This window comes from Dipteris shenzhenensis, chromosome 4 (assembly GCF_047967505.1).
Source record: "Dipteris shenzhenensis isolate YYH24624 ecotype China chromosome 4, Dip_SZ_1.0, whole genome shotgun sequence".
In the NCBI taxonomy this organism is placed as follows: domain Eukaryota; kingdom Viridiplantae; phylum Streptophyta; class Polypodiopsida; order Gleicheniales; family Dipteridaceae; genus Dipteris; species Dipteris shenzhenensis.
This window is the reverse complement of record NC_141599.1, coordinates 15,231,091-15,375,269: the sequence shown is the minus strand read 5'-3', so window position 1 is coordinate 15,375,269 and position 144,179 is coordinate 15,231,091. Positions and strand designations below refer to the sequence as shown.

Here is a 144,179-nt window from a genome sequence, read left to right as displayed (position 1 = left end):
TGAGTTGAGGTCCAAGTTGGATCCAAAAGCTGAGAAGTGCGTCTTTATTGGTTATTCTCTGCAGCAGAAAGGGTATAGATGCTATAACTACCTAGAAGCCATGCGGTAAAATAGCTCTAGCGCATGCTGCTACTCTGGCCCCATGTAGTACTATGTCATCTACCTCCCCCCCTGCTAATAAGAATTGTATGGCGTTGCAGCGCGCTGCTGCACCTGGCCGATATCCTCCTACCGTGTAGCCTCATGATCGCGGTGGCTGATGTCTCTCTCTACTATGCCATTTGATGGCAGCAGCTGTGCTGAACCATGATTGAGCTCATCAACACAAAATTTCCCCATAGTTATTAGGCAGTGGACTCCATGGTGAAACTTCTTAGTTGCCCAAAACACCAAACTAAACCTACCGGCCACCACACTTTGTCATGTGTGCAGGGTTTCATGTTTTCTCTGTGAAGGCTGGAGATGGATCACTTTGTCCTCTAAGAGAGAGAGAGATTCGCTTGCTATGCACAATGCTCGAAAAGACCAAGAGATGATGATGTAGAAGTTACACGTTCAAGATGGCATATGGGTTCGTATCTGACAAAAAGAGGGGTCGGTTGCAAGTTCTTGATGGAGTCTCGACCATTGGACAACAAAAAGGAGGCGGTGAAGGTGAGGCCTACCCCCACCACCCCAAAATGCTATAAATGAGTTTGCAAGGTTCCTACAGGAGCATGGCATAAAGCATCAATATTCATGCAGTCATACCCCACAGCAAAATGGACTTGCAGAAAGGAAAAATAGGCATATTGGAGAGGTATCTCGGGCCATGCTAAATGAAAAAGATCTACCAGATTATTATTGGGCTGAAGCAGTTGCTAGAGCAGTTTACATAATGAACAGGACTCCCACTGCAGCAATACATGGCATGACGCCAGAGGAGATGTATACTGGTAGAAAACCAGACATTTCTCATTTGAAAATTTGCATTGCCTATGTCCATGTGCCAGATGAGTTGAGGTCCAAGTTGGATCCAAAAGCTGAGAAGTGCGTCTTTATTGGTTATTCTCTGCAGCAGAAAGGGTATAGATGCTATAACCCTTCTACTCGTGGATTTACAGTGAGTAGAGATGTTGTTTTTGATGAGATGAGCAGCTGGTATAAACCAGTAAATGTGATGATTGATGTAGATGCACAAAATGGTAATGCTGCACAGAATTCACAGCAGCAATCACAAAATATCAGTGGACCTGCAGTGTCCTCTAGCAGTGGTTCACATACTTCACCATGGACAGGCAGATTGAGATCAGGAGAATCTCCTCAAAGCAATGCAGATAGTGGTATGCAGGTATCACGAAAAGGAAAAGAGAAGGTAGATCAGCCCATGTTTGATGTGAATGTAAGTCACTCTTATGTGGATGGTAAATCCAGTGGCTCAGAACAGAGCATTGATGATGAGTTGGGTATTCCTTTTGTTGTTACACCTGGAGTAAGGAAGACCAGGGATGTTTTGAGAGCACATGGAAGTGAGCCTATTTTGCGCAGGTCTACCAGGGTTAGGTATCCTATGGATAGGCTGAAATATGATGGATTTACAGCCATTTACTATGCCTATATGGTCAAAGTGATACAGGAACCAGAACCCACTTCTTTTGAGCAAGCCATGGGAAATGAAAAATGGGAGAAAGCCATGGATGAAGAAATGGATGCCTTGGAAGCAAATGCTACATGGGAATTGGTGCCTTTGCCTAAAGACAAGAATGCAATTGGCTGTAAGTGGGTTTATAAGATCAAGCACAATGCAGATGGTTCTGTGAAAATAGATACAAGGCAAAATTAGTTGTCAAGGGGTATGCACAGACATATGGCATTGATTATGACGAAACTTTCAGTCCGGTTGCAAGGATGGCAACCGTAAGAGCAGCCATTACTATGGCTGCATCAAAGGGATGGTTTTTACATAAGATGGATGTAAAGAATGCCTTCTTGCATGGTGATTTGCAAGAAGAGGTCTTTATGGAGGAACCACCAGGTTATGTTCATGCTCTTCATCCTGAGTTTGTTTGCAGGTTGAAGAAAGCCTTGTATGGCTTGAAGCAAGCACCTAGAGCATTGTCTGACAAGATAGGACAGTATCTTGTCACTATTGGCTTTCAGATTTCCAAGGCAGATTTCTCACTCTATGTGAGAAAAACAGAGAAAGGTATTATGCTGCTTGTCATTTATGTTGATGATTTGATCATCACAGGTGATAGTGATGAAGATATCCTTCATGTGAAAATGCTATTGAGGCAGAAGTTTGAGATGAAGGATTTGGGAGAGCTGTGTTATTTCTTGGGCATTGAGGTGATTAGATCACCAAGTGGGATACAGCTCTTGCAGAGGTAGTATGGATTGGACATGCTGTCCAAATATGGGATGACAGGCTGTAAGCCTATTTCAGTTCCTTTGGAGCAGAATGTGAAGCTGAGCACAGATGGAGGTGAGCTTTTGGAAGACCCTACTATGTACAGACGCATAGTAGGAAGTTTGATTTATATGACTATTACCAGGCCAGATCTAAGCTATGCTGTTGGATTGGTAAGTCAGTTTATGCAGGCTCCAAGGAAATCACATTTGGATGTGGCTAGACGCATACTCAGGTATGTGAAGTCCACATTACAGTATGGACTATTTTATGAGGCTGGGGTTCAGATACAATTGCATGGATACACTAATGCTGATTGGGCTGGTAGTATTTCTGATAGACGATATACCAGTGGATATGTGTTCTCTTTTGGGAGTGCTGCAGTCACTTGGAGTAGCAAGAAACAGCCTACAGTTGCCTTGTCGAGCACAGAGGCTGAGTACAGGGGTGCAGCAATGGCTGCATGTGAGGTAGCTTGGTTGCATAAGCTACTTTATGATATGCATCTGTCTATAGATGGGCCAGTTGTCATTTATTGTGACAACATGAGCAGTATACACTTGGCAAATAACCCAGTCTTTCATGCTAGAACAAAGCACATTGAGGTGCATTATCACTATGTGCGGGAGAAGGTTTTACTAGGTCTTATTGATCTAGCTTATGTCAGCACAGAGGATTAGGTAGCTGACATATTCACGAAAGCATTGGGCGCAGAGAAGCTGCACAAGTTCAGAGACCTGCTTGGTGTGCAGGAATTGGGATTGAGCTCGAGGGGGAGTGTTGAGATATCGAGGTCCACTTGCGATATGCCCTAATATGCCAGGGTGACCGTTGTGCATTTATGTCACCGACTTGTTAGCTGCAGACGCGGTTGGTACACCGCCCACGAATAATAGCTAGATGACAGCTATCCTTATCTACTCTAGTGTGTGGCTCAGTTAGTATGCCACCTTAGTTAGTTGAGTTTGGTTTTGAGACCCACATATAGTGTTCTTCTATTTCTTTGTACTTGAGTTCTTTGGCTTTCACAACTAAGAAGAGGAAAACTGTTTTCAGCCTCCACCTTTGTGTGTATTCCCCCATTGTGTATGTGAGAAAGCCGCAAGTGAGACTCCTTCCCTCTCTCTCCCACTATCTTCACATGATTATTGATCGGGACCTCAAAGTTCAATTCGATAAGAATGGTGCACACATCCTGGATCTTCAAGGAAAGGTCATTGGTAAAGGTACATGGCACTGATCGATGACTACAGTAGAAGGATATGGATATACTTCCTGAAGACTAAAGACGAGGCTTTTAGTAAGTTCAAGGAATGGCATGTAATGGTCGAGAAAGAAACGGGGAAGAAGGTGAAGAAATTGAGATCAGACAGAGGTGGAGAGTTCACATCAACTGAATTCGAGAGTTACTGCAAAAGTCACGGGATCAAGAGGCAAAAACCCCCGCCACATACATCACAGCAAAATGGAGTAGCAGAATGCAAGATGTGCGTCATCTGTGAAATGGGCAGGAGTATGATGAAAGGGAAAGATTTGCCAAAGACTTTCTGGGCTGAAGCATGTAACACTGCAGTTTACATTCTAAATCGTAGCTACACAAAATTTGTGAACGGGATGACTCCACTGTAGGCCTTTTCTAGTAAGAAACCTTCAGATGCACATTTCAGAGTTTTTGGATGTGACTGTTTTGTGCATGTCCCTGATGCTAATAGGACCAAATGAGAACCGAAGAGCCAGAAGTGTATTTTCTTGGGGGAGGAACCATCTAAACACCATCGGTCCAAGAGATTAGAGGAGCAAAGAAGAGCGCAAGAACACTTGGTCAACTATGCTTTGATGACAGAAGTGATCCGTACTGATGAACCCAAGTGTCTTGAAGAGGCACAAGGTGATGATAGGTGGATGGAGGCTATGCAGTCAGAGTATGGCTCCATAATGAAGAATAACACTTGGGACCTTGTGGATCGTCCACCAAAACGCAAGGTAATCGGCACCAAGTGGGTGTACAAGACCAAGTACAAGTCCGACGGCATGTTGGATAAGCACAAGGCTCGGCTCATGGCTAAAGGATTTGCACAGGTACATGGTTTTGATTATCATGATACTTTTGATCCCATAGCTCCACTAACCACAATTTGCAGTGTTTTGGCTTTAGCTACCCAGGGAAGTTGGCCCGTGTTTTAGATGGATGTAAAATCCACCTTTCTGAATGGGGATCTCAAGGAGGAGGTATACGTGGAACAACCACCAGGTTTTTGATCCCCGGTTCAGAAGATAAAGTCTGTAAACTAAAAAAGGCACTTTACGGGCTGAAACAGGCCCCACGAGCGTGGTACCAGCGAATTGATGCCTGCTTTATGCAAAACGGGTTCAAGAGGATCCCATCAGATGCAAATTTGTATATCTTCAAAGAAGGAGGCAGGTGTATGATCGTGGTCCTTTATGTGGACGACCTTGTCATAACAGGGAACCATGAAGAGAAGATCTCATAGACAAAGCATTTGCTAGGAAGAGAGTTTGAAATGATAGACCTCGGACTGATGCATTTCTATTTGGGGATTGAAGTTTGGCAAGAGACTAAACAAATCTTCATTTCACAGCTCAAGTATGCTAGAGAGATACTGAAGGCATTTGGCATGGCTGAGTGCAAGACAGTTGGTACCCCCATGGAGGTTGACGTGAAGCTCTCAAATGAGGATTCATCACCACTGGTGGATGAAGCAAAGTACAAAAGGCTTGTGGGCAGTTGGATTTACTTGTGCAACACACGGTCGGACATCAGCTTTGCGACTGGTGTACTAAGTAGGTTTTCCAATAAGCCCCAGGAGAACCGTTGGACGGTAGGTATGCAGGTGCTGAAATACATCAAAGGAACACTTGTTTATGGCATCACCTATACCAAGGGCAACATCTTGACCGAATTCTGTGACTCGGATTGGGTAGGAGACATGGACAGCAGGAGATCAGTGATAGGTTACTCTTTCTCACTCGGATCTAGAGCTGTGTCATGGGTCAGCAAGAAGCAACCCACAATTGCTCTTTCTTCTACCGAGGCTGAGTACAAATCAACATGCTTTGCTTCTTGCGAGGCAGTGTGGTTGAGGAGGATTCTAGGGGACATGGGTGTAGTGCAGAACAAGCCTACGCAGTTATCATGTGACAATCACAGTTGCATGGCGATTGCAAAGAACCCTGTGTTCCACGCTCACACAAAACACATTGAGATTCAATATCACTTTGTACGCGAGCTCATCATGGATGGAGAGGTCGACTTGGTGTACTATCTGACTACAAAGAATGCTGCGGACATCTTCACAAAGGCTCTTGGAAGAGACTTGTTGGAGAGGCATCTTCATCGACTTGGCATTGAGGGAAGGTGTTAGATATCAATGCTCCACGAGTGCTCCACTTTCATGTAACTACGTGGGAACAAGCTAATTCTACTTGTAAGCCCCCCATATGAGGAGAAGGCATTCGAGTAGCTTAGTTATCCGGTAGGTCCTGGTTTGGACACCAGATGGGGGCCATGTGTGGCCTGATGGCTGGACGGAGTTGGCACACTGCCAACTAGGCTACATGCAAGTGCGGGAAGGCATCCCATGACTGACCGCATTGAGGGTAGATGGAGCATTTCTCAAGGCAGCCCACTCTCGGGTTGCGAGGCTCGTTTGGAGTCCCAGATGATCCCGAATGGCTGTGTGCTGAACGGTGTCCATAGGTTGGTTGCTCTATTTTGCACCCCCAGTCGATCGTTTTGGGCAGACTAGGTCGGTCACCCAATTGAGCCCAACCGACTATGACTGGTGGCTATATAAGAGCAAGCTCGTGAAGCCCATTTCATTACTAGCTACAACAACCCTGATTCCTTAGCATCCAGCCTCTGTCCTCTACTGTTTCTAGCTTGCCATCGAAGCTTCTTTCACAGGAGTGCACGGTTGCGAGGCAACGCCATCTATTGTATCAGTTCTATAGTAATCAAATTTTTGATTCTCCATACTATCTGTTTTCTCTCTTGCGTATGAGATCCTGTTATCTATTGAGCATAGGCGTTGTATTGTTTTATTACAGAGAAAACATATGCATAAGAGATTGAAAGAGGGAAAAAAGAAGCGGGGAAACACTACAAGGCATAGGCCCTTTTCCGATGAAAATACTGACGCTTTTTACATTAAATTTTTTTTTTCACGGGCACAAACGTCATTATTAAAGTCGTTAAAAGCGTAGAAAAAGAACCGTCGCTATAAAGCGTTGCTATATAGCGATGATGATAAACGTTGCTATATAGCGACACTGTTAATCGTCGCTATATAGGGACACTGGTAACGTCGCTATATAGCGACGATTAACAGAACTAAAAAAAGGATTAGTGGGGCTAAACAGAGCTTGCTATGGCCCTGTTTAGCCCCACTAATCCTTTTTTTTTTTGTAATTACAAAAAAAATACAAAAAAAAGTTTTTTATAACAAAATTTCCCTTGTGAAAAGGGTGATACAAAATTGCTCAAATGAAATGATCGAGCAACAAAAGCATATACATGTCGAACATATACAACATTGTTTGTTACAAAATTACCCTTTCAAAAGGGTGATACAAAATTACTCAAACGAGCGGATATACAAAATGACATACATGGCGAAGAAAATGCAAACCGCTACTACTACTACTCATCTGAATCGTCCTTGTCCTCGTCCTCATCTTGTTGGCCTGATCCTTGGTCCTCGTGAGCTGCACATTCTCCTTGATCCTCATCACATGCGCCTGAGATCCCTGGCCCTGGTGATTGCTCACCTTCGATGATGGGACACTTGAGCTTTGACCCTAAGAGTGAACCATATAAATTGAAAATTAGATTGGAACTTAAAGAATAAAACAATTTAAAAAGTGAGATTACAAGTAGGAGTAGAATTATACCGTGCGAGCAGCCACCTCAGCCCAATCGACCATCGCTCCCATTGCCTCTTGCTCAATAAACCATGGCTTTGTTCCTATGCAAAATGTGCGTCGTGTCTCTAATTTGTAGGAAGACGACCCATTGCAGCTTGTTGTTGATCCAATTTACGAGAGTTAGAGTTAGCTAAAGTGCATGTAATATGTAGTAAAACAAATAGAACAATACATTAAATGAGAAGAAGTAGACTTACCACAGTTGCCTCGAATGCCAACCGTCCGCCTGCACCAAAGTGCGAAGTACCTACGATGTCCAGCCGTCTCTTTGCAGCCCTCCTCTGACCCTTGAACATTTCGGGATGGTCCCTATTCTGCTTCTTGAAGAACTTCCAATCAGCTTTGTCTGCCCAGTTGGGTTTAGCCAACCCCTCTATGATGGAAGTACGCAAGGTTGATCTACGATGCTTCAAGACCAAACCCATGTGCTCTTGCATATAATCGTCATTAAACTCCCACTTTGGCAAGTTAGGGTATTTTTTGTTTTAATTCATTGATGACCGCCTACTTCTTTTGGTCATCTTGATACTGCCAATCGGTAGCAATGTCACTCTTGAAGTGATGGCTCACCAACCACCTCATGGTGGCCATCACTGCTTTGCCCTTTCTATCTTCTATTATCTCTCCGACAGCCGTGATTTGATAGGAGAGATCCCATGATGAGTAAGGAGGACTGATGGTAGCAGAGTCAGAAGGAGTGGAAGCTGTGCGAGTGCTTTCGGAGCGAGGAGTAGCAGTGGGAGTAGGAGAGGGCAAGGGACCTGACTGATACTGTGTCTCCGGACCAAGTGGAGACCTGTAGGAATGTGAGTGTGCTGGCTTGTCTACATCTCTCGAGTCAGCACAACATAAGCTGTCCTTCCTACTCTTTCTTCCCTTATGAGAGGCACGCGTAGGTGATGACCCCCCAGTCGAAGGGGCACGAGGGGACGGTTGGGCAGTACGTCTAGCCGTTAGTGTAGGGGAGGGAATCGCTGAGGTCCTCTGAGATAGCAGAGAGAAGAATCTCGCTGCCTCCTCATCGCTCATCTACACTACAAACTCGTCGGGACTCCTGACAAAGCCATGCATGGCTAGCAAAGGAGTTCCCCGAGGGGTAGTCGTAGTGCTATGTCTGAGAGGAGTTAGACCAGGGGTAGTCGCAGTGCTAGGTCTGAGAGGAGTCAGACTAGGGGTAGTCCTCGGGGTAGTCGCCTGAGAGGAATCAAAGTCCTCTGGAGCATATAGATCGTGAGCTCTCCTCCTACGAGGCTGTCTCATCGGACATGCGACGTGATCCCATGTCTAACATAGACACAAACACGAAAACAAAAAACAAAAACCAAACATAAGCATAGGCATAGGCATAGGCAAAGGAAAAGAGGAAGAAGAGGGAAAGGAAAAGAGATTGGAAGAGGGGAAAGACAGAAGAAGAGGGAAAGGAAAGAAGGAAAGAAGAGGAAAAGAGGAGGGAAAAGAGGAGGGAAAAGAGGAGGGAATTTAAAGAGGAGAAGAGGAGGAAAAGAGGAGGGAAAGAATAGAAAAAAAAGAGGGAAAAAGAGGGAAAGGAAAGAGGGAAAAAGAGACATATGATCATGCATAAGCATAAGCACAATCATATGTCTCATGCATAAGCAGAAGCATGAGCATATGTCTCCTTCTTTTATGCTCATGCATAAGCATAAACATGAGCATATGCTTATGCATAAGAGGAGACATATGCATATGCATAAGCATAAGCATAAGAGAAGGAGACATATGCATAAGAGAAGGGGGAAAGAGAGAAGAAGAGGAAAAGGAAAGAGGGATTGGAAAAGGGGAAATAGGGAAAGAAAGAGAGAAGAAGAGGGAAAGTAAAGAGGGAAAAAGAGGCATATGCTCATGCATATGCATGAGCATATGTCTACTTCTCTTATGCTCATGCTTAAGCATAAGCATGAGCATATGTCTCGTTCTCTTATGCTCATGCTTATGCTTATGCATAAGACTCCTCTTATGCATAAGCATAAGCATGAGCATAAGAGAACGAGACATATGCTCATGCTTATGCTTAAGCATGAGCATAAGAGAAGGGGGAAAGAGAGGAGAAGAGGGAAAGCAAAGAGAGATGCATAAAAGAGGAAAGAGGGAAAGAAAGAGAGAAGAAGAGGGAAAGTAAAGAGGAAAAAAGAGACATATGCTCATGCTTATGCATGAGCATAAGTAGAAAAGAGGAAAGAGGGAAAGAAAGAGAGAAGAAGAGGGAAAGTAAAGAGGAAAAAAGAGACATATGCTCATATGTCTACTTCTATTATGCTCATGCATAAGCATAAGCATGAGCATATGTCTCCTTCTCTTATGCTTATGCTTATGCATAAGCATGAGCATATGTCTCCTTCTCTTATGCTCATGCTTATGCTTATGCTTATGCATAAGCATAAGCATGAGCATAAGAGAAGGAGACATATGCTCATGCTTATGCTTATGCATGAGCATAAGAGAAGAGGGAAAGAGAGAAGAAGAGGGAAAGGAAAGAGAGATTGGAAAAGAGGAAAGAGGGAAAGAAAGAGAGAAGAAGAGGGAAAGTAAAGAGGAAAGAAGAGACATATGCTCATGCTTATGCATGAGCATAAGTAGAAAAGAGGAAAGAGAGAAAGAAAGAGAGAAGAAGAGGGAAAGTAAAGAGGAAAAAAGAGACATATGCTCATGCTTATGCATGAGCATATGTCTACTTCTCTTATGTTCATGCATAAGCATAAGCATGAGCATATGTCTCCTTCTCTTATGCTCATGCTTATGCTTATGCTTATGCATAAGCATAAGCATATGTCTCCTTCTCTTATGCTCATGCTTATGCTTATGCTTATGCATAAGCATAAGCATGAGCATAAGAGAAGGAGACATATGCTCATGCTTATGCTTATGCATGAGCATAAGAGAAGGGGGAAAGAGAGAAGAAGAGGGAAAGGAAAGAGGGAAAAAGAGGGGGAAAGAGATTGAAAGATTGAAGGAGAGAAGAAGGAAAGAAGGGAAAGAAGAGGAGAGAAGAGGGAAAGAAGAGGAAAGAGAGGGGAAGAGAGGGTTCCTACGCCCATCACTGCAGCTAGTGCTTAAGGCACTAGCTACAAGCCAATGCAAATAACAAAAATAACAAATGGAAAAAAGAGGAAGCACTTACTTAAAATAGTACATCCCACTCGGTGTTGTGGACTGGCCCTACAAAAGAGAGGAAACATATCATTTTTCAAATAAGATGTTAGAGGAAGGAGGAGATTACAAAAGTAACTTCTTGAAAGGAGGAGATTGAGGAGACAAGGAGAAAGAGAAGGAAGAGAAATACAAAAAAGACTAGAAGAGGTGAGTCTTCTTTCTTTCTTAAAATCTCGTTTTTTGTTTCAATCCTTTGAAAACAAGCATGAAAACTAGTTTACAGGTTTAGCAATACAAGGAAAAGCACTCACAAAACTAAAGCTAACAAACAAATAACCTACATTGTTGAAAGAGACTCACCTCTTGAAAAACTTCCTTTTGAGAAACCAAAGAGGGAGAAGGGTGGAGAGGGAGCACAAGAGCTAGGAGAAGGGTGAGGAGTGGAGAATATAGTGGGAGGTTGTCGGAAATAGGTGGGAGGTCGTCGGAAATAGGTGGGAGGAGAGATTGCCTTGCTTACTTGAAAGATTAGAGAGTGCTAAAGAAAGCACTGCACATCATGTCGGGTTTCAATTTTAACCCACAGCATCGCTATATAGCAACGCTTTTCCGTCACTATATAGCGATATTTTTAATTAAAAGCGTCGCTATATAGCGATGTAACAGAGGAAAACATCGCTATATAGCGACACTTTAAGACACTTTTTGTTCTAAGTTGAAGGGAAGCTCATAAATGCTATTTTATAATTGTAAATATATTTTCTTGCAACTTATGTTGTGATTTTATAAGTGTATATGGAAGGGACGAGTGGAAGCTCGTCCGATGATGCACCAATGCTCGGGAGCACAAAGTGGCTTATAGAGAGGTTATATTGTCATTGCACTCATTGCAAGTGAGAAGTACGACATCAATGTCATATTATCATGCACCACTTGCGGATGTATGGGGAGGAGCCCGAACCAGTACCCATCGTTGGTGTTGCATGTGTTGATGGACTATTGGTAAGTCAAAGCTATTTAAGTTCGCAGTCTTATTGGATACTAGGAAATACAAGATCTTATATTTACACAAAATCTTAAAACAAGATGAGGAGGTTGACGAGGGTACGCATATACCTTCACACTTTGAGCAAGACTATAGTCTCCCGGATGATGACAAGTGTATGGTCGACATGATGGATTCTATTTTTAGGGACACTACATCCCATGTACACGTGATGTTAGAGTCTGAGGTCAAAATGCGAGAGTTGCAATCAACAAAATTGTATGAGGGTGCTAGGATGTCTAAAGTATGTGCTTGTCTCTCAATCTTGAATCTGCAAGTAAAGTATGGGTGGTCGGATACAAGTGTCTCAGCCTTAATGAGGTTAGCTCTTGCATTAATTTGACTCATTATTTGGATATTTTTTGTTTTGAGAATCATCATGTTTAATTTGAGAATCATCATTTGGATAGTGTATACCGAATCATCATTGTTCAAAGCCTATGTATGTTTGAATTGTCATAGGTTGCTCTAGAAGATGTTGCTGCACCAAATACCATGCCTGCATCAAGAGATGAAGCGAAAAAGATGCTAACAACGGTGGGTATGGATTATGATACCATCCATGCTTGCCATAATGATTGTATTCTCTTTCATCGTGAGCATGGAGATTTGGCTAGTTGTCCAAAGTGTGGGAAACAATGATATAAGATGACTTGTAAGGGTGAGCACATACCGGTAAAGGTCTTGAGACACTTTCCCATCATTACAAGAATCCAACACACGTTCTGATGCAAATCCATAGCGGAGTTGATGACATGGCATGCATCTCATCGGTCCACTGATGACACATTGAGGATTCCCACAGATTGTGTAGCTTGGAAGCACATAGATAATCAGTGGCCAGACTTTGCGAGGGAGCCACGCAACTTACATCTTGGGCTCACCATGGACAGCGTGAATCCTTTTGGGTTACGCTCGACATCTTGGTCGACATGGCCCATAGTCGTGGTGAATTACAATATCCCACCATGGCTAACAATAAAAAAGGGATACCTCATGCTTGCACTACTTGTGCCAGGAAAATACAAGGCAAAAAATATGGACGTGTACATGGCACCTTTGATAGAGGAGTTACAGATATTATGGAGAGTAGTGCAAGTCTTTGATATTTCCAGAGCTCCTAGACATACCAATGATATTTTGGTCAGGGGTATCTTGATGTGGACCATGCATGACTACCCAGGATATGGAGAGTGCACAGGTACGTGATTGTGTCTCTACATGTATAATGAGGGATTATGCTTTTATGACTCTCTTTTGCATGCATGTCTTATACTAACACATTCATGCATACATGCAGGACTTGTTACAAGTGGGTACCATGCTTGTCCTGTTTGTGGACCAGGTTTGAAATTGCTTGCACGCTACTCCAAACATATGAGAAAAAATGTTTATAAAGGTCATGCTCGATACCTTTCGCTCGACCATCTTGCACGTGGAGGTCAGCTTGATCCACCACCATCATATTTGAAGGCAAGTGACTGGATTCAAGCTTGGAGAGGAATGGAGAGGAACCTCCTCCTGGTATGCAGAGGCTATCAATTTTTCACGAGCTTCCTTATCGGGGTCACTTACAAATCAATCATCTCTTGGATCCCATGCATATCTTCAAGAATGTGGGGGCTACTATTTGGGCACACTTGGTTGGTTCCAAAGACTCGAGAGGAGTGCCAGAAGACTTGCGTGCTATGAATAGGATGTCTTGTTTGTGGCCCCAAGTGCATGCTTCGGGAAAAGTTGTCCTTCCGAAAGCAACGTGGATTCTCTCTATGAGGGAGGAGGCAGCGGTCAAGGCAGACATTGCCTCTTTTCAAACACCGACAGGGTACATGCGTTGCTTGAAAGGAGCATTTTCAAAGGACAATAAGCTTAGTGGGCTCAAGTCCCATGATTGGCACAAGGTCTTATAGGTATTCTAAGTAGAATTAGTGTACCGATAATCGTGATGCATTTGCATAATTATGATTATGTTATATTGTTGACATGACTTCTTTGTTGCTTTGATAGTTCATCCTCCCAATTACAATAAAAGGGTGCTTACAAGAAGATGTTAGAAATGCTATATTCAAGATCTATGGTATTGTGAGATATGCTTACTATCAAATCGCATGGATTGCATTTTCTTCAATTTAAGCTGATTAATCTATAGACTGATTATGAAAATATCTTACATGGACATGTGAAATAGGTGGATATCTTAAAAAGAGATCTCCATATTGAGCATCGAGAAGGCTAGGCTGGAATCCATTAAAGCCGTATGCTTGCTTGAGAAGCACTTTCCCTCGAGCATTATGACAACTCAAGTCCACTTGCTTGTGCACATAGTTGATGAGGTGGCTATTGCAGGTACCATTCATAGTCGATGGATGTTTTTTCTCGAGCGGTTTATGAAAACTTTAAAGGGATTTGTAAGACAAAGAGCAAGACCAGAAGCAAGCATGGCAGAGAGATGGCTTGTGCAAGAGTCATTAGTATATACCATAGAGTTTCTTGCATCCATGGATCCCGATATGCCACAAGCTTGGCATAACAAGGATGATGATTGCATCATTGGCGAGGTTCCCCAAGGAAAAGGGATTGAAAGAAAGATAAGCGAAGAGCAAATGGAGAAATTCAATAAGTTTTGTATCCTCAATAGCCCTGAGATGCAGAAGTGGATTGAGAGATATGAAGTGGCCAAAGCAGAAAGAATAATTGCAAGGATGAGATTCAGAGTAATGTACAGGCGATCACAACCATATCCGCGGGATCTGACTCTTCTCCCCACTCACATGTCACTTGATTGGCTACAACTGGCTCTACGTAAAGCCGAACGCGATGGAGAGACAATAAACGAGTGCGAGCGAGAGTTATCATCTAGATGTATGGTGCATGTAAGTTTCTTACCTCTTGACATAATTAAGTAATTATTTGTGGCAATATACGCTATAAAATAGATGCATCTTCATTGTTTTAATGATGCTCTTTTACAGTATAAAAAGTACAGTGCATTATGGTCATATGGATGACATTTTCACGTGGAATGCATCAATTCAAAGAGAGTCACATATGATTATGGAGTCATGGCTAACTTCACACAAGATAGCCGAGCAAGTGCTTCGGATACCAATCTTCTCTCCTCACAGTTGGATTATTGTTGAACCATACACGACATCTATGAAGTTGATTTTAGACGATTTAGTATTTTCATTCTTGATGTAAAATGGTTTAGAACTATTTACAACGGTCCCCATGCGACAGTGAGAAAAGATAGTAGCGGTTTCTTTCCAATAGACTCCACCAAACATTGGACCAATGAAAGTAATACTTTTGTTCTTCCCGAGCACTGTGAGCAGGTGCATACTAATGATTTAATTAATCAAAGCTTTTGTTTTTAAAGATCCATTGATACATGTACTTGAGCATAATTTCATATATATAATTGACGACATTTGGCACCCATCTTCAATATAGGTGGTTTTTCATCTGAATTGTTCTGATCCAAGATGGTGGTACATGATCCAAGTTGCACCACGAAGTAAGCAAATTGTTGAAGATAGAGATGTGGATATGGAGATGCCACTACCAATGCCGGATCCAATTGATGAATCTAGCAAAGAAGATGACGATCACAATATGAGCCAAGATGAAGATGCACATAATGACATCGCACGGGAGGAAGATGGAGATCACGATATTGAGGAAGAAGACAATGATCATCAAGAATCACCACACTTTATTGAAGAAGATGATCAAGTACTTTTAGGTGAACGTATGATGCTAGAGTACGATGATGATATAGGAGATCAAATCGGTATAGAGTTGGAGATAGACTTGTTTGGCACCTTAGACTTGGCTCAAGATGAAACAGTTGATGTAAATGCTCTTAATTGAATTTTTTTCATCTCAACCTTGGACATGAATATATGAGCTTCAAAGGCTTGATGTACATGCTCTCATATTTTTATTCTCTATGAGATCAAACATGTATGAAAATTTAAAAAAATTTGTCATTGGAAAAAACTAACTTTTAAGGCCTATATGAGTAAAAAACCTCTCTGGAAAACATCGCTATAAAATAGTATATTAGTGTTGCGAGAGAGAGAGAGAGAGAGAGAGAGAGAGAGAGAGAGAGAACCAACACAAGACAAACACTTGAAAAACTTCATTTATAGTAGATCTTTACATGCATGAAATTTGGGTTCATTCCGGGTGCAATTTGGCCTCTAAATAACCAAGATATGGGCCCTTGATAAAGGGACAAAAATGGCAATTTTTCCATGAAGGGGCATCACCCCCCCCCCTTTTTTTTTTTAGTGGGAGCCTCTCCTTTTTTTTTTAATAAATAAAAAATAAAATAGAATAAACTAACCTAGTTAGGGTGTGAGGTCCCACCCTCTTGCCTAGAAGTTAATCGCCTAGTCATGGCACGAGGCCTCGCCCCTCTATCAATTTCAAAAGAAAATGGCCACGTAAGAAGGATCGCAAAATGGTTGAAATAGGCTACAATGTTCCTACGAGTCTCAAACATACATAAGATGATTCACAATGCTTCTTAACATCATTTCACACTAATACTACTGGACTTAGAGCACTAAATTTTTGCAACAGTCTTGACACCTGGTCCCTTTCACTTTGCAATGACATGTAATGAATAAATGCAATAGTGCAAGAAATAGAAAAAAATTTATTCACAAAAGCCAAGGGAAAGGACATAGGCATGCCATGTAATAATAATTAGTATGACCACAAATGTAGAACATCAAATAAAGCTTGGAAAACAATAGACACAATTGGGAAAGAGAGCAAACCTACAGCATACAGATGGGAGGTAAGAAGCATGAAAAGAAGATTTCTCAAGAGAAAACAAGTGGAAAGTTTCAAGGAGCTTAAAAAGAACCTTTAAAAGATTTTGTGGAAGTTACATGGTAGCAAACATTAATAGAGGAAGACATCCTCGAAAGACATGATATAGTTTGTAAAGGGGGAAGAGAAGGTCAACGATGAATTCCCAATAAAATCTTCAAATGACATCATAACATAAGAAGATGTGGGGAGAGGTCTGAAGAAACTAGCAAGATGGAAGGCCCTAAACTATGGATGTTTTTATCGAGGCTATGCTTATATATTAATATAAAGTCTTGGCAAAAGTTTTCCGACCTTGTTTTTTTAGTTTCACAATATTGATAGAATGTAGTACACTTTTGTTGGAAATGGGGGAGAGAGCAAGAGCAAGAGAGAGTGTGAGAGCTAAACGTGACAATAGAAGAGATTGAACAAGCATACAAGATAGGGAAGGTTTTGTCTAAGTGAGAAAACCTTATCCTAATCACTAACCACTAACGCCAATCTCTACAATGACACTCAAATGAGTCCAAAACTGCCTGCAACAGTCCCAAATGCTTTTACATTGCCAAATTGCATCTGAATGCCAAAAGCCCCAATTTCTTCATGGAAATTGCATCCAAAAGGGGGCAAATTACCTGAAAGCCCCAAAAATGCAAGAAATTGCAGTGCAAAACCAAAAGCCCCAAATTTTTTAGAGAAATTGAGCTAAAATTGGGGCAAATTCAATAGAAACCCGAAATTTCACCAAATGCCCAAATTTTCACCAAATGTGGTTACAGCAGCTAACCACCCACCTGCTAGAAGCCACGACCAAACAATGGCTTCCTAGGCAATGCACTTGCAAGAACACAAAAACTAGTTGTACGAAAATAGCCGTACGATTGTACGATGTAGCTAACTGGAGTTGTACGACGTTGTATGATTGGTTGGCGCAATCAGTACGGAATAGTATGGCAAGCACCTGCACAAGTACAATGGATTTTTGTACGAACAACTAATGTAGGTACGACATATATGCACAGTACGATTCTATATGGCACAGTCGCACGTGCAGATGTTGGAGCATATGGAATCTGTATGGCAGTACGATGCTGAGCAACGTGTACGGTGACAAAGTTGTACGACAAATGGCTATTGTACGACAGAAGGAGCTAGTCGAGATAGTAATGTTCGTACAGATGTCGGCTCTGGTATGGACAGCGCTGGTATGAAAGCTATACGGAACATCCAACTATGGCTGTATAGAAAGATGTGCAGGCAGGGAGCTTCTCGCACTTGGGCTAAAGCTTGTGGCTGAGAGCCGGTCCGAGAGAACTAGTGGCTCTTATACCAAATGTTAGAAATGGGGGAGAGATCAAGAGAAAGAGAGAGTGTGAGAGCTGAACATAAGTGCAATAGAAGGGATTGAACAACCATACAAGATAGGGAAGGTTTTGTCTAAGTGACAAAACCTGATCCTAATCACTAACCACTAACTATAGTTAGTGAGCTAATTGTGGTTAGGGGAAAAAACCTCTTAATGAGGGAAAAGTGCCCCTAACCCACCTATTGTCATTACATTGGTTACTGCTAGAATATAACAATAATTCTAACAACTTTTATATATTTTCTCTTGAATTTTGAAGTTAAAAATGTAGATCTTGGCAAAAATTCAACTTTTTTTGCATAAAACTTTCAAATCCTGGTGAATCTTTCAAATCTTTATTTTTATTAGGGCATACAAACTTTCAATATAAAAGTTTAGCTTCTTAACAAAAGTAACTTGGAAAAATCATCCATGCCCTAAACACAAGGCCTAGTGGCTAAGCTATTGACATGGGCATTATGGAGGAGAGAAGACAAAGAGAATGCTCATCAATCGCATGAATGAGGCTCTAGAGGAGTGTTTACCCTTAAAATGGCAACTTAGCATAATTGTATTGATCCATAAGGGAGGGGACAACAAGGTGGCAAAAACTATAGAATAATCATGGTAAGCAGCCTAATGGCCAAACTATATGGCCCAATATTAAGCAAAAAATCAATAGATGGCTAGATACACAATGCCTTAGTGGGGGTGTTTGGGGGGCAATGCCCTAATGATGGGGTATGAGGACTATCGATAAACCACATCCCCATATTATGTGCCCTTTATTGTATTTGCAAGACTCGCATGCACATGTGTGAATTTTTTATGCATGCTTGGTTGATGGTCAATGGTCAATGGTTGATGGCAAAAGTCAAGCAAACATGTGCCACCAGCCTCACCTTCAGTTATGTGGTGGACTAAGTCAAAAAGCACATGCCACCACCAAGAGGGTGGAAATGGTCAATCAAGAAGGCCCATATAAGGAGACATTTATTCAAGCCTCAATGTCATATGCCAAAACTCCTTTCCTCAAGTCCTTTATCATCTAGAGTTTGTCTAGATTGCCATCAAAGCTCTACTAGAGAGCGCATGGGTGCACAACACCATCAGTTTTGTAGTGATTTGGTGATAAAATTTTCATCTCACTCCATTGTGTATTGTTTGGCTATTGTACTATCGTTTTTGTTGCAAGACAATCTTTTTGCTATGTTATATTTCTATATTTAGTTGGTATAAGAGTAGCAACAAAGGGAGCCAAGAATGGAATGAAGTTGTCTACTACTACTTTACAGAATTCAAGGCCCAGGATCTTAAGAGATCAAAGAATATACAAAATCTATCCCATCGGGGAGAGCAATAGATACTCCTAGATTGTCGAGACTATGCACAAATCAAGGAAACAAATAGTGACAAATTGACAATCCAGATAGCCTAGAAACCTTGTTGTAACAACTAGCCAAAGTGTTGTGGGGCTCCTAAAGGAAGTCTTGGAACACCACAATAAGGTCCTTGGGCTAGCACACAGGCTAGCTAAGCAAATACTCACACAACATAACAAGCTTTGTAAATATTTCTTTTCAAATTTGATGCAGATCTAAAATGCCACCATTAGTCACTAACCCCATATATCTTAAAGGGTCTCTCTCTCTCTCTCTCAAAATGTATCTATCTATAAATTGTATGTATGTATAGATAGATAGATAGATGGATAATAGAGAGATAGATATATAGATAGATTTTGAGAGAGAGGGATAGAGATGCATGGTCATCAAGAGATCCAATTGTCCTAGGAGACCAAAATTCAAATACATAATGTCACTATGGTATAAAATAAGAGCAAAACCAAAAATTGAACCATAGCCTAGCTATGTCGTGCATCTTATGGGAGGGATGAGAATGGAAGGATGAGGCATGGGAGGGATGGGGTTGGAATCAGAGGTTTATGGAATAGAACGGAGAGAAGGAGTGCTGAATTATGGAATAAGGATGGGGATAGGGGTAGGAATTGCAAGGCAAAGATCTACAGATGCATGAGGTGGCTTACAAAGTCATTCTTGCCATTTTTTGACTATTGGTCTCAATGGGATCAATGGTTCCCACACTTCTGAAGAAACAGGTACAAACATATTATCTCCTTTCCAAACATTTTACAAACTAGATGAGGAAGATCCTATCAATCACCTATAAAGCTTCTATTGAGTATGCTAAGTAAATGGCTACAACTCAAATCATGACTACATGAACAACTTTTGATGCATTATACATAAGCAAACATAGTAGTGGTTTAATCAATACCTTCCAAATTACTTTAAGGAGTTGGGACAAATATCGAATCAAGGATGTGTCCTTAAAGAGATACGGACATGGATAAATAATCTCAAGTAGAGAAAAGTCAAAATAGTGCAAGTCATTGTCAATTAGTGTTGTAATAAGGAATGACCTGACAACTACAACTTGGCTATTAAGTGGTCTACATCTAGATCTAAAATCAATGGAGTTCAGAATGCCCAATAGAGCATATAAAGAGTTGCTTTGAAATGCAAAAAAAATAGCACAAGGGGGAAAATCCAAAATAGATAGCAATGATGAGGAGACCAAGTAATGTACTTTCCCATGTCCAAGAAAACTAGCTTGGTGCCAAAAATGAACACTCCAAGAATAAGGCATATGATGACAACCCAAATCAACCAAGAAATGGTGCAATATGCGCTCCAAGCATGGCACACCTGAAAAGAATGTCAGCCATGTTTTGCAATGGTTTTGTAAAGCCTGTTCATATTGAGAGATAATGTTGATTTAAAAGCAAAAGCGTATGGCATGTTAACCTATGGATCATTAGCATCAATGATATACATTTTGGCAAAACACATGTGTATATGATGTGCAATATGGTGGAACATATTTGTATATGATGTATACATGACGTTGGGATTATAAAGAACACCAGAATGGACCTGAGTCATGGGACTCTCATATAAATCATTAGCCTACATTACATGTAATTTGTGTGGAATTCAAGTGAAATTCTTGTTATAATCATATTTTATCAAAACACTACATGTCATTCAAAATAGCCTAGTCACCCATCATCCACCACATTAGGCTACATTACATGTAACTTGTGTGGAATTCAAGTTCTTGTTAGAATCATATTTTATCAAAACAATGCAGGTAATTCGAAATAACCTAGTCACCCATCATCCACCACATTGGCTAGAATTGAATTGTTCATGATGATCATAATCAGACCATTTAATTTAATTTCTATATTAGCAAATAACATTTCGTCCAACATGGTGGTGGAATAAGTCAGTAACCAACGTGGTTGGCATTGGCTAGAATTTAATTATCCATCTTGATCACAATAAAAAACCAAGTTTGAGAAAGATGAGCTTGAGGATAAAGGTGGAAGACAAGCTCAAGGGAAAGGATGGAAGTTGAGGGTGGAAAATAAGTATCCAAATTGCATGCAAAGTCAAAATTTAAGTACACCTTTGCCCATCGACCCACCAAACTTGTGGACCATTGGGATTCTGCATTAGCCACATCTATGTTGCTCATTGGCCTCTCATATAAATCATTAAGCTGCCTACATTACAATTTGAGCGTTATCCTAGCAAATCCTTGTTATCATCATATTTCCAGCCATATATTCGTTTCACATTTATGATTGAGTGCATACCCTAGCCAAGTATAATTTTTTCGGTAATGAAATAAGGGGAGATATTTAGAATTTGAAAAAAAAAAGAGGAGATAATTGAAGGAGATGAGCATTGAGTATTGATGTAAGATTGCACTTACTCCTTGCATGTGGCCTCATCAATGTACTCATTGAAAATCATGCTTGATGTAACAAAATCGTCCAACAGTTCAGACTCCAAGTTCCACACGTTGTCATTTCCCATGATGCAATGAAAACTACTACACTTGATCATGACTACATAGCAATACCAGTATTCATGAAAGTATTGAGCCATTGGAAGTTGATGATGTTACGCTTGTTAAGTCATATCAAGGATGATATGGACATAATGTGACAAGCTTCATTGCTCCTTCAATACAAAGCTAGGGCATTCAACAATGGAAGGGTGCAATTCTAAACCAGAGTGCAACTCTCCCGTGCTTAATCTACTTTAGATAAAAACACAATAGTGTCTAATGTAAAGCACCATTATAGTAGATGTTATAATTGATATGCAATGATGCCTTGCACTAATAATGCACCACTTATAAATATTTGTATAAATGGATACAAATAAGCTATGATGACCTTATAACCATGAGATTTCTCTCCTTTGGAATAAATAGGATGTTTAGGCAAAAAGATTTATTACTGATATTATACTGGCATAGCTACACAAAAGCAACACTTCTGTTTAGCAACTTGACTATATGCATAGTTGTGATGCATAATTGCACAAACATGATATGTATCTTTTGTGGCTTGCCACATTAATATTTATAAAAGGAGGTTAAACTAGCTTTGTCCCCAAGCATAACGGTGTTCAACATTCGCAAACAACCCAATCACTTATACAAGTAGTACCTATAAGATGGAGCCTCAAAGGCCATTTTTCATTAGGCAAATATATTGTTTGATAACTAAAGCATAACTAGTAATATCAACCACCTAAGGGCCACATCATCAATAGTAGCCTGCACAAAGAACAACAAACATAGACTTGGGAGTAACCTTAGGAGGTCGATTCATTAATTACTTGTATATGAACTTAAAGATTTCTTCCCATATGGTGCCTTACATTTTGAGAATGTAGCCCTAAGTTTATTCACACTAACACCACGTGCAAGGATCAAAACTCAAGAATTCCGATCATATACAAAAGGTAGGCCACATAAGTAATACCTTCAAGAAATACCACGTTATACACCATGTCATGCTTGTTTTCACATTTGATATGTCTCCCATTACTTTGGAGAAAGGTGAATTGACATAGTCAACACAAGTGAATCCCTCGAGACTTCCATATGGTATTTTGAGATCCTTCCAAGTACCCTTACTATGCACATTGGTGTCTACCTACTCAATGATTGAGTGTTGCTTACACATGTTAGTGTGTCAATGTTACTCATGATCCAATATTTTTTAATGTTGCTTAGAAATGGGTAAATAGAGATACTAAGCCATGTTCCCCAAAGAAACCAAACCATTGGTCTTTTGTATACACATCATTAGATATTCTAAGGTAATGGCATGGCCTTGCAAAACTTATCTAATGATGCCTTTTCAATGCCTTTTCTACCAAATTGAGACTGAACTGTTAGGCAGTGGATGGTACAATTTTCAGCAAGGTGACTACGAGGGTGGTGTATAGGGAGCTCTTGCATAAGAGGTTGGTTGAGGATGACCTCAATTCGAAATGGAATATGTGCAAGGGTGTGGGCTGGTGGAAAAAATGATTTAGGGAAATATGGAAGAGTCATCTCTCAAGCAAACTGTGCTTCCTCCTATGGAAAATAAGGCATAGGTGGCTTCCGATACATAGCAAGCTGTTGAAATGGATACCAATCACTGCTGTTTGTGGGATATGTGGACTGGCTGTTGAGCATATTAAGCATCTGTTTTGGGAATGCCCATTTTGTCAAGGAAGTATGGAGGTTGAATTGAATCTGCAATTAGGAATGTGTGTCTAGTGCATGACTTCTCCCTATGCTCACTAGAAATTGGCCTTATTAGGGGGAGAGATTAAGTTACCTTCAACTCTCTTAAGTTGGATCTATATTAGGGAGGGAGTGTGTCATCTGTTCGTAATTCACTAGTGTTTAAGCAACAAATTCCGTTTGGTACAAGACTAGCCACGATTAGGAAGGAGCTTAAGATGGTGATCAAGATTTGATATTCACATCTTACTCATGTAGAAAGACTCTCTGTTGGGAGAAAGCCTTTTGAAAAGTCTCAACTTTTAGTAGTTGTTTTTTTACTGTGCTGGTAGTGTAGGCTACGAGCCGATCTCCCTTGAAGTGAGCTAATTTTTGTATATTGCTCTCTTTTTTGGGACTCACTACGCTCTATAATATAAGTGGGCATTGTTTCTTTTTAAAATAAATAAATAAATACACAATTATAGAACTCAACTAATACTACCTGAAGAGCATCAAATGTCTTAAGCATACATGCATTTGATGGAGATCGTGATCTCGTCCTCGGCTCCTCTATGAGCGAGCACTCATCAAAGCAGTCCTCGAGCTCCTATGTGAGCGAGTGCTTTCCTCCCATCATGGCAAAGCAAGCCATGGCTTGCTTTATGCTTAGAACTTCCTCATTTTGCCCAAGAGTTTTGATTAAAATTTTTCCACTCACTCAGCCTCTCTTGTCGCAAGGCAGCAGGGTCTGTTGCTGCTCAGTCAGAGAAGAGGGGTAAGAGCAGCTCCCGCCAATATACAGAGGGATTATTGTCTGTTCCTATTGCGTTCATCCTCCTTGAATTTAGTCAATTATAGAGGCTCCATCTGCAAGCTCTTTAAACAAGAGAAGAGCCTATCCTGAAGAAATTTCATAGTTTGGCTGAAAACACAACAGCTTGTCCACAGGCGGGAAGGCTTCATTCCGTGTCCTGAGAGATACCGAATGCTGTATGAGGACTACAACGCATCGTTGATGAAGTGATCCAGTGGTGAAAGGCTTGTGGGAGAAGTAATGACATCGATCAGAAGCTGGTAAGTGAAATCCTCTGTAAATTCTGGAACATTATGGATTGGAAGCGATTGTTATCTAAATGAGAAAAGAAGCAGCAGATCGACGTGGAACATTATGGGATCTATGCTCCTGAATCCTTTCTGTGTTGAATCCAAGAAGGACGAGAGGAAAAGGGAGTTGCTCGAAAGGGAGCGGAGGGAAATGGTGACGATAGCATTGTTGGCGATGGAAGAGAGAGTTTATGCTAGAAGTAGACATAGAATCATGAAATGATTTATAAATTCATGTCATTTGTTCCTGAGATATGGTCTGCCTATTTGCGTTGTAGGTTACGAAGAATTTGAACTAGGTTACCTTCTTTACCATTGTTTTTGTAGTATAATATCATTCACATTGTATTGTTCTCTTTTCAAATTTGCTAATCATGTCACTGTCTTACACTATTTTTTCAGGGTATGGTGCAGGTGAGATCTATAAGAGTAATAAAAATGCCAAAGAGATATGAAAACAGCAATATGGAAAAGGTAAAAGGTGATTTCATTGCATGTCCATGTGATTTCAAGAATCATTTCATGGCTGATATAACTTTGAAAAACTTGTAGGAAAATTGTGTAGGCGTGCACCCTTCCCTGAAAAAGGTGAGCACTTACACTTCAAATCAAATTTGAGGATTACAGAACAATAGAAAGGAACTGTAGAACATATTTACTTGCTATATTTTATTCTATTATATATTAAGGGATGTCTTGATTATCTCACTAAAGAACTAAGGCTGAAACATGAAGATGAATTCCAATATTTATAAACATAAGATGCAAGTTTTTATGAAATCCAAGCATTTACTTAATTCAAGTGTGTTAAATCGTTCATAAAGGGTGGATATTCTAATGTAAAAAGCAAGAAGATGAAAGAATTGTCAAAGGTGAGCATTCCCAATTCAATTAAATTTGAGGATTACAGAATAGTAGAAAGGAATCGAATTTCAAGCATAGGAGAACTGATTTTATATAAAACTATTCATAGGCTATATTTTATTCTACTATATAGATTAAGGGATGTCATCATTATCACTAAAGGAATGAAGCTAGAAACATGAAAAATGAACTTCAATATCTATAAACATAAGATGCAAGTTTTTCTGAAATCCAAGCGTTTTCTTAACTCAAGTATGTTAAATCTTTGGCAAAGGGTGGAGCTTCAAACGTGAAAAGCAGGAAGATGAAAGAATCATCGAAGGATTATGGAAATGCTACGTCGGTGAAGGCATGTATGGTTATTCTTTCTTAATCATTTTATGAAAAATGTTATAAATTTGCATTAGAACATATCTATCTTCAAGCAAGTTAAAGGATGATTAATATATTAAAACACAAGATCCCTTTATGTCACGGGCATTCCACAAGCCTGTGGCCATGCTGGCTACAACAGGCCAGCACAGCAGCCGCATGGACTACCGTATAGGTATAGCCAGTCAGCCGTACAAGTGCGAGTAGACGAGCAAGAGCAAGAGAAGCGCGGGACTATCAGTGTGTATGATGACATCATTGTTGACATCCCTACTGACCGCCACCTCAGGATATAGGTCGGTGCAGCCAGGTCAATAATCTGCAGCCCTCCAATCGATGCATCTAGGGGCCCAAGGGGGGTTATAAAAGGTAGCCCTTGCCCCTCATTCTTCATCTAGTTTTTGGGCCTGAAGTGCTCAGAGTACAGGGATCATCTACAGTTTTGGAGTGAGGGTTTAACCCAATTGTACTCAGCCTTTAGGCATTCATTCTTTAGTTATTCATTGCCTCTTCGGAGGTCCCATATATTAAGACTCTCACTCTCACCATCACAGTTTTCACATGGTTATTTTGAGTGTAATCTATTTCAGTCTATCTCTTGCAGTTAGAGGTGAGGAGAGAGTGAGTGAGCACCTTCTCCCCTTACATTGGTTTTAGAGCTTCAGTTTCAATATTGAGACAGTCAGTTCCTCATCTCTTTGTGGTAGTATCTTTTGTCTCTACCTCGGACTAATGGTAGTACCCTTTGTGCCTACCTCGGACTATTAGCTGCTCTAAAACCCACTGCTAAACTATTGTTGTACCAGCATGATCTTTAGAATGCAATGCATTGCTATAGCAAAGATACATATGCTCACCTTGCTTTGGCAAGATATATAAGAATAAAGTGCCTAAAATTTCCATAAAGAACATGACCATGTCAAAGAAAACCAAGTACACGTCCTCACTAAACATCATTGAGGCTTGCCTAATATCAATCAGAATACCATTTGCTCAAATACGTGAGCTAATCTACGAGGGACATTATGGGTAACTATTGTGAGTAAGTGTTGTAAATGTGTTTGTACATGTGGATAGGACGCAATGCATCTAAACAATGATGCAACAATCATGGTTACGATCAAGAAAAAATCTAATCACACACACAATTGCATGAGCATCTTGCTTTGTCCCACTTTAATAATATGTGCACTGCACAAACTTCTTCAAAGCCCACTCTACAAAGATGACAAAGTTGAAATAAACCATTTGTGGTTGGAGCACATAGAAAACTTGCAATCTGTAGAATAGATGAGCTTACCCTACAAACAGAGTTCAATAATGTACAACGAGACAACCTAGACATGACTACACTAGTACACTACTATACACAAGCCAATAAGTTGTTGACATAGAGGACAAGCATTATCATTGCTCCTTTGGAGGGCTTTTCACCTTTCTCTACTTTGTTCTTTGGGAAACCACATGCATATGACATCCCTAAATGAACCTACTTCCAAGAAATCGTGAAGTGGGAGTTGACTAACATAGATAGATGTTTACAGATTGCATAAAGAAATTGTTATTTCAAATGTCTTAGTAAGGCAAGTGTTGTCACCCATTTGGGCCTGAATGTGCAAAGCCAAATGAGAGGCACAATTCTCAAAGAAAGTGACACAAGTCTCAAGGTGAGCAACACATTGGTTGACACTAACATTGAGAAGATTTTGCAACCAAGAATCAAATACCATGACTTCACATGTTTACGTACATCTGCCAACTATAAGGAACAGTTGAAAAAGAACCTGTTTGCCATGGTTAGGCAATTGGGTCCACCATCTTTCTTCGTCACTCTCTCCACAACAAAAAAACTGTGGCAACCATTGGCCACTTGCTTGCATGAATTGTCCTCAAAAAGAAATTTGCACATGATTAAGGCTACAAATGCTTTCTCTTTATATTTTGACACACCCACCTCAAAAACATCCACAATAATCAATGTGTATAAGTCACAAAGGACACAAACACAAATATTAAGCCCAACCTTACAAAAAGAAATCCTAGAAATCCCAAAAAATATTGCAACATATATCATAGGGGACTTCAACATTGACTACAATGTAAATAGCCCAGACATGAAACAACTACACCATTTCATGCAAATCATCAACATGCCAGTAACAATTCACGGTTCAACAATCAACCACATCTAGACTAACATCCTAGATCCAAAACAGCAACAAGAACAAACTTGATATATAAGGTAGACCACTCCCTAATTTACATATACTAAATGTAGATAATTTTAATATTTGATCACATCCCCTTCCATAATCAATTAAAAAAGTCAATATCCCCCCCAACAAAACCCTTAGGGTAGGCCCACTGAATGTAATTCTTCTTGCTTCTTGTAGGCATCGTATTGGAAAGGAGATGGTCACCAACTTTGTGCCTTCTTTTGGCTATTGGAAGCTCTTTCTTCGCTACCATTGCTAGCTTTCTTGCTTGCCTCCACCCATTTATATCCCTATTGAGGCTTTTCCATGAATGAGTCATTTCTTGACATCTGCTTGCAATAGCTTTATGGCTAGCTACTACTAGCAAGAGTTGAGTTGCTACCTGTACTACTAGTCATAACAAGAGGTGAGTTTCTAACTACTAATCATAACAAGAGGTGAGTTGCTACGATCATGTTTGTAGGTTCAATTACCGAGCTAAAACCATCACTAAATTCTCGCAGCTACCATTTATAAGGACCTACTGAAGCACTTATTTCTCAAAGAAATGCTAACTCCAAACGTGGATAGTACAATTGTTTTGAAATATATTTAATATCCTCCTGCACTATTGTAGTATTTAAATTTGAGGAGCCTTCCACTTTCTCAAATTTGAGAAACCTATAGATTATTTTCATAAGGGAGATATGTGCAATAAGTGACTTTAAAGAGTCACGGAAGGGTCATGAAAAACAAGGAAAAGAGAACAAAATGAAAACATAGATGTGCACATATTGTTATAGATTCCACAAAATGATTTACTTAATTTCATTCTCATACAACCATGAACACATAGAAATGCACATGTGTAGCTCCAACTAACCCAACATAAGACTAGTTTGCAAGTTATAATTCCAATTTCCTTTTGTCTCATGTCTCCTCCATATTTGTCAGTAAATAGTGCTTTGGGATTTTCAAATTCCATTTTTTTATCCAATCCAAGAAGAATATGTGCAGTGTGCACGCTCCAAAATGGAAAAATGACCGCCTTTTCAAGCTCTACGCATCTGTTAAGTCGATATCATTGTATGCAATTAGACTATGCAATTAGACACTGCCAATATTGAAAAAAATCAATTGGTAAGAGCTTTGCAACAAATGGAAAAGCGACGCATGAATGCAAAAAGCATGCCAAAAGCACAAGTGCATGAGATGACCATAGCAAAAAACATGGCATCCACACATAAAGCATCAAGGCACATTAGAACAAAGCATCATGCATTAAGCTACGTCAAGCAAAGAAGACAACAACATCGACAACATGTATTGAGAAGCAAAAACCTTGCCACCTTCAGCCCATATGTTTGTAAATCAAAACTGACCACTTGAGAGTAGCTATGAAACCACCCAAGGGAGGTATTGACGTGTAAACCACACTTGACCACCTTAAGTAGCACATCTTTACTAATGTTGATGTTGCTGAGGACGATGCTAATGTTGATTCTCACTTTGATGCTAATTTTGTTGCTAATGATGACCACTTTGCTGGAATGATCTACCTCTACCTCTAGCTCTACCTCTACTTCTATCTGAAGCTGTGAATGCTTGATCATTGGAATGATCTTTGCGTGCGTGAATGGCCTGAGTCCTGAGTTCTTCACTAAGTAAAACTGACTGAAGTTCTTCCACTGTCAGAATTTGTTGTTAAATGGTAATACTCTGGACTTGATTCTCGTATCCCTCTCCTAGTCCATTTAGGATGCCTTAAACCATTTCTGTTGGATTCATGGCCTCTCCTATTGTTGCGATTCATTGTTTCTCCTGCTGTTGCAAGTTGATTGTTGTAATCCTTGATCCTGGAGTACGTAAGAATGACCGGTTTCACTATTGTTGCAAAACTCTCTTTTATCTGGTTTGTCATTGTGAGAATTCTGGAAGTATTCTTGAACTCGTGGAGAGCTGCGAACATATATCCCATGCTTCTTTTGATGTCTTGACTGCGTTGCGCTATCCTAGCATGACATCTTGCACTTTTTTTTTTATCAGATGATATTCATACTTGATTGTTGTAATCCTTGATCCTAGAGTACGTAAGAATGACTGGTTTCACTGTTGTTGCAAAAACTCTAGTTTATCTGGTTTCTTAGTGTAAGAATCCTGGAAGTGTTCTTGAACTCGTAGAGAGATGCGAATATATCCCATGCTTCTTTTGATGTCTTAACTGTGTTGAGCTATCCTAGCATGACATCTTGCACATTTTCCTAATCAAATGATATGCATACTTGATTGTTGTAATCCTTGATCTTGGAGTACATAAGAATGACTAGTTTCACTATTGTTGCAAAAACTCTAGTTTCTAAGTGTGAGAATCCTGGAAATGTTTTTGAACTCGTAGAGAGTTGCAAACATATCCCATGCTTCTTTTGATGTCTTGATTGTGTTGAGCTATCCTAGCATGACATCTTGCACATTTTTCTTAATCAGATGATATGCATACTTTTCTTTCTTATCCCATTCTGCTTGTACTCGAGCAATGGCAGGATCTACTACAAGTGCAGACACTATTGGTGTAGCTAGAGATCCCACTATCTGCTAGTGCTTTGACAACAGGTGGAGTAGAGCTATTGCTGGTTGGATCATCCAATGGTCTAGGTGTAGATCCATCAACATACTCCCATTTGTCCTGAAGTACAAGAATGCTCTCCATTCAGTATTTCATGTGCCGTAATCGGAGTTGTCTAGCTTAGTGGATGCCTCCAGATTGAGGTTGCTAATTGTAGACATGTTGCAAGAAATGTACTCAAAGTATCTGTGAAATCACTGTCTAAATCAACTGCAAAATACTGACTGTATCAAGTGAAATCTAAATTGTCGGTGAAGATAGAACTGCAATATATAATCAAATATGTTACAAGGCTTGTGGGTTAAATGATGGCAGGAATAGCCAAGAGGCTTTATAAGGCTTGAATAAAGTGCACAATGCCAAAAAATAGCCAAGTAGGCTTTACAATGATGGCATGTGTGTGTGAAATCAAATCATGTGCTATCTGCCCAGTGTACAATCTATAAATGTTTCGAACACTCTGAACGTTAGGTTTCAGGTAATGTGATGATGTGAAACCGCATGTGAGCATTGGGACTGACTCCGAGTAGGAACTATTCAGGAATTTTTGGGCATGTCTTCAATTGGCTGCTTTGGAGTTTTCTATGCTATGGATGATCTAATCTACTCTAAACTAGATCTAGACCAACCGTCGAGCTATGAAAAAGTAGCAAATAATTCCTTTTTTTGTTCGTTTTAGGTGTTGGGTCAGATGCGTCAATGAAGAGGCTGATGTGCATATAGGAAGTGGATTTGTCATCGCCAAGGCTCAAAAGTATATAATACTTGTGCCAAAATGTGTGCATAATGTAATGACCGTGTAGAGCACAAAAAATCAATCATTTTTTCTTTTTGGAGCGCCCTTAAATTCTTCCTGAATTAAGAGATACGGCTTGATCTAGGTGGAGGGGCAAAAGGAGAAAATGATGATGTGGTAGGGTGAGTCACATGGAGAGATTGTGCCTAGCAAGAGGTGTGCCTATGGGGCATTGTGCTGAGGTGGCACTTGGTGTCCACATGAAGTGTCTGTGGAGCACTGTGTGTGCTTGCAAAGGGTCAGTGCCACGTTGGCCTGATGATGTGGTAGGGTGGACATGCCACTGAGAGGGGTCAAGCTGACTAGTCAATGATGATGTGTCAAGTGCTAACATGGCAGGTGATGTGGCCTTGATGATGTGGTAGGTCGGTGATGACATGGCATGGGGGCCAATCTTGATGATGTGGCTGATGGCATGTCCTACTCAATTGGTAGATGATGTGTCATGATAGGGTGCCACGTGGCGAGAGTGTAACCACACCTTACATGGTTGACCTTGGGGATAAGGTTGGTGTATACAACCACATGTCTTGATTGGAGTAGTTTGAATCCTTGGAGATTTTATGGAATCTCAAAAATATTTTGTTGTTACTCATGTAGCCCTTTGGCTGAGGACCATGCCATTGCTGTAGATCTAGTCGATGGAGCCGTGAGCAGCATGTAGACTACACGTTGTTATGCTTGCTAAAGCACCCAAGTCCGTGGTCATGTTGCTAGCATCCAAGGAAGGCCTTGGCTGGATGTGCGGGCTTCTATAGATTCGTGTGCCATGGTCAGAGCTATTTGTGACTGGCTCGTTGCTTATTAAATAGTTTCTTTTGGCATTACAAGGTTGCCTCTTTTCCTTGGTGGTCGGCGGTCTGGTGTTGTTGGAGAGAAGCTCTTGTTGGAGTGCCTTTTCATATAGTTGGCCTTTGGGCTAGGTTTTGGCCGTCGGTGGAGGGCCAACCGTGTTGCAAGAGCAGGAGTCAAGACTAGCTCTGTTTTGGTGCTGTAAAGGAGTCATTGCTAGAGAAGCTTTAGACTTTGTTGGAGGTGCCTTGGAGCAGCAAATCGGTTAGCTATGAATGTCGTGGGCTACCAGTAGTTACATTGAGGCTTGTGCAGAGTCACTCACGTAGGCGGTGTGCTAGAGAGGTAGTGGTCGAGTAGTTGCTTTAGGTGGCACTAAAGGAAGCTGTGAAGAAGATAGTTGCTAAGTCATCCAAGATGCGGTGATGCTGGTGATGCTCTGAGGTGACCGAGATGACGGTTGGTGCTGGAAGCGGCTTGTGTGGCATCGCTGAAGCCAAGTACCTAAGCTATAACCCATGTGTCCCTTGTGAAAGCACCAATAAGATGCTATGTACTAGGGCATGGCAAGGAGAAACTACTTGGCCACCAAGGCCTTGCCTCCTATGGAGAGTTTGGCCAAATAGAGAAGCTTTTGCTACATACTTTTTAAAGCAAGGAAATATGTTGCTCTGCTAAGATGTCTATACCAAAATGGAAACCCAAGTATCTCATTATCTACCCACATGAAATCCACCAAAGTCCAAGGGCTACACCAAAATCATGGATCTCTGGCCCTCTTGTGTCATTGTAAGGAATCCAATGACTTGGGTCTATTTAATCCTAGCCCCAAAGTCCACACTGTAAATATCCAAGGCCCCCTTGAACACATCAAGGCTCACTTTTGAACACTCCACGTAAAGGTCCATGTCATCTACAAACTCCAAATCAAACAACTCTTTCTCTTGTAGAATCAAGAGTCTCATTCATATGAGGTCGGTAGTCTGAGAGTGCAAGAAGTAGCTCATCACCTCAACATAAAAGAGAAAAAGACAAGGGGTGAGGGCATAGCCCTATTGAACTAGGTAAGAGAGGAAGAAGGCCTCACTTTTGCTTGCATTGCCACCAATCAACATATGACTAGAACTCCTTGCATATAATGTTGAGACTCCTCTAATCTATCTATCTGAGTGGCCTACTCTCTACATATTGCCCTCCAAAAATAATCACTCCACCCTATCATAAGACTTCCCAAAATCCAAAATAATGATCAAAAGAGGCTAAGATTCCTCCTTGGCCTGATCTAGTGCCTCCCAAAAAGTAAAATGGTGTCTAAGATGCTATGTTCCTCAACTAAATCCATTTGTGTGTCATGAATATATCCACTAAATGGGACCGCAACTATAAACTCAAGAGCTGTTCTAAGAGTGTCCAACAAATTAATCAATCTCCACTGGCCAAGAAGCCCTATCCGCCCCCCTTCAGAATCAAACAAATCCCACCACAATTCAGAGACTGTGAAAGAGAACCTAAGTCAAAAACGTCTTGAAAGTAAAATTAAAGAGGGGTCTAAATATGATCCCACAAGCACGTAAAGACGGTGTTAATGCATCTTCCTCTAAGGGACCTTTATAGAGGTAGGGCCTTGAAGCCTTCCCAAGGCTCCTCTACCTGCTTGCTCATACTCAATGGTACCATTTCCGAGATATGGGTCTAAACCGTCTAGGGAGACTTCTCCTCAAACTGAAATAGGCTCTGATAAAAGTCTATGGTCATCTCTAAAATCTCCTATGGATCAAATTTTATCTATCCAAAATCATATCTCTCAATCTCTACAATGTGTCCCTGCTGACCGAGGACCCATAGTCTAGAAAAGTTGTCTCGTCATCTTGTCACCTTATTGTACCCATCGGGCCTTAGATGAGTGATAAAGAACTATGCTTGATAGATCTTCATGTTTGACTGATAGGTTAAGCCATGCACTCTTGTATCAATCTGTAAGCCATTAAGATCCTGATTCCTACATCCTGAGATGCTAAATGAAAGCTAGATCATGTCTCATCGATCTCTCTTGCTCCTCAAGGAGGTGTTGAGAATGAAGAGCTTGAGCTTGAAGCTCCTCGCTACTCCTCTTATTAGAATCTATTGCCCACATGGCCCAGTCTCGATTTGATTTGGGTCTTAGGCTATTGCTAAATCTCTATGATTGCCTATTGTACTTGGTCCTCCTAGAGCAAGGCATCTGTAATGCAAACCCCTTGTTGAGGGAGTCCTCTACGGGGCTATTTGAGGTGTAGAACAATCAAGGAGTGCTCAAATATCATGGTACATTCCAAAATGCCAATGGTACATCCCCTATGCATCATCCAAGAACCTATCTAGCCTCTCTAGAAATCCATCGTGTAGATTCTACCCATGGTGGAAGTTTGGAGAACACTGCTCACCAAGGGTCCCTAGCACAAATCATGAAGATAAAGTAGTATCACATGCTCCTCTTGGGCATTAGCATCTCCAAGAAAGAGGCTCTACCTTGCTTACCCTCCTCACACCCTATGTTTTTGAAATCACCTTCAACAATCCAAGAGTCCACATTAGGGAGGCCCTCGGTTAATATCCTCCAAAAAGTTGCTACATATGAGATGATTTTTGCGCTCCACATATTTAGGGGTCTTGACACCCTTTGTGCATGAAAGCTACATTATCATTATGAATTCTCTCTCTTAGTTTACTCATTCTCAAATCCTTATTCCATGAATTCAATGTTTTTGTACATGTTTTCTTTGTTCTCACCACTGTTTTGGTCAATGACTAGGACTGTGTCCATGACTATAATCTCCACCTCTATAGGTCCCTTAAATGCTTTTATATTCAATTTTTGACACATATTGCATCTTTTTGCAATCTCTTTCACAATGTCCTCTATATATGAGCTACCTATGTGTTGGTAGTCACTTGTGCTTTAATGACTACCACTTTGTGATACATTCAATATTTTTTTTTGAGCCCATCGTGGGCTCTCTTGTTAAAACCAAACTTCCCTCTAGCTAGATGCACTAGATCTAGGGTTGAGACAATGAACCATGTGAAGGCAGTTGTAAGCTGAAGACATCAGATCTCTTAATCTTCGACCATGGAAGGATGTAGATACATCCTTACCAACATACATTGCAACTCGCTAGACTCAATTCATATTGACACAAATGCATGGCTTGTAATCTAAAAGCTACAAAAGTAGAAAACAGCTATAACTCATGGGGGATTTCTAGTAATCAATCTACTTCATCACCATTCCAAGTATGCCACCTACTTGTTGGCATTGCTCTACTAGCCTTGCTATTCCTACATAGATGTGATTCCTCATGAGCTTTGTCCTAGTACTACCATGTTCCAATAAGAGGTAATTGGCCTCCCTTTATGTGTTTCCTATGTAGAGAGGAATGACAAAATCAAAGAGTAATAAAAATAAAATAGCAAACATGCTCACACTAGATGTCCCCTTGCTTAAAAATATTCAAAGCATACAAATTCACAAAAGTCTCAAAACCCATATTCAGACCATCCATATTCTCAATAGAATTCAATATCTTTCTTTGTACTCAATTCTACTATATGCATCATCTAAGTCAGATTTCAATCTACTCAATAGAAATACACAACTTCTATCCACTCAATTCTACTATATGTTTCATCTAAGTCATCTCCATGGTCTTCCTCAGTTTGGCTTTTTCTAACGGTGTCTCACTTGCTTTTTCTTTCTTGACCTCCTTCTCCGAATTGTCGAGTAGCTCACTTGCCTCCATAAAACTAGGTTTCAATATCTCTGGAGATTGGGGCTCAAGTGAGGCAGTTACCACTGAGTCTATATCAAACTTTCAACCTTTTAATCGAAGCTCTTGGTGCTCATCAGGCCATTGATGAATTGCAGTCACTCTCTTCTTTATATAATCATATTGAAATTCATCTTTCTCTATCTTAAATATATTTTGATCCTTTTTCAAAGCACATGTTGTCACTATGCCCAAACTAGCACAAATAGGTCAAGTAGACACCCATGCTTATTTGAGAATAAATGTACAAACTAATTTATTGAGGAGTTGTGGTTTTTGATATGGATTCACTATCTTTCCATTCTTTTCCATTGTCAAATGCCTAAGTTTCTTTGTCACAAAAGGAATATTAAAATGATTAAGAGTAAAAGTTATAGATGGAGGAAAATTGATGTGACCTATACTTTTTTTACCATCCATTAACCAATATCCAACCGAAATATTCTCCATGGTAGAGGTGAATCAATGTCCCTTCAACTACCTCACATTAGGCTTCATCCTACATCATAGAGCAAAAAAAAAAAATTAATTACCAAAATTAAAAATAGTAACAATAACAATTGACAAAAAAATGTCTTTGAATTTTGTTGGGACCACTTACCACCAATAAAGATGGTTATGTCCACAACATTTATCATTAATCACACTCATCACCACCCTGGACTGTAAGTCTAATGGAAATATTACAACCCACCAAAGTGTTGCTGTTGTAATTGTCATGAACTGCTCAAGCAAAACCATGAGCTCCTTTACTTTGTAAGGGACTTCATCAAATGTAGAACCATACACATTAACACCATCAAATAGATTTGCAATAACAAATGTGTACTCATTCTTCGGTACTATCTCCACCAATTCATTACAATCACCATTGATCACACTATAAGAATTTAGTGGATGGTTTTCTCCTTGGTCAAACTCTAACAACTCATCAGTAAGAATGATAGATTGTTGTCGTGTCCGATGACCTTTTTCTTTGATAGCTTAATCAATGAGTTTCTTGAATCTTGCAAGGATAATGGTAGTATTAGTACCCTTCTTGCTACGTCTCTGAAGTCTTTATTGTCAAAGCAACAGTTTAATCTTTTTTTAGCATAAAAAATTCAGCATTGTAAAAGACAAGTACCATTAAGGTTTGCATAGTAGATTTGACAAACCATGCTTTTGAAAACATTAAAGTATGGGGCAAGGCTCTCCATTTTGCTACTCTCAAGATACTCCTCTCAAATTGCATTCCAATCCGGCATGTTCAATTGCCGGATCATTGATCAATGATTTGGCAATTGAACATGCCGTATTGGAATGCAATTGAACATGTTAATTGCCAAATCATTGATTCTTTCATTTTCATGTATGTTTTATGCATGCATTGAAACACATGTATAATATATCTTACTTTCACACACAAAAGTTTCTTGCAGCATTGGTTGTATAGAGCATAATGGAAAATCAAGGAAAGCCTCATGAGGAAAATGAGAGATTTCTACTTACTCATCAAATTCATTGCCAATTTCTTTAAGAAATAGATCCCCAGACACAACTCTACCAAGCACAGACTTAATGAGAGACCCATCATTCATTCCTTGCATACTCTTCCATCCTATGGCTTAGGTAAAGCCTTCAATACATGAGTGTTTTGATTGCTTCCTTTAACCTTGACTTTTCTTTGCCCTTTGATTTCTAAGTTCTCCCACTTTTTGAAAATTTCAATATCCCATACTTCACCACTATATGAAATGTAATTTGGAACATCCCATCCCATGCTCTAAAGATGTCACTTAGCCTTGATGGATCTTTAATAGATGTAAAAATACCGATCCCATTTAACAAAGACAAACAAAAGTCTAGAGTGATGTCAAAATTATTCTCTTTAAGGATTTGTTGAAACTTATTTTGATAAAAGCATACCCATTCTATCCATGACATCAACTTTCGATAGTCATTGTCATTGTTGCGGTCAAAGGCCATCCTTAGTAGCTAAACCAACATACACATTAGTATAACATTTCTTATAATAATGACTTGTGCATGGGGAAGGATTTTCCTTCATGGGGATTTTCCTTCAACAACTTGTGCATGGGGATTTTCCTTCATCCTTATCTTCAAATTTTCAATATGATTTTGATGTATTGCATGTACCTTTAATGCATCTAGGCCAGTGGTATGATCAGTAGGTGGTAAAACAATTTGATTGATGTTCAAGAAGAATATTCGATGATCCACAAGATTTTCTTGTTGTATCTTTGCATGGACTCTATTTTGGAATGTATTATAGGTACCACCTCAAATATCTACTACCATAATTATAGTTCATCAATGTTTTGGATTCGTATGAGTTCCATTCTCCTTCCTTTCTTTGATTCCCTTTCAGGTTTACTATGTTTGCTTGGGCAATGGCTGGAGTCTCACAATAACATCCTCATTGGACTCATCTAAAAGAACCATACTTGCATGCACAAGTCATTTGTGAGAGTTTGTAGGCTCAAACCATGCCCACCTAGATGTGCACGTAGTGCATTTGAGCTTAAAAGAGAAGGTGATCTGGATTGAACATAAGGGAGCTTTTAACCCATGTCTACTAGAGCCCCATTTCTTGCTTTGAATATAGGAAGGTGCTTTCCCTTTGACTTCGAAGAATGAACTATTTTGATAGGAGATGTTGGCATATTCTCCCCTTAGAAAAGCTCTTTGAAGTTGATATCTCCATCTCTTCTATGAGCTCATCAACCTCGATAACTTGATTGGTCAAGCGGTGAATAAGATCCTATAAATACAAAGAATAGTATTCAATCCCTCTTAGTCCTAGAAAGAAAACTACATGGCCATAGAAAATAAGAAATTATATATGGATAGTAACTAAACTTCCCTTCTTCTTTGATTTTATTGAGTTGTTCAACTATACAAGGAGGACTAACATCTTCGTAAGAAAACAACTTTCGCAATGACACAAATAAGAGCTTTCTTATTGTTGTCAACCCTGAGCATTTCAACGTCCTCAACCTTGGATTCTCTTTTTGCTATATCTTTGATCTTGATAACTGGTTTAAGCACTTTTCTTCCATTTGGAAGCATCAAATACATATTTTTTGTATCTAGATCAAATTTGATGGTCCATTTTGAATCTTAGATAGTTTGTACTTTAACTTTGTACCATTATTTTCTAAGCTACAGGGAAGCTTCATTATGAGGATTAAGAACATCATAAATTTATTGAAGTTGTTGCACATTGGGATTGAATTCCTTGCCAGCTTTCTTTGATTCCTTTCCACCCTTCTTCATCACCATTATTTTCTTGCTTTTAGGATGAGCATCCTCCATCAAAGGCCTCCCAAACACACAGATCTCTCCAAAAGTTTGTTTAGTCGACATCGCTACTAACATGTAATTTTTTTTTAAATATTTAGAACATAATATTAGGAACACAAAAAGAATGACAAGTTAATATCATACTTTTAATGTTTTAAGGTAGTTTACAAACTTGTTTGCATAAAGGCTTCTACCTAAACAACATCAAATTATAATTAAAATCAAATAGAACTACATGCAAAAACATATGATGATGTAATCATTCAAACAAGACTTTGGATTATTTTTCCCAAAACTTTTTTTAATAGTTTATATAAAGAATAGATTGGAAGCCAAAAGCCTAACAAAAATGAAAAATTAGGATGCAAAAACATCAATAAGATGATTTAAAACCCATTTTTTCTATATGCACGAAGAGTAGAAAACCTTGTATTTTGAAGCATGAGCACAGCAATATTAGTAATATTTTGTTCAAAGCCAATAAATGTTTTTCAATTCCAATGAAAATTTTAATAGATAACTTGCTAAGTCAAAGAAATCATCGAGGATACAATTACCACAACCAAAAGAAAAGAATTTATTCTCTTTTCCACTCAATTAGAGATCTATAGGGAAGCTTGTCGATATATCATTGCTCGGGCTATTCGATGATATCATGGACTAAGCATAAGCTTGGTTGATGATATCATCGATCGGCCAACCTTCTCCATCTCTTGTGCTTCCCTCTCTCTCTCTCTCTCTCTCTCTCTCTCTCTCTCTCTCTCTCTCTCTCTCTCTCTCTCTCTCTCTCTCTCTCTCTCTCTCTCTCTCTCAACCACACCAACCAGCTTGGTCGATGACATCATCGATTGGGTGAATTTCTCGATTGATGATATCATCAACCCATCGGTTGACTGATCGATGATATCACCGATCAAGCTAGTAACCATAAGGTTTCTAGCTTGGTCAATGATAATATCAATTAGGTGATTTCCCAATTGATGATATTATCAACCAATCGTTCAATGATATCATTGACTAAGTTGATCGATGTAGGAAGGGGAGAGAGAGAGAGAGAGAGAGAGAGAGAGAGAGAGAGAGAGAGAGAGAGAGAGAGAGAGAGAGAGAGAGAGAGAGAGAGAGAGAGAGAGAGACCTCATACCTATGCATGCAAGTCCAAGCAAAGTCCTGTATCAATTGAAGCTACAAAGAAAACAAGTTTGCATGAAAAGTAGGGTAGTATAGCATAGTAGTTTTATAATTAGCTAGTTTTTAGATAAGCAGATGTTTTAGCAAGTAATCTAGAAAAGGATGTGTCTTGTATTTTAGAAAATCATATTATTTTGTAGTTTTTAATACTACATTTGGTATATTAGAGACAATTTAGATCATTCCATCATTTTTCCTAGAAAGAAAATAGAGCCAACTTAAAGCATGACTTAAAATCAAATTTTATCAATTATACAAAGAACATGGAACACTAAACCATAGAGAAGCCATAATAAAAAGCTAGTGTCTGGTGGCTTCTCCAACTCTTGAATGTCTTGTGCAAATAATGAGATACAATGTGAAGGTCCCATATTTGAAGGAAAATATTTCTATTTATGGAAATATCTATTTGATCAAAACCTAATTCCAACCCTACCCTTTTTATTGAAGGATATAATCTCCACATATCATTGTTGCATGGAGCTTTTCAATCATCATTATTGAAGCTCAATAAGATTACATGGGAGGTTCGTTCAACACTACTTCTATCTCAATTTCTTCTTGTCGTAGTTCTAGTGGCCCTTCCTTTGCTACAGTGGATGTATCTTGAACTAGTGGCGGAACCTCTTTGGCAACTTTGGATGTCTCTCCCACTCCTTCACCTAATTGTGATGGTGGACGTCGAAGCCTTAGTACTCATATCCATGCCTCGAATCTCCCCAACCAAAAGAATGAAATAATAGATTTTATTTCTTCAAACACCATGTCGACAAGCACGAGAGGTCACCAAGTGCCATCAAGTGTGTGATCCAAGTATTATATCATGAAATGGCTCCCTTTTTTTAAATTCCTAAAGCTATCAATTGTTTCTAACAAAGGATATCTAAACCAAATGGTTCATGCTTGTCTTTGTTATCACAACATGTAAAGTAAAATTCAAATTTGTCTACTGAGGATAGACTTATGGGAAGACCAATGAATGTGGATTTCCAAAAGCCTAGCAGCACAAGAGCAAGAGCTTGCACATTACTAGACACTAAACATCTTAAAGAGACTTGCAATACTCTTTGTTCTAGGAGAACGTGCCTAGTCACATTTGGGGCTGCAAAATTGAGAGAGTTACATCAAAATTATGTTTAAATGAAAAAAGATTATCAAAACATTTATTTAGAAAGGTCTATAAGACTTAGGGGAACCAAGATGAATAAAACTATGTTTGAGTAGTCATTCGGTTCAAGGATATATTGTCACAAAGCCTATAGACTCACTCATCGTCTTGGCAATGGGAGGTTGAGAAGATTACATGCCCACCTTTATAAAGGCCCCTATATTTGTACATCAGGACAAATGAGAGTGCCTGGATCACATGGCTACATATTATGTTCTTGGTTTCAAGACTTTGTGCAAAAATGTGGTCTCTAGTGGTGCCTCACATGCCATGGGGATCTAGCTATATGACAATGAGGTACACCCTCTAAGTGGCTCTGGGTGACGAGCAATGCATGGAAATGTCATCCACTAGTGTCACTCTAGTGACTCCTGGCTTGTTGCAATCGTGAATCCATAAGAGAAGAGGGAGAGGAGAGGGGAATGGAGAAGGGAGAGGAAGAATGCAAGGAGAAGGGAAAGGGGAAAAGAGAACACGACATTCACTAAAGGCATGAAAAGGAAACAAGAGCAAAGTTCAATAGAAGAAGAGAGCTTGTATTCCAATGTGAGCACACAACAATTGAAGACCAAAGTCAACTATTTCATTATACATGCCACCTTTTGAAGTGAGGGCTAGCCCTATTCTCTCTACCATTCTCTTTCCTCATTCATTTACAAATCATCTTGGGCCCATCTGGCTATAAGGCACAATCCTAGCTCTATGGACTTGCCATCATCCATCAACTGACTATGCCAACTAATGTGGTTAACATGCCCAACTTCTTGTTGTCGATCCAATCCCATGGATCGTGCAAAATTCTTGGTGTTAGAGGGTTGTTGCTAAAGATCATTCCTTTTGTGTCCTTGTGTGAACCTACCTTAGATGCATTGCTTCATGGGGCTCAATGGATCATTCTTTGTAGAATTGTCACTGGTAGGATGGATATTTCATCTGGTGGTGTGTTGGTTCTAGCATTGAATTCCATTGTGATTGGCACTACATGGCATGAACAATTGCAATGGTTATATGTTGGATGGATGGTTTGGAGCTGAGTACTTGTGACCTTTAAAAGAAAGAAGAAGAAAAAAGAAAAAGGTCTAAGTTAGTAGGAAGGAGGTGTTAGCAAGAGTTGATGTAAGATCCTAGTCATGCTAGTGTTAGCGATGTAAGTACCAATCTCTTATCATGCTCCTCCTTAAGTCCCATATTTGATTTTAAGTGGGACTTATACTAGATTCTGGTCAGACTACATATTGACATGCCATGTTTGTGAGGCCAAAGTTGTTCATGACATTCCCTTTTGCTTTTCTGCATAGAGATTTCAATAAATTCATTTTATGGGATCACATTTCATTGAGGGATTCGATTGGAAGTTTCCTTGAGCCCAATAAGGTTGTGGCGCAATTTGGAGCTCTATTGTTTTGAGTCGTTCAAATCCAAAGTACTTTGATAATACACCATAAAAACTCCTAGAATGAGGACCATGTCTGAAGAGATTTATAGCATCTTGGATTCTAGGAAAGTCCTCTAAGTTAAAATTGATGTTACATTGGGAGGGTCAAATGGTTAAGTAGGTACTAGTGTTAGGCAACAAAAAGAAAAGGAGTAAGAAAAAATAAAAGAGGGAGATTTGGAGTTAGCTAATGAAGGGTGGGGTTAGTAAATGAAAGCAAAAAAATATTTGAGGATCACAAGAAACTCATCAAGACCCATTTTGGTGTCATCAGATTCACCTTGCAACCAAACTCATCCTTTGGGGCTATTGGTGTAGGACCACTTGGTGTTCTATATGTGGAGGAGTGCCTTGGGACACCAAGGGTTGATATGTCTTTGATTGGCCCTAGACCTTGATGAACTAGTTAGGATTTCATACTCTTTGTTGGTGAGGAGTTTCTTTCCATGGTAGCAACATTGTTAAGGTCACTAGTATCTTCCATCACAGTAGGTTCTTGTGGATCTACTCCATTTAGGAGTAGGTTCTTATGGGTCTACTACTATGGAGTTGGACTAAAAGTTTCATTATAGGAGTGGTTTTGTATTTCCTCATGGGAAGTTTCTCAAGAATACAATTAAAGTAACCTTGGGCCTCTAATAAATCCTTTTGGACTCACATTTTCTTAGTTGCTCTTCTTTTGGGTCATCTTTGTGGGTGAGACTCTTATAAAGGAAAGGAGGTGGAAGTAGATGTTGATATTGATGCTTGAATGTTGACCCATTTGGTAGTGATTGGTACATCTTGAGGGGTTGAGTCATCATAGAACAACCCTTTGTCAATGGTTTCAATCCAACTTATACCAAGATTGCCTTCTACTGTTAAGGTACCTAGTGCAAGAGTTACAAGGTGATTGTCCATGGAAACATTTATCATTAAAGGACCAACAACATTAATTAAGGTACTTCCTATGGGTTGAATTTCAAAATCACATACTAGGTATATTTTAATGTTTCCTAGGAGATGAGGTTGTTGGCTTGCTCCACCATCTGCCAAGGCCTATATTCGGCATGTTGCACTTGTTGATGTTGTATTCAAACTACGCTTAACGCCATAGACCAATTTAAATAGTATTTCATTCAACAACCAAACCTTCCACATAAACAATGACAAAATCAATGGGAAAAACCAATGCTTGCAAAAAATGTTCATAATTTCAAATCTGTGTACTTACCACTAGCATCAAATGTCAAATTGATTTGAACCTGGCATCACACAACTCAACGGATTGCCTCTAGTTCTCAATCCAAACTTTGCCTTCTGTGGTCTTACAATTCTTCCAATGGGCTTCCACCAACATCCACTTTGGCCCATCACTCAAAAATCGCTCACAGACTCATATGACGATTACAAGAACTAGAACCAATGTACTGCACCTCTGAACTTAAATGAAAACGTACAAATTACTATATGTACCTCTACTAAATAACAAGATGCCATGCCCAAAGTGGCCTTTAGTTTCTTAAGATTTGCAAGCCTTGAAACAGGAACTAGCATGAGGAAGGAAGGGATACTACAAAAAGCACACTTTGAATTTGGTCCTCAACAAGATTGCCAAGTGTCTGAGCTTCATAATTCAGCAAAAGCACATATGTTTATTCTTTACCAATTCTATGTTTAGAAACTCATCTCAATGCAAGTGGGTCTACCAACTAGATTGTTCAATGAGTAGCTCAGTTCCATGGCAGTCTTTGATGATCTAGACCCTTGAGCCAGATCTCGAGTTACTCAAAAGGATATGCAACCCTTGGATTTGGGCTTTAGAAAAGAATTCAAGTTGGATATTTTCCTTCCAAAACTTTGTTGAGATGTTCTAGGAGTGGAGGAGCTCCAAGTTGCTATGTGAACATCATCCAAGCATGGACAAAGCATTAGCAAATGGGAATATATGGATCATACAAATCAAAACACCTAGATCAAAGCCCATTAAAGGAAAGAAGTACACACAAATGAACAATGGGTTGATGGATGACTAACCAAATAGATCAAATGCTGAATCAAAATCAAACAAGGTTACTAATGAGGTGAATGAAGTGAATAATAAAAGTATAGTTGCATTAAGCTTGCCTACTTGCCATATTCTACTAAAGTTGCTTTGAGGTCATTTTGCATCTCTTGTTTTGAATAATGAACATGGACAAAACTTAGACACGTGATGGTAAAGCAAATTGAAGCCTAGAGGTGTATCGAGTCAAACTTCATCAAACAAAGGGTCACTCAATTGAATGCATGGAATACACTTCACTAGCAAGAAAAGCTCAAAAGCTTGGTCAATGAAAGCACAAAATGAAGAGAAATACAAGACATGAAATGGATCCAAATGTCAACAAAGTTTCCCTTCTATACTATGATGGTGTATGATGAGTAGAAAGGGTGGAAACCCAACCTTTTGGTTGGTGCTCTCTCTCTCTCTCTCATGTAGTGATACAATGCAATGCTAACCTTGGCCATGTCCCACTACTTTCCTCTTGGGGTGGCATTATATGAGATGTTCTTGCATGAAGATGTGGAGCTCTTGTAACAAGATTTAGAGTTATTAAGGAGCTAGACTAGGTGGACCTTGAAGTGAAAAGGTATGGAGAGGCCTTTTTGGATTTGGTTTGAACTAATGTGGAGTGATAGGGGACAACTTGTGGTAAGATTTGAGATTGCTAGGTGTTGTTGACAATTGCTCAATGACTTGGTAGCTTTTCCTTTTGGAACTCATACAATCGAGAGATGTCTATGTGTCACTTGCTCAATGGTCAAAAAGTTTCACAAAGGTATTTAGGGTTCGATTGAGATCTTTATCGAGGGTTAATTGATAGCTTTGACTATTTACTAGTTTGACTGCATGTGTTTCATGTGAGTTGCTGTAGATTAAACTCCCTGAAGTAGTTGTGGCCCTAAGGAAGTACTTACCAATGATAGAAAACTCTAATGGTGAAGCTATTGGGGTTAAGATATTTCAACATGCATCAACCTTCTAGAAGATAGCGTAATGAGGTTGATTGATAGGCTCTTCTTTGGAGAAGTTTCTTAGCATGCTTCTTTCTTCTTGGCAAATTGTGAGAAATCGGGTGAGTCACTAAGGAAACTAGAGATAAAGATGAAAGGTAGAGTCCCCTTCGATTGGAATAGTCCTTAATCACCTAGTCACACCAATGATGAGCCTAGAGGTAAGCAGTGTGATTGTTTTGCATTGGCGAGAACAACCTTTGAGATAGTCACGCTTATGATGAGCCTGAGGGAAAGATCAAACGACCAACTTGGGCTTGCACAAGTTGTTGCAATCAGATTGGCACATTTCTAATGGAATGAACAGATGCACCTAAACTCTTATTTAGTAGCAGTAATACAATAGCAGCAAATAGTATAAAATTTAGTCCTTACCAAACACCTAGCAGCTTGGTTGTTGAAATTTAGAACATTTTAAGCCATTTTTACCTTCCTTGCTTTTTCTCATGAAGAGATCAAAAGGAGGATCCTCCTAGAGCACTAACTCAATGGGACTTCAATTTGATTAATCATTAATTGATGAATTTGAATCCAAAGATAGGTCTTTTTAGTGTGGCTATTCTCGGTAATAGGTGTTTGGTGCAAAATCTTGACACAGAGGTGATTTGCTCTACCTAAGTGATTGTCCACAATTGGAAATCAAAACTTTCATCGTGGCCTACCATTAAAGGGTTGCTCAATGCTCTTGGCATTGAAGATGGGCAATTGGGTCAATGTGCCAATGGTGAATTAACAATCTTTGGTCGAATTGCAAGATTCTCATTAAGGACAATGTATGCCAAATCCTAACCCTAATTGAAGGGGTACATGTATAAGTATATGTTCATGTTTATGTTCAATACAATAGAGTGTATAGTGCAGGGAGTGTACAGCTACCTATCTTCTACAGTCCACTCTCCTTGCCTAACCCTCCAACATGGTATCAGAGCCTTTCATGCTTTATCTATCATGAGAGAGTGCAAGCCCCTTACATGAGAGAGTGCAAGCCCCTTACTCTTTGTTGAGGTACAAGCCCTTGCTCTTGTCAAAGCAAAAGCCTTTGCTCTTGTCAAGCCAAAAGCCCTTACTTCATCAAGGAACAATCCCTCCTTCTTGAGGCATCTTCATCACTCATTTAGCTCTTCTTGTGGTCTACCTCATCTTCCTCTTTGATTTGATTTAGGAAGCTTCATGGGGCTCTAGTTATCACTTATTTAGCTCATTGTACCTCTTCTTATAGTCTAGCTCATCTTCTCTGTTGATTTGGTTTAGGAGTCTCTCCATGCCTCTTCATGGAGCTCCAGTTATCTCATTTTGAATATTGTGATCCCTTCTATGATTGTTTGTGAGTACCTTTGTTGTGACTCTTGAGTCTAGAGAGGTTTCCTAATGTTTCAAAGGATTTAGTATTATGCAACGTTTTTATGAGAAAGATAAGGTTCTTTCCCCTCCTTCTTTGTGAAGGTTCAAATGTATCTTTGTAAGGTTCTTTTTAGTGAATGAGAGAAATAGCCTCTAGTCTCCTCTTCGACTCCTAATGCATCTTTGACAGAGCTGCTTCATAGTCCCCAAAGACTTATGACATGTTCATCACGATGTCATACATCTTTTGATTGACCAATTTTTAATTGACGAGGACTTCATTTTATGCATATTTCATACCCTTCTTTTTGGCTTATTTCCTAGGATTTGCTCCCAAAGGTGAAGGATGACCTACAACTTAAGAGTGGGAAATGCAAAATATAATTTAAGTTGTACTCATTCCATAGACTCTTGTTGTGTAGCCATTGTGCTCACACATGCACATACTACTATGATTTTTTGAATTTTCTTGTTCAATTTTGGTTACTATCATATGCACCAAACAAAATCCCAAAAAAGATCTTGTACATGTGACTTATACTTACCCACTGCAATTTAAGAGAGGTGGTAAGGAAATCACACCATACCTAAGGGGTCAAAGTCAAACCCCTAACCCTCACCCTAAGGGGTTACGTATATATTCATGTTTATGCTCAGTATAGCATAATGTACAATTACCTATGTTGTGCACACCACTCTCTTCCCCTAATCCTCCAACAATTCTATCATTGATGGTGGGTGATTATGAAGCCTTGGAATTTGACTCCTAATTTGACTACTAGATTCTAATCATTAATAGATGTGGCCTTTAGATTTATGGAGCTAACATGGAGTAACTCACATTACTGTTTTTAAGGAATAGTAAACAAGCTAGGTACCTACAAAGTCAATTCATGCTTTTTTGATGGACATACAACAATGGACATACAACAACTGGTGCATAAGGCTAAAATTTCTTTGTAGAGCTAGCCATCGATCGCCTATCTTTTTTCCTATGGCAGGCTTCTCTAGAAATACTATTGTTAGGTTCACCTCTGCTTGTATATGAGCCCATCTATTGGCACTATTTTGGCCTTCAAATTGCTGTGCTGACAGCCTTGGGTCTTCTTTATTGAGATTGGAATATCCTTGTGGCAGTGTAGAAGATTCAACCTAGATGTTATTAAAGAGGATTGCAATTTGGAAGATTGTCACTTGACAAAAAAATTTGCAATTTGGAAAATGTCACTTGAAAGTTGACTTTATAAATAAGAACGTCTATGTATCTCATTGAATCAAACATTAACATAGAAAATTCTAATAGAATAACTTTAGCTTCTTGCGCTCAAGAGTCAATCTCTATAACTACCTTATGAGGAGGGTTATGTCACAAGACTATCAACCTATTACCATTGACTGTTAAGCAAAAGCCTCAAGTGAATCAATCACATGCTTGATAAAAGCTTGGGATATGCATGATCCATTTGTCAATCACTCGTTCTCAATTTCAATTTGTCATCACTCCTCACTCTCGAATGCTTAAAATCAATTTGTGAATAATAGCTAGCTAGCAAATGATTTATAGGAACTACTCATGAATCTTGGCTTATTATAGCCCTCCTTATGCATGTGAATTGTGCTTCTTGTAATGTCATTTTTCTTATGCCCGATAATGCTATAATGTGGGTTTGTTATATTCATTTTATTACTCTTTGAGTTTTTCATTCTTCCATACAAGAAACACCTAAAGGGTGGCTAATTACCTCTACTCAGAACATGTAGTACTAGGACAAAGCTCACGAGGAATCACATCTCTGTAAGAATATCAAGATGAGCAAAAATAAAAATAATGTCCAACAAGTAGGTGACATACTTGCGATGGTGATGAAGAGTAGCTTAATGGCTACGAAATCTCCAAGAGCTACGGTTGTCTTCTACTTTTATAACTTTTAGATAACAAATCATGCATTTGTACTAATATGAATTGACCCTAGCAAGTTGGAATTATATGTTACTAAGCAAGTCTTCCATGGTTCAAGAGTAAGAGGTTTGATGTCATCATCTTCTTCTCTCGTGAGATTGATTAATGTTTGACATTGATAGTAGATTCATGACGATCATACTTGTGCAGAAAGCCTTGAATATGATGCAAGCACCATTGAGTTTAGGTAAGCTTGAGGCAACAACTTCAAGAAGAGTGCATGGCCTACCTCCTAGTATAGCACATGCTTTTGGATGTAAAGGAGAAAGCAGATGATTCTTTTAGTACATTGGGCTATTAAAAGGCATGAAGGTTAAAGCTTTCTCTATAAAAGGAAATGTCCAACCCAATTAAAAGGCATGAAGGTTAAAGCTTTCTCTATAAAAGGCATGACGGTTAAAGATTGAAATGTCTAACCCAATTAACTCTCTTTAGACAATTACATGTGAAAATTCAGAAAGGAGAATCCAATTCTCACTACCTCTCCTAGGAGGCGAGGCAATGCTAATAAATGCAACTCTGGTGCAGCCATGGAGTGCCCCTAAAGATAGCTCTTCAAGTCTCGAAATTCGGTAGATGCCACGACGCAGGGTGCCTCCTTATCCGTGTTCGAATCCCCCCAGAATAGGGTGGGCGGAAAAAAAAAAAAGAAAGTCTCGAATTTTGGGAGCTCGAGGGTCCAAAAGCCATGAGTTTTCGTAAGCGCTTATTTTAGTGGGGAGTCAACGTTTAAGTAAACGAACAAGCCACGAACCGCGCGCGCAACCGTGCATCTTCCACCGCGTAAATTGTTTGTGAAAACGACTATCCCCCTTCCATCTCCTGGTAAATTTCCTTTTACATCTCCTCTAATTTCTATTATTCTCTCCTTTCCCCTTGTTTCTTACTCTCATCCATCGCTTTTGCCCTGTCTAGGGTTTCCTCAATCCATAGTCGATCGATCGCGTATGTTCGTAACCTTGCTATCACGAATCCGGTCTTGCATCGGAATCATATTTTGGGGAATTTCCGGCTTCCTTACGTCCTCCAAGCTGCCGTGGCTTCCGTCTGATGAAGTGTCGACTGCTCCCGGTGTTGGCCGCGATTCACGGTATGCTTCGATTCTTGTGCCTGCTGTACGAATTTTCGGGCTTTTCTCGGAGAAGGCAGCATATGCGCAGCTCTTGCTGGTTATTGTACCACTTTTCGAATGATCTGTATGCTCGTGGTTAACTTAGAAAACGAGGGCTATCTCATAAAAAGTGCAAAATTTTTACGGCTCAATTGTCACGTGCAACAGTGCAGCATGCTCCAGTTGTGTATTCATGACCATATGGGAGGATGGAGGCCGTAGTTGCATTTGGAGGACGTATAGGTTATATGGTTGCCAGGTTTATGAGGCAGCCAAGGTTTGCCAAAGGGCAATGATGGAGGTATGCTTAGCTAAGCAGGCTGCCAAACAACCAACAGCAGGCAGGTGCAGCTTAGCACATCAGATGGCTAGGTCTGCATCAGAGGGTGTATGCATCTTGGGATTGTGTTTTCCCCTTTGTACATTCAAGGCATTTGTAATAAATTTAGTCGTTAGGAACATTCGGTGTCTGCTTCTATGATATTTAGTGAGCATGCGTGTTTACTAGTTCTCGGTTTCATGCATGACATATACACTTGACTTTTGAGAGCTAGTCCAATTGAGGCAGACAAATATTCAGTTATTATTTCCCTCTTTTGAGGCCCTCTACATCCTCCCTTAGATTCTCTCACTCACTTCACAGTTCCACTTGTTTTTGAGTTTATCATTCTTTCAGTTTCAGCTATTAGTGAATACAGAGAGAGTGAGTTAGTCTTTCTCCCTGCAATGGTAGATGGTGACACACTGTGCAAGTTTTTGTCTATCTTTGGAGCCATACATAGTTATCGTTTCTACTCTCATGTGCCTGGTTCATTAATTGTTTGCATCTATCTATATTCACTTGTGTGCATAATAAAGAAAGAAGTGAGATTTGAGTTAGCACTGTGTGATTTATGGGCTTCCATTACGGGAGTGTTGGCTACATCAAGTAACCTCCATCTCTGTTTTCTAGCATAGGCAAGCCTTGTTAGAAATGACCCAACAGAGGGTACACACAGCGGAAGACTGATAGTAATGCCCAGGAGCTCACACAGTGTGGTGTGGGTGTGGAATCACAAACTTCTTTACTTAATGTGCATCACATAGATGTGCAGACTCATCAATAGACAATGAACCAGCCAGATAGAGAAACCACCAAAATATATATTTTTGTCCAAAACTATGGACACAATACAAAAGAGAGAGTATATGTAGTGCCGTACTGTTCCGTATATTGCTGATGTCATCGCGCCTCTTACCTGGGACACCCCACCAACCATGAATGCTCCAGATCTGTCCCAGATCCACACATCCAGGTAATCTCTCTTTGGGCACATCCTGCCCTAGGTCTCCCTCCCCCACACTCTCCTCATTTGGGGGCTTATAGATGGGGAGGTGACCTTTCCAACACCCCCTCTCACTGACACATCTTGGCCCAATGCCAACACGTCGATGAAGATGCTCCATAACTCCTTGGTCGTAGTCCTTTGGAATCTTTCGGTGTCAAAATCTTTTCCTGGCTATTCATCCAGTGGCTCCTGCTCCACCAGGTCCGGTTCCGCTTCCGCACACCATCCTGGTACACAGGACCATCTCTGGTAGCACCTTCTGGCACTACCATCTTCCGTCACATTCCTGCCTTTGAACTCGAGCAATCCAGCCGTCACCGATCTTCCAGTTGTCCCCCTCATAATGAGTGAACAACCTGGAGTCTTCCAGGCACGATGCTCCGAGGGTCTGTTTCAACCCGTCCTTCCTTTGGCAAGGTCTGCAACAAAAGTACATCTCCAGATAACCTAGACCGCGAACTTTAAATGTGTCTGACTGAACCTGAGTCACCCTCCTTCTCGCAAGGGCACAATCCTCCAGTCGTGGAAGTTGATTCCCTAGAGCTTCTGAATCAGGGTCGCCCTTCAGCAAGGTCCCTGCCTTTAAGCTCCCACACATGTGAGCCTCCTACTTGTGGGCTTTGATACCAGGTTAGAAATTACCCAACAGAGGGTACGCATAGCGGAAGGCTGATAGTAATGCCCAGGAGCTCACACAGTGTGCGTGTGGGGTGTGGAATCACAAACTTCTTTACTTATGTGCATTCAATAGATGTGCAGACTCATCAATAGACAATGAACCGGCCAGATAGAGAAACCACCAAAAAATATATTTCCGTCCAAAACTATGGATACAATACAAGAGAGATAGATCCAGAGTCCCACCAATGGTGTGGTTCTCTGATCTTACCACAAGGTCCTTCTCCTATCTGCTGGCTATCTCTAGACCCGAGCCCGCGTGCTCCACCGCGAGAGTCTGTAGACTTTCCGTCTAGTGTGTTCTTCTCCACCTTACTGCCTGTGAATCAGCCTAGGTGGGCAGCCCCTGCCAAGCTTTGTCTACAGCACACATGTCCCCTTGGTCCTCCTGAATGTAGGCCCCAAGATAGCTGTTCCACTGCTCCAACCTGCTCGTGAATGGCTGCTCCAGAAGATGATGATCTCAGCACCTTGCTGCCCTAAAAGACAGCCAAGGTCCAGCCCTTCCTGGCTAAGTCTGCAGCTCTTGTTGCACTCTCTCACCTCCTGTAGATAGGCCCAGAGAGTAGGCTTCCTGCTGCTCCTTTCTGCCCTGGAACTGCTGGCTGCTGGATAATGAAATGAGGCCTGTGGCCTCTGCTTTTATAGGTCCCAAGGGCCCCTTGAAGTAACCGACCAGCCAGCCCTAAATGGGCTGACTGGCTGGTCTGTTTGGGCCGACCAGTCTGCCCCAAAACCAGCCCTTTAAGGGCTCCAAAACTAGGGCCCTTTGGCCCACACTTCTAGGGCTTTTGGCCCTCCAATCTAGGCGAGGGCCCAGCCTATTTAAGGCATGCCTCTGCCCACTGGCAGCCCCATTTGCTGCTCCACCAGGCCCCAGCCATGTCAGCGCCTGTTCTCCCTGCTGGTATGGGGCTCACACGCAAGCGGCGTGTTATTTCATTAGCTTTGGAGGTCAAGGCAATTACTAGCCCATTGAAGCTGCGTGGAAGCTTGCTAATGAATAGGATGGCCAATTGATCGTTGTCAACCTTTGGCCCAACTGCTGGAAGTTGATCCTTGAGAACCTTCACCTTGACCAGATGATCATTGACACGTTCTCCCTCACACTATAGCTAACTTTGGAAGGTAATTATCTGTACCACGTTGGTCTCGTATACATCCTTCAAGATCTTCCACACCTCAGACTCGGTCTCCGCCAATGAATGTGCGGAAGGGCGGAATCAATAATTGTCATGATGACCATTGACAACGCCTCGGCATCTTTGAGCACCCAATCTTTGACCTCATCTCGATTTACCTTCATAACTACCTTGCCTGTCGCATCCTTTTGATCTTCGAGCTTTATCTCTATACCTTTCAGTAAACTCCCATAGCGCTCTCCTCACCATGTGACTTTGGGTAGCGTCAGTTCAGGTTGGGTTAGGTTAGGCTAACTAAGAGTCCTAACAGTAGGTTAGGGCCGTCCTAACTGTCCTAGGTGGCTTAGCCCCCCCTGCTCAACAAAAAAAAAAACCCAGAAATTTTAAGGTCCTTTACCAGCCGCTTTTCAAGTCTTTTTTTGACCCTTGTCGAGTCTACCTGGGCCCCATTTCACAACCTCATCTTCGACGATTATCTTGAGCCTCTCCATTGATTATTTTGAGCATCTGATTGGAATCATCTTGCAGGTTACTAGCTCAGTGCATTGCAACCTCTTCACCCACCCCTCTTCATCACCGTTTGAGCTCTGAGACATGCAAGAGTTCACAACCCGCACATGTGCATGCATTTGGTGCAGGAGGACAGCAACAACACTTTATTTCACACCATGGGACAACCAAATGCCTATGGATGAAACATGGGGCAACATGAGCATGCAAAAACTTAGGGCAGCTTCAGCCTGAGTAAGATTCATAGGCCAACGGAATCCTTTTGATTACCATCAGCAATCTGTTTTATCCCATTATATTGGATGTGTTGCATTAGGTATTTTCTCCTTTTGGGCTTATTGAGAGGATTGTCATGCATCAGATTTCACGTGGTCTCCAAGCTGAAATACACTTTGCCTCACGGACTTGTGCATTTCAAGCACGAAACACCTTGCATGGTCGGGACATATATGATGGTGGTTGTACCTTACATATTCAATTGGAGCCCTCAGCAAGTGTTGGAAAAGTCACCTCCCCCTCTGTAAGCCCCCAATATGAGGAGAGCATGGGGGTGGTGTACTTAGGATTAATGTGGCTGCCACATGGGCAGCACCTAGGCTGCCATGTGGGCAGCAAACTCGGGAGGAAACCAAAGAAGAGGGGCCTGCTACATGGGTAACACATAGGCTGCCATATGGGTAGTCCTAAGGACATACCTGGCAAGGTGGAGCCTACAAACTGGACTGAACCTGTACGAAATTGCCATGCAATCACCTGGAGCAGTACAACACAGTTTGAGGGAGGTTTGTTGATTTGGATCAGGTCGCAATCAGCCAGGATTGTAAGGATGGAAGGCGGGTGCTGTACGGCTGTCTGCAGGAGCCTGCATGGAGCAGTTTTAGAGGTTCCAGGGCAGGAAAAGGCCCTGAATAGAGGCGAAACAACAGGGCAGAGTTTGTGCCTGTTTTGGAGCAGGTTTGTGCCATGGAAATGGCTTGGAACAGGTCAGGGCAGGGGCAACATGGCCAGGCGGGACTTGCAAGGCCTCAAAAAGAGTGTCCCTTGAAGCACCTACAAAGCCACTAGTGCTGAAGTTCAGGACGGCCGTGGACAGGAAGACCCTCGTGAGCACAAGAGCGACTCTGAAAGGAACCAGAATCTACTTGGATGACGACCTCACCCTCCCTCCTATAACAAGAGCACCGAAGGGAGGGCATGGTACAAGTAATGGCAGCAAGAGAAGCAGGGAAATGGGCAGCATATAGGGATGGTAAAGTGATCATCCGAGAGAGGAGAGACAAGGAAGATAAGGAAGAGAAGGAAGGGGCAGAATTACGATAGTGTCGAGCCCATGGGATGAGTACACACATTGGACTGAAAGTAGCAGTGTGGAATTGTAATGGCACATTATGGTCCGATCCGGGAGGATTCACAATGATAGAGATATGATATTTTACATTGAGAGAGAGGGCTGCCTACAGTGACAGGATACACTTGGGAGTCAGCTCATAGGAGGGAGTTGAGGAGAGATAGCGGAGTACGAGGGTCTGGGGTGGTAATTGTCCTCTTCAAATCACATTTGAGACCACTCATAGCTGTGGTACGACGAGAGGAGCATGCACGACACATGTGGATACGAGTGTAGATGCGAGGTGCCCGACCTATCTTTATTGCAGTATGCTACTTCCCTCCAGACACGTCATCCTATGCACGAGAGGTCACTGCATAGGGACTCAGCCCATATGAGACGATATGACATCATGGAGGTCTCCAGTCAGGGAGACACCCTCCTATCGAGGGACTTCAATGCATGGACATGAGATAGACATGTGGGTCTGCTTGACTTTACAGGGCACTTTGCAGATGCGCCACAAGTGACAGGATATGGGCGACATCTACTTGAGCTAGGGGCAGTCCATGACTTGATCATCTATAACGGTCTTCAAAGATGGCCATTATCTAGGGGACTCACTTGTTTCCCACATGGCGGTGGGTCAAGTAGAGTGGGCTACGTACTTTGCCCACTAGCTTTTGTCTGGCGGATACACAATTTCGTTGTACCCCCGTTCAGTCGGAGCCGACTACTCATACCTGGCTCTATTACTATGCCAACTACAGTGAGCGCCCCCTCGCCCCTGCACGTGTCCAGATCCACTTTGACCGTGTCCTTGACCCAATGTATGCGAGTCACTTAGCCAGGGCGTTCTTGGCCCTACTTGATGATGATATAGGCCTCGCATGCGCCTCGGACACCCTTGTCTCAGTGGTACAAGACGTTGCCACCGGATCCTTTCCCACGACCTGATCCACGCGAGTTCGAGATGGGAAGGTACCTCAAAACCCTTGGTTTGATATTGAGTGCAGAGAGATGAGAGTCCACCTCATACGAGAGCAGGATTTAGGTCATCTGACGTCATCTGAGGCACAGAGGATCTTTCGACGACTAACACGCCGCAAGAGGCGGGCCTTTCTCACACACAGGATGGATGAGATTGTCAGATCTCTTCAAGGAGGAGACCCGACCACTGGATGGGGGTTTCTATCGGAGGGGAAGCCACCTATCCCCATCACTGACTTGTGTGGCACATGTATGCATGTTCCCTCTATGACACCTTGATGCAGACACTACTTGACATGTCCTCTGTGCCCAGGCCCGCCATTGTCACTTGTTTACCACACAGAATGTACGGGCTGCACTCCGTCGACTACACAACCGGAAAGCTCAAGATCATGAGGGCATGTGGACTGAGCACTTTGCACATGGGCATGAGGTTTTAGAGCACAGATGTTTAACCAAGCTGTCACGGTTTCCCATCCACTTGGAGCACCACCACTATTGTATCGATACACAAAGCAGGGGAACCTATGGAGACTGGGAACTACTGCACCCTCATGATTGGCCATACTTTGGCCAAGATCTATGGATCGGTTCTAGACAGGGAGCTCAGCAGCCATATAGAGGCTCGGGGGCTGCGGGCACTAGGACATGCAGGATTCCAGAGGCAGCACTCCACTTTAGATCATAGATTCACTTTGAGAGCTATCATTGAGGAGGCGAGGTCCAGACACAGAAAGTCTACACATGTTTTGTAGACTTTCGGAAGGCCTTTGACACTGTCCTGCGATCCTGCATGATGAAGAGACTACAGGAGATGTAGATTCTAGAGACGCTGATTTGGGTTGTGGTGAGCTTATACGAGTCAATTAGAGGTAGAGTCCGTGTCCCATGTGGTTTGTCGGACTGGGTTGAGAGCATGATTGGGATGAAGCAGGGCTGTCCACTTTCACTGACCCTCTTCGGACTTTACATCGATGAGATGACATCCTTCATAGACCACCTAGAAGGTGAGGGATCACTATTGGCTGACCACATGATACAGATATTGCTATACGCTGATGATATAGTCCTCATATCATCTTCAACGGAAGGGCTACAGAGACATTTGGAAGCCCTAGAGGTGTTCTGTAGAGCGAGAGACTTGACAGTCAACCTTGGGAAGACTAAGGTTATGGTCTTCAACACCTCACATGTAGTGACCCGTTGACTCAACTTCACTTATCGTGGTGAGACAATAGAGATAGTGCAGTCCTACACATATCTGGGAGCAGTCTTCACAGGATCCCTTTTCACGATGACCCATGCAGCCCAGGCATGACTCACATGAGGGCGGAGTGCTTTGGCTTGGCTAGAGAGACAGTGCTTCCAGGCACACTTCCAGGACCCACCGACGAAGAGCTCTCTTCAACACACTAGTGCAACCGACTGCCATGTATGCAAGTGTGATCTACTGAAGACCTAGTGGAGGGAATTTGAGCGGCTACAGGAATTATGGGGTCCAGTATGTTTCGACTAAGCCCTCAGTTCCTCATGAGATAGTACAGGTAGAGTTCGCCATGACTCCGCTACATGTTGATGCCATCTTCCAGACAGGGACATTCATCCACAGAGTCTGGGACTTATCTCGATGGAGACTACCGAGACTGGCCTTGGAGTCATCTAGGCGACTAGCAAAGAGTGGAACAAACACGTGGCACGCACGGATATCCACATAGTTTACGAGGCACGGTATTCCAATGGACATGCTCCCCCTTTTCAGTACAGCAGGGACGCACCACTTGGACAAGCCTATCATGAGATCAGGGGACATTACCATTGCCTCTACCAAAAGGGGAGCGGCTTCAGCCCACCCTCACGACTGATCCACTTCCATGACCAGGTCTGCATTGGCCTATATCTACTTGAGATGCGCTGACACTGGGAGACTCTACTACGACAGATTAGAGAGCAGCAGGAGGTGGCCAGACCACAGGATAGAGAGGCTGATAGAGCACAGGGACACATCACAGACTTCTATGCATTTGAGTTAGCCCCAGGACATAGCGGGATGGAGGAGGAGGAGATAGCTGACATGCAGGCAGCCTGGATCACTGAGAGAGGGATGCAGAGACCACCTGCGACATGGAGAGTGACTAGAGCACACTCTATTGAGGTTCGGCCTATCATAGCTTTTCTTAGGGGTGACCGCCCGAGACGAGGGGTCACTTTGAATGTAGCCCTGTGGGTTCAGAGATCGAGCCCCCCTCCTCCACCACAGCGTGAGACAGCCCGACATATGCAGATCTGAGACATTTTCGCGCCCTTGGCTCGAGGGCCAATGAATGTGAGCAAAGGAGAACAGTGTTTGGCCTCCAAGAGTAGCTCAAACAGTGAATTACAGAACTGTTCAAGCAAAATTTCTGACAGCACAGCCCTAGATTTGACTGAAAATCGTCTTCTTTTTGCACAAGAACCTGCTCAGATTTAATAGAACAGCCCATGCCTGATGACGACAAAACTGGTCACACAGTACTGAGTCACGAACAGAACTGTACTGAACAAGCCCAGCTGATTTCTTTGATTGTTTGGGCAGAAACTCAACTTTTTAGGACTGTTTGAGCTGGGACTGAAGTAAAGGCTTCAGTTACTGATCAGGTCGAATCAAAACACCAACAAAAATGGTGTCTAGGTTAGGGATAGCTGCTGCAGCTCCTAAGCGTGTGAAGCTGTAGTCCCAAAGAAGGAGCTAGAAATAGATGCAGATTGCACTGGTCTGCCCCTGCTCTATTGTGAGGACCAAGAACCTTTTGCCGTGTTGCCTTAGCATCCAACCTATTTGCAAGTGTCTGAAAAGGTGCAGTATCCAGTTGGAATATTTGTAGGGGTTCTTTATTTTCAATAAATGATTCTGCACTCGGTCTGAGCTCCAGATTTTTCATCATTACAACAGGGACAATGCCACTTGCGTGCTTCTCCTTTTGACTTGTTATAGAGGGGTTCAGGTTTCACCCACTTCCACGACTCAGATTGTGGTCTTGGTCGAGGCCGCGGGGAGGAACCATTGATAGAAGGGGGGGCTGAGAGAAGAGGGAGAAAGTGGGGGTTGATAGAGCGGCCTCAAGCCTAGAACTTGAGTGGGCTGAGAAGACTCGAAAGGGGGAGAGAGTGGAGAAAAGGAGAAGGGGGTTGAGAAAGTAGAAGGGAGTAGAAAGAAACAAAAGAAAGAAAGTCTATTAACGGCCACTGGAGACCAAAAGGGGGCACATGGCAGCTCCCAAGGAGTGCAAAAAGCAACTCACATTATTTTAGAGTACCTACATAATAGTCTGAAAGAGTAAACAGCAATACATCAGTATAAGACTGAAAGTCTTTTGGTTTTGATTTAAACTCTGATTAGGGCTACGCCTTCACGGTAAACTGCCCATTTTCCATCCTTTCTGGCAGCCTTGACTTTAGCTAATTCAGTTGCCTTATTCTTGAGTTGAGCCTGTGTAAGCTCCTCTGCTATCCATACTTTGGTACCCTTCAGCTTGTAAGATTGTCGAAGAAGCTTGATCCGCATATCTTTTGACTTCAGTGTAAGGATTGCATGACCTTAATAGTGCATAATAGAAGCTGGCCTGGAGTTGTCATCATCCTGCTCATCATCATCCACCCATTCAATGTTGGGCAAGCTTGCTTTGATCTTTGTCAATATTTCACTATATGCGTCCTCTGTGTACCAATCTTCTGGGAGTCCCCCTATTCTAATCTTCAGCGCATTATCACTTCTAGCTTCGTGTTCTTTGATCTCTGCTTGAATATCAGACTTACTTGCTTTGGTGTCCACTTCCACAATCACTTCCTTCTTAGCAGTTTGTACTTCAATGTGAACAAGACCTTTGACTGTAGAGACTAGCTGCGGGGTAGGGGGGGAATCCTTACAAGATTTTACAGCCTCATCAATTACCGCTTGCTTACCAGGCCCTTCCAGAATGTGAAGTTGAGCCTTTACTTCTGCCAGTTCCAATCGTAGCTCTCTCACTGCCTGCTGCAGATAAGAAATCTAATCCTGTTGAGCCTTCTTGTTGGTTATTCCGTGCATAAGGAGAGGGTGTCATGGCTGCAACTGTGGAGTACCGAGTCCTGATGGAGGTTGAAGGAGTTGAGGGGGACTTGGAGGAGAGGGTAGGCCAGTCCATAATTGGCTGTCTTTTGAACCCCCTAGCTGAACCTAACCCCCGGGTTGGGGGTTCAACAGACAGTAGAAGGGAGTGGAGAGAAGGGAGTAGAGAGAAGGGGGATGAGAGAGTAGAAGGGAGTGGAGAGAAGGGGGCTGAGGGAGTGGAGAAAGGGAGGCTGAACTTTGAAGGCTGAAGCAAGGGAGTAGGAGGAGAAAGCTAGGGCCTAGGCTGAAGCAATGGAGGGAGGCTGAAGCAAGGGAGAAGTTGGAGGGAGAGTGCAGTAGATGGAGGGCTGGAGTAGGAGGAGGGAGGCTGGAGCAGTGTGGGAGGGGTGCGAGCAGAAGACACTGGAGAAAACAGTGCAGTGCGGGTTGGGGGTTCAACATACAATAGAAGGGAGTGGAGAGAAGGGAGTAGAGAGAAGGGGGCTGAGAGAGTAGAAGGAAGTGGAGAGAAGGGGGCTGAGGGAGTGGAGAAAGGGAGGCTGAACTTTGAAGGCTGAAGCAAGGGAGTGGGAGGAGAAAGCTAGGGCCTAGGCTGAAGCAATGGAGGGAGGCTGAAGCAAGGGAGAAGTTGGAGGGAGAGTGCAGTAGATGGAGGGCTGGTGTAGAAGGAGGGAGGCTGGAGCAGTGCGGGAGGGGTGCGAGCAGAAGACACGGGAGAAAACAGTGCCGTGCGACCCGTCGGTCCTTTTTGCCAGACCCAAACCCGGAACGCAGGGTTTAGGGCTGGAATGGCAGATGGAGCGCGTTCCGCGAACGTGGGAACGACGTTCCTTGGTAACATGTCCCCAAGGGACTCGGACACGTTCTAGACGTTCCTTGGGTCTCTCCTTCTTGGAACGTTGTTCCAGGCATTCTAGATGCCGGAACGCCATTTTCTAGTAAGTATTCCCCATCTTATTTGCCCACTTCTCCAAAGTTTGAAATTGGCGCATGTGTTGCCATTGAATTGAAGTTCTTGGAATAGATGCGATTGAAAACAACGAGCAACACCTCATTGAGGCATACCTGTCTAAATATTGATCACCCTCCTCCTTGCAATGGTACCTGTCCTTTAGACGTAGGAGATGATTTCTACAAGCGTGAACCGAGATCCCTTTCCAAAGGTTCTCACCTTCAAGCTGTTTAATCTTCCTCATGCTCTGATACCATCTTAGAAAACAGAGACGAAGGTTGCTTACTGTAGCCAGCTCTCCCACAACAAAAGATTGTGCAAACATAGCCCAAAATCCACTCACTCCTTTCTTTATTGTGCACACGAACATAGATAGATGCATACCATTAATGAACACATGAGAGTAGAAACAACAAAATGTATTGCTTTAAAGATGAACAAAGCTTTAAAGATGAACAAAACCTCATGCAAAGGTGTGCATAGTGTACCTCGTACAAAGGTGTGCTTAGTGTGCCACCATCTAACAGATATGGTGCTGCCTGGATATGGACCCCTAACACCACAAAATTGTTCTCCTACCTCCTCCTGGCACCTTCAAAGCTATGTCAGCTTACGTGCTCTCCAAGAGCTTGAGTGTGTTGAGTAGATGCCCTTCAAATAGACCTCCTTGCTGCTTCCATCTGTAGCCAATGGTGAGGTACTACGTGATCCTTGACCTCTAGCCGCTCCTGCCTACAGCCAATGGTAAAGCAAAACCACCACAGAGTTACAAGGATGCTTGAAACACCAAAATAGCAACTTCTTATACATTCTTAAACAAAAGCATAAGAATTTTTAAAGTGCTAATAAATTTAAAAACACCACCTATCTAAAAGTAAAAGAAGACTTCAAGGCCACAAAACACATGAGAAATTCATGCACAAAGAACCTCAATAGCAAAACCAAGTACTTAAAACACCAATAAGGTGACGCCTCAACTCTCTTTGATCATTAGCTGTGGACATGGGAGGAGCTGTAGTTCACCACTAGTCAAGATTTTGATCCCTATCCTACTCTATTGTCTTGATCTCAAACAATACAACATGTCTACAAAGCCATCTGGTGGCCTTAGAGGCATTTTGTAACAGTTGGGACACAAAAGTTAATCTTGTTTGGCCAGGCAGAGGGCAAGGTGTTGCATGGTAAGGCCTTGCATGGTCGGGATATATATGACGGTTGGCAAGGCCAAGAAAAATGATCTTCAACACTAGTGATGCCTTCTCCGGCACGAGTCATTCACCTTCACAAGGGCAGATGCCGAAATTGTCACATCATACGTGTATTTGGGGTACACTTTTAGGATCCCAATTCAGTATGAAACCGGGGCTTAGGCTCAAGCTAGCCAAAGGACATGCATCACTAGCAAGATTGGAGCTAGTGCACACTTTCAACATGTACACACAAAATCCCTCCCCTTTGAGCCTTCTGGGGACTGGATTTCACAAGATCTAAATGGGTTGGCTTTGAGAGGCTACAGGTCATAATGCTCTCTTGCATGATCCGTAGGAAGAGGTGCACACTACATGACATCATTCTTACTGAGTTGGCAGCCCGTCCCATGCATACATACATCTCATTCCAAATCATCACATAGCTTGACAACTAAGCGTATGGTACGACTCATATCCCTTCATATCAATCCTTCCAAGATGCACCTATTCTCCGGCTAACACAATAGAAGATCCATCAGGTTATCAGGGGTGATCTTAAATTCAATAGACATGGGTCTTTTCGACGCAGCCACATGCCACCAAGATTGCCTTCTACGAAGAGAGTGGTCAATCCTTTCACACCAACTGCTTTCCCTTTACTTCAAAGCCTTGAGGCTGCTCTGTTAGATGCGCAGGGCCTCACATGTGGGAGAAGTGTAACTAGGTCCAAAGGGATGCCAATCTGATCAAACCAGAGGCTACGTTGCAATCTCCTTCACCATTTCAATGAAGTAAGGGTTTCATCATGTTGAAGCGGCTTGTTGTTCCGCTCAATTGAGGCAGCTTGTTGTTCCGCTCAGTCGGATGCATGGCGTGAACGGAACTCTGCAGGGGCTCAGAGACTTAAGGCCATTGTCTTGGATGACCTCTTTTGGGATGATGTTCGCCTTTTGCTTCATGTTACAAAGCCTATTCTTTTTTGATGTTGAGGCTTGTTGATGGAGATGGTCCTTGTATTGGGAAGGTGTATGAAGGGATGGATAGGATGATTGAGACCATTCAAAGTATAGATGCTTTGTATGCTTGGAGGAAGGAGGAGTTGAGGACGTTGGCAACCTCTCAGTGGACATAATTTATTCACCTTTGGAGGCTGCAGCCTTTGTTTTGGATCCGAAATTTCAAGGGAAGGGGCAAGAAACAGATAAAGAGGTGGTGCAAGGATGGGAAAGGTATTGAGACGACTTGTCTAAAGTGCAGATGATAGGAAAAAAGTGCGGGAGGAGCTGTCATATTATAGGCAAGGAAAAGGGTTGTTTGGTTTGGAGGATGAATAGAATGACAAGTTCAAGATTTCCCCCGTTCGTTGGTGGTAGGACTATGGGGCAGATGCTCCATTGTTGCAGCATTTGGCCATTCGTATACTCAGCCAGTGAGCCAGCTCTTCGCTCGTTGAGCGGTTGTGGAGCAATTTTGGAAACATTGCATTCAAAAAGAGGAACATGCTTGGGGTTTAGAAGGCAAATGATCTTGTATTTGTTAATGCAAACTTGCGTTTGCTGAACAAGTTCAGGGCAGAGTGCTCTCCTGAACCATATCTTGGATGTAAACCAGATGAAGATAATCGATTGCATGGAGTGCTACAAAAGCCGTACTAAACAAAATTCTTGATAAGGCCTTTACAGATGTAAAGATCACCGAAAGATAATCGGTTGCACAGTTATGCTCTTTAGTATCCCTAATGTTGTTAGAAGGAAATTGGATAATAAATGAATTAAAGGTAGATTTGTTGGCCACAGTGGCGATCACAAGGCCCAATAGGATTTGGAAACCTGAAGCGCGGAATATCATCACCAGCAAGGATTTAAAGGAAATGACTATACTTCACAACAACATACATCATTCTATCCTATCACTTAGCAAGTAGTAGAGACAGAGAGAGCGAAGAACTTTCATCAGATACGAGTGAGGTTAAACCTAAGTCACGGATCGTACCAAGATGGTGTTATGAAACCATCAAGGAAGGTTAAGTTATTGATGAACCCCCCAAGAGTGATGAAGGATTTGAATGATCTACAAGGGTCCGAAGGGCATCTGATAGGCTCAATGTGAGTCATGAATTAATGACCACTATGAAAGATATAGTCGAGCTAGAAGGATACGAGGATGCCAATGACAATCCCTAGTAGCAAGAAACCATGAAAAGTGAGTATGATAGTATCATACAAAATAAAACTTTCCACTAGGAAAGACTTCCATTGGTAACAAATCGGTCAAAATGAAGAGTGATCGAAGTGTGGAAAAATATAAATCTAGTCTGGTTGCAAAGGGTTATATATCTAGATGGATCCTGGAACATCCCCAAACTCATCCTTTAAAAACACAACATAGTGCAGTTTCAATCTCATGATAGTCACTCATAAGGTTGAAAACGATAAACTCCATCACGCATAGTAGGGACTAGCTACTATGACATCCCAGTGACGTCATCAGTGCCCAAGAGTGGGTGTAGACCAAAGTATAAACATATGCTCTCACACATACAAAATCCACCCCCACACATACTTGAGCATCCATTTATACAAGGTCTTCGTACTGAGTTTCTGTCGGCACTCTAGAGGTGAAGGGCTGGCTCCAGCCAGGCTAACCAGCTCCTCCATATGGCCGACCCCATCTGCTGGTCTGCCGCACCCTGTTGCGCCATCTTCAAGGCCCAGCTGCAGGTTGTACACCTGCCCACACACCTGCCCACAGACCACAAGGCTGTGGAGCTTAGAGGTCATCAGTGATGTCAGTGATCATGTAAGAGGTGCCTACATAAGGACCTCACCTTTCTTCATTCCAAAAAGCAAGCATTCTCATTTTGTGTTCACTTCATGCTTTCCCTTCAGTTTCCAACATGGTATCAGAGCCCTTTGATCCTCCTTGAGCCCATTTTGCCACATCATCTTCTTCTTCTTCATCTTTACCATTTCTTCCCTTTCTTCCCAAAACTTGCTAGAGCTTGTTCTCCCCGTTTCTCCGCCATTCTCCAAATCCTCTGAGTTGGAGATACCTCTCGAATGGGCGAACTCTCACCTGCAAGGAATTGAAGAAAGGACGTCGCTGCTGGTCGCCATTCCCCGAATAGCGCATTTTTTCGCCATCTTTCTGTTGCAGAATACTCCCTGCCTGTTGCACCATTGCTCGAGCCCTCTTAGGAGTAGATGGGCGACGTCAAGACGAACATTTTGAGTCAATTTGCAGCCCATTTGGTTCAGTAACGAAGGAGAAAACGTCAAAACACAGACTCAGCCTGCAGCAACTCCCCCGGGCAAAACAGTGCACCATTTCGGCCAACCTCTGTGCTGGATCTTCTCCTCAGTGAGAGCTTTCTTTTGCTCCAGAAAGCCCCTTGAGTGCTTCACTCTGTTGCTCCAATTTCGGCCTTCAGCCTCGAACTGCTCAATTTGGGGATAACTGTGATCTCTCTTTCCGCTTGCAACTATTTCCAGAGGTTTCATGATAGAAAGTTCTGAAATTATATCAGTTATCTTTTTTCTTTAGGATGTTTGATCATTGGATGTGATCTAGAGCACATTTGAGTTGCATCTTTGGAGCACCTTCCTGCAGTTTGACAGTTTTACAAGCATATGCATAAAAAAAAATTGTGGTCAAAGGTCAACATTTCTTCAAAGATTTGACTGTCAAAACTGCATTTATTATTGCTTGACTGTATCAGATCAGTTTAACAGAGATCTACCCTCTCATGGCTACCATATTGAATATGGATAAGTTCAATGGTAAAGGCTTTCACACATGGCAGATGAAGGTTAAGTTTGCATTGATGAGGGAAAATCTCTGGGGGCTTGTCAAACCGGCTTCAACTTCTTCTTCAACAGCCTCTAATGCTGGAGAATCCTCAGCTCCGACACACGCGGCAAGAGATCCTATTAGAGAGGGGAAAGCCTATGGCATCATTGCTCTTGCCGTAGGAGATGACTATATTCATCACATCTCTGACTTAGAGTCTCCTTCAGAAGCTTGGCAGAAGCTTGACATTATTTTTGGGCTAGCTCTCACATCTCAAAATTGTCACTTAAGATTGCTTTCTTTGAATTGAAGATGGTTAGTGGCACTCTTTGGCTGCCCATGTCAATCTTATGCGGAGTCTCATGAGTCAACTTGCTTCTATCAACTCTCCAATCACTACAGATGATGCAATGGTAGTATCGCTCAAAAGTATGCCTGAAGATTATGATCATGTTGTTACCACTTTAAAAAATCTTCCTAATGCTAATCTTGAAGGTCTTATTTCTACTCTTCAAGAAGAAGAAAGGCACATGGAACTCCGGAGAGGCAATGACAGAGCCTATGCCATAAAAATCTAGAAGGACAAGTTTTCACCTTGCAAACATTGTGGGAAGACTAATCACTTCTCAAAAGATTGCTTCAAGATCAATCCTTGCAAACATTGTGGCAAAAACAATCACCATGAAAAGTATTGTAAGGCAAAAAAGGAAGCAACTACAAAACCAGAGATTGCCAATCTACTTTCAGTTGATGTGCCTCCACAAGATGAGGCATCCTATGAAGATTATGCTTTTTGAACCATCTCCATATATGCTCCTGATCTCTCTTTTTATGTTGAGTCAAGGTACTCAGCCTGGATAGTCCTCCAAAATGAATAAAATAAACTATTGTGTTCCTTGTAAACACCTCTGGTCACCATATGATGTAGGCCATGTGTATGTGTTTTGCTCCATGGTACCTCCTGCAGACATTGTGTGCATGTACATGCAGGGGAGATAACCATTGGAAGGTCTTATGTATCCCTTTTGTTTACCTCACACCGTTGGGAACCCTTGCTAGCATGAGATTCTAGCCATAGATTAATCCTTGACCACCATGCGATGGCATGAGAAACTATGAGACTAGATGAATCCTTGACATAGCCTGAGGCATTCCCTTGAGGGGGGGTTTGTTGGGATATCTCAAGGTGTATGCCCCAGGCACACCTTGGTTTCTATGTGTGTGTGCTAGAGGCACAGTTAGGTGCCCATAAGCACTGTTAGGTGGTAGATGCCACACAAGATGATTGAGAGATTCTAGGAGCTGATTGAGGAGATGATTGTGGAGCTCAGAGGTCATTAGTGATGTCAGTGATCATGTAAGAGGTGCCTACATAAGGACCTCACCTTTCTTCATTCCAAAAAGCAAGCATTCTCATTTTGTGTTCACTTCATGCTTTCCTTTCAGTTCCTAACAAAGGCGCCCATACCCGGCCATGTTGCTGCTCCAGATTGGCCATTCTTTGGACCAGATCTAGGGCCAGATGCTCCCCGCCACCTGTCCCATTGCTGATGCCATCTGTTGCAGTCTTTGTTGCCTCCATGTATTCTTCTAGATGCGCTGTCCACATGACAGCCTTGCTGCTGTCCATGTCAAACATCCTTTTCTTTATTTGATCCTTGCCCCCATGGCTGCCATGATGCTGTCATGTGGCCATCTCTTAGTGACACGTCCCAGCACTCCTGAAACCTCTGATATGCAAACAAACACAAGAACACACACAACGTGAGAAAACTGAGCAGGTTGCTCACCACCCAACCACGACATCTACGGGATGTGATCCCGAATCAGGAGATGTCCCCTCCGAGCCATGAGCTGAGCTATTGGCACGAACTCCCAACCAGAGCCTAACCAGCCTGGTGTCCCATACCGCCAGGTGGCGCTGTGAAGCCTGGGATCTGCAGCTGGGCCTTGGGCTACGCTATGATGCAGGTGCGCGTCCGCGACTCAATCCAGGATCAGACCTAGCATCTAGGAACGAAACTTGCTTCCATCGGCTCGCTGAGAACTGAACCTCTGGGCCCCTTTTATAGACTCGGGCCCCAACCGCCAAAAATAGCGAAGACCTCTAACTGGTTCGTACCCTTGCCACTCAACCCGAGAATCAAGCCTGCCTAGCTCTAAGCCTCCCCAGGCTATCTGAGCTAGTCTTGTGTACCTGGTACATGTTGGATATCAATCCGTGCACATGACATACTTCCCCTCCTCTAAGAACTTACTCCTGAGTTCGCTAAAAAACTCGAGAATGTCCTCTGGAGGTTCTGTAATGTCTCCCATGTTGCATCCTCCTCAACACGATCCTTCCACTTGATCTTGTATTCCGTGATAGTTCTATTACGAATCTGTCTTTCACGAAATTCAAGAATACACTCAGGTTCGTGTGGAATAAAAGTCAAATCTGTAACTTATATTATTTCTTGAGGAGAAACAAGTTGATTATCCGCACCCAATACTTCTTTCAGTCTACTGACATGAAAGATTGGATGTACTTTAACATCAGGAGGCAATTCTAGTCAATATGCAACTGGTCCAATTCTTTTAATAACCTTGAACGGACCACAGTATCTGGGGGATAACTTCGGAACCAAACCAGTACTTAGGCTCTTGGATTCCTTGGGGATTCGCAAATATACCATCGTTCCTTTAGAGAACTCTCTAGGTGAACGATGTCTATCAGCATAAAATCTGTCCCGATCTTGGGCACTTCTAATAGACTCCTTGGCAAATTGCAACATTTCCTGCATGTCTTGCAAGAAGGTCTTTGCAGCATCATTTTGGATTCCCTTTAACCCAACCATAACTGGTGACTTAGGTTGAAACCCGTACATAAGCATAAAAGGACTGTAACCAGTACTCGAATGCTTTGCACTGTTATAAGCAAATTCTATCATAGGTAGATAATCTTCCCATGAAGACAGTCTCTTAGAAACATATGCTCGAAGCATATCTTCAACCAATTGGTTGACCTTCTCTGTACTACCATCGGATTGTGCATGATCTGAGGAACTCATACTTAGAGTAGTTTCTAACTTCTCAAAAACAAGTGTCCCAAAGTTACTTGTAAACTTTGAGTCCCTGTCACTGACTATGTCAGAGGGCAAACCATACAGCTTAAACAAGTGGTCCACAAACTCGTGAGCCAGCTGAACAGCTGAAATAGTTGTTCTAGTAGGTAAGAATCTAGCCATTTTTGTCAGATGGTCGACTATGACTCAAATGGAGTCATGACCCTTGCGCGTTCGAGGCAAACCAGTAATAAAATCCATGGAAATACTTTCCCATTTATTACCTGGAATCTGCAATGGCTGTAATAATCCTGCGCTTCTAAGGCGTTCTGCCTTAGTAACCTGACGGCAACCTACCACATAGTTTTCAATAAATGCATGCATCTTAGGCCAATAAAAGGTATGCTTCACAAGAGACAGAGTCCGATGTATTTTCGGAGCATCATAGAGAATCTTGGATCGAAGTTTCAGAACATCTGGCACACAAATCTTTCCATTCTGGAACAGCAAGCCGTTCGTAATCATCCACTGACCTCCCGCCACCTGTACCGTAGGTGGCACAATCCTTGAGTCCTGGTCAACCATGGAGCTCCCATACTGGACTCTCTGCCAATAAGAACTGAAATGACTATCAGTTGTGCAAAGCCCTCTCAAGGATTGAAATAGGTCTGAGGATATTTCCGTAAATGACATAGCATTTACAAACTTGACTCGACTTAAGGCATCCGCCACACTATTCAACGAACCCTTGCAATAACGTATTTCAAAATCAAAATCTTGCATTAATTTTGCCCATCTAGCTTTTCGTCCCCTCAATTCAGATCCATCACACACATACTTGATTGACTGATGATCGGTCAATACAAGAAACTTCGAACCATACAAGTAGTGTCTCCAAACCTTCAGGGCATACACTACTGCATAGAGTTCTTTTTCTAGTGTGGGCCAACGATATTGGGTGTCGTCTAGCTTCTTACTCTCAAAAGCTACAAGTCTGCCCTCTTGGAATAAAGCTGCCCCAATCGCAAAATCACTCGCATCGGCCTCTAAAACATAAGGCCGGGTAGGATCGGGTAATGCAAGAACGGGTGCTTCCTTGATAGAAAACTTTAAGGTTTCAAAAGCCTTGTTCAATGCATCATTCCAAGAGATGGTTGGGTAGACCTGCGTCCACGACCTTTCAATATGTTTGTTAGGGGTGCCGTGATGTGTGAATAATCACGCACTGACTTCCGTAGAAATACCGTAAATCCTAGGAAAGAACGAAGTTGTTTCACAGTCTGAGGGATAGGCCATTCTAAAACCTTCTGGATACGATCCAGATCAATGCTAATACCTTCAGAAGAAATCTTGTGTCCTAAGTAAATGATCTCCTTCATTAAGAAGTCACATTTACTCATCTTGGCATAGAGCTTATGCTATCTTAGAATAACTAAGACAATCTGGAGGTGTCCCATGTGATCCTCTAGCATTCGGCTATATATCAAGATGTCATCTAAGAACACTACAACGAATTTGCCCAAAAAATCTCGGAACAAATTGTTCATCATTTGTTGGAAGGTGGCAGGAGCATTGGTTAGACCAAAAGGTAATACAAGAAACTCGTAGTGGCCATACCTAGTTCGGAATGCGGTTCTATCTATGTGTTTAGTATAGATACGGATTTGGTGATAACCCATACGCAAATCAATCTTAGTGAAGTACTTCGCTCCGGCCAAACGGTCTATTAGATCATCGGAACGAGGTAGAGGGTATCGATTCTTAATTGTCACTTTATTCAATCAATATAGCCCATATTCAAATAATCCTGTAGCTGTGAAGCTAACTCATCCTCCTCAAGCTAGCTCATCCTATAAGGTGGAACACTAATAGGTTGAGCTTCATGTACTAAATCTATGCGATGGTCTACTGCCCGTTCTGGAGGTAAACCTTCCGGCAGTTGAGCAGGGAATACATCCATGAAATCATCGAACAACATTCTTAATTCACGGTGTTCAAACACACTTAAATCATTCTTGTTATTAACAGAGACAACAAATGAAGAAAGCGGAATCAAAACACACTGATAGACATCATAATGAGAAGTGTTTAATATATTCCGAAGCTGCATCGCAGATACAATAGGTCCCTAAGAAGAGGGAATGTTATCACACTAAATACAAAATTGGGTGTCCTTATCCAAAAAAGAAAGAGTATGGTCCTTCCATCCAATCCGAATATCGTGGGTTTTAAACCACTCTATTCGGATCAACAAGTCCACATGCTCCAAGTGCATGACATAGCACGTAAGAGCCGCTGTGTATTCTTGAATCCGCATAGAAAGGGCTTCAATCTTGCGATCCCAAAACTGCTTCCTAGTTGGAAGCTGCACCTCATAGGTGTGATCGCTAGGTATCGTGGACAGCCCCATTTTCTGCACAAGTTTGTAATTAACAAAGTTGTGAGAGCTGCTCAGGTCGAAGAAAATGTGAACTCTTTGGTCCCTAACTTCTCCATAAACTCGGAAAAGATCATGGGAACCAAATAACGAAGTATTAAAAGTGCAATTACAAGAAAGTGGGCAGGTAATGACATTTACAGAAATACCTGTCATCGGAACTTGATTAGCTCCATTGGCTTTGGTACTTGGACGCGCCTGGAGCTTCGGTCCCGGCGCTTGTTTCTGGTTCTTGCGCTTAGGACAATCATTCTTAGTGTGGCCCCGCTCCTCGCAGAAGAAGCAACGTCCCTCCTTGAGCTTCAAGGTACTAAGGAAACGGGCACGACCATTCTTCGCCTGAGTTAAATGTTTCTTGGAGGCGTTGTCTATAGACTTCGTCTCTCCGATACTAGTGGTAGACTGGAAGAACTTCCGCTTGTTCTTCCCACCCGTGTTGGCAACTGTGATTCCCTTTGCACTGGCCATGGTATCATCATAAATACGCGCGTAATTCATGGCCTCTTGCAACGTGGTACACTTGTTGTTCTTGATCTGTAACTTGTAGGAGTCAGGCAAACCATCCACAAAGAAACCTAACAAGGTCACTGGATCCATCTTTGTAGCTTTGGTCTGCAAATCCCGAAACCTCTGAAGATAAACCTCAAAAGTCAAATTCAGCTTGGACATATCGAGGGCTTTGAGCTTGCCTACGATATCGTAATCTTCCTCCTTCTTCAGAAACTCTTTCCTGAAGACCCCTTCGAATTCTATCCATGTTACAGGCTTGGGTTGGAGTTCCTTCCACCACAATAAAGCCTTTCCTGACATAAACCCGGCTGCAAGCTGTATTTTCTTGTCATCTGGGTAAGGGTGAAACTGGAAGTGTACTTGCCACTTGTGCAACCAAGTGTCAACAACCTCCTTGGTACGAGACTTCTGGTCTCCGAGAAAAGGATTTGGAGTGATGTTTGGACCTAACACTGAAGCCATGGCATCCACATGCGTGAGCGCTTGAACAGTGCTAGTCAAAAGTGTGAGTGTAGTCTGAATCCCTTGGAGTTGCTGTGTCAACCCCGTTTGATTCATAAACTTGCTCAAACTTTCCATCAAGAGCAGTGGTGAATTCACTGAAGGCCTTTTTCGTAATCAGATCATCGTAGAGACCTTGGTCATCCTCCGCATGGTAGTTCAAATCCTGGTCTCCCATCGCAAGCTGAGGGTCTACAGAATCAGCCATAAAGGATGTGGAGTGAAGGTGCTCTGAAGGCCAAAGGGAAAGGAGAGAGAGTCGTGAGGAAAGGAGGGGGCAGCAGAGAAAACAGAATCCCACAGGAGGCAGTAAATAACGATTTGCCTGGAGATCTCCTTAGAGGGGAGAGCGGTGAAGCAGAGGAGCAGCAAGGTAGCAAATTGGAAGGGTAGGAGAGAAGGGCTGTTCCGAACTCAGAAGTGCGAGATAGCAGCTTCAGCGAACGGGTGGTACTAGGTGAGGGTGGGTGGAGGGTTGGCTATGCGCACTCATGGACTGCGGATTAGAGCAGGTGAGATGGCTGCCTTAGCAAAGAGCGCCTCACTGCAGGCTTATAGCAGCCTGCAGGCCAAAAATAAAACAGTCCCCTACTTTTGGTAGGGCTTCTGCTTTTTTAAGCTGTCCAAGCCTAATTTGGACGCAGCTCTTGCATGCCAAAAAAAACAGTCCCCTACTTTTGGTAGGGCTTTTGCTTTTTTTAGCTTTTCCAAGCCCAAATTTGGACGCAGCTTTCCCCTGCCTGATTCGCCTCCCAACCAGTCCCTCGAGACTGTCAACTGCTGCGCACCTCCATCCTCACTCCAGCCATCAATACCCGCTCCCTAACTCTCATCCTAAAGGTTGCCCCCGGCCTTCCATCACGTCCTTGCTCTCTGCTTTTATTCTGAAACTCGCTCCTACTTCTTTCCTGCGCCAACTCCTACAACTAACGAACTGCTCCCAAGCTCTTTCCCTTATTGACGACCTTTCTCATGGCCTCTCTTCCACTCCATCTTGCTACTTGCGAATTCACCCTTTCTCTCTGTCTCTCCTACCTTCTTTCCCAAAATCTTAACCACTTCCCAAAACCCGATGAACCAAACAAAAAATTGCAGGGTTTGAGCACAAATTTCGAAATTAGGGCATACCTGGAGGAGAAAATCGTCCAAAATTCTTGGCACAAAAGTTCCTACCTCAGGAGTTGGCTCTGATACCAACTGACACGTCCTAGCACTCCTGAAACCTCTGATCTGCAAACAAACACAAGAACACACACAATGTGAGAAAACTGAGCAGGCTGCTCACCACCCAACCATGACATCTACGGGATGTGATCCCGAATCAGGAGATGTCCCCTCCGAGCCACGAGCTGAGCTACTGGCACGAACTCCCAACCAGATCCTAACCATCCTGGTGTCCCATACCACTAGGTAGCGCCGTGAAGCTTGGGATCTGCTGCTGGGCCTTGGGCTACGCTATGATGCAGGTGCGCGTCCGTGACTCAATCCAGGATCAGACCTAGCACCTGGGAACGAAACTTGCTCCTATCGGCTCGCTGAGAACTGAACCTCTGGGCCCCTTTTATAGACTCGGGCCCCAAGCGCCAAAAACAGCGAAGACCTCTAACTGGTTCGTACCCTTGCCACTCAACCCGAGAATCAAGCCTGCCTAGCTCTAAGCCTCCCTAGGCTACTTGAGCTAGTCTTGTGTACCCAGTACACGTCGGATACCAATCCGTGCACATGACACTTAGACCCTAGGTTCACCTCCCTAATGCTCTCCTCATATGGGGGCTTACAAACGGGGAGGTGACCTGTCCATTTCCAACATATTGTCAATGCAGTATCCCATATATAAAAGAAAGCCATTGAAAGGCATCCAAAAGAATTTTAAGGATTGTCAAGGGAAGCCTGGCTCATGTTTTGAGTGCAATGATCTAAAACTGTAAGGGATTACTAGGATATATTGGACTTATTATGTCATGGACAAGGGTTAGAGGTTTGAAAGGTGCCACATGATGTAAGCCCCCACGTACCTCCATCATGGATGGTTGCCACATGATACCAATCCATCAGTCTATTTATTGTGGCCTTGCCATGTTTCACACATAGGCATGCACTGCGTATCTTACTCACTCTAGGGCAGCCAATCAGATGCAAGTATTGCATCTATGGCATGCATTTGATGCACTTTGATTGGGCACACTGTGTCAATGCGCACACTAGGAAGCATCTCAACCTCTTACCTCCTCACCTCCTTAGATAGGGATTACTATATGCGAGGTTCATTATGTGTTTGCAGTTCAGTTTCTGCACATTCAGTTGTATGCTTCAGTGTTGGCATTTCCATTGCAGCAATTCACGTGTCTGCATTTATTCCTACCTATGTGTGGAGGGCACTATAGTCTAGCAGGTCTTATGTGTTTTCTTTCAATATTCCTATCTCATTATTGCTCCCACCATTTGGAGTTTCTCTTTTGAGGAATTGACCTTTGTCTTGCCTTTGCTATGCTTCTTTTCTTATGCTGCTTCTTGCAATAGCAATCAGCATCATTCCTCAAATGTAATGGTTTCTCTAATGCCATGAATATTGTCACAAAACTCATCAAGCTTTTCAAAGCACGTTGATTAGTTTTTGCAAGTTGATCTCTTATTACTTGACCTTTATCTGGTGTGCATGCATGGGCTCTCCTTCCTCCGTCCTCATGGTGAGCATGTAGAAAGAATCCTCACCGTATCGCTTATTTCATATGTGTCTCTGACGATAGTCCACGCTTCAAAGGCAGTCCCGAAGCTTAATGCAGGAGCCCTCCATCATAATTATCATGGACAGTGCCTTGCAATTCTTCTCCTGCCACTCTTTCACATCAGCTGGATCTGGACATTACCTGTGGCATCCACTATCTCCAATTGTCACCTTCTAAATCTTTCACGCCATCAGGTCTCCTGTGCTTCTTAGGTGTTACGCCCCTTAGTCCTTCTCATTTGGAGGCTCACAAGTGGGGCATTGACCCTAGTATCCCATCAAAATTCAGTCAAAAGCAGGCAGCAGACTCTACAGCAGTTAGTTAAATTGGATATGATGTGCTTGAAGGGGCAATTACTGTGAAAGTTATTATGGCTTATGTTTTGTAGTGTTGTAATTTACTGTTTCTTCAATATGTGGGTCGGTGTTTATAGTAAAAGGTCCAGATGTGCAAGAGGAACACACGCGATAAAAATTTGTGGTACTGGATTGATTCTTTTGTGCATGTTTTTCTTGTTCCCCTATTTGTGGTTGTCTATTCAGTTGATAGTACCTGTTTTAATTTTGTGTCCGTGAGCGTTTTGCAGACTGACAATGAAACTGTCCCTTATGTTCCAGGCAGAACGATCCCCCTTTTTTTTCGAAGCTATCTGTAAGTCTAAACTGGATGAACCTCACTGATCTGTATACTATGAGACGAAATTTGGGAACGGCTGTAAAAAGGGAGTCTCATTTTCTAGCAGGCAGTGATACCTCAAATAATAATAGAAACCTATCTGTCACAGAAGATAAAAATGAGGCTAACAGTGATCAAGCTGTAGTGGATGATGATGATGCAACTGGTATGGAGTGTCAGCAAAATCAGCAAGCCCACCTTGAAGAGGCAGTTGAGAATAATTCTGAAGAGGAGAATGGTACTGTTGAAGATGTAGGCCCTGATACTCCAAGGCCACTTCTTGCCAAGGATAGGAGGGATGATGCAGACTGCAACAATGAACTCAGTGCTGATGATGACGAGTCTATGCCTTTAGGTTTGTCTGATGAAGAAAATGGGGATGTTACTGTCGAAGATGAAAGTGGCGAAAGAGAGGTGAGCCGAGGTCGCCGAAATCTAGAAGACATTCTTGCAATGTATGAGCATGAAGGAGATTGGGAGGATGAAGAAGATGATGAGGATTGGGAACCGAGAGGACCTTTTCAGCCATGTGCTCGGTGGTTTTGCACGAATTGCACCATGTCTAATTCAGATGATGCATTGCATTGTGAGGTAATTTCAAGTTGATGCTGTGTTCATATTGGGAGCTGTTGCATTGATTTTTGTGAGCTTGGTTCATGCTACAAAGTCATGCATTTCAAGATGTATCAACATGAAATTTGCTGCATGACTCAGTTTTACTCAGTTTCTTTGTGGTTTCTATAATAAGCTTTGTGGCGAGCATCGGAGATCTGGAATTCTTAAGGATGGTTTTTTAGCATCTATGCTCTTACCAGAAGAAACTGATGGAACTGAGACGGAGTTAAAGAATGAGATACACCGAGGTAGTCAATTTGATTGAACTGATAGAAGAACATGTTTGAAGCTAGTTTAAATTCTTCCATGTATGTCTCATTTGGATCCAGAAATGGTTGCAGAAGGAGCAGGAAGAGAGAAGAATTCTGTGGCATCATATATTTCTCCATTGTCATCATCCCAGCGGCCAGTTGTAGGGCTTACAGCCCTTGGCTTTGATGAAAGAATGCTGCTTCATTCTGAGGTATAATGTGTTAATTTTGTGACAAAATGTCAATAGCACATTTGTTTTATGCAATCTAATCTGGGTATTTAAAAATCAGATCCAAATGAAGTCCCTTCCACATCCTGAAAGGCCTGACCGGCTTCGTTCAATTATGGGAGGACTCATTGCTGCTGGTAAGCCACTTGGCAAATAGTAGAATAGTCAACTGGTTCTTTCTTCTCGAGATAGTGCTTGATTTTGATGAGATCATGTGTGTGTTCTGTAAAGTGTGGTGGAGCCAGTAAAGTATTCCTAGCAAGTCTTAAATGATCATGTATTATTAGGTCTGTTTCCTGCCCGATTTTTAACAATTCCTGTGAGGGAGGCCACTTGTGCAGAGTTGGAAACTGTAAGTCCACCAACATCACCTTCTAAAACTTCAGCTCCACCAAGCAATTTATAGTGATAAAATTTTGAATTTTGAAAGGTCCTCTTATGTCATTAGAAGTACCCTTCATAGATGCATTTTTAAGTTATTCTGCCCCACAAATCCTTTTACATGGCATTTGGGTTGTTGATATATGGATGGTAAATGCATCGTCAGGTTCACACTCATGCCCATGTAGATGCTGTTGAAGCAACCTCTGCTCATGAAGCCAGGTAAATGAACAATCTTTTACCTTAGCCTAATTTCTAGTTACTGTTTGGTGCCATTTTGTCTTGACCAGCGTTCATAAGCTGCTCTTTCCTTTTCATCTTGTTCTTTTTCCTTTTGTTTCTTTTGGCAGTTACTTCACCTCAGACACATATGCGAATAGCCACTCTGCCCTTGCTGCCAGGCTTGCAGCAGGCATATGTATTGATCTTGCAACTGCAATTATGAAAGGACAAGCCTTGAATGGGTTTGCGTTGGTACAATCTCTCTCTCTCTCTCTCTCTCAATACTAAGACTTTCCAAAACTAAAGCTGGAGTCTGAAGCAACATATTTGGGCATTCCTATATGTGCCAGGTTAGACCACCTGGACATCATGCAAGACCGTCAACTGTCATGGGGTTCTGCCTTCACAACAATGCTGCTATTGCTGCAAAAGCAGCTCTGGCAGCAGGTGCTAAGAAGGTTTTAATTTTAGACTGGGTAAGAAGCTGGAATTGACCTTTGACTCTTTTTGCTTTGTGATTCTTCCCCATTTTTTTGTTTCATAATTGCTCGCCATAGTTTGCTTTACGATTGTTGCTCTAGATGGTTCGTTTGTTGTGTTTATTTTTGAAGTGTCAGGAGGTAAATATAGCTGTGTAGTTTGTCTCATAACCACACTTACAATATTGGTACTTCCTTGCATGCCTGTTTTGCATGCTCAGTCGTCATTTGAGAGCTGGAAGATTCAAATTCATTATGGTTCTCCTATGGTTTATGTAGGATGTGCACCATGGTAATGGGACTCAAGAAATTTTTGATAGTGACTCATCCGTAAGTGTTACTGCCATTCTTTTCACCTTTTAGATGTCACAGCTATCTTTCAAATATTGGTCATACTCTATTTTTGCCTCATTATATTTGCAGGTTTTGTATATCTCTTTGCATAGACATGAAGGAGGTCTTTTCTACCCGGGTACAGGAGCTGCTATTGAGGCAAGTAGTTGGGCTACTATGAACAGTGTGTTCCCTCCCAGGAGAGCGTCATTATGTTTTGATATCTGAAAAAATAGCTCAGCCATGTTCTCTGCAAGTGTATCCAGGGATTTTATTGAATGTAAAATGTGATCTCGTGCCTCTCTCTATGCTGTGAGAGGAGCAAATGAATTCCTGTAGGACCGGGTGGATATATTGAAGTAGTTGGCTTTGGATGCAAACAGTGCGTTTGTCCTTTCTAATGGGAGGTGTTGCTTTCCTTTATTTGAACCTTTGCAGGTCGGCTGTGATGAGGGAGAGGGTTTTTCAGTCAATATACCTTGGGGCTGTGCCGGAATTGGAGATGAAGATTATCTTTTTGCCTTTCAACAAATCGTGCTTCCTATAGGTGGCTACTTCGCCCTTTTATACGTGCAGATGCTATCCTACAACCTTGTCTCCCATCCAGCTTGTCGGGTCTTTTTGAATATAGTCATTCCTGAAAGGAATTTTTATATGCAACAAATCGTGTGTTTATTTTTTGGATTTTCAAGCTCGCATGCGATCTGGAATGGAGATCTTGGACAGACCTAGAGAAGGAAAATTTAATATAAAATGAGGAAGTACTCTGTGCACATAAGACAACCAGCTGTGCTTTTGCATTGGGCATACGTTGACTGCAGGAACATGCTTTTAAGAAACTGAGATCCTGTAATAATGGCCATTAATTGACAGAGCATATATCTATGACTTAAAAAGTTGGTTTACTTGCATCTAATGAAGGAAGCAATAAACAAAATTGAAGAAAATATGTATTGCTGACTGGAGTCTGCAGAGTGAAAAGAGGTGAGGCTCTGCAATGTGATAGTGAGCCAACTTGGGCTGAAACCATAAAATCTGGTACAAGTCCAGACCCCAGCAAACTCAAGATGAACCCTAGGATAATTACTGCTCTTAATATAGGAAAGAGAACATGGAATATAAATCATGCCAAGGGAGCGATGACTACCTTATGAAAATTAAGAAAGCCCCCTGAATGACATTTTCCTTCAAGCTCTGAAGTTGAATAGCCATAAACTGAAATTAATAAAGCATAAACCTCCTTCAAACCACACATGGTTCAAAACATAAAAATGTAGAGCTAGGAACACAGGAACGACACTGTATGAGGTGCAGACGAGGATCACCCCCTACAAGAGCTAGTCCCTTGAATACAAACCCTAGGAGAGTCTAATGTTATACTGCCTTCTAAGGTTCTATGAATCAAGTTCATCTCTGCCCAAGATTTCAAGATTGAGCTAACTCTTGAGGATTTGGGCTGAAATCAACCATGCATGGTCTATTTTGAGATCATCACTCCCCTCATTACAAGCAGTGGCATCAATACAACATCAAGCGAATTGCCATGCATTTGTCTTTGCGCACTTTTGGTGCGAGCAGCCAAGGGCTCAGCTTGCCTGTTGTCCCGTAGAGTATCCAAGAGCCACCTTGGAACTTTTTTGTGCTGTCTAATGACAGCCCTCTCCTCTTCAATTGCCTGATCAATGGCATGATCATCATGTGGCTGCAGATCAGGCTGAGCATGAGGAACCTGAGGAGGTTGAGAGCTGCTAGGAGCATGTGGAGTTTGACTAGCAAAAGCTGATCTGAATCTGCAATAGACTGAAAAAGGGGCAGTAAGGTATCAAACACATCTGAGGCATCCACATTAGGCTGTCTTTTGCAGTCCAGCCAAGATAAATCTGCATGTTCAGCAAAAATAACATCCCTGCTGACCATAACCTGAAACAGGTTGCCTTTGCTTTATGATCTGTAGCCTATGAAGATGCATTTGACAGCCTTATCCTGTAATTTATGCCTCATCTAAGAGGTTACATCTAGTTTCAGTTTCAGCCATGGCTAAAAAGTTATTGAAGCATAAGCTATCATTGGCCTCAAAAAGCCCCAGAAGTTGCCAAATCAGACTGCTAAAATTAGCAAATGCCTACAATTTTCACTCACATTGAGCGGAAAGATGCCTGAAAAGCTGCCAAAATGCCTTTTCCTTTGTAAGATTTTAGTGCCAAAAGTCCCAATTTCATGAAAAGCCCAAATTTATTTGTCTACAAATTTGGAAGTACTTTCATGAAAAGCCTCACATTTGTATGCAAATTTACAATTATACTACAATATTTGTCAAAGTCCCAAATTCTAACCGTGCAAGCAAGGCCAAATGCAACTTTGTTGACCAAATCTATATGCGATCAGCAGCTTGGACTGATAGTTGGCCAACTTGTACGGACAACAGGTGCAAATCGTACGGATGATAGTCGCATGACTGTCGTAGGCTGTACGGAGGATTGTATGGACGACAAACAATGCCAAAGTTATTTGCAATTATACTACAATATCTGTTAAAGTCCCAAAATGCTCACTGTGCAAGCAAGGCCAAATGCAACTTTGTTGACCAAAATTGTAGTTGAACAATAGCTTGGAGGGACAGTTTGCTAAACTGTATGGACAACAGGCGCAAATCGTACGGATGATAGTCGCATGACTATTGTAGGCTGTACGGAGGATTGTACGGAGGACAAAGGACACCAAAGCTGGCGGTGTTGTACAGATGGCAGTTGCTGCAGGTCCGTATAAATGTACACAATGTACATGCATTTACCATACAAATGTACGGATGATTTTGGCGTAGGTAGTAATGATGATTGTGACCTATAAAAGCATATTTCGGGAGTTGTATGGCAATAGTATGGGCAGCTTCACCTGCACGTTGAACTGCAACATTGCGGTGAACAGCAGCGTTGCCTGTTGTATAGATGTATGGATTGTTAGAAACATGGTGAGAGAGAGAAAGAAAGAAAGAAAGTTTATTAATGTCCACTGGAGACCTAAAAGGTCTATGGGACAAAAGAGACCTGCTTATACATCAGTACAGAGAGGGCCATAGGCAACCTCCCTGGGAGTGTTTGGATGTCAACCTTGGGTTCAGCTGTCACTTTCACCTGGATGAGCTCTCTAACCGTGGAAATCAGCTGTGATGTTGGGGCTCAGATTTACATGTTTGTATGGCTGCTGCAATAATCTCCTGCTTCCCTGGGCCTTCCAAAGCTGCAATACGAGCTAGGGTTTGGGTGAGCTGGGACCTCAGGTCTCGTACTTCTTGTTGGAGATGGTAAATCTGCTCTTGCGGCTTGGTCGGCGTCGGGGGAGGTTGAATCTTATACCTAGAGTACGTCCTGTCGAAGGGAGCAGGGGTTGTGGCCTCCATGGCGGAGTAAAGCTTCGGGGGGTGAGGGGAGGATGGGCTGGCCATATCGACTGTCCCCCTTTTGGCTGAACCAACCCCTTGGCTGGGCCTGGGGTACAGCCCAGCCAAGAGTGGGGAGAGAAAAGCGGCTACGACGGGCTGGGCGGCGACGACGGGCTGGCTGAGCTTAATTTTCCTGGACACTAAGAGACAAAAGGTGGTGAGTACTTGCAGCTTTCAACTTGACTAGCTTGCAATGAGCTTCTAACACCTCCATTTCCTCTGGAGTTGGAGCCTCTTTCCTACGTCCAACCAACCAGCTTGTCCACTCGACTGGAACAATCCTCGGGTCAGGCTCAGCTTTGAACTCCAAGCATCGCTTTTCAACCAATGCTCCATCGATCTTTCTAGATTGTCGATAGTAGGTATTGCTTGCTTTGTCCACTCCAACAAGCTGCTTGGGCCGTAAGGATCCCCATAATCTCGCCAAAAAGCCGACCATCGTAGAGGCTAGGTTAGTTGATCTCACGTCTTTCTGTAAGCGTTCCTTCGAATTTCAGCAGCTTCCAAATTGACTGCTTCTTTCCTCCCTTAAAGGTATATCTACTTGTTGCTAGACTTGTCGTAGGGAAAATTATTTTTTTGGGGCTAGGGAGTGAAGAAGTGGCTAGGGAGTGAAGAAGTGGCTAGAGAGAGAGAGAGAGAGAGAGAGAGAGAGAGAGAGAGAGAGAGGTTAGGGAGTGAAGAAGTGGTACACAAATGTAGGAACCATGAAGGTTTTCATTCATTCATCAAGTATGACAAGACAAGTGAAGTACAAGTCTTATATAGGCTACTCACTCACATACTAGCACCTAGTGCATATGGGATAAGTCCCGTGATGACACGTGGCACTCACACATGACTCACACACATAGGCTAGTACTAGATCACCTAGTACTACACACCAACACTTCACACCAATACACTCTTTGGCTATGATATCTCCAACACCCCCCTTCAGAGCAAAGAGTGTGAGACCCAACACACAAAGAGTAGACCGGTCCCCCCTCCACCGCAATTCTGCAGTGATCCCCCCTTACTCTAAACTGGGTGGTCAATACCATCAACCAAAGTAAAAGACAATACATTCATTTTTGGGGGACAACCCGGGGCAAAGTACCTCGTATTGACTCCAAATACATTCATTTAGAGGGACAACTCAAGGCTAAGAATCTTTATTTGACTCAACACACACATAGAAGTAAGCATCATCTTCCTCCTGAGATAGGAATAGATCATGCAACACAGTAGATGAAGCTTCCTGCTCAAGTCCAATAGATGTAGCATATATATATTTTTGAGCTTGTCCAGGTTCTCCTTGGCTGAAGTAGTGAGGTCAAGATGATGAAGCAATTTGTTGACCAACCTCACACCAATGCTTTGTCATGCTGCTCATCCCTAGATGCAAATGGTGCTGATGAATCTTCACCATGAACACGAGGCTCCATAGTAGCAAACTGAGGTAATAGATTTCACGGCAGCAAATGAAGAGCCAGCAAGCTGAAATGAATAACCAGCAAGCTGAAATGAATAACCAGCAAGTAGAGGGGCTGGTCTAGGGCTCTGAAATGGATCAGCAGTCTTCACAAATGCGAGGCGGCTGAAGAAATGCGTGAATAAACGTTTCCAGCAGCTGGTTGATGACTCTAAAATGCAAACCCTAAGGAAAACGCAGCAGGAATATGCACCGAGATGTAGAACTGAACCAGAAGGAGCTGTTGAGGTCGTTATAACTATTCCAAGTGCTGGAGCAGAAGTGTAGGTGTTCCAAAGCGCAACAGCAGGTCCAAAATCAACAAAGCGGTAGCTGTAGATGCTCCAAGTGCGAAGGTAGGTCTTGAAATCTGTAAGGCTGCTCAGCAAGGCACTCCGAATTGCTGCAGCAGATCACCAAGCTGAAAATCGGCTGGTATTTGTATGCTCGAGTGCTGGAAATAGTTCAGAAGTAGCTCTGTTGAAGGCGGCTATGCAGCAGCAACACATGAAATCCTAAATTTGGCGATAGAAAGCTTCAAAACGACCTTGAGGAAACATACGTGCAGGCGCCTGTTGCAGCAAGTGCCGACCAGCAAGCAAAAAGGGAGCCAAGGGCCTAGATACAGCTCCAAGAGGGCTTGAATGAAGGCGGCTGGCTGCAAGGACAGAAAACGGAAGTGGAATGGCTATGAAGGAGGTAAAACAGGTCGAAATGGAGCAGGGCTGAGGTGGCTGCAGGCTGCAGGAAGAAGGGCTGAAGCAGAATTAGGATTAGGGTTAGGGTGACGTGGCAGCTATGGAAGGTGGCTTTGATACCATGTTAGAAACATGGTGTGTGTGTGTGTGTGTGAGAGAGAGAGAGAGAGAGAGAGAGAGAGAGAGATACTAACGTCCGCGGGAGGCCTCGTGGGCCTATGGGACAAAGTACGGAATCAAGTAGCTCATACAGACCATTGTGGGCCAGGGCAAAGGGCTCACTAAGGCCCTTGCTGAGTACTAAAATGCTATACTAGTACTAAAAGAGAGAGAGAGAGAGAGAGAGAGAGAGAGAGAGAGAGAGAGAGAGAGAGAGAGGCTAAGGGTGACGTGGCAGCTATGGAAGGTGGCTCTGATACCATGTTAGAAACATGGGGTGAGAGAGAGAGAGAGAGAGGCTAGGGAGTGAAGAAGTGGTACACAAATGTAGAAACCATGAAGGTTTTCATTCATTTATCGAGTATGACAAGACCAGCGAAGTACAAGCCTTATATAGGCTACTCACTCACACACTAGCACCTAGTGCGTATGGGATAAGTCCCATGATGACATGTGGCACTCACACGACTCACACACATAGACTCACACACACAGACTAGTACTAGATCACCTAGTACTACACACTAACACTTCACACCAACACACTCTTTGGCTATGATATCTCCAGTATGGATGTATGGATGCACGGGGAACTAGAGCATTGCGGTGCTGATTCAAGAGGGTGAGTTTTTGGTCGCGACCTAGTCGTAGCTAAGTAGGTCAAATGGAAACTGGCTAAGTGTAGGCAAGTGGAGTAGGATGGATCCAAACAAACAGTCTTGATACCATTGGTGGGTGTGGGAAGCAATGGAATGCAAGGGAGCAAACAAGTCAAGTGTACTTGCAAATGGATAATAGTGACCAATATGTGGTCCCAAAGTCAACTAGTTGACTAAGGACTAAAATGTCCTAGCTAGCCTACAAGGCCATACCAGGTGCTAACAATATCTCATCCTGTGTATGATTCCGAGAAATTTCCTAGCTTTGATTATAATGTACGATTATAGTTCCAAATGGTACATGCCAAAGCCTCGGTCTTGTGGGTCTAATAGACCCTACATCCCTATGCAGGTGTGGCAAGTAAAGAGCCAACCTTCGCATACTACAGCCCTCTTCCCCTCCTTACGTCCGGCATCCTGTTGCAGTATAGGGCTTGCCTCTCCTCTACTTGTAGAGAAGGGAGGTCCTCGTCCATGTAAATATCCGAGTGATCTCATTGGGATGCAAGTCTGTGTAGTGTAGTTGGACAGGCCGGAGTGTCTTTGATGTGCATCACAAGAGGCTGATCTCTGGTAGGGTCTCGTCTGACCCGCTAGGCACTTTCGATACTATACTCTGGTGCTTCTAGGGTGGAGGTAACAAAGGTGGCAGCATCTGAAATAGCTTAACTAGTGCATGTGACCCCGCGGACTCTGATGTTGAGAGTCTTTGCTATTGCTCAAGTAAAGAGGTAGGAACGGTTGGCTTCGTAGGTCCCCGTTTCACAACATCCACCCACTTGGAGGTCTCCCTTCTCCATCATGGCAATCTTCTCCTCCACGGTAGGATTGCTTCCTTGGGCTCCCTCTATACGACGTTGGAGGTCATCCATCTTCTTTCGGAGATCAATTGCCATTGTCTGGACTATGAGGACACTTTGTCTTAGGGTATCTATCTGCCTTTGCTGCTCCTGTATGAAGCAAGCTAGGTCCATTTCTCTTGCACGGAGGCGATGAACCTCCATGATGATATGCTCCCATGCCTCAGGTGGGATCGTGTGTGCTTGGTGTGATGGGTATGGATATGGCATAAAGGGGGTTGAGTAATGGAGGGTAGCTGAGTGATGGGAGGCATCCACTCTCAGTGCAAAGTCGGTATGTGATGAAGCACATGACTGCTCGATCAATATCCTCAATGAGTGGGGGAGATGGATCCGGTAGTGGGTCAATGAAGCCCTTCGCTGAAATCTGCAAGCAGTGGTCCCTGTAGAAGTTGATCTTCACAAGAAGTGTCAACCAGGTCTTGAATAGTGTAAGAAATCCTCCCGGATAACCTGGTTCACCTCGTGATATTTGAACGGGACGGAGGGGTTCTCAATGTTGTATTGAAATAGGGGTAATGTGTCTATGTGGAGCCTTAGACTCTCAAAATATGTGCATACCAGGACCTCTAGTCACCTTCAGCTGCCAAGGCCATGGATGAAGATAGGCCTAACCATGGTAGCTTGCGTCTCCCTGTTTTTTTTTTCCCACTTAGAAACCTTATCCTCATATGTTAGGGATATTGGAAATTGGCTTCTTGTATATTAGGGAAGCGTTTAGTATCCACATATGGGAAGCATAGATTATAGATTACGAAACTTTCCAAATGCGTGTTTTTCAAAGTTCTAGATCTGAAATGGAAAGTTCAAACTTCAAAGTGGTGAAAAGATGATTCTTTCATGTTCTAGTATAGTTTTATGTCACAGATGATGCGTCGTATGATATGCCATAAGATGTGGCGTTCCCATTCCCGTTCTCCCTCAAAACATTCCTGTTCCCGGCACCGATCTTCTCGGAACGTCCCCATTCCATGGTAACTATGGTCCAAGCTAAGGGCCATTGGTCTCCCTAGTGCCTCTGGAACATGTTTGAGACCTGCATTTGCCGTTCTCAAGTTTGTTCTGTCGGCATTGCTCGTGGGTATCATGGAACTACAAATTTTGAGGTATCTCGACTGGCTAGTGGGCTAGGTTCATGGAACTTGGGTGGGGTCCCATCTCGAATTCCGACAACCATGGAGCATGTCAGAACTTCCTCTTGGCGATCCTTGGCCTGCCTTGTGGGTCTAACTCTGAGGTGTCGTAAGGTTGTGATGATAGTGCTTGAGATGGGATGTACGCTCATTGGGCTTGTCTTTGTTCTCATGCTCGTCTGGTGCATGTGGAGGTTAGAGGGAGAAGGGGGGGGGTGGGCAAGGCAAGAGGGAGAGGGAGAGGGAGAGGGAGAGGGACATGAAAACAGGATCATGCTACAGTTATTGCATATATTTGCTGGTTGTCGAAGTATACATGCAGTTTGCTTGTTTCAAAAAAAGGGGCCAGCTGATTGCATGTTTAACTGATCTCAGACCCTTTGTACTTTTATGTCTGAACAATGTTTCTATCACTGTTAGAACTTTGGCTTTTAATCATCATGTCAAATTTTCTTGATAAACTACATGTTACTAGTCTAATCTGTCAAGTTAGTTCCGTACACCTTTGAGCACTGTTGATATTTTTTTTTTCAAGTTACTTGTAAGGATATTCAATTGGACTGGAGTACAACTAAGTATTTTAAATGGATTTCCAATGAGATGGTATAGGATACCGGAGATTGGAATTCAACAATTAACGATGGATTGTGTTTTTGAAAACGAGAGCTTTGTGCCAACTTGCTACTTTATTTTTTCTAGCCATGACTTGGTGGTGGATTTTGTACAGCTACACAATTTGCCCCAGACATGACTATTATATCGGCTGGTTTTGATGCTGCAAAGGGTGATCCTTTGGGTGGTTGTGAGGTAAGGTGGTTTTGTTGGCTTTGCAAGCAACATTTTCTGTGTGGATTAAATATGCTTTTGCAAGATTAGGATTGTGAGGATGCCATTGTTCTATCTGATAAGGATGTAACTTTCCATGCCACAACGGTCTGTAGTAAGATGGATGTAACAGTATAAAGAAAGCAGCTTAGACCAAACGAGTGTCTTAAAAACCTTTTAGATGCAACAAAAAACCAAAGGAAAATTCTCACAATTAAAGACAAGTAAGTCTGCCAAAGATTTCCTTTCAAAGTCAGGTTTTATAGCTACGTAGTGCACAAGGAAAAGGGGTAGCGTGAGGGCTAAAGGCAAAGCTTTTGAGAGGGTTGAGTAGCTGTTGGGTTGATAGTTAATGGTGGAATGCTAGTGACCTTGGGTCGTGTTTGTTGAGTTGGCATCTCAGTTTAGCAGGCCATCTGATTGATTGCAACTTTTGATGCTCTTCTTGTCATTACTGTAATAAGCAACGTGGCTTGTGAGGCATAGAGTGGCCTTTCAACAGGCAGTCAGAGAACGTTGAAACTGTTCACATGGACAATTGAGACAATCTTAAAGCAAACTTCAGAAAGCATGCAAAGAACATATGGAAGAGCATTCATATGGAAGAACCTATGAAACAAATCACAGGAATAGAATTTGACAAGTATCTGCTAAGTTTGTACCATAGGCGAAAAAGCATTAGTATCATCAAAACACATTCACCCTTGGGCCAAGAAAGATTAAGTGTTAAAAGTTCCAGCCAACCAGTTATCTTTTTTTGCAAGTACAGGCTCGACCTGTTGAGCCCTTGCATTGGGAGTGCTACTGGCCCAAGATCAGCACTGGTTTTTCTTCAGGTGGTTTTGATCACAAGCAGTTTTGAGTTGCTAATCTTTTCTGAGTTTTTCATTCTCAGATTTCAGTTCTTCCATTGCCTTGCATACCCCTTCAATTGTTCCTTGTGTATCTCTTAGTTGTTGTGTGTTGGTCCCCATAGCTTGCATCTGATCTTTAAGGTGATCTTTTCTGATTCCCATGCTGCTCTCTCCTTCTCCCATCCATCCCTCTTGCTTTTCTCCTTCCGCCATTCATCTTGCATCCATTCACCTTGTTTCTTTACCTCAGCCAATACTTTGTCTACGTGTGCTTTCTCATGGAGCAGTGCCTCATTAGTGGTTTCCAAGCTATCAACCTTCTCAAACAGCACTAGTCAAATCTTATGGAGGTAAGTGATAACATCAGAAATACCTTTGGGAGGTCCCCCTGCTGTGTAAGTGGTCATAACAGGCTGCAGCTTCCAAGGCTTGCTTCCCCCCCCACCTCCCCCGTGTCCTCTATACATCCTCGTGTCAAATAATAGCATACCCTGCTGGATAGAAGAAATTTGCAGGAAGTATGTGTTTTCCTTACATGTTTGTGTGCAGCCGGGGGTGGTCAACAAGGTGTCCCTGTCTTCTCCCTGCCTTTCTTTGCAAGAGCAGTACGCATAGGTTGGTCAGTTTTTGAGGGACAGCCTACGGGTGTCTCCTTGGTTCTGGAGATTATCTGTGGCTTTCTTTTCTTGAGTTGTTGGATCTTTGCATGTCTGGCTCAATTTGTGACAGAGGTAGGAGGAGCCAATTCGCACAAGGTTCGTAGTTTCTTGGGTTTGTGTTCCTACTACCGTCGTTTTATCCGTCACTTTGAAGAAATTGCAGCCCCTATGCATGCACTTTCCAAGAAGGAAAGACCTTTCCAGTGGACACAAGTGGAGAATGACTCTTTTGAGGAGCTGAAGCGCAAGCTTACAACAGATCCGTTGCTGATTTTGCCTGACTTACGGAAGTCTTTTCATGTGCATGCAGATGCTTGTGGTAAAAATGATATTGGAGCTGTCCTCACACAGGATGGGCATCTTGTAGCTTATGAGAGTCACATTTTACAGCCAGCTGAGTTTCATTTACAGATTTATGAGAAGGAGATGTTGGCTGTACTTCATGCTTTATCTATTGGGAGCTGATTTTACAGTATAGACGGATCATCAGTCTTTGTGCTACTTTTTGACGCAATCCAAGCTGTTTGAGAAGGACATGAGGTGGGCAAACTTCTTGTCAATGTTTCATTTTCAGATTGTACATGTTGAAGGCAAGAAGAATGTGGTTGCAGATGCTTTGTCCAGGAAGCCACAAGTTTCAATTGTATATGACCAGCTTAATAATGGACAGAGGCATAAACATTATGTGCTTAAGGATGGGTTTATGATGATGCGTGGTAGGCTGTGTATAACTAAGCAGCTAAGGCTGAAGGTTATGAGTGAATGTCATGATCCACCATATGTAGGACATCGTGGTATTGATGCCACAATCATGGCAGTAAAACATTTTTTTTATTGGCCTACACTGCGTCGCGATGTTGAGGAGTATGTTCGCATATGCATAACCTGTCAGAAGGTGTAATATGATCGCAGGAAGACTCCTGGACTGTTATGTCATTTGATCATACCCAATGGTGTTAGAAAATGACCCAACAGAGGGTACGCACAGCGGAAGACTGATAGTAATGCCCAGGAGCTCACACAGTGTGGTGTGGGGTGTGGAATCACAAACTTCTTAACTTATGTGCATAAAATAGGTGTGTAGACTCATCAATAGACAATGAACCAGCCAGATAGAGAAACCACCAAAATAATATATTTCCGTCCAAAACTATGGACACAATACAAAAGAGATAGATCCAGAGTCCCACCAATGGTGTGGTCCTCTGATCTAACCACAAGGTCCTTCTCCTATTTGCTGGCAATCTCTAGACTCGAGCCCCCGTGCTCCACCTTGAGCTTCTGTAGACTTTTCGTCCAGATCCCTTTCACCTTGCTGTCTTTGCACCAGCCTAGGTGGGCAGCACTCTTAGCTAAGTCTGCAGCTCCTGTGTGCTCCCTTTACCTCTAGTGATGAGGCCTAAGGCAAGCTCCCTGCTGCTCCTTTCTGCTGGTACTTGTGCTGCTCCAAGTGATAATCAAATGAGGCCAAGAACCTCTGGAAAAAAACCGACCAGTCAGGCTGCCTATGGCCAAGTCAAACAGGCCGACCAGGCCCTGACCTGGTCTGCCTATAAATGCCCCTTTGGGGCCCTCTTTTCTAAGGCTTGCTGGCCCACGATTCCATGCAGGGGCTAAGCCCTTGGCCAGCCCTAGATAGGGCTTGGTTGGCTGGCTTTGCCCAGCCCAACCAGCCCTCCATATGGGCTGCCATGTGCTGCTCCCCGCCATGTCAGCGCCTGTTCACCCTGCTTCTGCTGCACCAACCTATGCACCGTCATCAGGGTCTGTTGCAGGCCCTTCGCTTGCCCACTACCCTCGCCATATGGCTCGCCATGCTGACGCCATTTGCTGGTGTCTGTTGCAGGCCACAGTCCAGCCATGACTCCACGCCTTGTGTCATCCTGAAGCTGTCCTTTGAGTGCCTCATGCCAGGCCTGATCCCAGACAATGTGTCCCCGCCATCTTCCTCCACATGAGCTGCTCCTGATGCAGCCTTTCATCCTCGGGATACCCCACCAACCATGAATGCTCCAGATCTGTCCTAGATCCACACATCCAGGTATTCTCTCGTTGGGCACATCCTGCCCTAGGTCTCCCTCCCCCACGCTCTCCTCATTTGGGGGCTACAGATGGGGAGGTGACCTTTCCAACAGATGGACCATGGGAGGGCATAGCCATGGATTTTATTTTTGATTTGCCGAGGACACCTATAGGTAATGATGGATTATGGATGATCATTGATCGCTTCAGCAAGCAGGCACGCTTCATTCTTGTACGGAAAAAGATTGGGGCATATCATATGGTGAAGTTATTTATGTAGAATATCTTCAAGTATCATGGTATGCCAAAGTCCATTGTAAGTGATAGAGACCTGTGCATGACCAACTTGTCTTGGCGTTTGAGAATATGGGCACTACTTTCCTATTTTCTTCTGCTTTTCATTCACAAACCGATGGGCAATCGGAGGAGGCTAATTTCACAGTTCTAGATTTTCTGAAATGCTATGTTTCGGAGCACCAGTCACAGTGGGAGAAGTTTTTACCATTGGTGGAGTATGCATACAATAACACGATACATTCTTCCACAGGTAAAGCTCCATTTGAGATAGTGAAAGGTCGACGTAAGATTCCACTCATCTTGCAGACGAAAGATGAAATTTTGAGGCTGATAAGTATGTGGAGAGCTTGGACATAGCTTATCATTGCAGAAGTCACAAGAGAAGCAAAAAAAGGCAGCAGCAAGCACAAGTGTGACGTTGTCATCTAGGAAGGTGATTATGTCTTGTTGCGTTTTTAGAAAGCAAGGCTGGAAAGTACACGGGGTCGTACTCGGCTATTCCCTAAGTTGAGTATGAGGTACTATGGGCCTTTCAAGGTAACTTAGTTGATTAATGATATAGCATTTTGCTTACAGTTGCTTGACTTTTGGAGGATTCACAATGCTTTTCATGTGAGTCTCCTTAAGCCTTTTCAAGGTAATGTGCCTATAGATTTGCCTTGGGAGATGCAGCCAGAGGTGGAAGACAGGGATGAGATCCTTATACCCGAGCAGATTCTAGCACATAGGGAAAGGAAGGTAAGAGGTAAAGTTGCACGACACTACTTGGTGAAATTTTGTAATTATTCATCATTGCATGCGAAGTGGTTGGACATGGCACTCATTCAGGTTCAGCAAAGCGCCAGGTGTCTGTAGCATTACCTGATGCACAAGGGGGGCGTTAGCACTTCCATTCCTTTTATACAGACCCGCTCATGTATCTAGAGGACACTTGGTGTAGCATTTTGTTTCACCCAAGGTATTGGCTACTGACAGTATCTTCGCCGTGCGTGACGGCCTCTATGATTGGTGTGCTAGCCACTTGGTTATGATGCATCTTATGTGCAATGTATTTTGTATCTATTACCATGACTCTACAGATACATATTCATTGTTGGTTGACATGTTCGCGGCATTGGTACGCTTCCTTTCAGGTTTGGTTGGTCTGTTGGATCACTGCTATTTTAGACTTGGTTGATTTGTTGGCGGCATTGTTGGCTATCTTTCAGATTTGGTTATTTGGTTATTTTTCTATTTCAGCTTTGGTTATTTCACTTGCTTTTGATTTGTCCATTGCTTTTGATTTTCTTTTTGTTTGGTTTGTAGGCAATTGAGGACGTTTGCCTTCTTTCAAGAGGGGGGTCTGTCACGAGGACGTGAAATTATGGGACTTTCGATTTGCGACTCTCGTAATTTGCACGTAACTGTCTTGAGCCTCTGGGACGCGAGTATTCGGCCATGTGTGCGGGAGTTGGGAAATTAGAATTCCCTAGTGGGCCCTTGGGAATTGTGAATGTGCGTTGAGTGATTAGGCAATTAATTCCTAGGACTAAAGTGTGCAACAAGGGGTTAAAAGAGTGGTGCAATTAAAAATTGCTTATTTTAGCACATGATTCCAAAAAGAGCAGAGAGCCATGTTTTTGGGGACAAGAGGCTAGAATCAGCTCAGATCATCAGTTGTGAGCTGTCAGAGCCTGCAAGGTGCTGCTAGAGCCAAATTGCTTTTTGCCAAGAGGTTCTAGAGCTTGATAGGGAAAATCGCCATCAACCAGGGCTAGTGAATCCAGAGCCTGCCAGGAGAAATCGCACCTGATCCAAGAGCCTGCTATAGATTGCGATTTTTGCCAGGGTGTCTGCGATTGCTGCAGATTGTGATTTGATTTCCAGACCTTTCGGGTTGTTCCAAGTGGCTGCGACCTGTTCTAGGGTGTCTCCAGGTGATTGCGACCTATCCAGGCTGCTGTTGGAGATTGGTTTTCCAGGCTGTCCAGGCTCTGCAGGGAACTTACGATTTGATTCTGGGGACTTTCTGGGTGTTGCTGCTGAGTTTGGAAACTTTCCAGGCGTGGGTGTTCTCTTCTAAGTTGCTTTTGGGGCTGTGCCAGAGAAGAATAAGCTTTTCTTTGCAGGATCTAGGGTTTTTCAGCCCCGGTGACCTATCTAGGTAGAGGAAGGCTTGCTTTTTGCCTGCTTTTGTGGTTCCCGGATTGGTTGCTGGATAGTTATTGCGTTTGGCTTTCTTTTCTGGCGAAGAAAGGTTGACTTATGCTATTGGGCAGTGGCCAGAGGCTATAGATTGAGGCAACTTGTCTGGAAGTGCTTTGTTGATTGATTGCACCAGAGTTTGGCTGTTGAGGGCTTTGCTGCAGTTGTTGAGCCGTGTCTGGCTGGTTGGGCATGTGGTTGTGCAATTGCAGGTGTGGCACAGATAGTGGATGCTTTTGGGGTCTTTGTTGCATGCTTTGGTTGGTCGAGGACACATGGTTGTCTAGTAATTGGATGCCATTTCTCCATTTGGAGTTGAACAGGGAATTATCGGGTGGGCTGGACGGGGAGTTTGCGAGCGTTGGTTTGCTTGTGGTGCAGCTTTTTAGAGACCTTTGTAATCAGCCGCTTGGCTTCAAATGAATGTTAAATAAATACCGCAAGGGGCACTGACGTTTGGGGCCAATTGATGTCCTTGTATCTGAGTAGGAGTGCTCTAGCTCCCTTGTGATGTAATCTGAGATGGATAATTATTTGTCAATTTATAGTGTATGCTGTAATTAAGTGGATCCTACCGCCCTGTTCACAGAACCATCTACATTGTGCTTCACCTTATAAACCCACTTACAGCCAATTGCATTCTTGTCTTTAGGCAAAGGCACCAACTCCCATGTAGCATTTACTTCCAAGGCATCCATTTCTTCATCCATGGCTTTCTCCCATTTTTCTTTTCCCATGGCTTGCTCAAAAGAAGTGGGTTCTGGTTCCTATATCACTTTGACCATATAGGCATAGTGAATGGCTGTAAATCCATCATATTTCAGCCTATCCACAGGATACCTAGCTCTGGTAGACCTGCGCAAAATAGGCTCACTTTCAGGTGCTCTCAAAACATCCCTGGTCTTCCTTACTCCAGGTGTAACAACAGAAGGAATATCCAACTCATCATCAATGCTCTGTTCTGAGCCACTGGATTCACCATCCACATAAGAGTGACGTGCATTCACATCAAACATGGGCTGATCTACCTTCTCTTTTTTTTTTAGTGATGTTAAGGCTGGTTTCATTTATTGCTGTACACATGGCAAGCTGTTACATGCCATCACATCACATGCACTCTCACATTTTTTGGTTCCCTTTCAAATCGATGAGAATTTATTATAGATGTTCTATATCAAATGTTAAGCTTGAAAGCTCAATCAAATGAAGAGATTACTGTTTTTACATAGTAATAAGTCCATAGTTTCCTTTTCAAAAGAATTATCCGAAATTCTCACAAAGGAAATTGCAGCTAGTGTACAGTGGTGTTTGTGGCCCAATGAGGACAAATGCCATTGGAGGGTACAAATATTTCATGACTCTAATTGATGACTTCACAAGATAGTGCGGGTATATGCTTTAAAAGCCAAATTTGAAGTGTTCTCATGCTTTCAGAGGTGGCTGAATATGGTTGAGAATGAATCAGAATGCAAGCTTGTCACCCTCAACACTACTCCTTACACTAATGCACTACTCCTTACACTCCTGAGCATAATCCTGTTCCTGAAAGGAAGAACAGGTCCACTATGGAGATAGCCAGATGCATGCTTAAAGCCAAGTCCTTGCCCAATAAATTTTGGCTTGATGCAGTGATGTGTGCCAACTATGTGCTGAATAGATCACCTACAAGGCATGAAGAAAGGCAGTCTTGATGTGAAGCTGGTGCACTTGCCAATGCTGATGGGCTGCAATGGCAATGACACGTCTAATAGTAGTAATCCTGGAAATGGAAGCAAAGGTCTCCTCGAAGTCAATGCCTTGTTGTTGGGCATACCCTTTTGCAACAAGACGGGCTTTGTGTCGATTTATGCTACCATCAGATTTCCTTTTTAATTTGTAGACCCACCGGGTACCAATGGCATGCTTGCCGGGAGGGAGATCTACTAATTCCCATGTGTCATTTTTTGCAATAGGTTGTAGCTCAGCTCTCATTGCATCCATCCACTCTTTGCTGTCAAAAGCATCTTTATGGCACAAAGGCTCTTCATTGCAAGCTGTAGCAAGGAGTGCAAACTCAAGAAAGTGACCATGCATCTGTCTATTGCCTGATCTTGTCTGGGCAGCAAGAGGTTGATCTTGTTTGCTGTCCCTCAATGTGTCAAGAAGCCATCTGGGATTGCCTTTGCTGTCTATTGACAGCTCTTTCTTCAATCGCTGCATCATGAATAGTGGGATCATTTTGTGCTGGAAGAGGAACCTGCAAATCAGCATGGAGTTTTGGCTGATCATTGCTTGTTGGAGGGCCTGCAAGAGGCTCATGTTACTGGTCAAAGTCCCCCTCTGAGGGAAGCAAAGGTAACCAAGAGTCAAAGGCATCAAACATGTCAACTTCCGGCTTAGCTTTGCAGTCCACAAGAGGAGAAGCCAAATGTTCAGCAAAGATTACATCTCTACCGACAATAATCTTCCCAGTATTGGGTTGGTATAACCAATACCCTCTGCTCTCTTGGCTGTAACCAATAAATATGCATTTGATATCATCAAGCTTATGCTTCAGCTGAGATGGTACATGAACATACGCAAGAGACCCAAAAACTCTCATGTGTGAAAGTGAAGGCTTCCTGCCTTCCAAGCTTCATAAGGTGTAAGAGTCCTCAATGCGGGATCTGTAGAAAGAAGTTTATGTGACAGAATCTCCTGGCTTTGAGGTTGTTGGCTTTGAAAACAAGGTATGCCAGCTGAGAAAAGCCCTTTATGGTTTGAAGTAGGCACCCAGGGCATGGTATGCTAAAATTCATGCACACTTACTGTCCCTTGGTTTTCAGAATAGCCCCACAGAGCCCACTCTTTAAGTCCGTGGGAGTGGATCTGATTTTTTAGTGGATGATTTTATATGTGGATGACATGCTGATCACGGGCCTTGATACTCAGCATATTGCAGCTTTCAAGGCTGATTTGCAGCAAGCTTTTGAAATGTCAGACATGGGACAGCTGCACTATAATCATGATGTCATAGTCCAAGTATATTGGATAGCTCCTTGATCGTTTTCAGTTTGAGGGCAGTTCATGTATCTCTTGGCTTAGCAAGAAGAAACCAACAGTTGCCACATCCAGCTGTGAGGCTGAGTACAGGGCAGCCTTCGCCGCTATAGTAGAGTGTGTCTGGCTTCGACAGTTACTTACAGATCTTGGTATTCGCCTGACATCCTCCATTATGGTCTACGCTGACAGCTAGAGTGCTTTGGCCATTGCGCGTAATCCAGTGTTTCATGTGTGCACCAAGCACATTGAAGTTCACTATCATTATGTTTGAGAGTGGTTGTCAGCAGGAGACAGAGAGTTGTCCTACCTTCCCACAGAGGACAACATAGCAGATATGTTTACAAAGGCACTTCCTCGTCCCAAGTTCGAAGTCTTTCGACAGGCTTTACACTTGGTTCCCTTTGTTATATGATCTGGCATACCTTGTGCATTCATAGGTGGCTATATTCTTTTGGATGAACATGTGCCACCATGACCAGAAAATACCAGATATTCTGAGAGGTTTCTAGAATACTTCAGCCCATACCATGGAGAGGGGTTTGTAGGCCGGCTTCTCGCGGTCGTATTGATGCCCTTTGGGCCTTGGTATGTGCCATGTAGCTCTAGTTATGGGCTCTTAGGTCACCTAGTACTTTTAGTGTCTTATGACACCTAGTACTAGTGGTACCACTAGGACTCTAGGTCCTAGGGTCCTCTTATATAGTACTTTGTACTTTCATTTTCATTACACTAGTTGATGTGATGGCTTCCACTTCTTGCTTTACTCTTGTGCATCCTTTTGCTTCCGTGTGTTGGGGTAAAGGCACATTGCCAACCCTTCATTAAAAGATAGGACACCTATGACTGTCCTAAGACAGTCATAGGGTAAACCTAATCCTAATAAAACACAAGTGAGTTTGTGGTGTGGCTTATCATTCTTCACACCCGCACTAGAGTGTCACTCTCTCTCACTCTCACTCTCTTGCTCTCTTCCACTTTTCTCCCCCTCACAACTGGTATCAGAGCCTACCTTAGCTTCCCTTGCCTCCCTAGTCTCCTCACCCTAGCCTACCGTACGGACGTACGGACAGAGCCATACGGCCGTACGTCGTCCGTACGGTTGTACGGACGGATCTGGCGCAGCAGATCAGGGCTGCGCGGCGTGCGCGACGAGAAGGCGGCGTGCGAGGAGTGAAGGCGGCCTGCGCGGCGTTTTTCGCAGCTCCTAGGGCGGCGCATTTCGCAGGTCAGCTCCTAGGGCGGCGCATTTCGCAGGTCAGCTCCAAGGGCGGCGCATTTCGTACGGCAGCTCCTAGGGCGGCGCATTTCGTAAGGCTGCAGGCTTTTGTTGCGGGCGCGGGCGTCGTCAGGCAGCAGCAGTACAGCAGCATAGCTGCTGTGTGCAGCCATTCATACGTCAGTTGTACGGACTGTCCGTACAGTCGTACGGACTGCCGTACAACTTTGTACGGGAGTCTTGGTATTTGTACGGCAGTCTTGTTCACTCGCAGGTACAATTTCTGCTGCAAGACTCGATTTTTGGGGGAAGCGTGCCTTCTACAGGCACCGATAGTACACAGGTACTCTGCATGGACAGAAGTACAGCAGGTACTTTGCAGGTACTGAAAAGTACAGCAGACATTTTTTGTTGGAAGAGAAATAGTGCTGAAGCACTCTGTTTTGTGCATGTGCGCGCAGTACATGAAGCATTTCTGATACATTCCTGAAGCATTTCAGTTGTATACTGTGCATTTGTTGAGGTACAGCAGGTACTCTCGTGTCACTCACGCTTGAGGTGACTTGTGCCACAGTGGTGGTGTTTGCGCAGTTACTTGTCTTTCAGGAAGGTCAGATGCTTGTTTTGCAGAAGCTTCTATGCATTTACTGAGTGCAATTCTCAGTTTTGGGTGACCATTTCAAAGGGCTTTTGCCTGGATGTGTTTGCAGTATATGCCTTGAGGCAGTGTGTAGCCAGGGCGCACACATTTGCTTTATTTCCGCAGTGCATTTGGTGACATTTGTTGCAGGTCACATTCTTTGTACACACTTTGAAAATCTCAGTTGAGCCACGCTTGGTCAGGGCGCATCGAGTTTACTCGGTCCCTAACTGCCCATCGTTGACAGTGCTCAAAAGATTTTCTTCTTGGTGTCTGTACTTTGTGATTTGTGTTGTTACTGAGTACACAGGGGCAGTCTATGCATTGCACATTGTCAGGTACAAGTGTCAGAGAGATTTCATATTGCATGCTACCTCAGTGTTGAGGTGTTCTCCACTTGATTCAGGTGTCAGATCAAGGGGCTTTTGCCCAGACTTTGTTTGATAGCACTTGGATTACCGACAGACATCTTCAGATGCATTTTCTCCCCTTGGTATAAGGGTGATTGCTTGGGATTTATCCCATTTACTGTTGCAGGTTTTGTAACAGGCTGAAGGGTCATTTACTGTCTTTTGGGTGTTTGTCAAGTGGATTCTGCAATTTAACTCAGTGCAATACCTCATCTGAGGTGGGAGAAGTGATCAGTACAGTCAGTACAGCAGTGTTTACAGCAGTGTTGGTGGTTTTGTCAGATGATTATGCACTGTTAAGCACTTGTTGAGCAGCAGCAGCAGTCTGAAATTACTGTTTTTATGCCTCTTTGAGCTCAGAACAGTTTGTCAGAAGGTACAGTATTTGCAGGGTCATTTACTGTTTTGCTGCAGATTTTACTGACAGTAAAAACAGCACCATTGAAAGTGCTTCTGGCTCTTGAATAGAGCAGGTTTTTTCTGAGAAATCAGAACTTTTATTCAGTCTTTTTACTTCCAGGGTGTCAGGTACTTTTCTCATCTGATATGGCATCAGGGGGAAGTGATTCTTCAATTCTGAACATAAAGAAACTAGAAGGATTTATGTCAGATGGATGTGAAGACAGCTTTTCTTCACGGAGATCTTCATGATGAAATCTATATTAGTCAGCCAGAGGGATATGCTGTTAAAGGGAAAGAACAGCTTGTGTGTAAGCTCAAGAGGAGCTTGTATGGACTCAAGCAGGCGCCAAGGGAATGGTACAAGAAGTTTGATGCCTTCATGCAGTCCCAAGGGTATCATCGGTGTGAGACCGATCATTGCTTGTACACCAAACGGGCAAAGGATGGCACTTTGATGCTACTCATTCTATATGTAGATGACATGCTTATTGCCAGTAAATCTCAGCATGAGATTAGTGTTTTGAAGAAACAACTGCATAAGTCTTTTGACATGAAAGACTTGGGTGATGCAAATCATATTCTTGGCATGCGTATTACTCGTGACAGGTCCAAGGGACTTTTATTTCTGTCACAGAAAGAGTACATTGACAAAGTACTGCAGAGGTTTAAAATGGAGGGGGGGAAGTCCATTAGTACCCCGTTGCCTCCACATTTAAAACTCAGCAGTAAGGACAGCCCCAGATCAGATGATGATAAGGCTGAAATGGCCAAGGTTCCGTATGCATCTGCAGTTGGATCTTTGATGTATGCCATGGTTGCCACTCGTCCGGATATTGCTTTTGCGGTGGGAGTCATCAGCAGGTATATGGCAAATCCAGGCAAGCGGCATTGGGAAGCAGTGAAAGGTGTCTTGAGGTATCTCAAGGGTACCAAAGACTTGTGCATATGCTATGGTAGGCAGGATGCATTGGTGCATGGTTTTACAGATTCAGACTATGCAGGGAATGCGGATAACCGGAAGTCTACTACCGGTTATATTTTCACATTTGCAGGAGGTGCTATATCATGGGTGTCTCGGTTGCAGAAATGCGTTGCACTGTCAACCACAGAAGCTGAATATGTTGCAGCCACTGAGGCTTGCAAGGAAGCAATATGGCTTACTCGGCTGGTGGGAGATTTGGGCATTACAGGAGATATGCCAGTTTTGCATTGTGATAGTCAGAGTGCTATCATGTTGGCAAAGAATCCGGTCTTTCATCAGAAGACCAAGCACATAGAAGTAAAATATCATTTCATCAGGGAGGTACTGGAAGACAAGCGACTTGAGCTTGTGAAAGTACATACTGATGATAATCCTGCAGATTTGCTCACTAAGAGCTTGCCTACAGAGCGGTTTGCACACTGCCGCCACATCATGGGATTAGGATGAGACCATTCTTATTTTATGGTCTTGTATACAGTAACTGTATATTGCTGTAATTTTATTCTTTTCTCCCCTTTAGGCACATTGGCTTTTAGGTGGGAGGTTGTTGGGGTAAAGGCATATTGCCAACCCTTCATTAAAAGATAGGACACCTATGACTGTCTTAAGACAGTCATAGGGTAAACCTAATCCTAATAAAACACAAGTGAGTTTGTGGTGTGGCTTATCATTCTTCACACCCGCACTAGAGTGTCACTCTCTCTCACTCTCACTCTCTTGCTCTCTTCCACTTTTCTCCCCCTCACACCGTGAGCCTATAATAACCTTGGTTTTACCCAAGTTGACCTTCAAATCATGAGACTTGCAAAAGGACTGTATGCTCGCAAGGGAGCAACCTACCCCACCCTGTGCCTGCATCACTATCTCAAGCTCATCGATGTAGAGGCTGAACAAGGTAGGTGATAATGGGCACCCTTGTTTGATCTCGATAGCGCTCATGATCTCGTCTGTCCATCCAGATCCTGTCTGGAGTCTGCCTGAAACTCACTCATAAAGTGCCATGACAGCCCAAATGATCTCCTGGTCGTAACCCAAATCCTGTAGACGTCGTATGAGGCGGCCTCTCGGAACGGTGTCAAATGCCTTGCGGAAATCCACAAAGCAATAGTACTGAGCAAACCCTCTGCTTCTGTGCCCTCGCCTCCTCGATAATACATCTGAGCGCGAGAATATGGTCCATGGTTCCATGATCCCGTCTGAAACCTGCGTGTCCCACTGCTCTGAGTCCTCGACACTCTGCAAATCTACTGACCTCGGAATCAAGTACTGATGCATAAATCTTGGACATGACATGTCCAATCATAATGGTCCCGTAGTTCTCTGGGTCCATGGGATCCCCTGCCTTGTGGCTAGGTGAGATAGTGTTGATGGTTCAGGTGTGTGGGAATCCCAAGCAAACAGCTTCAGCAAATAGTTTGGCTAAGATTGGGGCTAGGAGGTTAATCCCATATGCAATGAACTCAGTGCATAGTCCCTCATGATCCTTCGCTCGGCCATTATGAAGTTTCATTACGGCATCCTTTACCCCCCCCCTAGTGAAGAGGGTGCAGGACGTGGGGTGTGGCATATGTGATAGGTTAGGGGTTGGTTGATTTGGGATATAGAGTGTGCGTGCATAATCAGTCCACACCTGAGTGTCAGTGAGTGATGGGGGGGATCGTCCCTCTAGAAATCTCCGCCAGAAGTCCTTAGAGTTGTTACTAAACAGAATGTTCAGTAGCTCCTCATTCTGACGCACGAAGTCCAGTTTCTTCGTGCGTACCAGACGGCGGTAATCGCGTAGCGTCTTTGGTTCGCCCGGAAGGTTGTTTTTTGTTTCGAATCTGAGTTGACGACGTAAAGCCTTACACTCATCATTGTACCAGCTATTGCAGGGTACGGTCCCAGGTGGTGGTGGGCGGGTGGAGCGGGTGGTATGGGAGAAGGTGTGAAGAGCAGTCTCGTGTAGTGAGCGAGTTGTTAGAATTATTGCTATAATTTAGCAGTGACCAATGTAATGTAATAAGTAGGTTAGGGGCACTTTTCCCTCACTTAGAGGTTTTTCCCCCTAACCACAGTTAGTTCACTAACTATGGTTAGTGAAGTGATAAGATTTTGTCACTTAGACAAAACCCATCACTGAGTTCAGTCGTACTACACTCATCTATTTGCAACTAAGCTTTCAGCTCTTACGCTCTTGCTCTTGTTCTCTCATTTGCTCTCTATCTCCCATTCTCACATTTGGTATCAGAGCGGGTTCTTCCTGCTCTTGCTTCTGCTGCACATTTGCCTCCAGCTCCAGCCCAACAGCTCCTTGCTCCAATCGCTCGTTGTCCGTACAATCTGTACGGACTGATTCCGTACAGTCCCGCACTGTACCTGTGCTGCCTTCCATACTGTCCCGTACAGCTCACACGTGCGCCGTTACAGCTCCCAGCTCGTCGACAGCACCGTACAGATCCCGGACTGTACGTACAGCTCCGTACACAGGCGTCGTACAGCCTGCATCCCCGTACGTACCTGCATCGTACTATTTGTTCAGTTGGTGGTATCTTCGTCGTACAGTTCCGTACCCGTACCAGCTCGTCGACAGCCCCGTACAGATCTGTACTATCAGCCTGCATCAGCCGTACACTTCGTCGTGGTCGCCAACCGTACATCGTCGACCGTACCGCATGTGTGGCGCTGTACACATGCAGTTAGCTTCAAGCATCTTCCGTATACTTCCGTACAAACTGCCGTACAGTTTGAAGGTGGGCTTGGAAATTCGCATTTATGCAGGACTTTTGAGCAGGGTTCTTCATTTGCAGGCGCATTCTTTGCATATAGCCATTGTTTGGCTCAGTTTTGTTGGAGCACAGTTGGATTTTTTGGGCAAACATTGCAGTAAATCTGCAAGTGTTGAAGAAATTTGGGGCTTTTGTAAAAATTTTGGCACACATTGCAAGCAAATTGCAAAGATTGGCCAAGAAATTGGGGCTTTTGCAGGAGATTAACTATTTGGGTGAAATTTGGCTCAATTTCAACTCCAAATTTGGGATTTTGTTCAGAAATTGCAGATTTGGGGCTTTTAGTAAATTTGCCTCTTTCTGGTTGCAATTTCAAGCCACAAATTGGGGATTTTGTGTTGGGAGAGCAATTTGACAGATTTCAGTTCACACTGCCTTTCTTGTGAGTGCTTTGAAGCGCTTTGGCAGGTTTTGGAAGAGATTGGATGCTCTGGTAGATTTCTGACAGAGACATTACAGAGATTTGAGTTGCATTTTTAGCCAGTGTTTGGCTGTGTTTTTTGGGATTTGTGCACTCCATTCCCAGCAAGGGAATTCAGATTTGCATTTGCTGTATTTTCTTTCTCAGACATGGCCCAGCAAAAATCAGAATGATTTCGGTTTCAGTGGTCTCTCACAAGAGGACAAGCTGGATGGTACTAACTACTCCCTCTGGAGTTTTATGGTACGCAATATTTTGATTTCTCGTAATTTATGGGACAATGTAAGTGGGGATGAGTTCCAGCCAGCAAATGTGGCACCTAATACCCCTCCCCAACAAGGAGGCAGAGGTTGTGCACAGGCTACAGCTACAGCACAAGTTATTGGTGCAGTTATACCTACCACTCCAGAGCAGAAGAGATGGGATTCACGTGATGCTTTAGCCCTCTTTCAGTGAAAAGATTCATCATTCCGCATATCCGGTCGTGTAAGACCTCAAAGGCAGCATGGGATATTTTGGAGAGCATGTATGCAGCTCGGAATGATGCCAGGGTGTCTTTTTTGAAAAGAGAATTGTCTCATACACATATGGAAGAGGGTGACTCCATGTCAGCGCACCTCACAAAGCTACAGGATTTACGAGAGCAGTTGCTGAATATTGATGAGATCATTCCTGATTCAGAGATGATTACCACTACTCTGAATTCTCTTCCTGAGTCTTATCTCAGCTTTCATACCTCGCTTGAGGGGGGGTTGCAAATCCTCTCACTTTTCATGAGTTGATAGGACTTCTGCTGCAGGAAGAGCAAAGCAGGAAAAACATGGCTTCACGAGCAGGTGAACATGCCATGCTCTCAAAATTCAAGCCTAAAGCAAAGGGACAAGCAAAGACTTAAGCAAATCAGCCTTCCAGTGTCTTAGGACAGCCTTCTCAAAAGGCTAAAGGTGATGCAGGTAAACCCAAGAAGAAGGGAATATGTCATTACTGCAAAAAGCCAGGTCACTACATTGGAGAATGCAAGAAAAGGCTTGCAAAAGAAAAGAAAAACAGCTCCGGTATGGCTGTCTCAGATTCAGCTCCCCATGCATCTGACAATGAGCAAGCTACAACCAACTTTGTGGAGCACGACTATGCCTTCTTGTCTTGTATTTTAGACTCTCAGTTGGCTGCTCAGGATAGTACAGCCACTTGTAATGATGACACTTTTGCTTTTCTGACATGCAGTTATGATTCTTCCAAGGATGCATCAGCTTTCAGTGTCAATGAGACACATAATACATGGTATTTTGACAGCGGTGCCTCAAAGCATATCACTTCCAGGAAGTGTCTCTTCACATCTCTGCATCCACCACCTGTTGGTAAAAAGGTCACATGTGCCAACAACTCCTCCTATTCAATCCGTGGTATAGGAGAAGTTGAACTTACAGCCATTGATGGCTCAACATTCAGAATTTTTGATGTCTTGTATGTGCCTGGTATCACAAAAAATCTACTTTTAGTGTCCACTCTTAACAGAGCTGGATTTCAGGTCATTTTTGAAGATGACAAGTGTGCAGTCCATGATAGAGAGCATGACTATGCCTTGAGATTGTGTGGCACTCTGTTGCGTGGTCTTTTTCAGCTTGACATGTATGAGAAAAGACCAGCACATGCTCTTGCAGTTTTCACTCCTACTGTGGCTATGCAGAATGCGGAGTTATGGCACGCGAGATATGGAGACATGCATTATGGTAGCTTGATGACGCTTCAAAAACATGCCATGGTTGATGCATTGCCACCTCTTGAAACACCTCCTTCACATGCCTGTGAAGGGTGCATTCTTGGTAAAATGCACAGATCTCCTTTTAAGAAGGATGGATCAGTTAAAGCTGTTCGAAAATTACAGCTTATCCATAGTGATGTCTGTGGTCCCATGAGGACTCCATCATTGGGTGGTCATCTTTACTTTGTCACTTTTATAGATGACTACTCCAACTACACTTGGGTTTATGGGCTGAAACGCAAATCAGAAGTGTTTATGGTCTTCAAACACTTTGCAGCCATGGTTGAGAATGAATCCGGACTCAAGATACAGACTTTATGCACAGATAGAGGAGGGGAGTACTTGTCTGCAGATTTTGATGCTTTTTTGAAAGACAAGGGCATTGTACATCAGCTTACAGTGAGGCTAACTCCTCAGCAAAATGGGAAAGCTGAGAGAAAAAATCATACTCTTATGGAGATGGATAGATGTATGATGAAAAGCAAAAAATTACCTCACAAATTTTGGCTTGAAGGTCTCATGTGTGCCAATTATGTTTTGAATCGGGCACCCACAAAAGCTTTGAAGACCAAGACTCCCTATGAAGTTTGGCAAAGAAGAAAGCCTTCTGTGGATCATTTCCGTGTCTTTGGATGCCTTGCTTATGCTCATGTGCCTGTTGAGTTTCGGCATAAGTTGTCTGATAAGGCAATCAAATGCATTTTTGTTGGGTACAGTGCAGAGAGCAAGGGCTACCGTCTCTACAATCCTGTCACACGCAAGATCATTGTCAGTAGAGATGTAATATTTTCAGAGAATGCAGCTCACACTCAAGCTGAATTTGATATGCCTTCTTCCGGTGATGTCTTTGAGGGGTTACTACCCATTGCCTTGGTTCCCCTGCTGATATATCTAATGAAAATCAGAATTTTCAGCTATCTCCACATGCTCCGATTCAGCCACAGGATGGTCATACCACCTCCACAAGCCATGGAAGAGGTTGTTCAGCAAGAAATTGCAGATATACATGCGGCAAAAACAGTCCCAAATTGGCTGTTACAGACTCTCAGGGAGAGTAAAATCGATGCTCCATTACTTGGCAGAACTCGGAGTGCAGTAAGACATGGGGGAGGTGCTCTTTCAGTTGAATCAGCTTATGCAGGTACTCTTCTTGATGAGGAGGAACCTGAGACATTTGAAGAGGCACATGATAATGTGCATTGGATGAATGCCATGCACGATGAGTTGCAGTCCATTCAGAAAAATCAGACATGGAAAGTTGTCGATTTGCCACCAGGTAAACATGCCATAGGTACACGGTGGGTTTTCAAAGTTAAAAGAAAGCCCGATGGCACCATTGACAGGTACAAGGCAAGGCTGGTCGCAAAAGGGTATGCTCAGAAAAAGGGCATAGACTATGAGGAGACTTTTGCTCCTACATCCAGAATGACAACCATCCGGTCACTCATAGCAATGGCTGCAAATTTTCAGTGGAATGTTCATCAGTTGGACATAAAAACAGCCTTCCTTATTGGAGACTTGTTGGAAGAGGTTTATGTCAAACAACCTCCAGGCTTTGAAATTTCAGGAAATGCACTTCAGGTATGCAAGCTAAATAAAGCTTTGTATGGGCTGAAACAGGCCACACGTGCATGGTATGCAAGGACTCATGCCTTTCTGACCAGCAAGGGGCTGCACAACAGTCCAACTGAAAGCACCCTCTACATCAAGAAGGATGGGGGGGATATTTTAGTCATCATTCTTTATGTAGATGACTTACTGCTCACAGGGTCAAATGAAGATAATATCGCAGGTTTTAAAGCTGAATTGCAGACCACTTTTGACATGTCAGATTTGGGGCTGCTACACTTTTATTTGGGAATCCAGTTCAGTCAAGAGCAAAGTGGCATCGGTATGTCTCAATCCAAGTATGTGCAAAAACTCTTGGACAGATTCAACATGCAGGATTGTAAGCCCATAGCTACTCCCATGGAGCCGGGGTTGAAGCTTACAATGCATGAAGCAGGTGAATCATTTGATGTCACACTCTACAGTCAAGCTGTTGGATGCCTCATTTATCTCTGTAATACACGATCTGATATTCAGTTTGCAGTTTCTCAGGTGAGCAGATATATGCACAGCCCAAAGACTATGCATTGGCAGGCTGTAAAACGCATCTTCCGTTATTCGCAAGGTACCAAGTCTTTTGGCTTGATGTTTCCCAGGGGGGGTGACTTGCAGATGCATGCCTACAGTGACTCAGATTGGGCTGGAGATTATGACACTAGGCAGTCCACAAGTGGCAATTGTTTCTTTTTGGGTAAAGTTTGTATTTCTTGGTTGAGCAAGAAACAATCTACAGTGGCTACCTCTTCATGTGAAGCTGAGTACATGGCAGCTTTCGCAGCGACAGTTGAATGTGTTTGGCTGCATCGTTTATTTGCTGATCTTCATCTTTCATTGGAGGGTCCTTCTCTAATTCTCACTGATAGTCAGAGTGCTATTGCAGCGGCAAAGAATCTTGTGTTTCATGCTCGCACGAAGCACATTGAGGTTCACTATCACTACGTCAGAGAGAAGTTGCATGCAGGAGAGATCAGCATGATCTATGTGTCAACACATGATAATGTTGCAGACATTTTCACCAAAGCACTTCCACGTGAAAAGTTTGAGGCATTTCGCAGTGCCCTGAACTTATCTCCTTTTGGTGATTGATCATTTCCTTGTACTTGACATTGGCACTGTAGGGGGGTGTTAGAATTATTGCTATAATTTAGCAGTGACCAATGTAATGTAATAAGTAGGTTAGGGGCACTTTTCCCTCGCTTAGAGGTTTTTTCCCCTAACCACAGTTAGTTCACTAATTATGGTTAGTGAAGTGATAAGGTTTTGTCACTTAGACAAAACCCATCACTCAGTTCAGTCGTACTACACATATCTATTTGCAACTAAGCTTTCAGCTCTTACGCTCCTACTCTTGTTCTCTCATTTGCTCTCTATCTCCCATTCTCATACAAGTGACTAGGGCAGTGCGATTCTCTAATAGAGGTATAAAGTCAATGTATGCGAGAAGTATGTACAGACGGCCAGGGTAAGTAGGTGAGTGATCGCGATCAAAGTGTATATCATGGTAGGTGGAGTAAGAACTCAACGGGGTAGAAAGTGATGTGCGGCGGGGATAGAAATGCTAAAGAAAAGATAGGTGTGATCAGCCCTTGGAGGGAGAGGTGCTACGGTAAAGTCAGTGATGCGAGATGTGAAAGTAGGGGATCCCATGATGTAGTCCACAACACTGCAGCCTCCCCCATGTGGAAAGCAAGTGAAGCCACCTCATGCGGGCCATCTGACAAGACCATTATAGATAATAAGATCATGCATCTTGCTGAGGTCTAATAGGGCCTGTCCATAAGATGTGAGCGGTCCTCGTCTGTCAGGTGAAATTAGTAGCATACCTGCCTCCTCAAGGTCAATGTCTGGCATTAGAGTGGAATCATCCCTGAAGTTGAGAAGTGGTGCCTGACGAGCCCCTGTCCTCGCGTTGAAGTCCCCAACTAGGAGGACTTCCCCACGGCTAGAGAAGTCAACAATGGACTGATAAAGAGCAACGAATGGGGATGTCTCATGCTCCACTCAAGTATCTCTGGCAAAGCGGGAGGTCTCGAGGGGGAAGTAGCAAACTGCAATTAACAAATCCCGGCTATCCATGTGTCGAATCTGGATCCTGAGAAACCTGGAGTGTGGATCTCTCTGCTCCACTGAGATGGTCCCCAAAAGTGTGGATATGTAAAGGACTGTGACTCCTCCTGACCCTCGAACCCCTCATGTATCCCTTGTCTCATCTTTGTAGGTAGACTCCCATGTATACCTGCTGACTACTGGTAGTGGGCACTCTGGACTCTGATGTGTCTCTGTGTAAAAAACTATGTTGTGACCTATATAGGATTCCGAGAAGTTTCCTGGTTTCGACCATAAGATACCATTACAGTTTCAGATGGTATAGGATAGGGTCTCGAATGTTTGGGTCTCATAGACCCCGCCTCCCTATGCAGTGGCAATCCCTCTATCCTAGGGGGGAGGGGGGGGGGGGAGAGAGAGAGAGAGAGAGAGAGAGAGAGAGAGAGAGAGAGAGAGAGAGAGAGATGATTGTATTAACGTCTTCGTGAGACCCTTCAGGATCTATGGGACAGTGATCACTATCAGCAAGTAGTGATTGTTTACATGAGAGAGAGAGAGAGAGAGAGAGAGAAGTAGAAGTAGAATTTATAAGCTTCCTTGGGGGGTCAAAAAATGACCCATTGGACCCGTCTCGATACAATGTAATAAGAGTCTCCTCAAGGAGAGGGGTCAGGAGTCTATGAGTTCTTGACGACAGGTAAAAAGACGAGTGACAAAAGATCCCAATGCTGCCGGAGAGGCAGTGAAGAGAACTGATGTCAACTGAGCGGAGTCCCCCAGTATCTGCTGGTAGTCCTCCTTGATATGTGCATATCAGGGGGCACTGTAGAGCCACATGTGCCTCTGTCTCAACTGTCTGCATGTCACAAAGGGTACAGGCTCTAGCATGTTTGGGCTGGTGTATCCAAGCTCCCTGCTCAATGGCAAATGTATGAGATCTGGTACGGAACCTGGCGATGTTTTTGCGATATGTAAGGGGGATAGGTGTGCTAATATAAGATTGAGCATGAGTCTCTATGGACATGTATGTAGACCAACATGTGGGATTTATGTTGTCTTAGTAATATTCCAGCTTTACCCTCTTTTCACTTGTCAACCAGTGATTCCGCAAAGTGCTCAGTAAAGACAGTTGAAACTCTTGCATGTTGACCTTTCCAGGCGGCATAGTCAAATATGCTTCCACTTTCCATCTGCTGAACCATTTTCTTATGTCGGGTGCCCATCCTGTGCAGATGACCTTACTTTTGTAGTTCTTTTGAAGCTTTGTGCTGACATTCCATGCTTTATGAGGCAGCCTATCAGGTTGCATTTGCTGCACCTCTATTAGGTATTGCATAACTCTGATCAATGCATGAAATTCAATCGGTCTCCTTCCCGTTTCCAACAGAAGTATTGAGTATGGAGTAGTGGGTTTGACACCAAGGTGTCTCCTTAAGAAAGCTTTTTGCATTTTCTCAATATCATTCCATGTAGAGGCTGAAATGCTGCCTCCCCATCCTTCCACTCCATATAATACTGTCTGCACTACATATGCATCAAACAATACATTTTGAATTTTCCAGTTCCTAGTGTCGGTGTGCCTGCAATCATTTTCCAGTTCCTAGTGTCGGTGTGCCTGAGAGAGAGAGAGAGAGAGAGATATTTTTTTTTTTGGGGGGGGGGGCGGAATCCATGCATATTTATATTTCAAGAAGCTGTCCCCAAAGTGGAGATTAGAAAATACAAGCTCAGAAAACTTCATTGTAAGACAAGTAGACAGTGTAATCTATTTGACGAACACACACACACACACACACACACACACACACACACACACACGTGTGCGCACGCATGCACAAATGCATACGTGTGTGTGTGTGTGATATTTTAACGACTTATTGTAAAACTGGTGATGCAGGTAACACCACTTGGTTATGCTCACATGGCTCAAATGTTGAGTTCACTAGCACAAGGAAGAATGCTAGTTGTCTTGGAAGGCGGGTGCGTAAGCTGCATACATGATCCTGTCTCCCTTTGCCACTCCCATCCCAATCTCTCTCTCTCTCACGTGCCCTCTCACAATCTTAAACTGCCCCCTTGTCCCCTTTTTTTTTCTTGAGGTCTTTGGAGTACCACGTGAAGAATGATCCCTGCATAATCTGTGAAAATGATTGTTATTTGGAAATTCTTCTGAACATATAAAATGGCCGATGATCACTGCATAATTACATGTAGAACTTTTTCATGAACAGAGTCATGCCAGAAAATGGTTTTCTTGCCTTAAAGTGCAGAGTGTTGTTGCCATTTAAGCATCATTCAACAGCCTATGCTTTTAGCTGCATGTTTGTGACACAATTTTTTAAAAATAAATTTGTTTTGCAGATACAATTTACGGTCTATATCTGCCTCAGCTGCAGCAGTCATGAAGGTTTTTTCATAATTCTTTTCAGTCCTATTCCCCTCTAAGTGTTTGTGGGTGTGCAGGGAGTGCATTCCCATGTTTTTATGCTTTTTGAGGGTTTGTAGACTGATATATGTGTACCTGTGTGCTGGATACGCTACATATACATCTGGACTGTGGAATATATCTTCGATATATGTTTGTCCTTTCTTACAAATGGAAATCAGTGTGCGCTTATAGCCTATTGATATCCATATCCAAGAATATTGTTCTTCAATCTTCATTCCATGGCTGATGGGCGGTGAAGTTGGATTGCTGGGGCATATCTTTTCTTTGATTGGACATAGATTTGAGCCAGACCTTTTGAAATCTGGCCTCCCATTGTTGTTGTTTTGTGACCAGATTTCTGATTTCTTCTTCATTCTCTGGGATATTGATATCTGGTATTTCCCAATGTCCCATCATTTAGCCCCTTCTCTGTGCCACCTTGTGGTTCTTGTGGCCTGCACTGACTTGCGTGGGATCCTGCCACCCATCCATCTTTCCGACCTTGTTGAGGCAGGCCATGTACTGGCATAATGCCTCCCCCTCAAGAGGTAACGTCGCTGTCTCTGCAAGCAGGATGGGCTATGGAGTTTGAGCTTTAAATCCCAACTACCGATGAGAAAAAGCTTGATGGTCTCTATTTTTTTCCAATATGCCCTGGATAGTCCGAGTGTCCAGGCTGGGCAGTTGTAGAGCACTACTGTTGTACAAGCATGGTGTACAGGAACTCTCTCTTTTCCCAGCCCCACAGATGTATCTTCTTGCATTTGTTTTGAAAGCTATTTAATGCCTTCAGCCCTCTGATGACTCTATTTTCCATACACTCATTCCACTTGTAGTTGTCCCAAACCTCAAGTCCCAAATATATGTATGAGGTGGTTGCTTCCAAGGGTTCAGAGTTCCCCTTTAAACATGAAGGCAATCTGCTTGTTCCGTGTTTCGATTGCCAACCATGAGAAATTTGATAAATACATCATGATTACTATGAAGGTCTACCACACAATACTTCAGAGTCCACAAAAAGTCACAATGTCCGCATCACTATAAAAAAAGGCTGAATCATGAGACTCAGTATAGGCCTCATCAATATCCTCATTGATGTCCTCTAATGAGGACTCAAAGTCTCCACAAGCCACAACATTCTCCTTGTCATCAAATTTAGGGTCCCTAATCTGCTCTGGATTTGACTCTTGACTCTGTCTTTGACTCCACCCATCCCTCCACCTCCTTGATCTCTATCTCTAGACTCTGCCTTTGGATCTACAAGATCCTCCTCAAGGTTAGCAAGGATATGATCATCCACATAGGTCTATTGTCGAGGTATGCCCCTACGCTCGACTAACAGTTGCAGCATGTTGGAATTGTCACATGAGAGTGCATCCTCGGCCTTGATGTGCAGTGACGTGAACCCCTGTAGGTACACAATCTTACCCATGGCCACCGCGTCCATCACTCACATCCTTGTGACAGGAATTTTAATAGCCTTAAGATTTTGAGCAAGCTGAGCATTTTAGGTCTCCTCATCCTCGTCCTGTGGAGACTTCTCAAAAGTTTCTGCGATGTAAGATCCACAAATTTAGGGTTTATGTGCATTGACTAAAATTTACATAAGAGGTTAGACTTTAGACTTTGTAGCTAGTTCTTTATAATTTTAAAGTTCACATGCATGGGACCGTTCATACTCTTTATAATTTTAAAGTTTACATGCATGGGACCGTTCATACTCTTTATTTTTTATCAGTGAGGTTCGCATGACAGTAAACCAACCTCTTCAATTATGAAGTGCTCAATCTATTATGAATCTTTGCATGAATATGGGAGTAGCAACTCATATTTTCTCACAAGCTTTAATAGAGCAATCCTATTGTGCATAACATTCCATCATTTATGTGAATAATTAATTTAGAGAGTTGAGACTATAATTTAAAATCATTCAGCAAAGTTAAGATGACAAGTATCTGTGAGAGCACTCTCAATGCGAGTGCTCATGGGCCAGGAGTAGATATCCATATGTCTCCCACCATGAGATCGACTGTACACGTCTCTGGAGGGCCATAAATTATTCATGTAGTGGACAACTTTGAGTCCAAAACCAACAGTTCTTGCTTTGTGTACCTATGGATTAAGTACTTGCCTTGTGCTGAAGCAATGTAGCATCTACAAATATCTCAGGGGCTCTTGAAGAAAGGATGGATAGGCTGGTGCGTCCAATTCCACTCTTGTCAAAAATTTAGAGTATCGCATCCATCATATATAACTAGGATTAGTAAAAGACAATGTGAATGCTTCAATTTTATCTTTGTGTGGACCTTACCAATATGTTGATGCACCAAGCCCAAGGTGCACTCCTCCATGTCGGTTACCCAAAGGAATATAAAGGGAGGTACATGGCTTACTCTGTGGGAAAGATTTCTATCCATCTTCTGTGATGCAATGCCTTGTGTGGAGAAACTGTTATAAGACAAGCATAAAGTCTGTCTCATACACCTGCATGATTGACACTGCCTTGGTTTCTTCTTGAAGAACTTCACAATGTATGTAACAATCAACTCGTGTTCTCACCCAAGGGAGCTTCCGTGTGTCCTCCATGATTAGATCAAGACAGTGAGAAGCATATGGACTCCAATTTCCAAATAATCTGGGAAACTCTCTCATTGCAAGAGCCCCTTAGACTCTGGCAATTTGAAGCATTGTCCATTATGACTCGTACAACATTGCTGATCCCACTTGTAATTCATGAATTGTGACCAATCTAAAGAGTATCACCTTACCCAATGCCACGGATGATACGTCATAAGGGTCAATAGAAAAAGGTCCATCCATTAATGATGAATAAAGACTTAATCAGATAATGACCATTTTACATAATACATAGCATGCAAGAAGTGTGTTTAAAGACAAGAGGAGACACAGATATTGATGACGACTCCTAACATCAAACCACTCATCAAATAGTATGGTGCAGCCAAATTTCGTCCAATTTTCCTTGATGGATGTGAGGGTTGCATCGAATCCCATCCTCAAGGACAAGGTATGCATGGCCCTGTATTCCACTCTTGTCCATCCCTCACCTGGGCCAACCATTGTAACAGCTTTGATTCTCTGCCATTGAAGAGTGTTGAAGACATTGAAGAGCAATGACACAAGATAGAAGAGGCCTGAGCCTCTGCCAAGGAGTTCAACTTCAAGAACTAACACAGCAACAATCAGATTGGGTTGAGAAGATACAGTCAGCATTGAAAAGCATAAATTTCAATGTGAAGGTGTCATCTATCGTGAAAGCATGGAAGGCGCTTGAGAGCCGCATCAATGCCAACAAAGACAAGTGGATCAAGGGTGTTTCTTGGAGGAAAGTCAAATCTCACCTACCCCAACTACACATTTGCAGCTATAAAATAATCTAAAATCTGATTATGAAATATTTGTGGTAGATAGTAAAACAAGAGACAAGACCTACAATTTGTGGGAATGATCAATAAAGACTTGTTTGACAAGAGAAGCAAACAAGGCAATTGTTATGTTCTAATGATATTCGTTGCATTGCCAAAACAGCAAGTGAAGTGTGTATCTCATTAAAGGCTCAAGAAGTTCATTGTTTGACAAAGAAATTGACAACCACAAGTTATAGGCAGGCCCAAGATTATTTGATAGTGTGTGTGGCTTAGCCTTGAGATACTAAGCAACAGTCCATGATTTTTCCGAGGCTTAGGCATGCAGAGTCGAAGGAGGCTGTTGTTTGGGCTGACTTGTGGAGGGACTTTTAGAATACAGGTGACTACTGTCATAGATGATGTGGCTAGGCTCCAGTTGCTGGGTTGGTTTACAGATCTTGCAAGTGCTTGGAATGTTTGCTAAGTTATTATGGTTGTTTCAGTTGTAGGCCGATCAACTTGTTTTTAAATCCAAGCTGCCCTAGAGCTTGATGATCAGGGTTTTAACAAGGAAAGGACATCAGTATTTCCATGGAAAGAGATTGGGTTTCCTCATGCTGCAGAAAGAATATCGTCTGCAGATTTTGAAAGAATAGTCTATATGGAATAAGATTTTACACAGTACTTTTACATCAAATCTACCGTCAATTATCATGGTTATCATTTTGTATTGAGATAGGCACTTCTGTTTTCCTTATTGATTGGTCTTTCAAGGTGCATTAGTAAAGGGTAAGTGTGATTTCAGTATAAGTTGATCTTGTCTTTATCTGTTTGTTTATAGAAATTCACGAATGTCATCTCTTTATCTTGGTCTGAATGCTGGGATGTAAGGATATATGTAATGCAAGAAATTGTAAAGCTGCTCAGTACAATCAATAAATGAACAGGTGCTTTTAGGTGAAGTTCCTGGTCCTGTCCCTATCGATTGCCAGCCCACAAAAGCAGGATTAGCTACAGTTCTCGAAGTTTGTCAGATCCAGGCTCATTATTGGAAGGTTTTCCCCATGCCAATCTTAAGGATGAGCTCTCAACTTGCTGCTGCAGATGCTCGGCAAAAAGGTAACGTGATGCTCATTTTTGTAAGAACTCTAAATGAGCGAATTGCATTGATTAGATAACTTCTCTGAGGCTATTCAAGTGGTCATTGTACACGCTCATAGTAGAATTTCTTGTTCCTCAAATTTCATGCATAGGACTGCTGGCCTGATCTGCTATCTTGCACTCCCTGTCATGACACTGTAAGAACCACATGTGCAGAAGATGATCAGCGGTCAGCATCCACCTCATCTGAAGAGCTGCAGACTGAACAGCCTGTCTCCAGGAAACAGGATTGAGAGTGCTCGTGCTCTTTTACTCAAGAAGCCCATCTGAAGGAGGCATCCTTAAGGCCAAATTGTAGCTTTACCAAATGTTCTGTTTGATTTTGCAGAAAGTAGAGAGATTTTTTTATTGCATGCGTCTACTATCTAATGTAGACATGGCAATGAAGATGCCTGTCATTTGTAAATTATTATCTCTGATGCCTTGCTTTGATCAGAGTGTAGGTAGAAGGGAACCCACCTTGTATCTCGTTATTTGTTGGCAGAATAGTCTTTTTCTCTGTATAGGCCTAAGGTGGGTGAAGGTATATCTCATGGAGAACATTGACGTGGAAAGGTAAGGATGACTGGGAGAGCTTCCTTTTGTTGTGGAATTTCGTGGTGAATTTGTTCCAACAAGAGAATTTGAGCTTCCTCATGTCATTGTCTAGTAAGTGCAAATTTCAAGTAGCTAAAAATTTTGGACTGGCATGAGTGATTCTCATGGAAAAGTCGGAGGTCTTGAGCAGGGTAGAACTGATAGGAGCACATGAACAGATGGCTATAGCTTCCCTCCCTTCCTGGCGCCTTTTCTGCTACCCCTTTTCCTTCTGTGTGTGCATTTAGGGGATTCTCTGGTCGAGACAGTGTCGAGTTCAAACTGAAGCTTTGTGAGAATGCCCACAACTCACTGCCTGGCCAAGATATGTTGAGGGAAGGTGAGTTGATGAATTGTGTCCATGGCATCGTGCAAATGCCATTCTGCTTGTTTTGCTCCGGTGATTGTGTGTTTTGAGCAATTTTAACATACTCTCCATCTATTCCTTTGGTTTTTTAGCAAAGTCTACTTTTCTTGTGTGCCACATGTAGGGCGTGCATCATATTAAAAATCAAAAGGCGTTGATACATTTAGTGACGTAACACTGCTCTACCTGTCATGTCTGCAGGCAAGCAAGGAAATAGACAAGCTGTCGGAGGACCAATCTGGTGGAAATGGGGGAGAAAAAGGGTGGTTTATGAACATTGGTTTGCAACAAGGACTTTATGATGAACTACAGCAAATTGGACCTCATAAATCATTGTCCTATGCATCAATATAATCCAAAATTGGATAATATTTTGCAGGAATTGCTGTACAAATCTTGCAGGTTAAATTCTGTTGTATGCTGCAAAGGCAGCTACTCATTAATGGAAATGAAGAAAGAGCATGATTTCCTAGCAGACTTATTTATTTTTCAAGACTGGCTCTGTATCATCCCTTTTGGCAATCACAAATACTTGAGATGAACATTAGAACAGGGACACTGCATGGTGCATTCTAGAAATGTATGTATATGTAATATTTACACACATAGGACTGGATATAATGAAAGTTTTTTAAATAATGCAGTGGGAACAAGTAATGGTGGGAGTCATACCAATGATTGAAGTTGAACAGACATTTTTGTTGAGGGTACCTCTGATGGAGGGGGAGCTCGTTGTGTCCAATCCCTTGCTAATTTGATGTCTTTGGAGAGTGGGCTTAGGATGTTGAGCCCGATCACCCTCTAGGGAGTGTGGGCTTCTCTTTCAATAGGTGTGTGATCTCTAGTCTCATGAGCTTTGATCATACATAGTTTGGCCCAAGGCGGTGACCTCTAAAAACCTGTACACATTTCAAATATCCCTATATTTAAAAATATACATTTTTATTTACTTCTCTATTTTTAAATATCCCTATTTCACGCTAGTCTTCACTAGTGTATTGAAACACTATTTTTAAATATCCCTATTGTATATAAAAGTCTATTAGTTTTGTGTAGAAGAAAAATGGTATGTAAATGTTGGAAGGGACTTTTAGTTTCAATTTACAATCTATTTCAAATATCCCTATTTCACGCTAGTCTTCACTAGTGTCAGAGAAGCTCCTCCTGTCGTTTGTATCAACAATCCCTCCTTAGAACAATTCTTTAGTAGCAGCATCTCATCCTTCGCGAACTTTTTCTTCATTTTGTAATCTTTGCGAGATCTTATTCTATTGATCTCACATATCCAACAAGTTTGCAATCAAAACCTCCACATTTGTCACTTCATAACACTTGCAATCCTTACCTTCTAATCTATGTCAGAGTCTATGGGTAATTGCTCACTTGCATCATTGTTAATGTAGCCTTTAAGGAAAGCAATGATTTTGTTGAGCCGCTTTCTTGTTTGCTTTACCCTTTGCTGGAAAGGACATGTTTTACACAATCAATCAATCGATTCCCAAGTTTTGTTTTGTTAGCCCTCATTAAACCACGTGTTACAATTGTAGATTTTGATCTTTGTAACAATCTAAAGGTGTGAATGCTCTTCTGTATTTTGGGATATGGGGGATGTTTTTTGTTATTTTAAAAGATTTCTTTTTGAAAAAATGCTTATCTTGTTGTTTTCATCTTCTCTCCTTTGCGGTTGCAAAATTGAATGAAATCTATGTGGTAGGTGTATACAGGATAGACATTTATTTTCTTAAATTGCAATACGAGTATGAGAATTTTCAATTGACATCCATATAATATGTCACTATCTTTGGCATACACTATTTTTCACTCAAGTTCTTCAAGGCTCTAATAGACTCTAATTTTTTAACGTAGCACCTAGGGAAGGGCTTGTTCTCTCGGTTTTAATTCTTTGGGAAAGGACAGGTGCCACCTCTATGTGTCGTTATTATAATATTTATGTTTACATATTACCAAGCAAATTATTTAGTAATTACTTTTTTTCCAAGATATATTTACTTAATCTAAATTCTTGTAGCATTTACTATTGTGTCTTGAGGTGCTTGTATGACACCTTTTTCCAAGTATATGCCTCATGCACTACATCTTGCCATCGTCTGCTTCTGTTGACGCTTCATAGCCAGGTTAGCCAGGTATTTGCCTGCTCGAACTTTCTTCTTAATAATAAAAATCACAATTTTTGAATATATCCTTGTTCATTCTTCTTTCTTTGTTTTATCTCCTCTCGGTTATCTTGTAGTCATTTGCTTTCATCCAAACACTTATTTCATTAATTTTGGACTCATATGTCTACATTTGGACTATTCCTAAAATTCCTTCCTAAATGAAAAGTTTACTACATGAAAATGTTGTTCGAGAATCAAAAGTTTACTTTTTGGCACTCTCATTTCCACGTAATAAATTTTAGAATCTCTTTATAATGTTGCACTTAATAACAATTTAAATGAATAATTTAATAAAAAATAATAGTTTAATTACTCTTAATTAATAAAAGCAATTTAAATGTATGATAAAATTATATGCATGCATGCATGTATGTATGGATGCATGCATGCATGTATGTATGGATGTATATATGTATATATGTATGCATGTATGTATGTATGTATGTATGGTTAATGCATGACATTAATTTACCATAAGAGCCCTCTAAAATATTCAAGATATCATAACGGTATTAACAAACACCTTTTGAGAGTTTAAAAACTCTAAAATTTGGTAGATATGGAGTCACACAACGTTGCACATGCATGCATGGAACGTACATGTCCTTGGTTCATCGATCAAAGGCCATTGATACATATGGTGGGACCAGTGCATTGCACTGTCCACGTAGCATGGGCATGCCCGTAAGACTTTTATATTTATATTTATATAGTTAAGGTCCATGTATGAGATTAATTTACCATTTGAGTCTTCTAAAATCTCTAAGACTTAATAACGGTGTTAATAAACACCTTTTAGAGTTTAGAGTTCTGGAACTCCAATCGCCAAGACTTAATAATGGTGTCAATAAACACCTTTCAAAGTTTTCGTAGAAATCTTAGTATAATTTTTCATTTTAAAGAATCTTCATTTATAAGTTTAACTTTTTCTTAACCTATTAATAACTTTAATAAATAAAAATCATTTAAATCCATGGATAAACTATATGTGTGTGTGTGTGTTCGCATGTGTACGTATGTACATACGTACGTATATATATATATATATATAGAGAGAGAGAGAGAGAGAGAGAGAGAGAGATTGGCTTGGAAGTCCCTCCATTTATCTATCAATAAACCAATCCCATCTTTTCCAACGTTATATATATATAGATAAATGGAGGGACTTCCAAGCCAATATATATATATATATATATAACGTTGGAAAAGATGGGATTGGTTTATTGATAGATAAATGGAGGGACTTCCAAGCCAATCTAGCAGACAGAAGGTTGGTGCTCAACCATTGCATATACCCTATCTCCATTTTCTACTTGTCTTGCTGGTCTCCCTCTAAAGTTGGTCTGGACAGATCCATCAGGATACACAGATCCTTTCTGTGGGGGAGAAACTCTAGAATTTCCAAGGTAAGTAGGATGGTCTTTCTGTACCAAGGCTAAGGAAGAAGGTGGCCTAGGAGTGATTGATATAGCCCTAGCTGCCAGAAAACTTTCTGCTACATGGGTGGTTAAAGCCATAATGCGAATATATATATATATATATATATATAAGGTCCATGCATTAGATTAATTTACCATGAGAGTCCTCCAAAATCTCCAAGATTTAATAACGGTGTTAATAAATACCTTTCAGAGTTTCGGAACTCTAAAATCTCGAAGACTTAATAACGCTGCTAATAAACACATTCAGAGTTTCAAAAAGCAAAAATGGTATAATCTCAAAGAACTTTATAATGGTGCCAATAAACACTTTGCAATAGTTACAAAGATTTTTTAAGCAAGCACCTTCAAATGACGTATCATGATGGAGGGGGAAAGAGGGGGAAATTTGTTTTTAATTTTTTAATTTAAAATTTAAAATTTTATTCTATTTTATTTTGTTTTGTTTTATTTTATTTTATTTTTGTCGCCGCCTCCGCGTTGCTGATCTCTTGGACCAGGGAGGGAGGAAGGAGAGGAGAAGGGAAGAGAGAGGGAGAGAAGGGAGGAGAATGGGAAGGGAGAGGGAGAGAAGGGAGGAGAAAGGAAAGGAAGAGGAGGGGTCTCCTCTAGGCAGCCCTTCACCTATTTGTAGTGTAGCCCCAAATTAGATTGATCCAAGGGCAACAATGATCCTTTGTCTTAGTCTCTTGCATATCACATAAAGTGCAGATCTATCTCTCACATGAGATGCTGTCTACCTGTCCTGTCTCAACCTGTAGCATGTGTGAAGATACCCGAAACCGTGTGGGCTCACCTTCTGTGAAGAAGAAGTCAGTGATCCGTTCAATATCTTGGAAGGATCACTGCAAGCTGTGAAGCTCGTGGGAAATGTTTGTTGCTCCTGCAGAGGTGATAGTGGCATGTGCAGAAGCTGTTGCTATTGGCAACCTTGTTAAAAGTGGGTTTATAGTAAGTAGGTGGGCTAGTAGGTGAACCTGAAATGACTCTAGGGAAGAGCGAGGAAAGGAGAGAGAGAGAGAGAGAGAGAGAGTCACGCTGCTACGGCCAAAAAAAAAAAATCACCAAAAAATTAACAACTCTATCGTATGAGGTTCAAATTTAGCCCTCCAAGTACTCAAATCGATCAGCATAAGCCATCTAAAGTCATCTATATGGTTAGAATTTTCAAATTCCAACTTATTAAAAACCTGTGAATGAAGTTTAATTATACTTGATAAATTCGCCTAAAAATTAACATGACTTTATCGTATGAGGTCCAAATTTAGCCGTCCAAGTACTCAAATCGATCGGCATAAGCCATTCAAAGTCATCTATAGGGTTAGAAATTTCAAATTTCAGCTTATTAAAAACTAATGAATGAAGTTTAAGTAGATTTAAACCAAATTGACAGGCTAATATTTGTAACTCTACCCCATACCCTAAATCCTAAACCCTGATCCCTATAGCCTAAACCCAAATTCCTATACCATAAACACTATTTCCTATAACTTAAACCCTAAAACCTATATCTTAAATCCTAAACCCTATACCCTATATCCTATATCGTAAACCTTAAGCCAAAAAATACTATTTGAGGTGTGTTATTTGATCGTGCACATAACCGATGGGTATGATCCTTTACACATGCGTCAATCAAATCTATGTTAAAGCATGTGCAAAGTATCATATGCACTGGATATGCTTTTGATGGTCAAAGTCCCTACAAATCCCATTTTTCACCAAGTCTTATGCAGAATCGTCAAAAAATAGTATTTGAGGTGTGTCATTCGAACGTGCACATAACCGATGGGCATGATACTTTCTACACACATGAATCCAACCTATGTTAATGCATGTACAAATTATCATACCCATTGTATATGTTTTGGATGGTCAAAGTCACCACAAATCCCATTTTCCATCAAGTGTTATGCACAACCGTCAAAAAATATTATTTGAGGTGTGTGATTCGTACGCACACATACCCGATGGACACGATAATCTTCACTTATGTCAATCCAACCTATGTTGAGGCTTGTACAAAGTATCCTACCCATCGGATATGCTTTGGATGGGTAAACTTGCCACAAACCCCATTTTTTACCAAGTGTTATGCACAATCGCCAAAAAACATGCTCTGAGGTATGTTATTCGAACATGCACATACCCGATGGGCATGATACTTTGCATGTGTATAAATATAATCTATTTTGAGCTATTTTCAAAGTATCATGCACATCAAATATGCTCTAGATGGTCAAAGTCACCACAAACCCCATTTTTCACCAAGTGTTATGCACAACCATAAAAAAATAGTATCTAAGGTGTGTCATTCGAATGCACTCATACCCAATGGTCATGATACTTTGCACACACATTAATACAACTTGTGTTGAGACGTGTTCAAAATATCGTGTCCATCGAATATTCTTTGGATGGTCAAACGCGCCACAAACACTTTTTTTCACCAAGTGTTATGCACAACCGCCAAGAAATAGTACCTGAGGTGTATTATTCGAATGTGATCATACCCAAAGGGTACGATGCAATGCACAAGTAAAAATAAAACCTATTTTGAGGTGTGTGCAAAATATCTTGCCATCGGATATCTATTGGATGGTTAAACGCATCATAAACCCTATTTTTTACTAAGTGTTATGCACAACTACCAAAAAATAGTATTTGAGGTGTATTATTCAAATGCTCTCATACCCTATGGGTACAATACTTTTCACATGCATTAATAAAATCTATTTTGAGTTGTGTGCAAAGTATTATGCCCATTGGATATGCTTTGGATGGTCAAAGTCGTCACAAATCGCCTTTTTCATTAAGTGTTGTCCACAATCGCAAAAAAATAGAGTTTAAGGTGTGTTATTTGAATGCGGACATATTGGATGGACATAATACTTTGCATTCATGTCAATCTAACCTATTTTTAGGTCTTTGCAAAGTATCGTGCCCATCTTTGGATGGTCAAATGCGCCACAAACTCCATTTTTAACTAAGTGTCATGCACAACCGCCAAAAAACACGCTTTGAGGTGTGTTGATCGAATGCGCACATATTCGATGGCCACGATACTTTGCAAGTTCATCAATACAACCTATTTTGAGTTGTGTGCAAATTATCATGCCCATCATATATGCTCTGGATAGTCAAAGTCGCCACAAGTCCCTTTTTCCATCAAGTATTATGCACAACCATCAAAAAATAGTATTTGAGGTGTGTTATTTGAACACACACATATCCAATCAGTACGATACTATTAATACAAGTCAATCTAATAGATGTTTAGGATTTTGCAACGTATTGTGTCCATTAGATATGATTTAGATGGTCAAACTCGCCACAAACCTCATTTTTCACCAAGTGTTATGCATTACCGAAAAAACACACGCTTTGAGGTGTGTTATTCAATTGCGCACATACCCGATGGGCACAATACTTTACAAGTTAATCAATACAACCTATGTTGAGCTGTATGCAAAGTATTATGCACATCAGATATACTCTGGATGGTCAAAGTTGCCACATATCCCATTTTTTAACCAACTACTATGCACAACAGTGAAAAAATAGTATTTTGAGGTGTGTCATTTGAATGCCCTCATATCCGATGGGCGCTATACTTTGCATACACATTAATATAATATATGTCGAGGCGCATACAAAATATCATCCCCATTAGATATGCTTTCGATGGTCAAACATGTCACAAACTCCATTTTTCACCAAGTGTTATGCACAAGCACCAAAAATTTTTATCTGAGGTGTGTTATTCAAATGCTCTCATACCCGATGGGCACGATGCTTTGCACATGTGTAATATAACCTAATTAGAGATGCATGAAAAATATTGTATCCATCAGATATGCTTTGGATCGTAAAATACACCAAAAACTCCATTTATCACTAAGTGTATGCACAATTGCCAAAGAATAGTATCTGAGGCGTGTTATTCAAATGCCCTTCCGATGGGCATAATACTTTGCACACATGTCAATACAACCTATGTTGAGATGCGTGCAAAGTATTGTGTCCATTTGATATGCTTTGGATAGTCAAAGTTGGCACAAACCCACTTTTTCATCAAGTATTATGCACAACTGCCAAAAAATAGTATTTGAGAGATGTGATTTAATTGCGCACATACTTGATGGGGACATAGTACGTTTTAATCATGTCAATTTAACCTTTTTTGAGTCTTGTGCCAAGTATCATCATCGGATATGATTTGGATAGTCAAACTCGCCACAAATCGTATTTTTCACTAAATGTCATACACAACTACCCAAAAACATGCTCTACATGTGTTATTCAAACATGCACACTCCTGATGGGTATGATATTTTGCACTTGTGTCAATCCAACCTATGTTGATTTGTGTGCAAAGTATCATGCCCATCATATATGGTATGGATGATTGAAGTCGCCAGAAACCCCATTTTTCACCAAGTGTTATCCACAACTGCCATAAAATGTATCTGGTGTGTCACTCGAATGCACTCATACCCAATGGGAATGATACTTCATGCACACATCAATACAATATATGTTGATTCGCGTCCAAAATATCGTGCCCATTAGATTTGCTTTGGATGGTCAAACATGCCACAAACTTCGTTTTTCACCAAGTGTCATGCACAACCGCCAAAAAATAGTATTTGAGGTGTATTATTCAAATGCTCGTGCACACATATCGGATGGACATGATATTTTGCACTCGTGTCAATTTCACCTTTTTTGAGTCTTGTGCCAAGTATCGTGCCCATTGGATATGCTTTGGATGGTCAAACTCGCTACAAACTCTATTTTCCACTAAGTTTCATGCACAACTGCCGCTAAAAAACACGATCTAAGGTGTGTTACTCGAGCGTGTACATACCCGATGGACATGATACTGTGTGTAGCATCAATCCTACATATTTTGATGCATGTAAAAATTATTATGCCCATCGGATATGCTTTGGATGGTCAACGTTGCCACAAACCCTGTTTTTCACCAAGTAATATGCACAACCGCCAAAAGAAACTATCAGAGATGTGTAATAAGAATGCACTCATACTTGATGGACATGATACTTTACAGATGTGAATCCAACCTATGTTGAGGCGCATGTAAATTATCGTACCCATCGTATATGCTTTGGATGGTCAAACTCGCCACAAACGCCGTTTTTCACCAAGTGTTATGAGGATCTGAGGTGTGTCATTCGAATGTGCTCATACTTTACAGGCACGATACTTTACACACGCATACTATAAGATGGAATTTGAAAATTATAATCATATAGATGACTCTAGATGGCTTATGCCGATCGATTTGAGTACTTGGAGGGCTAAATTTGGGTCTCATACGAGGAAGTTATGTTAATTTTGGGCCAAGTTTGAAATATTAGCTGAACTAGAAGGGGAAAGGGGGGGGGAGGGGGGAAAAGGAGAAAGGTGGGATGGGAAGGGGGGGAGGGGAGAGGGTGGAAAGGGGGGGGAAATGGGGGGAGCGGAAGGGGGAATGGGGGAAAGGGGGGAATAGGGGAATGAGGAATGGGGGGAGGGGAATGGGAGAAAGGGGGAATGGGGGGAGGGGAAGGGGGGGAAGGAGGGAAGGGAGGAAAGGGGGAAATGGAGTAAAGGGGGGAATGAGGTTTAGGATTTAAGGTATAGGTTTTAGGGTTTAAGTTATAGGAAATAGTGTTTATGGTATAGGAATTTGAGTTTAGGCTATAGGGATCAAGGTTTAGGATTTAGGGCATGGGGTAGAGTTACAAATATTAGCCATGCTACAAATATTAGCCTGTGAATTTGGTTTAAGTATAATTAAACTTCATTCAGAGGTTTTTAATAAGTTGGAATTTGAAAATTCTAACCATATAGATGACTTTACATGGCTTATGCCAATCGATTTGAGTACTTGGAGGGCTAAATTTGGACGTCATACGATAAAGTTCTATTAATTTTTGGGCGAATTTATCAATTTTGAAGATTGAAAGATTAGCCACACTAGTTTGGAGAAGCTCCTAATATCGTCTTTGGGAAATTATTCACCCTTAAAAATTTATCTTGGGGAGGGTAGGGAAGAAAGGAAATTAATGGAATGGAGGAGAGGAAAGGGGGGGGAGGGAAGGGGGAGGAAAAGACAGATGGAGGGGGAAAGGGGAGAGAGGGGGGGGGAGGGGGGAAAGGGAAGGGGAAAGGGGGGGAGGGGAGGGGAAAGGGGGGGAAAAGGGGAGAGGGGGAGGAATGGGGGAAGCGGGGAAGGGGGGGGAGGGAGGGGGAGGGGAAGGGGAAGGGGGAGGGGGGGGGGGGGAGGGGAAGGGGGGATCGGGCAATGGGCAATGGGGAATGGGGGAAGGGGGGAATGGGGGAGGGAAGCTTGAATTTTAGAGCGGGAAGTTTGAATTCCTTGAGGAAAGTATATTGACTCTCACCTCTCCCTCTCCCATTTCAATCACACCCTCCCTCTCATCGTGTTTCCCTTCCTTCCTCTCTCCCTCTCTCTCTCTCTCTCTCTCTCTCTCTCTCTCTCTCTCTCTCTCTCTCTCTCTCTCTCGTTGCACACCCCTTCACCTTCCCCCTCTCCCTCTCCCTCTCCCTCTCCTTTCTCCTCCTTTCTCTCCCTTCGTCTTTCTCCCCATGTCTCTCTCTCTCTCTCTCCTCCTTCCTGTCTCCTCTCTCCCTCCCTTTCTTCTATAGTGTGCGATGGCGACACACACACACACACACACATCGAGAGAGAGAGTCGCACTGTCGCGACGAGCGGCTAATTTTTTTTTGGCAGTTGCTGCACTGCCACGCGACAGCGTGACTCTCTCTCTCTCTCTCTCTCTCTCTCTCTCTCTCTCCTTCCTTCGCTCTTCCCTTACCTTCATTCCTTCCACCTCTTCTTTTCTCTCTTCTTGAGATGATTGATTCCTTGACTTGACCAAGTCCCACAAATTCTCTTTCATAAGCACAAATTTGATTTTCATTTGCCAAGTGTGAAAACCTTGGCCATTGAACTTGTCTATCTTAAGGGTGGCCATGAGAGGGTCTTACCTTTATGTTTAGGTAGTGTCTACTCTCTTACAAATGGCTTATGAGTCTCAACCATACAAGTGCATATTGTAAGCCATAAAATTAGAAAATCCTAAACTTTTTGCATCAAAATAATAATATGGTTTATGTGACTTTTCCTTCACAAGTTTTGTTACCTTCCTATTGACATACCTAGGTGCTTGTTTCTTCTTCTTTGCTTTCACATATGAAGCATCAGAAGATGAACAAGAGCTAGGCATTATTAACCAATAATTTTCTGTCAATAAGTCATCTCCAAGCTTGCATAAAGCATTCAATAATAAAAAATGCCAAAAACTGAAGAGTAAAAAATAGAGTAATTTATAGGGGTTGATTCAAGCTCTATGAAGCATAATTAAGAGGGCTTTTAATGTGCATTTGAAGAACTTTTACCAGAGATTGTCCACCTAGGAGCATTGCCCCAAAAATGTGCAGAATTGCTCATGATAGTAGCACCTTCTCCAATTGGTCTTTCACTTGATTCTCCTTACTCCAACAAGAATTTGAGCTCAAATTTCATTAGCAGCAATTTCATAGTGTCACCCACCCATGGCTTAGAGGAATTGACAAAATATCACATCTGTAGGCAAAATTGCTTGAAAGTTTGGCGAGCAGAGATCGTGTTGGCACGGGCAAACGAAGTGAAATCTCAAAGAATGCTTGGTGTCAAAGGTGCACCCCAAGTAGAGGATACTTCACATCAGAGGGCTCTGGGAATGGTTGCTTAATGGAAGAGAATGGAGCTAAGCAAAATCTAGAAAGAAAGAGGGCAAAAATGAAGAAGAAGGTGGAGGGTGGAGAAGAAGATGACGAGGTGGCATATTGAAGCTTCAATGGGCTAGGGACTCAAGGAGTCTATGATACCAAATGTTGGAGAGTGGGAGAGAAGATGAACATCATGGAGAAGAGTGTGGGAACCAAATGGAAAAATGTTCCATTGAGTTGAGAGGAAGTCCTCTTTTATAAATGGGAGAGAGGGTGGCCTAAATCAATGGCACCTCTCCTACATCAAAGGAGATAACTCCTAAATCATAGGAACTCCACAATCATAGGCACCACCTCATGTGGGGCCTTTGCATTACATCATCACCTTCTATGGCACTACGTGTGCCTCTTCTACACACACACACAACCATATGACTACTAGTGGATGCACACATCCACCTAGCAAGCCCTTGATCACACATATCCCAACACTATTAGAGTTTTTTTTTTAAAAATTCTTGTATGATTCATGTGACCTTGCAAGAGAAAACATGTAATTTTTTTCTCTAATTTCTTTTATGATTGTGTGATTTGTTGAATTTTGCACAAAGATAACTTATTATTGGAAAAATATGCCTTTCTATCTTAGTATTGATTGTCATTCTACCATGGCAATGGTGTCACTCTTGACATGTCATGCATGCAAGAAATTGTAGGAGAGTATTAAGGAACTTTTATTTGTCATCATAAATCCGTGCAATTCATTCAAGCACCATTTTTCATGATCTTATGATAAAGCATGCAATCACTGAATGGATACTAATGGGAAAATAATAACAATGTCTACACTGATAATATCGACATCCTCACAAATTTACCATACATTACTATGACCTATTACAACCCACACTTGTTCATAGGAGTTCCATTTCTTGTCCATATTCACAAGTTGAACCATTTAATAACAATCATACATATACAAGCTAAAAATATAAGAAATCTATTAAACTTGATGTTTTATAAATCCAATGCCATTCATCTACTATTCACACAATGTTTCTCTAAGCCTCTTCATTTTCAATGGTACATACTACTCGACTATATTCACTATTAGGGGGTACATACTCGCTCAACTTTATTCCTCCTATTTGTTTTGGCCCATGAAATCTAATTAACCGATGTTTGTCCATGGGTTAATTTACTTTATGCATACGTTAATATTTTAAGCCTATGTCTAAGTGGGGTGCACATTATATTTGAAATTCAAGAAGGGCTAGAAAGATCTTCCCCAAAAGTTCAAGAAAAGATTCAAAACCATAATCTTGTATTCCCACACTTGAGCTACAGAGTAGTATAACATCTCTAATGATAAAAATAATATTATAAATGGTCCCTCCTCCCCCTCCCCCTTTAGCAAGTCCCTTCCTTTTTAGTACCCCCTTCATAAGTGGTCCCTCCCCCCCCTCCCTAATCACTCTTTCTTTAATGCCCCCTACCCTCAATTATTCTTTAATTTAAACTCCTCCCAATTCCCCCCCCTCCCCCCCCTCTTCCCTTCTTTATCCCTTAGCTTAATCATGGCCTTGCCCTCTTCCTTTTCACCCCTCTTCCTTTCTCCATAACTAATCAATTGGAATTTCCCATTTTCAATGTCAGGACATACATACTCGACAAGAAGGTGGGCCGAAAGACATACTAATATTCTTAATGGTAAAATATATACCATACTACCACTACCAAAAACCACCTTAATCACCATGTTCCCACTTGATAAACTATAGATGTGTGAATGTTCTTTGCTTTGTTAATCATGCCTCTTATCTTTCACCATGGCTCTAGCCTTTCCTTTAGCATAAGAATGCAAAACACTACAAGCAACAAAGCTCAAATTGGAAAGTGAGCAATACAATGGACAAGGAAACAATGATGTTGAGTCAAACATTATCTTATACTACAATTAAAATGAAACATATGGGTTTATCTATGAAAAATGGCATATCAATATCCATTTTTCACCAAACATAAACAAAGTATATTAGTAGCCAATGTAGATAGTATTACGAATAAGTGTAGCAAGTGTCTCAGTAGTCATCAAAGGGATTAGTAGCAGGATTCACTAAATAATCATAAAGGGCCTGTGCTGCAACCCATCTCTAGCTTGGTACATACAAAAAACTTAAAAGCATAGAAATAAATCTTGTAGAGTGCTCAAGACCATTCCTAACACCATGAGTTCTTGCACTTTTAGATGAAATTGCATGATTTTGTTGAGCCTATGGCAAAAGTGGGTTCACATGTCATTACTCACTCGCACTTGATGCATATAAAGAAAGGGACATGGCTCCATTGCAACACGCAAAGACTAACAGAAATGTATGAAGCTACACAAGAATAGATACTTCATGTAACACCTATACCAATTTTGATAGCCATTGTTTTCAAAAATAGAGATGAAATAGATCTACATATCGGCATATCCTCCCCATAATGTCTAATGTAGCCATATTTGTTCGTCCAGCACCACCACTATTCTCACCACCTGAAGGTCCTAGACTCTGACATATCTCTCCCTCCATGTCAAGCAAGGGCATGCCAATGTATTGCGATAGTTTTATTATATAAAACCAACTAAAAAGTCATACACTTATCAAGTAACATGCTAATTTCTTACATAATCTGTAGCAACCACTATCTCTTAAACTAGAATCTTAAAGCATAATTGACATGATCCTCAAACATCAAGTGCTAATGTGGCAATTAAAACCTATACCCAACTCCTTCCCCCCCATGGGAGAGTCTAAGAATATGAAAGCTGGAACCCATTTAACATTTTTTTCCTTTTTGGCCTTGCAAGGGTCTTAGGGATGTGTGAAAAATTGGAGCTTGGGTTGGGAAAAGGTGGTTTCTTTGTGTTGTTGGTCAAGTTGACCAAGGTAGTGGAACCTAGGGTTAGAAAATGGTTAGTGTGCTGGTTAGGTTTTAGTGTTAGGGTTTTTTAGCTTTTAGTGTTAGGGTCTTTTAGTGGTGTAGGTTGCCCTCCATTCTTGACTTCTTTGCCTTTTGTGTTTTTTGTGGGTATTTTTGCTTCGTGCATTTTGTGCGGCTCTGCATCCTCTCTAGCCTCTTTGTCCTCTGGGCCTCTCCACCCTCTCTATCTCTCTACTCTCTATTTTGGTTGGTTCTTGCTATGGTGTATCACCAACTCCCTACCCTCTGGGCATTGTCCTACTCTGTGCCTCTTTAGCCTCTTCGTGTCTATCCTATTGGGTTTGTGGCTCTGAATCTTTGATGTGGTGGAGGGTGGTGGAAATCACGAATGCAGTTGTTTGCCCTATTCTTTTGGTGGCTATCTTTGATGCGGTGGAGCATGGCAAAAATGTTGACCGTGGCTATCTTTGCTCGGTTCTTTTGGGTGCTTGTTCTTCGGTTGTCATAGGTAGTTTTTCTCCCTAGGGCATTCAGATATGTAGTTTCCTAGTGCTGCATGTTGGTGCTACTGGGAATAGTCTTCTAGATCATCGTCATGTGTTGGATGCTTGTGGTTTCCTTTAAGGGTAGAGGGGAGGTGGTCAAGACAGTTCAAGAACGGTATGGCAAGGTGTCCGGTTAAAGCATGTTCTACTACTATATTTGGTTCGAATCCATGTTCGCCTATAAAAGGAGGGGTAGGGAGAGTCGAATCATATATCTAGGCTTTGATTTAAGTTATGACATCATCAGTGTGAGGCCCAAGTATTCATATCTATAGTGTGAAGCATGTGTTTATGATGGCTAGCGCTGGCGAGGTCGACATGATGGAATCGGTGGAAACTATAGGAGGCAATTCTTTACTTTCGTTGGTTGTGTTTGGTTCCTGTTGAGAGAGATTGTAGAATATTTCATGTTTTTTCTTCTGGCGATGTTCGTGTCTACGTTGACTGTGCTCAACACAACTATGATTCTATATGATTTAAACATGTCTTGGTATTACACTTTTTGTTGCTGTCGATGTGTGTAGATGGTTTGTTGAGCCCCAAATAACACAAGCAGTCATCACAGGGCTCAGGGGGTTTAATCCCCAAATAACTCAAGCGGTTATAGGTCTTAGGGGGTTTGAGCCCCAAATATCCCAAGCGGTCACAAGTTCAAGCCTCAAATTGCCACAAATACATCAAGTGGTTATTTGCCTTAGGGAGTTCGAGCCGCAAGTGACTCAAGATCACAGCCTCACCACTCTAGGTTTTGAGCCTAAACAGACTCAGGACTTGGAGGCTCGAGGCTAACACAAGTGCTATTTAGCGCACTTATATGGTTAACACAAGAGCTATTTTCGACACACAAGAGTGGAACAATAGGGGAGAGATGGAAATGATAGCAAAGATGCCTTGGCACCCTACGGTCCCAAGAGCATTTTAAATGTAAACAAAGAGAGAGTGCTAAAAGGAAAAGGGTTGGCCCTTCCTTCAAAATGTGACATGCATAAAAGACAAAATGGTTGAATTTGGTCTTCACTGTTGTATGCACAAGTTTGGAATACAAGCTCCCTCTTCTCTTCCAAGAGTGTCTTTGGGTGTTCTCTTGTTTCCTTTGTGTTTGCTCCTCCATTCCCCTTCACTCTCCTCTTCCCTTCTCCTTCTCCCTCCCTTCTCCCCCTTCCCTCTTTCTCTCGTGGAAACACATTGCAACAATATGGGAGCCACTTGAGTGACACACATGCAGATGGCTTGTGCCTTGCATTGCTCTCATAAGGAGTAGCTTGGAGTGGAGGCTCCATCTACATTCCTTCAAGATCCCCATGACACGTGAGTCACCGTCGATACTACACATCAATGCTTTCAACTTCTTTTGCTATGAAAATGATGAAGAGTACAATATCTTGAAGCTATTATGTGCAATTCCAATTGTGAGAAGGGTGATTCTTGAATGCATGTATACACAATGTTTTCATGGTGCTGGTTGGTCCCTTATTTTTTAAGATTTGGTTGAGGATCACATTGTGGAGGCTTTTGAATAAGTGGTTATGCATAAATAAGTTGGTATTGGTATACTAAGGCTCTATGACAGCTTGTTTGGATCTTGCTTGGGATATTGTTTGGATCTTGGTGCTTCGTTTTTGTGTTTCATCATGGTGAAGATTCTGGTGTTTTTGAGGGACCCAAGGGGAAGACCCATAGCCTTATCTTCATGATTTTATTAGAAGATGCCGGCTTTCTGAATGGTCCACAAAGGATCGAGTGGAGATTTTGCCTAATTTTCTTGAAGGTGTAGCCTTGAGTTGGCATGAGGCCTTGCCAGACTCTACCAAGGAGGACTACGACCAAGTTGTGGTTGTAATGAAGTAGAGATTTGGGGCAGTGGAGCCGCCAAATTCTTTGATGTTGTAGTTGGACTAGTTCTATCAAGGAGAGGGTGAGATGGTTGGAAATCTGATATGAAGCTTTATGGAGAAACTATGAAAGGGTAGCTTTGCGAGCCGTGACATCTGCATCATCAGCCCCTCAAAGTCTCTCAGGGATGCAGCACTTAAAGATGAGCAAATTTGTGATGGATTTGGAGCCTTTTCTTTGCTCAAAAGTAATTAGTAAAGATCCAACAACATATGTGGAGGCACTCTGCATTGCAACCAAGAAAGAAGCTTATCTATAGATCAAATCCTCTTTTGTGTCTTCACCAACTTCAACTTCTAAGATGGAGGTAATGGAAACTCCTCAGGCACCCAAGTCCTCTAAGTTAGATCATAATATCTCCCAATTGATGGTAGAGTTTGCTGATTTAAAATTGCATTTGGTTAATGCATGACAACCTAAAGCACCCAAGAGTAAGGATAGGCCTCAAGATAAGAGTGGGGTCACTTGCTATGAATGTAATGAAAAAGGTCACTATCACCCTGAGTGTCCTAGATTGAGAAAGAAAGAAGAAAACAAAGTATCCTTGATAGAAGCTTCTTTAGGGTATGAGGAAAGAGAGGTAATGATGGTTAAACAAGGGCATGGTAAAGCAAAAGAAGAAGAAGAAAGTAAGGAAGAAGTAGACGAGGGACATTAGAAAGAGGAATGCTATAGTAAGAAAAAGAAGGCATTTAGAAGGAGAATTAGCCAGTCAAAGTTTCCTTTAGGACAAGGCACTAGAAGATATGAATTGTTGTCTGACCTTAAAGAAAAGGAAGCTCATATCACCTTATTCCCAAAGGAGGAGACTGTTTGGAAATCCGAACGTGGCATTCGATCAACCCTTTTGAACACAGCATTAGAAAAAAGCAGAGCTCATTTTGGGGCCCTATAAGAAATTGATGGTTTTTCTTGGCTCAAAAGTAATCATTTCTAGAGTGAGAGGAACAAATTTATACAGTCGAGCAAATCCGCATCTATCATTGTCTTCTTACTCATGATATTAATTGATGCACCTCCATCAATGTAGACATTAGAAATCACTTGATCATCAATGATCACATCAACCATAGGCACATCATCACCAACATCTATGTCTACCTTTTGAACAACCGCATTGACACCTTTCTTCTTTTTCTTCTTTGACACCCTTGTGCTTGCTAGCTTTCCCAATTCTTTCCGTAGTTTTAGTAACTGACCTGCCAAAACCACCAATTTCCACACCAAAATAGTAGAAAGCCATTTAGGTCCTTGGACATAGCATTTATGATACACTAAGATACTCTAGTACTACCTCTCCATATTGCATCAAATTGGCTGACAACACTAGGGTAAAGACCTTGGGAGTTGTGAAAAAATATAGGAGTGAATGTATGTGGAATTTTTGTGCCGACAATGTTTCAAGTAATCCCTACCAAGCTAGATGCACATGCCTATCCATTGATTCTGGGAAGGCCTTGGCTACACAAGGTGAATGCTGTTCAAAAGTGGGATACTCGAGAATTGATTTTGCAGGAAAATGATAAGAAGGTGTGCTACAACATTAGAAGCCACAAAAAGGAATTTGTTAAGGATGGATCTTCAACATCACAGAGTTCGAGCTCTGACTTAACCGATGAAGAAGAAGAGACAGGGAGTCCAACTTAGAGGGTGAGGTGGAAGAAGTGGCCTTTGGTCTTTGTCTTGGTGCTGATTGGGGAGGAGCTAGGAGGGAACAAGGTGGTGGTACAAGAGGATCCTATAGAGACACGTGATGTGGAAAATATGGAGCATACTAAATGGCACCAACACAATGAAAAGCTTCGTGGTGATTCTCTATCAGGTAGTGAGAAGCTCCAAAGGTTGGATACGTTAGATGATTTCCCATATCTCTTTGCAACAAGCTATTCACACATTCTACTAGTCTCTCTTGTAGAGCACAAGATTGTCTTAAAGCTAGAAAGAAAGCCAGTTGTGCAATGCTTAAAGCGATTGGGGTTGATCCAAACTGAGGGACTAAAGAAAGAGGTAACACAACTACTTGAGCTTGGATTCATCTTTCCTGTTGATGATTTAGAATGAATATCTCCTGTAGTTATCACACCAAAGAAAGAAAATTAGTGGTGGGTTTGTGTGGACTTTCATCCTTTGAATGCATGCACTAAGAGGGATCATTTTCCTTTGCCATTCCAAGATGAAATACTAGACCAAATAGTAGGGCATGCGATGCATTCTATATGTGATGGGTATTCTGGGTACTTTCAAATTCACATTCGGGTGAAAGATCAAAAGAAGACATTATTTGTCACACCTTGGGGAGTTTTTGCTTATAGAGTGATGCCTTTTGGGCTGACCAATGCATCGACTACATTTCAAAGGTTCATGAGTCAAGTGCTTGAGCCTTACTTGGGAAAGTTCAGTTCATAAGGGTGTTTTTGGATGATTTTTGCATTTATTCTTGACGCATAGATCACATGGAGAAGTTAAAGATGGCCTTAGCTAGGATTGATGAAGTAGAAGGGCATCTAAATCCTAGCAAGTGTCATTTGGCTCAAACAAAAGTAGTATTGTTGGGGCATATTGTGTCCAAAGAAGGCTTGCAAATGGATCGTGATAACAAGGTTCAAGCAATCATGTTATTGCCAAATCTTGACAGTTGACTGAATTCTAGCTTAGAGCAAGTATTATCAATACTTTTGTGATGATTTCACAGAGATATGCATCCAATGAACTTGTTGACAAGAAAAGGAGTTTCTTTCCAATGGGGTGTGGAGCAACGAGTCAGGTATGAGCAGAACTTCTAAAAATGGGTGGTGTGCATGTCTTTGTATGTGCGGATGTGATGGCCTTGGAGATTGCGGATGTAGAGATAGAGGCGGATGTCTTGAAATCAAGTGGGACCGATGTCAGGGTTGAAGACAATCTGATTGGTCAGATTGTGGAGCCACAATGGGCTGATTCTGCATCATCTCTTTTGGGAAGTTGTACTTGGAAAGTTGTACAAAATGTTGGGATCTCGTTGCTAGAGCTCCCGAAACTTAGCCCAAGTCCATTGATGTTCCATGGGCATATACAAGGGGTGGATTGGTTGGTTGATGTGGGCATTGCGGTAATAATGCCAAAATTGCTCATTTTTTAGGAAAGGGATTTGCCAATGATGCTGTAGATCGGCGTTGGCATCGGTCAATGGAAGTGGAGCATTACGGGCGAGGTGGTAACCTCCTCTTGTGCGCTTTGGTTGTGCATGCTGCCAGTCTGTCGTTGAAGGACAGGGTGATGAATTGCATGAGGGGGCACACCTCCAGGATTTCATAGAGGTGGAGGTGGGAGCCTTCGAGCTATTGCTTCCAATGGTGCATGAGGGCACTATCCGACAGTTCCTAGAACAACTACAGGTTGGGTCTCCATTGTACATCTTCAGGTGAGGAGGAGGGAGGAGTTTAAGGAACCTCATCATCTACAATCGGCATTGGTTCCTCCTCTACTATCTCTGTGGGTAAAGTATCGATGGGTGTATGTACAAAATTGGCTAACTTAAGCAGCGTATTGAGAGGGCCTCTTCTGAGAGGTAGACCGGAGTAGTAGATGAGATGGATGGGGAGGTCCCGTGTTGTGCGATGGTGGTGTTAGAGGTATTGGAAGAGTACTTAGGTAGATTTGTGCGAGGAAGGGGGGGTGGGAGGGTTGGGTGGCTTGCTGGGTGGGTTGGATGGGACCAGGGGAGCTGGTTGTGGAAGCTCAACACGGGGGCAGAAGAATTAAATACTATGATAGCTTCTTGGCCTTCCTCCTCAGCAACTTCCTCGGGGTATGCTACATGGATTGTTTCAAAATTTCACACCAAGGATTCAACTGAGTCTTGGAGAGCTTGTAGCACTCGGTTATAGAGTATTATTATGCCACGGGGATGGTAGGCAGTGGATTGGTAAGCCGTAAGATGCCACTTAACCATAGGTCTGCATCTAATTAATGTCAACTTGCAGACTATCTAGAGTGTAGACCCATGGGCTGAGCTCCTCAGGCTTTTCTAATTGCATCACATCATCGTCCATGGGATAATTTATGGACTGTGATGACACGGTACCATGCTTGGAAATTAAGCAAAATTTGGATGGGCAGCGAGAGTTTGGAGGTCAGAGGGGCAAAGGGGAGAGAGGCTAGATGGCTGAAGGTCTAAGGAGAAATAAGACATGGCGAGAATGGGGTAGCAATTATCAGGATTACAGTAGCAGGGGATGGTTTGGAGGGCATTAGGAGGGAATGGGGTAGTGAGGTTGAGGTGGAAAATGAGATTTTGTGCATGGAGTGCATTGAAGTGCATTTGGAGTATTTGGGGGATAGTGCATGGGGTGAGTGTATAGGTGGCTAATTGTGCAGAGACCGCCCTGTACATCTGAAATTCCTACTGCTCATGGCCTTCCAACCTTGAGTCCTCCGGGTGGTCGGGGGTATGTAGCCACTTGTTCTATTCCTGCATGGACACAGTCAGTGCCCGTTCTTGTGCCAAGAGATCTTGTAATGTCTGGATTTGGTGTTTGTAGCCTTCCTGAGTCCATGCTTGCTGTGCCTCTGCTTGCACTTGTTCTTCATTTGCAATTTGAAGGTGGGACTCGCCTTTTTTGACCTGGTCCATGAGTGTTTGGACCAAGGATTTGCTCACAGCAGCGAGCTCATCCTTGAGCTTGGTGACTAATAGCTCTAGCTACTTTGCTTTTGTGTGGTACTCCTTTGCTCGATCTAGGTTCGTTTGCCCTATGTCTTGGGCGATGACCATTAGGGTGTGGCTATCGTGCTTGGAGAGTTGTGCCTGTTGGAAAGCTCAAAGGAAAGAGTAGAGTGGACACAAACTCAGAATACTTGCTTATAGAATGAAGAAGAGTGAGGTCCTTAAGTAGGCACCTCATACATGCTCACTGACATCACTGATGACCTCAGAGCTCCACAATCATCTCCTCAATCTGCTCCTAGATTCTCTCAATCATCCTATGTGGCTCTTCCACCACCTAACTGTGCTTGTGGGCACCTAACTATGCCTCTAGCACTCACACATAGAAACATAAGGTGTGCCTGAGGCATACACCTTGAGATATCCCAACAAACCCCCCCTCAAGGAAATGCCTCAGGCTATGTCAAGGATACATCTAGTCTCATAGTTTCTCATGCCATCTCATGGTGGTCAAGGATTAATCTATGGCTAGGTTCTCATGCTAGCAAGGGTTCCCTTGGGTGTAAGGTAAACAAAAGGGATACAAAAAGACTTTCCAATGGTTATCTCCCCTGCATGTACATGCACACAATGTCTGCAGGAGGTACCATGGAGCAAAACATACACATGGCCTACATCATAAGGTGACCAGAGGTGTTTACAAAACACACAAAAACACAATAGTTTATTTCATTCATTTTGGAGGACTATCCAGGCTGAGTACCTTGACATAAAAAGAGAGATCTGGAGCATACATAGAGATGATTTAAAATGCATAATCTTCAAAGGATGCCTCATCTTGTGGAGGCAAAATATCCATGTCAAGGCAAGGTCTTACCACATGGGCAGTGTCTAGTGCCTTATAAGATGGTACTATGATAGAACAAGTGGATCTGAAAATCATATCCTTCAAGAGAACAATTATCTTGTCATCTCCATAGTTGTGTAGAGAAGCATATCTTAGGTATTTGACCTTCATCTTTTTCTTGTACTTGGAGTCCAATAAAAGTGCCATGAGAGGGTAGATCTCTGTAGTTGCTTCCTTTTTGGCAACCATTGTTTTGGCAATCTTCAACAAGGAAGTCAGGTTGGCATTTTCATCCTTTGTAGCATATCAAGCCATTGCTTTATATTTTGGCTTTTCACATATTTTGCATAAGCAAGCCATGAGAGGCTCTAACCCAGGTATTGGGTAGTGTCTTCTCTCTTACAGGGCTTAGAATAACAACTGAAATGCTTCAAAATATAAGCATTTAATGTAGCAAAGTCTTGTGACCAAATTTCAAACAATGATGCTTTCACTTACATGCTTCATAAAAGTGGCTAAAATGAATACTTTCCAATCAAAACCAGGTCTAGCAATTCAAAACAAAACTGAAGCCACACTTGTACTAAAGTTATTGAAAGTTTCAAAAAAACCAGAAATGCTAGAGTAGCATTTTATGTAGCATCATCTTCAAAAACTTGTCCAAAACTATCAAAACCAAAAGGCTGAACTTGGAGGGCTTGTAGTTCACTCTTCAAAGCAAGGAAAAGAGAGCTTTTTGAAGCAAAAGAAAGCTCATATACCAGAGAGGGTCCAGCACAGAGGTTGGATGAAATGGTGTGCACTTTTGCCCGGGAGAGTTGCTACAGACTGAACCTGAGTTTTGACAATTTCTCCCTCGTTACTGAACCAAATGACTTGAAAAATGGCTCAAAATCTTCGTCTTGAGGTCACCCATCTACTCCTAAGAGGGCTTAGGCAATGGCGGAGCAAGCAAGGAGTATTGAGCAACAGAAGAAATTCGCTCTTTGGAGAATGGCAGCCACCACAGACGTTTTTTTTTCAATTGCTTGCAGGTGGAAGTTTGCCCATACTAGAGGAGTTTCCAGCTGAGAGGGTTTGGGCAATGGTCGTTTGTAGGTGGAGAACCAAGCTCTCAAAGATTTTGGGAAGAAAGAGGAAAATGGAGAAGAAGAAGATGAAGAAGAAGATGATGATGTTGTTGGGGTAAAGGCACTGGCCACCCTATGTAAATAGTACTTCATGTTGTACTTTAATGTAGGACACTTAAGTACACTATGTACACATTTGTACTTAGATGTACTTAAGGGTTACTACCTTATCCATAATAGATATATATGTGTGTACTTGGGGAGGTACCACTCACTCATTGTGATTATCCCCACTATTGTGAGTGCAGTGAGTCTCTCTACTCCCTACTCACTCCGATTCTCCGTTAACTGGTATCAGAGCCATACCCTGCAGGAGACTTCCTGCTTCTCCCTTCTCTCTTCCCGCGAGCTGCTACTGCTAGTTCGTGTGCTGGGGGAGTTCATTGCTGAGCTGAGAGAGCTGGAAGCCTACCCTGTGCAGGTCGTTTTTCACCTGAGCACCTCTACGGAGCTGCTCCGAGCTGCTCCAGGTCATTCCGGGTCTACCCAGAGCTGCTCCAGGCCATTCCGGGTCTGCCCAGAGCAAAAACGAGCTGCTGCGGGCTGATTTTCTGCTGCGCACTATTTCAGCACACCCTCAGGAGCTGCTGCTGCTGATTTTCTTCGACACAGAGCTGCTCTTGGAGCTCCCCATAGCAAAAACGAGCTGCTGTTTGCTGCCCAAGCTGCTCCTGGAGCTCCCCTGTAGCAAAACGACCTGCTGTAGCAGCACCCCGACCTCTTTCTGGAGCTCCCCTGCTACCGCTTGTACTAGAGCTGCTGCTGTAGCAAGTGCTGGAGTCGCTACTGCTGATCTACTGATGCTGAGGATTGTTCATGCGAGCATCTTCTCTTGATTGTGGCCCTGCTCGTAAGCTACAGGTATCATACACAACGGTGTAAAGCCCACTGGCATAACCGTGGCTCATTTGGCATTTGAGCCAGGTACTCTGTATTACTTGCATTGTCATCTTTCATTCCTGCCATTTTCTTTTCCTTGTACCTTGTATTGTGAATATACACATACAGGTGCAGGTGTTCTACTTGTGGTAGGGCCTTTTACTCGCATTGAGGCTTATCTTATGCCGCAAACAGTGTCGAGACAGGTCTTATCACTTGGCCAGTGATTGTATGTCAGTGATGGCACTCAGTGTATGCATTGGGCAGTTCTATGCTAATTGATACTTGTGTCAGGGCTTATATTCGCATTGAGGCTTGCTTATGCCGCAAACAGTGTCGAGACAGGTCTTATCACTTGGCCAGTGATTGTATGTCAGTGTTGGCACTGAGTATATGCATTGGGCAGATCTGTGCTTGATACTTACAGTGTATGCTATGTTGGATGCAACCCAAATGGATATGTATTCAAATGCCTTGTGAGCAACAGTTGTTGATGACACTTACCGTGTTAATGCATGGGATATGCAGCCATTTTATGTGCTTATGATGCTATGATTCAGAGGGCTTTTGAGCCACTTCAACTCTAGACTGTATATTCAGCTGGGGGGGAAGTTACTGGTGTATTTGGAGGTCATTTGAAGGTCTAAAATCAGGGATTTCATCCAAAAATCAGAAAATTACATTTTTTTGACAGTCCGGGACTGTCAAACAGCCTGTTTTGACCTATTTTGACCATCAGAAAGCAAAATATTGCAGCTGTAAAATATTATATCAGTTCTGAAATTTTTCTAGAGTGATTATACGCAGTTGTATTGCATTTTCGCCACTGAAAACAGTAAAATCAGCTTGCTGTCCTGTTTCTGCAGCAAGTGGGAGAACAATATTCAGTTGGTTTTGTGCCACTGAAACAGTACAAAGTTCACTTTTGATCGTACTTCCGCTGCGGGAGAATTTTGTTGGAGTGACTAGTGCTCGCAGGGAGTCAGGCAGTTCCATCAAGGAACAAACTCTTATCACTTTACCATGAGTTCCAGCAGCGACGTGTCGTCCTTGTTCCAGATAAAGAAGCTCGAAGGAGCTAAAAATTACGACATATGGAGGACACAGTGCTACAATGTGTTGATGCAGAAGGACCAGTACAAACCTATAAAGGAGAAGGGTGTTAAGCCCTCCAACATTACTGATGAGCAGTGGGAGAAGATGGACGGCTTGGCCAGGTCGACCATTATGCTTACAGTTGTTGATTCACTGGTTGTAGGCATCAGGGATGAACCTACTGCGTGGGAGATGTGGCAACGTCTTGAGGATACTTATGCCAAGAAAAGTGCCACGGGAAAAGCTTACTGGCTAAAAAAGCTTGTTGGTCTTCAAATGAAGGAGGGGACAGCTATGTCCACTCATATTATTGAGTTTAACAGCATATTCAGCCAGGTGATCAACCAGGGGTTGAAGCTCGATGATGAGCTGAAAGCTACACTCATCCTATGTTCTCTACCTGAGTCATGGGACACATTCAGGACTTCTACCAGCAACTCAAAAACCATTCTGGTATTTGCAGATGTGGAGAGTGCTCTTCTACAGGAAGAGATGAACAGAAAGAACAATGCTATTGGGAAGTCAAATGCTTTGAATGCACGCAGCAGGTCCAAAACACGTAGAAAAGACAAAGAAAGAGACAGGAGCAAGTCCCGCTCTAAGAGTGATCTTGTATGCAACTATTGTGGCAAGAAGGGACATATTGAGAAAAAGTGTTTTCAAAAGAAGAATGACCAGAGAGCCAAAGAAGGCAAGGCTCAAGGCAAGTCTAAGGGCAAAGAAAAAGAGGAGCTGAATGTTACTTATGTTAGTGACAGTGACAGTGGACATGAGATATGTTTCACCTCTTCACTGGAGGCTCATACACTTCATGCTGGTGATGGATCAGATATGTTTTCCTGGATTATAGATTCAGGTGCTTCCTTTCATGTGACATCCTACAGAGATCTGTTTGTCAGATATGCAGGAGGGCAGAAGGGAGTTGTCTTTCTTGGTGATAACCATGCATGTTCTATCATTGGTATAGGTGATGTCAGGCTTGTTCTTGAAAATGGCCAGCAGTTAATGCTTAAAGGGGTCAGGCATGTTCCTGAGGTGAAGAAGAACTTGATTTCCACAGGGTTGTTGGATGATGATGGTTATCTTACCACCTTTGGTAATCAGAAATGGAAAATCAGCAAAGGGGCAATGGCTATTGCCAGGGGTCCTAAGGTTGATACTTTGTACTCACTTCATGCTGGACATTGTCCGCATTCTGATGTAAATGCCACCGAGCTGCCAAAGATTTCATTGTGGCATAGCCGGCTTGGCCATATGAGTATTAAGGGAATGGAGCAATTGGCTCATTTTGGTTATTTGCCGAGTCTAAAATATTCAGATTTGCAGAAATGTGAATTTTGTCTCTACGGTCGTCAAGTACAAATACCTCATAAGAGAAGGTCAAATCAGAAATTACAGCTCTTGGAGCTAGTACATACAGATGTGTGTGAGATGCCTACACTCTCTTTAGGAGGTTCAAAGTACATACTGTCATTCATAGATGACGCCACCCGCAAAGTGTGGGTTTACACTCTCAGAAAGAAGAGTGATACGTTCAAGGCTTTCACTAAGTTTGTTGCACTGGTTGAAAATGAGACAGGCAAAAAACTGAAAGCCTTACGATCTGACAATGGTGGAGAGTACTTGTCCAAATAATTTCAAGAATTCTGTGAGGCAAAGGGTATCCAAAGGGTGTTGTCTGCAC

The 144,179-nt window shown here is 42.4% G+C and overlaps 1 protein-coding gene across 6 annotated transcripts; it reads left to right on the top strand.

Annotated features, from left to right (window-relative positions):
- Nucleotides 1–49,938: 49,938 nt before the first annotated feature.
- On the top strand, nucleotides 49,939–118,033 carry HDA15 (histone deacetylase 15). 6 transcript variants are annotated; one of them, XR_015540879.1, is made up of 19 exons: nucleotides 49,939–50,073; nucleotides 50,164–50,338; nucleotides 76,188–76,836; nucleotides 76,994–77,108; nucleotides 77,190–77,323; nucleotides 77,403–77,478; nucleotides 77,629–77,693; nucleotides 77,889–77,944; nucleotides 78,073–78,196; nucleotides 78,295–78,420; nucleotides 78,703–78,753; nucleotides 78,847–78,907; nucleotides 79,187–79,303; nucleotides 87,885–87,964; nucleotides 111,172–111,254; nucleotides 111,636–111,681; nucleotides 116,018–116,189; nucleotides 116,391–117,147; nucleotides 117,376–118,033. XR_015540879.1 is itself a non-coding variant. In XM_087373558.1 (18 exons), the coding sequence occupies exons 2-18, from the start codon at nucleotides 50,196–50,198 to the stop codon at nucleotides 117,474–117,476; spliced, it is 2,187 nt and encodes a 728-aa protein (XP_087229684.1). In that variant the 5' UTR covers nucleotides 49,939–50,073; nucleotides 50,164–50,195; the 3' UTR covers nucleotides 117,477–118,033. The 6 variants fall into 6 exon arrangements, 4 of the variants coding, with proteins under 4 accessions (XP_087229684.1, XP_087229683.1, XP_087229685.1 ...); XR_015540878.1 differs by having other exon boundaries at nucleotides 116,388–117,147; XM_087373558.1 differs by lacking the exon at nucleotides 116,391–117,147 and having other exon boundaries at nucleotides 77,202–77,323.
- The last annotated feature ends 26,146 nt before the right edge of the window (nucleotides 118,034–144,179 follow it).

What these genes read in the sequence shown, in the direction of transcription:
- HDA15 (XM_087373557.1), top strand. Translation starts at nt 50,196, where the DNA reads ATGTTCGTAACCTTGCTATCACGAATCCGGTCTTGCATCGGAATCATA. An exon ending in ATCCTTTGGGTGGTTGTGAG is followed by an intron (nt 87,965 to 111,171) that starts GTAAGGTGGTTT and finishes CTGGTGATGCAG; the next exon opens with GTAACACCACTTGGTTATGC. An exon ending in CTAGTTGTCTTGGAAGGCGG is followed by an intron (nt 111,255 to 111,635) that starts GTGCGTAAGCTG and finishes TTTGTTTTGCAG; the next exon opens with ATACAATTTACGGTCTATAT.